At 43.4% G+C, this 110,948-nt stretch overlaps 2 protein-coding genes across 9 annotated transcripts; one reads left to right on the top strand and one right to left on the bottom strand.

Annotated features, from left to right (window-relative positions):
* Window positions 1-27,493: 27,493 nt before the first annotated feature.
* TAF5L (TATA-box binding protein associated factor 5 like) lies at window positions 27,494-60,634 on the bottom strand. Of its 5 annotated transcripts, none has more exons than XM_023191791.3 (5): window positions 60,365-60,631; window positions 49,045-49,189; window positions 44,788-44,892; window positions 36,852-37,576; window positions 27,494-29,473 (listed from the first exon to the last, which is right to left on the bottom strand). In XM_023191791.3, exons 2-5 carry the CDS (start codon window positions 49,184-49,186, stop codon window positions 28,676-28,678), a joined length of 1,770 nt encoding a protein of 589 aa, XP_023047559.1. In that variant the 5' UTR covers window positions 49,187-49,189; window positions 60,365-60,631; the 3' UTR covers window positions 27,494-28,675. The 5 variants fall into 5 exon arrangements, with proteins under 5 accessions (XP_023047559.1, XP_023047560.1, XP_023047561.1 ...); XM_023191792.2 differs by lacking the exon at window positions 60,365-60,631 and adding an exon at window positions 60,080-60,194; XM_023191793.3 differs by lacking the exon at window positions 44,788-44,892 and having other exon boundaries at window positions 60,365-60,633.
* On the top strand, window positions 60,303-94,859 carry URB2 (URB2 ribosome biogenesis homolog). 4 transcript variants are annotated; one of them, XM_023191790.3, is made up of 11 exons: window positions 60,303-60,814; window positions 62,073-62,211; window positions 66,896-67,072; window positions 69,465-70,016; window positions 70,140-72,795; window positions 78,128-78,288; window positions 80,422-80,532; window positions 82,105-82,347; window positions 85,840-85,927; window positions 89,152-89,291; window positions 93,909-94,859. In XM_023191790.3, the coding sequence occupies exons 2-11, from the start codon at window positions 62,086-62,088 to the stop codon at window positions 94,104-94,106; spliced, it is 4,452 nt and encodes a 1,483-aa protein (XP_023047558.2). In that variant the 5' UTR covers window positions 60,303-60,814; window positions 62,073-62,085; the 3' UTR covers window positions 94,107-94,859. The 4 variants fall into 4 exon arrangements, with proteins under 4 accessions (XP_023047558.2, XP_023047555.2, XP_023047556.2 ...); XM_023191787.3 differs by having other exon boundaries at window positions 69,465-72,795; XM_023191788.3 differs by having other exon boundaries at window positions 62,042-62,211; window positions 69,465-72,795.
* The last annotated feature ends 16,089 nt before the right edge of the window (window positions 94,860-110,948 follow it).

The raw sequence follows: 110,948 nt of genomic DNA, 5'->3' as shown, positions 1-110,948 counted from the left end.
ACCTAAGCTTCATCTTTCTGTTACCCACTTTCCAGAAAACCCCTGCTGCTGCAAAGGCCAGGAAATGTCAGACTGGCCTTACCTTCCTGCCTTCCCCGGCATGGCATCCCACTGCCTTTTTCTGCCCTTGCTCTCTAGGGTCTCCGGTCAATAGAAAAATAACTCAAGTGTAGCTAATTAAAAGACAAAATTTGGCTAGGTGTGGTGGCTCATGCCTGTAATCCCAACACTTTGGGAAGCCAAGGTGGGAAGATCATTTGAGGCCAGGAGTTTGAGACCAGCCCGTGCAACATTGGGAGACACCCCCCCCCCATCTGTACAAAAACTAAAAATGTAAAACTTAGCTGGATGTGGTGATGTGTGCCTGCAGTCCCAGATACTTGGGAGGCTGAAGTGGAAGGATTCCCTGAGCCCAGGAGGTCAAAGCTTCAGTGAACTGTGATCGGGCCACTGCACTCAAGTCAGGGCAACAGAGTGAGACCCTGTCTCAAGAGAAAAAAAAAAAAAGCCTGTAATCCCAGCACTTTGGGAGGCTGAAGCAGGTGGATCACCTGAGGTCAGGAGTTTGAGACCCGCCTGGCCAAGATGGTGAAACCCCATCTCTACTAAAAACACAAAAATTAGCTGGGTGTGGTGGCGGGTGCCTGGAATCCTAGCTACGGGGGAGGCTGAGGCAGGAGAATGGCTTAAACCCAGGAGGTGGAGGTTGCAGTCAGCAGAGATCACACCACTGCACTCCAGCCTGGGTGACAGAGCAAGACTCCGTCTCAAAAAAGAAAAGAAAAAGTCAGTGGCTCTTAAAAGTACAATGGGGGATGAATATTAGCAAAAGGATCACCTGGACCTATATAGCCATCATACCAAAAAAAAAAAAAAAAGATGACCTACTCTAAAATATATATATGTTTATATAACATATATAATTCATATATATGAATTATTGCTTTGTATTTCTATAACCTTCTCTTCTAACTTGAAAATAAGAATAACTTCTCTGCCTCTTTTTTTTTTTTTTTTTTTTTAGACAAAGTCTCACTCTGTCGGCCAGACTGGAGTGGAGTGGCACAATCTCGGCTCACTGCAACCTCCACCTCCCATGTTCAAGCAATTCTCCTGCCTCAGCCCCCTGAGTAGTTGGGATTATAGGTGCACGCCACCACGCCTGGCTAATTTTGTATTTTTAGTAGAAAAGAGGTTTCACCATGTTGGCGAGGCTGGTCTGAAATTCCTGACGTCCGGTAGTCTGCCTGCCTGGGCCTCCTAAAGTGCTAGGGTTACAGGCATGAGCCACCACGTCCGACCCTTCACTGCCTCTTTAGAAATTAGGATAAAGTTCCTAGGCCTCTGAAAAAAAAGAAAAAAAAAATGCTCTAAGGTGTGTTTGGAAAAGAATAAAACAAGCCAGTTAGATGTGATTGGATTAATAAAATACCAGAGCAAAATAAGAAAGGGCTGTGTATTAATGCCAAGAGAATAACAAACAAAAGTTTAAGTCCTGCCCACAAGAAAGACACAGAAGGCTCTTGGTGGAGGTGTGACTGAACCAAGAGGTAAAATCTGGCCCTCTGAATAGACTCTTAATAGCTTTAGTGGCTAACAGGTATTGAATTCTAAAGGGACTTCTTTTGATGTAACTTGAGAGTTGTTGGGATTATTTCAAGAGCAATTCCATCTGTGGGTGCTTGTCCCTCTCTAAGTGTGGCAAAGGAGGGCGCCCATGTGGACAGCAGGAACGGTACACGATAGCACAAGAAGCAAAACAAAGGCTCTCTGGTCGGAGTTTGCAAGCTGATTGGGGATGTCATTTGACCCTTATTGGCACATTCTTTTTCTTTCAACTCAAGCCTGCAGCTCATCATGTCAAGGGTAGGGTGTCAGGACTGTGGCGGAAGATGAAGCAAGCAGCTCAGTAAAGCATGCACAGCAAAGGCGTGGAATCCACATGGGGCAGGAGTGCTTTGTAAATTCCTCTGACGAGGTTAGGATGGAAGCTTTTGGTAACTCACCTGTACTGTGTGATTACAGTGAATGCTGAGGCTGTAACCTTAACCTCTTAGCTCTATGACTTAGGCAGGTGAGTGCACTGTAGATAGAAGGCTTCAGCATCTTTAGCTTTTACATTTCTTTCTCTCACCTTCTCCCAAAAGAGCCCAAAGAAAGGTTGATGTGGTTTGAATTGTGTCCCCCCAAGTAAGATATGTTGAAGTTCCTAACTCCCCAGGACCTCAGAATGTGACCTTATTTGGAAATCAGGTCATTGCAGATACAGTTAGTTCACATAAGGTGAGGTCATATTGGAGCAGAGTGCCCTTACAAGACAGCTATGCAAAGACAGACGCACACAAGGAAAACGCCATGTGATGAGGAAGGCAGAGGTGGTGGGAGTTATGCAGCTGCAAGCCAGGGGGAATGCCAGGGATTGCCAGCAAATCACCAGAGGCTACGAAGAGACACAGAAGGACTCCCCTGCAGCCCTGCTGCTAATACCTTACTCGCTTCTTTTTTTTTTTTTTTGAGACTGAGTCTGGCTCTGTTGCCCAGGCTAGAGTGCAGTAGCTCACTGCAAGTTCCGCCTTGCGGGTTCATGCCATTCTCCTGCCTTAGCCTCCTGGGTAGCTGGGACTACAGGCGCCTGGCACCACGCCCAGCTAATTTTTTTGTATTTTTAGTAGAGACGGGGTTTCACCGTGTTAGCCAGGATGGTCTCTATCTCCTGACTTCATGATCCACCCGCCTCAGCTTCCCAAAGTGCTGGGATTATAGGCGTGAGCCACCACGCCTGGCTGCTAATACCTTAATCTCAAACTTCTAGCCTCCAGAACTGTGAGACTTCTTTTTTTTTTTTTTTTTTTTTGAGATGGAGTCTCACTTTGTTGCCCAGGCTGGAGTGCACTGGTGCCTCTCGGCTCATTGCAACCTCCACCTCCCGGGTTCAAGTGATTCTCCTGCCTCAGCCTCCTAAGTAGCTGTGATTACAGGGCTGTACCACCACGGCCCAGCTAATTTTTTACTCACCTTTGGCCAAAAAAGCAACTGAGTTACTGAGGGTGCTTTGGATAGTCAGTTTGCTGATCATATCTGTTACAACACTTACCTTCATTTTACCGCAAGTATGTTCAACAGCCATCCAGATTTCAGACTACACAAAGAACCTTGCAGGATGTCATGAAATGTAGCTCAGGACTCTTCTACTACAAACAAGACAGTAAGCCTGCTTCTATATGTTTTACAATATTTAGATACATAGCGGGGTGGCTGAGAAAAATTAGATACAGTATTCTTTCATGTTAAGAGGCTGAGGTTGGACTCAGACAAATAGAAAAAGCGTCCATACCCTATCACTTGCTTTTTTTTTAAATTAATGTTATTTTTAATTGTCAAGTCATAATTGTATATATTTATGGGGTACAATGTGATGTTTTGATAAATGTACACAATGTGAAATGATTAAAAGCAAGCTAATTAACAGTTCCATCACCCCACTTATTTTTGTAGTGAGAAATTTGAAACTTACTCTTAGCTATTTGAAATATACAATACATTATTATTAACTATAGTCATCCTGCCGTGCAATAGAGCTCAAAAATTTATTCATTTCTAAGGGAAACAAATGTATTCACCTTGAGAGTGTCATACAGAGCAGTTGCACTGCCCTAAACATTCTCCCTGCTCTTCTGCCTATTCACCCTTCCCTTCTTTTTTTTTTTGTGTGTGTGTATGGATGTGTGTATGTATGTGTGTGTATATATATATATGTATGTATATGAGATGGCGTCTTATATGTAAACCCCCATCTATGTTGCCCAAGCCAGTCTTGAAATACTGGGCTCAAGCGATTCTCTCACCTCGGCTTTCCGAAGTGTTGGGATTATAGGCATGAGGCACCACGCCCAGCCCTTCCCCTCTTCTTAACCTCTGGCAACCTTTAATCTTTCTACTGTCACTATGGTTTTTTCTTTTCCAGAATGTCATACAACCGAAGTCATATAGCCTTATGAGAGCTGCTTCTTTTACTTAGTAATATGCACTTAAGTTACTGCCATGTCTTTATGTGGCTTGATAACGAATTTTCTTTTTAGCACTGAATTATATTTCATTGTCTGGATGTACCAGTTTGTTTATCCATTCACCGACTGAAGGACATCTTGGTGACTTTCAAGTTCTGGCGATTATGAATGAAGCTGCTATAAACATCTTTGTGCAGGTTTTTGTGCGGGCATGAGTTTTCAGCTCATTTGGGTAGATTACATGGAGTGCAGTTGCTGGATTGTATGGTTAGTGTGTATTTAATTTTATAAGAAACTACCAAACTGTCTTCCAAAGTGTCTGTACCGTTTTGGGTTTCCACCAGTAATGAATGAGAGTTCCTGTTGCTCCATATACTTACCGGCATTTGGTGTTGTCAGTTTTGGATATGAGTCATTCTAAAAGGTGTGCTGGCTGGGTGTGGCAGCTCAGGCACCCTCCCAAAGTGCTGGGAGGCTGAGGCAGGTGGATCATCTGATGTCAGGAGTTCGAGACCAGCTTGGCCAACATGGTGAAATCCTGTCTCTACTAAAAATACAAAAAATTAGCTGGGCGTTGTGGCAGGCACCTGTAATCCCAGCTACATGGAAGGCTGAGGCAGGAGAATTGCTTGAACCCAGTAGGCAGAGGTTGCAGTGAGCCGAGATAGTGCCATTGCACTTCAGCCTGGGCAACAAGAGTGAAACTCCATCTCAAAATTAAAAAAAAACAAAACAAAAAGGTGTGCCACTTCTAGGAATTTAAGGTACATTTAAACTCCCACATGTGTAGAATGATAAATATATACAAAGCAACTTTTTGTAATATTGTTGGTAATAGCAAAAGACTGGAAAAAGACTGGAAACTACTTTCCAGCATTAGTGCCTTAGTTACGTAACTTGTAGTATACCCAGGCAATGGGAGACTATGCAATCCTCAGAAAGAACGAGGCAGCTGTACATGTGCTCACTTGGTACCGTACCCTAACATGTACAATGAAAAAGCAAGGTGCAGGATTGTGTGTACAGCATGCTGTATTGTACACACAGGATGAATAGGCAAAGCACATATTACACAAATATAGCTATGTTTGTGTAAAAAATTAAAAATGTATCAATGTACACATACTTGCACTTATATTCATGTGTTCATTGAATATCTTTGGGAGGATACACCAAGACCTCTGGGGGGAAGTAAATATCTGAAGTATAAGGGTATGTGTTCCTTTGTAGCTTGCAAAGTGTATACCATTTATTCAAAAATAAATAAATTTATTTATTAAAAAATAAAAAATAATAAAGGATAATCTCCTATATATTGTAGTAAAAAGGGAAGAAAAGTGTAAAGATATCAAAGAATTGCTTGAAAAATACAAAGATTCCTAAATGCCAAGAGAAAATTTTAAAATAGAGCAAAGAAAACACATCACATGGGCGAAAACAAAGCAAACAATCATGTACACAGTAAAATTTTAACAAAAAATAAATAAATGGGAATGGATTTAATCTATGAAATGAAACTATTTCCAATTTGGATACAAAACAAGACCAATTATATTCTGCATGTAAGAAAAAGGCTAAAAATAAAGGAATGGGGAAATGAAAACAAACGCTGTGGTCTTTTCTAGGGGGGAGATGTGGGGAACAGGGTCTTGCTTTGTCACCCAGGCTGGAGTGCAATGGTGCGATGACAGCATACCCTGCAGCCTCAACCTCCTAGGCTTACGTGATCCTCCTGCCTCAGCCTCACAAGTAGCTGGGACTATAGGCACGCACAACTGTGCCTGGCTACGGTTAGTTTTTGTATTTATTTTGTAGAGATGGGGTTTCACCATGTTGCCCAGGCTGCTCTTGAACTCCTGGGCTCAAGTGATCCACCTGCCTTGGCCTCTCAAAGTGCTAGGATTACAGGCATGAGCCATCATGCCCAGACTCTGCTGTGGTCTTGATATTAAAGTAGAACTTAAGCCAAAATGCATCAAATATGAAGAAGTACATGTTTTAAAGCTAAAGCCACAATTACCAACAACGAGTACCTTTGGAAGGAAAAAACAGGAAATGCAAGGAGAAACGGAAGTATGCCAACGACAGCATGCTTTAACACGTCACTCTTAGAAGACAGACCAAGGTCGACTAAACGTGAATGAGGACATAGAAAATCTTAACAACAAAATCAATAAGGTGGAGTTTATGGATATATATATTTAACTTTATACTCCAATATAATAGAGAGTCAAGTGCAAATAGAATGATCACAAAAAATAATCATATGTTATATCACTAAAAAGCATAAGTTTTGTAACAACACACTCTGATTACAATCCAATATAATTCAGAATTAATAACAAATCAGAAAATAAAAGCACACTTAACAGCAAAAAAATTTTTTTTTAAAAATACGTTTCTATTAAACAACTCTTGAAAGGGAAATTATGAATAAAAATTACAGAATTTAAATACATAAATTATAATTTAATTACAAGTTAAGCATCCATAATCCAAAGATTTTAAATTTGGGCTAGGCGTGGTAGCTTGTGCCTTAATCCTAGCACCTTGGGAGGCTGAGGTGGGAGGATCATCTGAGGTCAGGAGTTCAAGTCCAGCCTGGCTAACATGGTGAAACCTCATTTCTACTAAAAATACAAAAATTAGCTGGGCATGGTGGCAGATGCCTGTAATCCCAGCTACTTGGGAGGTTGAGGCAGGAGAATTGCTTGAACCCAGGAGACAGTGCACATGAACCTGAGAGGTAGAGGTTGCAGTGAGGGAAGATGAAGGGAGAGGATTGCTTAAGCCCAGAAAGTTGAGGCTGCAGTGAGCCATGACTGTGCCACTGCACTTTAGCCCAGGGAAGGAAGCAAGATCCTATTTTTTAAAAAATTAGTAAACAGACTCTAACACCTCATTAAGAAAATCCTGGAATGCAAGGTTGGTTCACTATTTGGAAATGCATTAATACCATATACTATATTAATAGATTTAAGAAAAAATATGATTACCTCCATATAATCTGAAAAATAATTCAACACATTTCTGATTTTTGAAAACATGAAGAAAATAAAAATTGATGTATACTTTTTCTTTCTTTCTTTTTGGAGACAGGGTTTCTCTCTGTCACCCAGGCTGGAGTGCAGTGGCATGATCTTGGCTCACTGCAACCTCTGCCTCCTGAGTTTAAGCAATTCTTGTGCCTCAGCCTCCCAAGTAGCTGGGACTACAGGCATGCACCACCATGCCCAGCTAATTTTCTTTTGTATTTTAGTAGAGATGAGGTTTCACCATGTTGCCCAAGGTGGTCTTGAATTCCTGAGCTCAGGCAATCTGCTTACCTCAGCCTCCTAAAGTGCTAGGATTACAGGCATGAGCCACTGTGCCCAGTCTGATGTACCCTTTCTTAATGTGATAAAATACGTATGTCTTAGCTCCCCTTTTTAAAAAAAAAAAAACAAGGTCTGGCTCTGTCACCCAGGCTGAAGTGCAAGCAGCACAATCTTGGCTCACTGTAACCTCCTAACCTCCATCTTCTGGGCTCAAGCCATCCTTCCACCTCAGCCTCCCGAATAGTTGGGACCACAAGCACATGCCACCATGCCTGGCGAATTTTTGTATTTTTTTGTAGAGATGGGATTTTGCCATGTTGCTCAGACTAGTCTTGAACTCCTGAACTCCGGTGATTCACCCACTTTGGTCTCCCTCCCAAAGTGCTGGCATTAAAGGAGTGAGCCACTGCACCCAGCCTATATGCCTTAGTTCTAAACCAGCATTTTAAAGAGAAACGCTAGAGGCATGTTTATTAAAATCAGGAACAGGAAAGGGCACTGAGTGTCCATGAAGATGAGCCCATGTGTGGCGTCCATCTCTGGCAATATGGCCACTCCATTTATGTGCCTATGTTTCCACTCGTGGGGTGGCTGATGACAAGAGTTGGCTAATGTCAACAGGGGAAGTCATTTTGTCTGTGCAGTTATCGGTGCGTCTTCAGAGGTGGACGCTTTCCACTGAGCACAGCATGTACTTCAGAGATCATCCCTCTTTTTACCCATTCCCATATGCCCACCCAAATGCCTTTTCCCCAGACCTCCTTGTCCCTGGCCTTCCAGGTCCCTGACACAGGTCACTTGCTGCTTCCCATGAGTCCAGATGTGTTTTTATCTTGGGCTGCTTTTCTTTCTACACAACACACATACCCAGGTGCATGCTCAATGTTTTGCCCATTGGGAAGGGTTCCTCTCTCCACTGTCTTTCAAAGTCACCCCCGAGTGTGGCTACAGTGGTGCTGCCATCCATCTGTGGCTTGAGCCAACCCAAGATAAGTCAATTTCACGCATTTTCTTCCTGCTTCAAGTGGTAGTATGAGGCCCTCCCCTCTGCATATGGCCATTAGTGCGAGTTGAGGGAGGGGTACTGGTGTGACCATGGTGAATGACCAACGTCTGGCTACCTGCTCATGTGGCTCACCTGTACCCTGTTCTCCTGCTTGAACTCAGTCCAGATGTATGATTTCCATTTTATGATAGATTGTCTCTGGGCTTCTCTGATCTTATGATTTAATGAGTTTGTCAGAAGCCAGAAGTCATGACTAGCAGTTCTGGATTCACAGGCACTTGCTGTTCCATGGTCAAACATTCAGTCTCTTCCAGGGCCCAGTAACAGACAGGATATCCTTGTTCCAGGTCCCCTGAGCCTGCACTGTGGCTCTCCCTCTAGAGCTTGGCATCAACTCCTTGCTGAATCTCCTCCACTATTGGTACCTCCAGCATCTTTGGGCCTGCCGAACCATATGGTCCAAAGCAAGGCTTCTTTGCCGGCAGCCTGGGCCTGCGGCAGAGCTCCTTCCTGTCTAGGCCGCATTCAAAGTGAGGAGTGTTCTGTGTCACTTGGCATGTGGACTGGAAAAGTAGGCCTGAGTGTGGAACTGTTGCCTCCAGGATCCAGTGAGGCTTCATTCTTTGTGGTGAGGGATGCAAGAAGTAGCAATTTGTCTTTTGCTTTGCAGGAGTATCCCAGTATGCCCCGGACCACCATACCCCTAAATACCATATTGATGAGGCAAGCCCCTCAATCTTTCTATGGTTTATCTCTCACCTTCCAAAGCAGGTCTTACAGAGACCTTACAGCATGCCTCCAGCATGTTTGCCACTTCCTGCTCATCCTGCTGGGATCAGCATGACATCATCATTTTAATATACCAATGTTTTGAGGGATGTAAAGAACTCTGCTGCAATCTCTTTTAAGCATAGACACTGTTGTTAGCACTTTAGTTAGAGGATGAATTATGTCCCCTGCAAAAGTTCATATGTTGAAGTCTTAATTCCCAGTACTTCAGAATGTGACTGTATTTGTAAAGGGCCTTTAATGAGGTAATTAATGTTAAATGAGGCCATTAGGGTGGGCCCTAATCCAATATAACTGGTATTCTTATAAAAAGAAATTAGGACACAGATGCACACAGAAGGAAGCCCATGTGGAGACACAGGGAGAAGATGGCCATCTGCAAGCCCAGGAGAGAGGCCTCAGGAGAAACCACCCCCTGCTGACACCTGGATCTCAGACTTCCAGCCTCTAGAACCTCTAGAACCTCTAGAGAGAATAAATTTCTGTTGATTAACCCCCCAGTCTGTAGTACTTTGTTATGGCAGCCCTAGACTAATATAGCGCTGATTACAATCATCAGGCAGCAGAAAAAAAAAAATCTTCTTTCAGTGGATTACTCAGGAGACTTCATTTAAAATCACAAACTTAAGAAAGTACTGATGCTATGTATTGTTTTTTATATATTTTTTGTTTGTTTGTTTTGACATAGAGTCTCACTCTTTCTCCCAGGCTGTAGTGCAGTGGTACTTTCATAGCTCACTGCAGCCTTAACCTCCTGGGCTCAAGTGATCCTCCTGCCTGTGCGTGTGTGCCAGCATGCCTGGCTAACTTTAAAAAAAATTTTTAGTAGAGATGAAGTCCCCCTTTGTTGTCTAGGCTCTGATACTGTGTATTGGAATAGAGAAAAAGTGATGCCTATCAGTTCTTTGCTTGTAGTGGTGTTATTTATAACCAGACACTTTGATTATAGCTGGAATAGACTTTAGACATGATTGCCTAAACTTTCCAATTCACATGTGAGGAAATGGAAGCCCAGAGAAGTGACTTTTGCTGGAGTGATGCTATCAATGGTAATTTACTGAATGCTTTTCATAAGCTAACCCATTATATATCTAATATAATTTATTTATTTATTTTTTCTTTTTTGAGACAGGATCTCTCTCTGTCACCCATGCTGGAGAGTCTCACTCTTTCACCCAGGCTGGAGTGCAGTGGTGTGGTAATAGCTCACCATAGCATTGAGCTGTTGGGTTCAAGCAATCTTCTGCCTCAGCCTCCTAGGTAGCTGGGACTACAGGTGTGCACTACCACAACCTATTATGACCCAAGTGTGACCCCCATCATCCAGGCATGACCCTGTCATTTTTTTTTTTTTTAGAGACAAGGTCTTGCTATGTTGCCCAGGCTGGTCTTGAACTCCCAGCCTCAAGTGATCCTCCCACCTTGGCCTCCCAAAGTACTGGTATTACAGGTGTGAGCCACTGAGCCTGGCACTAATATAATTTTTATAATATCATCAGCCTGATAATCTGCATTTTACAGATGAGGAAACAGAGGCACAGAAATCATGTGTGGTTTGCTTAAGTAGGTAGTGGCCCTGGGATGTAGATGGGCCTGACTCCAGACAAGTGCTGTCAGTCACAGTGCTGCCCCAGGTTGCTCTGCAGTGAGGACCTTGCTCTTCCCACCCCACCCTCCCGCCTTTTCAGGAGCTGTAGCTTGAGTTAGGGAGTTTATAGTTTAATAAATGGATTCCTTGAGGCCTTAGAACATTCAAATACCTGGAAAGGTTGGCTGCCTCCTCACTGATTGGGTCAGGGTCATAGAAAGGCAGAAAAACATGGCAAATATCTCCACCATAAGATGTGTGTTTTTCTTTTTTTTTCTTTCTTTCTTTTTTTTTTTTGAGATAGAGTTTCGCTCTTGTTGCCCAGGCTGGAGTGCAATGGCTCACCGCAACCTCCACCTCCTGAGTTCAAGCTATTCTTCTGCCTCAGCCTCCCAAGTAGCCAGGATTATAGGCATGCACCATCATGCCCAGCTAATTTTGTGTTTTTAGTAGAGATGAGGTTTCTCCATGTTGGTCAGGCTGGTCTCAAACTCCTGACCTCAGGTGATCCGCCCGCGTCAGCCTCCCAAAGTACTGGGATTACAGGTGTGAGCAACCGTGCCTGGCCAACGATGTGGTCTTAAAGCACTACAAGAGTGATTAAGGAAAATATTTGGCCATGCTGATGTTTGGGGCCATATCATCTGATCAGACCACATGAAACATGACAAAAATCAGAGTTACGTTTCAGACTAAGTGATGAAGTTTTCCATAAAACTTGATTTTGAGCAATGTTTTAAAGAAACTGAGTTTAAGAGAGAGAGGACATTTGTGTATCCTTATTAGTCTAGATCCAGGGCATTAATGTTAATGGGGATTTCTTAAACTGTTGGGCATTTTTATCAAGAAACAGCAAAACCCAAACAATTTATCAAGCAGGCTTAGCAAACCCAAACAATTTATCAGGCAGGCTTAGCAAACATTTCAGTTTAACAGATGTCTGAGTAGCTATCATGTGCAAGGTCAGCCTCTCTGTTAACTGAATAATGGAGGTACCAATTGGACAAATCCGCATGTGTGAAATATTCACTCTCCATCAAATAGGCCTCATAAACTTCTTTCTGAAGTGGGTGCCATCTAGGAACAGTTGGAGGGCTTAGTTGAAGTAGTGCTAAGTGTAACAGCATTTTAAATTCTCTCATAGTTTCTGAACCGCACTTAAACACTCTCCTCTTGCCAGGCGCTGTGGCTCACGCCTGTAATCCGAGCACCCTGGAAGGTTGAGGCGGGCGGATCACGTGATGTCAGAAGTTTGTGACCAGCCTGGCCAACGTAGTGAAACCCCGTCTCTACTAAAAATACAAAACTTAGCTGGGCGTAGTGGTGGGCACCTGTAATTCCAGCTACTCAGGAGGCTGAGGCAGGAGAATCGCTTGAACCCGGGAGGCAGAGGTTGCAGTGAGCTGAGATTGCGCCACTGCACTCTAGCCTGGGCAACAGAGACTCTGTCTCAAAAAGTAAAATTAAAAAAAAAAATGAAATAAATAAAATAAAATAAAAATAAAATAAAATCTCTCCTCTTTGAATTTGCAGAACACTGTATCTAGAGGTAGGAGGCTATGCTCCACCTCCCAAAGTGATTGCCAGTTTCTTTGCCAGGAGTACTTTGGGCATTCTTCATTAAGAGGCTAGATCCACGGTATTACTGTCCAAAGGAATTTCTTGAACTATTGCACACACAAGCAGGAGAATCTAGAGCAAACATTGCTGATGTTCAACCTACTAGCAAACATTTCAATTCAATGATGTTGAGGCTCCACTATAAGCAGGGCATCTATTAACTGAAAAATGGAGTTATCAGGTGAACACCACCTCTACCTAACTTATCAATGAATATCTGGTATCTAACACAATGCCTGGCACACAATATGTATTTTTACAAGTGGTAGCTTTTATTATTCCCTGATTTCTTCATTTCTTCTTTTCTTTTCTTTCTTCTTTTTTTTTGAGATACAGTCTCACTCTGTCACCCAGGCTGGAGTGCGGTGGCACAATCTCGGCTCACTGCAACCTTCACCTCCTGGGTTCAAGCGATTCTCCTGTCTCAATCTCCCTAGTAGCTGGGATTACAGGCTTACGCCACCACGCCCAGCTAATTTTTGTATTTTTTTTAGTGGAAGTGGAGTTTCACCATGTTGGCCAGGCTGATGTTGGCCAGGTGATCCACCTGCCTTGGTCTCCCAAAGTCCTAGGATTACAGGCATGAGCCACCATGCCCAGCCCCTGATTTCTTCTTGTGTCTACTCCCACCCTCCCTCTGAAAATGTCCCAGAGCCCAAGAATCTATTAGCATTTTACTATAGCTTTGTTTTGGCTTAACATTGATTGTAACCTAAAGGCAAATCTGCTGCCACAGTGTGGCAGCAAAGAAATGAAGTGTCTGGAAGAGCAGGGGAGAAACTGTGTTTCCTCCTTCTCAAAAGGTTCACCTTTTCTATTTCACCTTCATCATTCACAAGAAGGTGAAAGGATGCCAGGAGCGAGGAGGATCTACAGGACCTTTGAAAAGAAAATGTACTGACCTTTGGCTGTAAAAACTGTGTCATGAGAACAGAAAGCCCTGGGAGAATAAGTCAGAAAATAGAGAAAAGGGGAAGGGAAAATAACTCCTGGCCTGCCTCCAATTCATTTAAATATTGCTCAGAGCTCAGCAGAGTGGGATGAGAGACACTGGCAAGAGGCTGTGCTGCAGTTAATGAGAGAATCTCAGGTGTCCTTATAATGGCACTGTTCTGGATCGCAGCTTGGATGGGCACTTCACATAAATGCAAGGCCATTTCAGGACTCCCCAGCTGCAGTCAGCAGGCCCTCTGTGTGCTCTGGCGTCTGCAGCTGGAAGGAAGCCTGCACAGCTCCCTTCTGTCCTCTCATTGTTCACAGGACAGCCATTCATGGGATCTATGGCGCACTCTGTGCTAGGGCAGAACGCCAGGGAAGAGCTGCCTGTCTTCAGTGCCCTTGCTGGGAACCACAGGCCAGAACCCGACCTTGCCATGCTTTGTGCTTCAGGCAGCAGGACCCCATCCCTAACAGAGTCTCAAGTCAGACACTAAGCGATGATCACGATTTGGGAACTCAGCAAGGAAAGAAAAGACATACAGCTTGAAAACAATGTGGGAAATGGCCGAGAAAGAGAGGAAGATAAGAAAGAAAGAGGGCTCTCCAAAGAGTGAGCTGACCTTTGGTTGTGACAGGTTCTCAACAGCATCAAAATCCATGAACTTTTTTTGGAGGATTCAAAAAAGTTTATAATGAAAGAGAAATGTTTCTAACTAAAGAGACAGTTTTCTGTCCTTTGGGAGATGGGGTTTGTTTGTTTGTTTTTGATTTCTCTCTTGTGCCTTTATATAACTAGCCCTTAGCAAAGGTAATGATCGTGAAGTAGATTACTATGTGTACAGCACACTATGCTTCTGGGCATTTACTTATAGCCTGATAGCTCCCCAGATTGCTTTACCTTTTTCTTCTTAGTTTGAGCAGAAATTGCAGTATCTTGTCCCTCGTTATACTTACCTATGGTTTTATGTATTTATTTAGTTTTTTAGATGGAGTTTCACTCTTGTCGCCCAGGCTGGAGAGCAATGGCGTGATCTCCGTTCACTGCAACCTCTGCCTCCCAGGTTCAAGCGATGATTCTCCTGCCTCAGCCTCCTGAGTAGCTGAGATTATGGGTGCCTGCCACCATGCCCAGATAATTTTTGTATTTTTACAAATCGTTTTACAAATGGTTTCACCATGATGGCCGGGCTGGTCTCGAACTCCTGACCTCAGGCGATCCACCCGCCTCAGCCTCCCAAAGTGCTGGGATTACAAGCATGAGCCACCATGCCTGGCCTATTCTTTTTTAAAATCTAAATTTTATTTTTAGAGACAGGGTCTCACTCTGTTGCACAAGCTGAAATGCAGTGGCACAATCATGGCTCACTGCAACCTTGAACTTCTAGGCTCAAATGCTACTCCCACCTCTAACTCCTGAGTAGCTGGGACTATAGGCACATGCCACCATGTCTGGCTATTTTAAAATTATTTTATTTTATTTATTTATTTATTTTTTGTAGAGACAGGGTTTCACTATGTTGCCCAGGCTGGTCTCAAACTCATGGCCTCAAGCAATCCTCCCAGCTCAGCCTCCCAGAGTTCTGGGATCACAGGCCACTGCACCTGGTCTGGTTTTATTCTGGGAGGCAAAAGTATTTTACCAACATAAATTTATGAGCCATCAGAACAACTTGTGAGTTAGTTCAGATTTGAACTTTGTTTTATAGAAAGTCACAAACTTTGAGACATTGATAAATCCAGTAATACTGGCTTAATCAAGAAAGAGCATTTTATGGCACGGAGTAGGTAGGCATTAAAAATTGCCTTTCAAAAAAATTTTGGACATACTTTTAGAAGCATAAGTCTCATTTTAAAAAACATCAAAAGAAACAAGAATAATTCAAAACACAAAAGTTGGTGCATTGAGTTAATATTTGTGATCCTCTTCCAATAAATTCATCCTTAAAAGTCCTACAGGTAGTTGAGTTGAAGTCTCCTCAAAGTCAAAAGGAACCCAGACTGGTTTTGTTTCATAAATGAATAGCTGTCTTTTGCCATACATTCATTTACTCAATCATTCGATAAGCATTATTGAATTATTGCCAATTACAGGCCGTTGCATCTTACTTTTTCAATTTTGGGGGCTAACGACTTTATTGAGGTTGAATTCACGTACCATACAATTCCTCTTCTTAAAATGTACAACTCAGCCAGGCACAGTGGCTCATGCCTATAATCCCAGTACTTTGGGAGGCTGAGGCGGGCGGATTACCTTAGGTCAGGCATTCAAGACCAGCCTGATCAACATGGCGAAATCCTGTCTCTACTAAAAATACAAAAATTAGCTGGGCATGGGGGGTGCATGCCTGTAATCCCAGCTACTAGGGAGGCTGAGGCAGGAGAATTGGTTGAACCCAGGAGGCGAAGGTTGCAGTAAGCCAAGATGGCACCATTGCACTCCAGCCTGGGCAACAAGAGCAAAACTCTGTCTCAAACAAACAAACAAAACAGTACAACTCAGTGGTTTTAAACATATTCAGTATTGCGCAAATATCACCAAAATCAATTTTCATTACCTCAAATGACCTTCCAAATTTAACGTTTTCTCAAGGCAACATTGTTGGCTTTCCCATATTTTTAGTAAGAGATTAGACTTTCCACTTACCATTTCTAAGTTACATTATGGTGTCACTTGACTATTAAAGTTTAACTCTCTTAAATGCTACTTCAATTATTTTCTTCCCTCAGACTTGAATTGAATTTTTTATATGATCTAAGGAAGCAGAGGGTTTTACATAATAACTAAATGCATACCTATGAAGGGTGCTTGATCTTTTCTTTAATTTTTTATCCTTGGAAAATATAATCACATAAAAAGTACCATTTTAACAACGTTCCTTCATTTTTTCACTTGATTTCTCAAAATATTACAACTCTCCCCACCTCCCAAACCCACGGTCAATTCAGGCTGAGCATCTTCTTGTACAGCCAAAAGCAGAACAAAGCGTCAAGGAAAGGAGGGAGCTGGACTGCAGCTTAGCAGAACCAGAGGCCAGGTCCGCTTGTGCTCTTGAATCCCTGCTGCCCAGCAGAGCGCCTGACAGAGCTGGTGACTAGAGGAGGGAATACGGTGGTGGACCTCAGCCAGGGAGGTTGGGAAGCACAGCAAAATCCCAGGGAGGACCAAGTCAAGCCCAGCAGACTCTCCTTCCTCCCGCACTGTTTTGGCACAGTTCTACCTCCATATTTGAAGAAGTTACCCCAGATGATTGAGTTATTGTGAGGCAGGAAAACATTGAATATGTGCTATGGGTGGGGCCTATATTCTTTCTGTCATTTAATCTTGCCAACATACCTGGTAGGTATAAATATGTCCACATTCATAGGTGAGCCAACAGGCTCAGGGAGGCCAAGGACGTACCCAATGCCACGGGCACACCTCACTCAAGCTGGAATTCAACAGCAATTACAGTCCAATTCACCTGTCCGGCCTTAGCATTCCATACTCTGCAAATAAACACCGGACCCCTCTCCCTGCACTAGCCCAAACTCAGCAAGCCAAGTAAAACGCCCTTCCTGCCTCCCTAAAAAGCCCAGCTTTCTTCTATAGATGTGCACATTTCATAATATTTGAATTCCGTGTCTGCAGTGCTGCAGAGAGTAAACTGTGCATACTATGGTTTTTCCTAGACCAGATGGACAGCAAAGGCTGCTGAGCTATGTGAAAATCAAGTCCGGGCAAAAGGAGTTAGAATTACTGTGATTTTTACCAGACAATAGCCAGCATCAGTTGAGCTCTCTAGAGCCCATCACCCTCTTGTTTTATTTATTTATTTATTTTTTATTTATTTGTTTATTTAGAGACACAGATACGCTGTGTCACCGAGGCTGGAGTGCAAAGGTGCAATCTCGGCTCTCTGCATCCTCCACCTCCCAGATTCAAGCGATTTTCTTGCCTCGGCCTCCTGAGTAGCTGGGATTATAGACACGCACTATCACATCTAATTTTTGTAGAGACGGGGTTTCACCATGTTGGCCAGGCTGGCCTCGAACTCCTGGCCTCAAGTGATCCGCCTACCTTGGCCTCCCATAGTGTTGGGATTTCAGGAGTGAGCCACAATGCCCGACCTACCCTCTTGTTTTAAAAAAGGCTATCAAAGCTGAATGTTGTGAACAAAGATTCATAAGCATTAATCTGAGTGAACCAAAATAAACCACGTTGACTAAAGTGAGTGTAGACTGAATGGTCTCACAAGCTTATTCTTTTATTTACAACCTACCTCCCTGTCTCTTTTCTTTCCTTCTTCCCACATGGAACACCGAGGAAGAGCCTTGGTAATTCAAGGCCAGGCCTGCCCCCAGGACTTCTGACCCCAGCCTACTCCAATACCAGCCTCTTGTCCCCACTTTCCTCCCCACTCTGCACACTGCTTACTGGTGTTCAGCTGGTCCCACCTGCCCTTTCCAGCTTGCACATAATGACCTTACTTGTGGGCCATGGAATTAATTAGTGGGAAGTGACCAATATTAAAAATTTTATCTCACAGTACATCTCACATAGAAATGGTTTATTTATTTATTTTTATATTTTTTGAGACAGAGTTACTCTGTCGCCCAGGCTGGAGTGCGGTGGCACAATCTCAGCTCACTGCAACCTCTGTCTTTTGGGTTCAAGTGATTCTTGTGCCTCAGCCTCCCAAGGAGCTGGGATTACAGGTGTGCACACCACTGTGCCCGGCTAATTTTTGTATTTTTAGTAGATAGACACGGGGTTTCACCATGTTGGCCAGGCTGGTCTAGAACTCCTGGCCTCAAGTGATCCACCCGCCTCAGCCTCCCAAAGTGCTGCGATTACAGGTGTGAGCCACTGCACCTGGCCAGAAATGGTTTTCTTATATACTACCCTTTGTTGAGCCTCATATGTAATTTAAAAATTTGGGGGAACATTTCTGAAATCAGGAGAGGATAGGACTTATTATGGGATGGCATCTTGCCAGAGGGTGGTTGTGACATTTGACGTGGGTTGTTAGTCCAGGTGGTGGGACTGCATCACTCCCATCTTCATCAGCTCGGTCAGAAAAATACTGAATGACAATTTAAGGAAAGAATGTAAAGCATGAAAGTCTCTGTTAACACCTTCTGCTAAGATCAAGGTTTCGGGGAGCGTAGAGGGGAACAGTTAGACACTGACGACCAATTCAAAAAGTCGAACTTGGTGGGAGGAAGTTTTAGGAACACCAATACTAGTGGATTTCACTTATATCATAAAAACAGTGTACGGTCTAAAGGAAAGGACTTTAAATAAGCATAAAATAAGCTGGGTGTGCTGGAGTGCATCTGTAGTCCCAGCTACTCAGGAGGCTGAGGCAGGAAGAGTGCTTGAGCCTACGAGTTTGAGACCAGCCTGGACAATCTAGTGAGGCCTTGTCTCAAAAAAAAACAGCAAACACAGACATAAAATAAAATGAACTTCTAGGTGAAGAGAAAGCATTCTTCATCATCTGACAGTTTTAAAAAATGGTACATAAGATAACAGTGCATCTTCTAATCAAAGGAGTCTTAGATTCAGTAAACACAGCATATGTATATGTCAGGACACAGTGTGAAATACATTTGTTACTGTGGGTTGAAGTCTACAAATGTGGGTTGAAGTCAACAAGTGTGAAAGTCCCTGCACTAGGAACCTTCATTAAAACAAATACATAAAACCAAAACAAAACCAACGAGCAGACAGAACAATTATTTCTTGCTTCCATGCCACCTTCAGTAATCTCTTCATCTCTGCTCCCCTCAGCTGCCTAAAATTGTCTGCAACCCCAAATCCTCTCTCCACTCTTCATCTCCTTCTTACTCTTTTTTTTTTTTTGAGATGGAGTCCTGTTCTGTCGCCCACGGATCTCAGCTTACTGCAGCCTCTGTCTCTTGGGTTCAAGTGATCCTCCTGCCTCGGCCTCCCAAGTAGCTGGGACTACAGGCATGTGCCACCATACCCAGCTAATTTTTGTATTTTTTTGGTGGATCTGGGGTTTCACCATGCTGGCCAGGCTGGTCTCAAGCTCCTAACCTTAGGTGATTCACCCACTTTGGCCTCCCAAAGTGCTGGGATTACAGGTGTGTGCCATGGCGACCAGCCTAATGTGGTTAAATTTAAATGAATAAAATAAGTTCAGTTGGTCAGTTGTATGAGCAATATTTCACGTGCTCAGTAGCAACACATGGCTAGTGGCTATTCTGCTGGACAGCAGAAGTTACAGAACATTCCCATCCTCATGGCACATTCTGCAGGACAGGACAGAACTCCAGAACATTCCTATCCTCACATCACATTCTATAGGACAGGACAGAGCTGTAGAACATTCCTCTACTGCAGTCACATTCTACACAAAAGCACACAACAACATAACAGTCCCCTCCTCACATCACATTCTACAGGAAGGAGCAGACCTGCAGAACATTCCACAATCACAGCACATCCTACTGGGCTTGCTCTCTCTAGACACTAGTTTGCTGTTGCTCGTGTTTTACAAGCATCTTTTCACATTCTGTAGCATGCCTTTTCATTCTTTTTGTGGTGTCTTTGAGTAAGAGATGTTTTACAATCGAATCCATCTTTTCCCTTTTGGTTAGTGCTTTTTCATTTCTTTAAAAATTTCTGGCCAGGTGCGGTGGCCCACACCTGTAATCCCAGCACTTTGGGAGGCAGAGGTGAGCAGATCACCTGAGGTCGGGAGTTCAAGACCAGCCTGACCAACATGCAGAAGTCCTGTCTTTACTAAAAACACAAAATAGGCCGAGTGTGGTGGCACATGCCTGTAATCCCAGCTACTTGAGAGGCTGAGGCAGGAGAATAGCTTGAATCTGGGAGGCGGAGGTTGTGGTGAGCTGAGATCACGCCATTGCACTCCAGCCTGGGCAACAAGAGCAGAAATCCGTCAAAAACAAAAACAAAAACAAAAACAAAATCCGGGCACTGTGGCTCACACCTGTAATCTCAGCACTTTGGGAGGCTCAGGCAGGTGGATTGCCTGAGGTCAGGAGTTGGAGACCAGCTTGGCCAACATAGTGAAACTCCATCTCTACTAAAAATAAAAAAATTAGCTGGGCATGGTGGCAGGCGCCTGTAATCCCAGCTACTAGACAGGCTGAGACAGGAGAATCACTTGAACCCAGGAGGTGGAGGTTGGAGTGAGCTGAGATCGCGCCATTGCACTCCAGCCTGGGCAACAAGAGTGAAACTCTGTCTCAAGAAAAAAAAAAAAAAAAGAAATTTCCTCCTATTTCAAGGTCACAGGGATACCCTTTTAAGTGCCTCATAGTTTTATATGGCCTTCTTCTGTTTTTCTTCCTTTGTTGGCTACTCTTTTCTGACCTCTTGAGTTTTAGTGGACTCCACAGCATACATCTAAGTTCTTATCCCTTCTCTCTCTATCCTGTTATTGTTGGTCATCACATTTATTTGCAAGGCTTCAAATTCCAATTACATGCCAGTGACTCTTGGGGAAGATATTGTGCTTGACTCCAATGTTCACTTTCCCCTATTATGTCAGGATTGGGGGACTGCCCTCAACTTATTATAAGCCAGTATGACCATATCTTGTCAGGAACTGGTTCAATGACTGAAGGCCTAATCCAAACTGGAGAGGTTTAAGGGGCTGCTCTTAAGAGTGAAAAATAGGAGCTCACACTGCCCCTAGACATGAGTGAGGACTGGCCCTAGCTGCAGTTGGTAGCCCTCTCACAACCATGGGAAAAGCCAGCCACAGAAGAGGGCACAGGTGGGGTATAGAACAGAGGTAGGCTCATAGTGAGTTGCACATGAAACCCTCCTGAGCCCTCAGACTTTCCATTATGTGAATCAGTAAAATTCCTTACTTAAAAAGGCCACCTGGAGTCAGATTTCGGTCCCTTGTAGTAGAAAGCACTCAAACGGAAACAATTTCCAAATGAGCACAAGCCCAGACTTCTCCTGAGCTCCAGGTATGTCTACCCAAGTGCCTATCTGCTATCTTCACGTGGTTCTCTGATAAAGCATCTCATACTTAGGAAGTTGAAAACTGAACTCTTGATCCTTTCCCCTGAACCTCCTCTTGATCCGTTTCCCTGAACCTCCTCTTTCTGTAGTTGTGCACCACAATACATGGCAACCCTATCCAAGTTGCTCATAACAGAAAGATGCGGGTCATCCATAATTCTTTTTTCTCCTCCCGTCCCACATTCAACCCTGATACAACGTCCAGCTAATCCTATATCTAAAGTGCTCACTGGACCTGTCCATGCTCTCCACTTCCATTGTGGTCCACATCACCCTTGTCCCTTCCTTTTATGACGATTGTAACCGGTCTCCTTGCTCTCATTCTTATGTCCTCCAATCTACGTTCCTTACAGTTGCCAGTGATTTAAAAAAATTAGTAATTATTTTATTTTCTATAGCATAGCAGTAAAAAGAATGGGCTGTGCAGCCAGACAGATGGGATAGTTATATATTGCTGTATCTCATCACTTCTGCCTGCCTTCCTTCCTTCCTTCCTTCCTTCTCTTCCTTCCTTCCTTCTTTCCTTCCTTCCTTTCTTTTTGACAGAGTCTCACTGTTACCCAGCTTAAGTGCAGTGGTGCAATCTTGGCTCAGTGTGGCCTCAACCTCCCAGGCTCAGGTGATCCTCCCACCTCAGCCTCCCAAGTAGCTGGGACTACAGATGCATGCCATTACACCCAGCTAATTTTTTTTTTTTTTTTTTTTTTTAAATAGAAACAGGGTTTCACCAGGTTGTCCAGGCTGATCTCAAACTAATGGGCTCAAGGGATCTGCCTGCCTCAGCCTCCCAAAGTACTGGGATTACAGGTATGAGTCACCTGGTCACCTCATGGTTTCTGTGGTCAGGAATCTGGGCATGCCTGAGCTGGGAGCCTCTGCCTCCAGGCCTGCCACAAGTCTGCAATCAAGGTGTCAGCCAGGGCTTTGGTCTCATCTGAAAGCTGAAGTTGGGCAGGATCTGCATCCACACTCACTCAAGTGGTTGGTGACAGGATTCACGTCCTTATGAGTTACTGGTTGGAGGCCTCATTGAGTTGATTGCCCCACGGGCTGCTGGTATCCATCATCAGCTGTGCCCTGACGTGTTTGGCACAGACCAGGCTCAGTGAATGTTGAGTTATCCTGATGTTAAAGTGGAATTGTGGTTGTAAATCTGCTGTCTCTGTCCTCCTGTCACTGATGATACCCAGGGATAGGCTGGATCACATCACTGTCCTCTTCAACATCCTTCAATGGCTTCCATGCCACTGAAGATAAAACCAAACTCCCGCTGGTGCCTGAGGCCCTGCCAACTGTCCAACCTTCTCTTACACTGCCTCAGTCCCACTGGGCTTCTCTAAGTGAACCAGTCTCTTTCTCATTTTGGGGTCTGCATGCCATTCAACTCTGCCTGACTAAGTCCTACTTATCCTCCAGGTATAAGCTTAATTACTACTTCCTCAGAGAAGCCTTCTTTGAATACTTAATCTAAATTAGATCCCCTGGTATATATTTCCATAACACACTGGATTGTACTTACTATAGTTTGAAATTATATCTTTATGGTGTTTTTGATTAATACCTGTCTCTCAGCTGGGCTCGGTGGCTGACGCCTGTAACCCCAGCACTTTGGGAGGCTGAGGCAGGTGGATCACTTGTGGTCAGGAGTTCAAGACCAGCCTGACCAATATGGTGAAACCCCGTCTCTGCTAAAAACACAAAAATTAGCTGGGCGTGGTGGTGCGCACCTGTAATCCCAGCTACTCGGGAGGCTGAGGCAGGAGAATAGCTTGAACCTGGGAGGCGGAGGTTGCAGTGAGCCGAGATCGCACCATTGCACTATAGCCTGGGTGACAAGAGCAAAATTCCATCTCAAAAAACAAACAAAAGCAAAAACAAAAACCTGTCTCCCTCTCTAAACTATAAACTCAAGTCAGGGACTATACCAGTTTTGCTTTCCACTATATTTCTACTCACAGATACAATGTCCACTCATAGTAGAAACTCACATTTTTTATATACAAATTTCTTTTAGGCTAGGTGCAGTGACTCAGGCCTATAATCCCAGCACTTTGGGAGACTGAGGTGGGAGGATTGCTTGAGCCCAGGAGTTTGAGACCAGTCTGGACAATATAGTGAGAGACCTCATTTCTACAAAAATTTAAAAAACTAGCCTAGCATGGTGTGCAAGTCTGTGGTCCCAGCTACTTGGGGACTGAGGTGGGAGGATCACTTGAGTCTAGGAGGCGAAGGTTGCAATGAGCCGTGTTCACACCACTGTACTCGTCTGGGCAGACAGAGTGAGATTCTGTCTCAAAAAAAGATTAAATAAAAATTTCTTTTAGAGATTTCAGTCGATCATAGCTAAGTTAATAAGCTGTCCTTCAATTGGTCAAATTGACAAGAAACATTTGTGTTCCTGGCCGGGTATGATGGCTCACGCCTATAATCCCAGCACTTTGGGAGGCCGAGGCAAGTGGATCACCTGAGGTCAGGAGTTTGAGACCAGCCTGGCCAACACGGTGAAACCCTGTCTCTTCTAAAAATACAAAAATTAGCCAGGTGTGATTGTACATGCCTGTAATCCCAGCTGCTTGGGAGGCTAAGGCAGGAGAATTGCTCGAACCTGGGAGGCAGAGGTTGTAGTGAGCCAAGATCATGCCACTGCACTCCAGCCTGGGTGACAAGAGTGAGACTTCGTTTCCAAAAAAAAAAAAGTGTTTTCCTTAAATTCTATAATAGAGACTTTCTGTTTAGCACAATGCAGTTTCAGAGTCACTTTGGTGCTATGTAGGTATCAATAATATGAATTTTTGGCCAGGTGCGGTGGCTCGTTCCTGTAATTCCAGCACTTTGGGAGGCCGAGGCAGGTGGATTGCCTGAGGTTAAGAGTTCGAGACTGGTCTGGCCATCATGGTGAAATCCTGTCTCTATTAAAATTACAAAAAATTAGCCATGTATGGTGGTGTGCACCTATAATCCCAGTTACTCGGGAGGCTGAGGCAGGGGAATTGCTTGAGCCAGGGAGGTGGAGGTTGCATGAGCTGAGATCGCGCCACTAGACTCCAGCCTGGGTGACACAGCAAGACTCTGTCTCAAAAAAAAAAAAAAAAAGAAAGAAAGAGAAAAAAAAGAATTTTTGGTCTGGGCTGGGTAGATAATGAATACCTTTCTAAAATATGTGACTGAGAGCCAAGTTGAAGCACAGACTAATCTTTTAATCCGTACACTTAAAACACCAATCTGGGCAATAACAAAATCAGAAGCCTACCATGCTCAATACGTTTTCTTATGTCACCAAGACATTTTAAACATGTAAATAAAACAAACAGAAAGGTGGTAATCATATCCTTAGAAGCTGAACCTTGAATACAAAAACTTTAAATTGTTCCCTGTTTCATCTTTATTCATAGCTTTAATTTTCTTCCATTTGGCCAGTCTCTTGCTAAATTAACAGTACAGTCTGATTTTCTGAGTCTGTCACTCTAAGAAATTTCAGTTGGTTATTTTCACATTTTATTAATTTTTTTTTTTTTTCGAGACAGGGTCTTGTGTTGTCTCTCAGGCTGGAGTGCAGTGGTGTCATCATGGCTCACTGCAGGCTCAACCTCCCAGGCTTATGTGATCCTCCCAGTTCAGCCTCCCAAGTAGCTGGGACCACAGTAGTGAGCTACCACGCCCTGCTATTTTAAAAAAAATTTTTGTAGAGATAGGGTCTATGTTGCCCAGGCTGGTCTTGAACTCCTGGGCTCAAGTAATCCTGCCTCAGCTTCCCAAAGTGCTGGGATTACAGGTGTGAGCCACCATGCCTGGCCTCAGCTGCTTAAACACTTTCTCACCTTATACACATTTCAGAGATTTATCACTGTGGTTCAGAGTAACAAAATATTCTGAAGTTTCTTTTCTTTTTTTTTTCTTTTGAGACAGAATCTCGCTCTGTTGAGTGCAGTGGCATGATCTCGGCTTACTGCAACCTCCGCCTCCCGGGTTCCAGTGATTCTCCTGCCTCAGCCTCCCAAGTAGCTGGGATTATAGGCATGCGCCACCACGTGGGCCCAGCTCATTTTTTAATATTAGTAGACACAGGGTTTCACCATGTTGGCCAGGCTGGTCTCGAACTCCTGACCTCAGGTGATCTGCTCGCCTTGGCCTCCAAAGTGCTGGGATTACAGGCATGAGCCACTGCGTATGGCCTGAAGTTTCTTTTAGCCATGTATTATTTAGGTCTGTTCTTACTGCCAGGTCCTAATCCTGCTTGTTGCTGCTAGTTTATTGGGCAGAGGGAAGCAAGAGTCTTGTAACTTTGGCTGGGAACATTTGGATACTCCTAACCTCAGTTCCATCTTTACCTGATACTGCAGGAATGACGGGAGACAACACAGTAGGGACAAAAGCAGGAGCTCTGCAGCCAGAATGCCCAGGTTAAAATCTGGCCTCCTCGACGACCAGCTGTGATGCTTGGCAAGTGACTTAATCCTTCAGCACCTCGGACTCCTCATCTGTGAAATGGGGATAAAAATACACTCCCTTCAGAGGGTTTTTGAGATAAAATAAGTTAATTTTCATAAACCTCTTGGAGCAGTTTCTGGCCCATGGTAAGTACTACCTACATGCTTATTAAATATCCTTATTTCTTTTTTGGAGGTTTTTAAAAAATATTTTTCTATATCTATGGCTATACCCTCCTGCTAGAACCTAAGGATACTGAATCTAGGAGCATATTCAAGACCTGTGACTATTCCTTGTCAGATATGGAAGGATAACAGAGTGTTGCTGCGCACTAAGTATGTCGTCTACAAAACGGTGCAAGTCCCATACGCCTACCCTTCGGAGAAAAGAGCGCAATCTCTAGAGTGTGACCGCACCCTCAAGCACTCGAGTGGACACAGGCACATGCACACATCCCTCTTGATACTTCTAGGAATTTGGGAGTTTTGATGGGCAGTCTATAAAGTCAAATTATCCTACATTAAAATATGTTCCTTTAAAAAAACGCAAAGCCCACTATGCTCATGAAGAACTTGAAGTTAAATCACAAGGTATGGACATGACTGGTGAGGAGAAGACTCATCTCATATAGTCTGTGTTTAATGGAGATTCTGCACTAACCCACAAACACACACAAAACCTTTCCAAATCATCCTGTCAGAGATATACCTTCACTTCAGAGAATAATTCCATCCAACTTAAGAGATTCTGTTGTGTCTGGTAATATACCACAGCATCTCGCTTAAGAGTTTGCTTATTACAGATCAGAACACATTTGAACTCCAGGCTTTACTTGCAGAACACATGGAAGGTGATGCCATCAGGCTACTACCAAAGGACCCTTCTTCCAGTGTCTCAAATACATGGATTTTATAAATAAGAAACATTTCTGATTAATCAGCGTTGTAGGTTCAAGTAAAAAAAAAACTGGCTAGAATTCTAGTCTTCCTAATTTCTTAATGATTCTTGGTATCCTTGTCAGAAAACTATGTTTTTTTTTTTTGTTGTTGTTGTTTGTTTGTTTTAAGACAGGCTCGCTCTGTCTCCCAGGCTGGAGTGTGGTGATTCGATCTTGGCTCACTGCAACCTCTGCCTCCCAGGTTCAAGTGATTCTCCTTGCCTCAGCCTTCTGAGTAGCTGGGAATATAGGCGCCCGCCAAGCTGATTTTTATATTTTTAGTAGAGATGAGGTTTCGCCACGTTGGCCAGGCTGGTGTCAAACTCCTGACATTGGGTGATCTGCCCTCCTTAGCCTCCCAAAGTTCTGGGATTACAAATGTGAGCCACTACACCCGGCTGAGAAAATTGTTTTGAAGTTCACTTTACTTTGAATGAGTTCTTTATCTGGAATTGTTCCATACATAGTTTGAATTTATTAAACAGCCCAGTTCTTATGCCCCTTGGAGATTTTATAGTGGGGTCTTTGAAGGAAGCGGGAAGTAGGATCTCATCAAATGACTCTAGATGGTAAAATACATGTTGTCTCCAGTCAGCAACTATCAATCTTGGATGTACAAATACCATTAAATGCCATCAATAATCCAAGTGAATACTAAGGGAATCATGATTCAAAGTAAGCTAAACAGAATCCAAGAACAGATAAAAACGCACCTTCATTGGGGACAGTGTGGCCTAGGTAACCGACGGGTTATTGCCCTGATGAGAGGTGAGAGGCACACCATCCCAGGACAGAACACTCAACCGCCTGTCCTCAGAGTTGAAATGAGATGCCAACACTTTTTTTTTTTTGAAACTAAATACATTTTAATAGAAAACAAAATACAAAATAACTCTTTTCAGAAAACAGAAATATTTAATCCTTTTTCCACAAATTAGAACTTGCTTTATCCTCAGAGCATAGTTTGATATGCGTGCGTACATACTTACGATTCGTTTCACAAAGTGTTCATTAGACTGGTATTGCAGTGCAGGATGTGGGAGCAGTTCATTGCAGGAGAAAAAGACGTGGAAAAAGCCACACCTCTGAATGGTCATTCGGAAACTCAACATTTTTCTAATTCTATCTTGTTACTTATTACTCCAAATTACTCTTTTATCATAATCTGTCTTTTGAGGGGAGAGAATTATTAAGAGAAGTGCAGCTATGGAAAGAATTTTTCTTTCCCACCATCACTGCAGGAGCCCAAAATGTTCTCAATCAAACCCACCCACCCGCTTCCAGAAACATGTCAGCTGGGGTGATCAATCTGTCACCCGAAATTTCCCTTTCTCCCAATACACTGTGCTACCAAATTCTCTGAATTCCCTGAACCTCAAAATTCCAAGTATCAAAGCCAGTGCCAGGAGTCAAACCTGAAAGATTAAAAGCAGAGAAGGTGCCCTCTGCCAGTGCTAGGTTTCCTCATCTCAATAATAATAATAATTATAATTATAATAACAATAATTAAAAAAATCCTGGTTCTCTGTAATTACAGAAAAGGAAAGACTATTTGCCAGGATCATCCCCTCCCCTTTCCTCATTCCCGCCCCGCATCCCTCTGCCAACAAGGACTTCCCTCGCACCCAAGGGCTGGACCACGCGTGACCCCTGCAGCACCGCTCCTCCTGAGGGTGCTCTACAGCCACCCTCTAACCAAACCCAGGCCCGCTCAGATGGGGAGAATGAGACAGAGACAGGAAGGTGCTCGCATGCGTGAGGTCACGGTAGGGTCTTCATGAGGACTTGTGAGTGACCTCCAGGGCATCCTAATTATTGGTCACTCATCACTGCCTCGCTTCTGCCCCCTTCCCCAACCTTGGCCTTCAACACTGCAGGGCTGAGTGATGGGGGACCTGCCCGGAATGAGGGCCCAGGAGACAGGGAAGGAGGGGGGGCTCTTTCACAGTCAATGATTCAATCTCAGCTCATTAAAGGATTGCAACTGGAGGCTTTCCACCGTTACCCCAGTCCGTTCCAACCAAGTTAAAAAATTAATGTTCCTGATTTTCTTGTGTAATTCCAGTCACCAGAAGAAGGTTACAGGCCATGAACTGCACGCTCAGGACGTTGCTCATCTGCCCAGTGTACACGCCCACGAGCTCGCTGGAGGAGCCGTCGGCAGGTGCACTGCAGTAAGTGTTCCTGATGTCCCAGACGCGCACCGAGTTGTCCATGGAGGCAGAGGCAATCAAGCCGCTGTCTGGACTGAAGGTGAGGCTGGTGATATTGTCTGTGTGGCCTCTCAGCTCTTTATAAAGGGTCCCAGAGGCCAAGTCCCACAGCTTCAACCGCTGGTCCTCGCCAGCAGATGCCAAGTACTTACCGTTGGGAGAAAAGGCTAGAGAAAGCACGGGGCCGCGGTGGCCTGTGAAAAGCCTCACCGAGTTCCCCTGCTGAGCGCTCCACAGCCGGACGGTCTTGTCGGTTGAGCCCGTGGCCAAGTAGTTTGAATTAGGGTGGAATTTGACACAGTCCACATCTGCCAGGTGTCCTGCATATATCCTCAGCGGGTACGTCCGATCAAATGACCACAGCCTGGCGGTGCGGTCGTGGGACCCGCTGGCGAAGTACAGGCTATATGGACTGATGTCCAGATCCCACACAGGATAGGCATGTCCTTGGTACAACACAGTGTTGGTGAAACTCCCCAGATCCCAGTATCTGATGGACATGTCTTCAGAACAAGAGAGCAACCCTGAGCTGTCGGCGAGGAACCTCGTGCTGTACACTGGTCCGCAGTGTCCCCGCAGTATCTTCATCTCTGTGCCTGCATTATCATCCTCATCATCCTGGGAACATTGGGGTGGGGTGGGAAAATAAACACAAGAAAAAAATGTTCAGTGGTCTGACAAGGAAAACAAGTCCAGGAGAAAAAAAAGCAGAGAACTGAGACTGCTTGGGAAATAGCATCTATCCAGCAAATGACAGTGGCCTTGCCCCAGGAAGATAACTCATAACTGAATAAAAGTCTCTTACGACTTACAAATTGCTCTCCTTAAATTCACCTTGCAGCTCAGACTGTATCAGATTAAAAGATGCAGAAATGCAAGGCCATTACAGAGTGATGACTGTGGACCTTACCCTTCGATTGAGGATAGCTTGTATGGTTACTTCTGATGCGTGCCATTTGAAAATGTTTACTTTCAAATTTCTGTGAGGCTCTTAGATTCTTCTATTCTGTGGGCATTGCCTTCATCCGTCAGTTTTAGCTGCTTGATAAGCCATACTGCTCTCTGTTTTTACTCCATTTAACTGACAACAATATTTTGTCAAGTCCTGACATTAGTCCCTTACTCCCATGATGGGGGTTAATGATGCATGCAACACATGAAGGCAGATGTGGTATCACTTCAAGATTTTTTGTTTTTTTTTCAGACAGAGTTTTGCTCTTGTTGCCTAGGCTGGAGTACAATGTCGTGATCTTGGTTCACCACAACCTCTGCCTCCTGGGTTCAAGTGATTCTTCTGCCTCAGCATCCCAAGTAGCTGGGATTATAGGCATGTGCCGCTATGCCTGGCTAATTTTGTATTTTTAGTAGAGATGGGGTTTCTCCATGTTGGTCAGGCTGGTCTCGAACTCCTGACTTCAGGTGAGCTACCTGCCTCAGCCTCCCAAAGTGCTGGGATTACAGGCGTGAGCCACCGCGCGCAGCCTCACGTTAGGATTAACACACAACTATTAGTTCAAGCGTGGTGGCTCTCATTGTAGTCCCAACACTTTGGGAGGCCAAGGCGGGAGGATCACTGGAGCTCAGGAGTTGGAGACCAGCCTGGGCAATATAGGGAGACTCTTTACCAAAAAAATTTAAAAAATTAGCTGGGCATGGTGGTGCATGCCTGTGGTCCCAGACACTTGGGAGGCTAAGGTAGGAGGCTCACTTGAGCCTGGGAAGTCCAGGCTGCAGTGAAATTTGATGGCACCACTGCACTCCAGCCTGGGGGACAGAGTGAGACCCTGTGCCAAAAAAACCCCAAAACAAAAACAAGTACAAACAAACAAAACCCAGAACTGTCAGAGGAGTTTAGCCAAAATAAAACCTGGATGTTTTAATAATTAACAGTAAGCTAGAAAGGTACAGTTACTAGTAAATCACAGCCCCCTCTGCCTGGTGACCAGCCACAAACTGCTTGGTGTCTCAAAATAAATAAGAATGAAGTTTTTAAAGTGACTTTTTGGAGAGTCTCAAAAAACATTTTCCCCAAAGTAACCAAACAAGGCGTGGATTCAGCAGTGCTTTAAGCAAAGCCAAGCGATTCACGTGATTCTTCGAAATAATTTCCTGTGTGTGAGGACAGAAAAGACGGCAACTAATGGTACTCGGAAAGAGTCCCCTTTCCTGGTCCCATCCCTACAAGTATACCATCTGTTTTCAAAATTCATTTCCCTTTATTCCCTCACAGATAAACTCCTCAAAACTACAGCTGTCTCTTCTGTCCCAGAATTCATCAATTAAAATGGGTTTTAATTAAATACCAGAAGAAAGGAGTATGATGAAAATTCCTGAACCAGTCAGCTTTGTTGGTTCATTCCGGCAGCCTTAGGTTCTTGTATAAGAAAAGGGCACCCTTTTTTTTCTACTCAAAAATGGTTAAATTCAAAATAAAATGAATGCCTCCCATGTGTACATATTTAAGAAAAAGTTGAGAGAAAATAAACACTGATGTTCATGAATATTCAAAATGGCTATTCCAAACACTCAACATTAAAAATACATAAGTATTTGGGAGCTTAAGGTTCTACTGAGTGCTACCAAAAATATTAGTAATTTTCCTTTCCAAAGAAGTTACAACAACACTTTAAAATTTCAAGAATGACTCACTGCTCTACACCAGAAAGTTTATATAAAGGCTGTGGGAACAAAAATGACACCAGATGAAGATCCTTTGAAAGTTAACTGTGAATTAAAGGACATGTTTCTGCCTCTGAGGGGTAAGTGGTCTTCATTTGGAACAAGAAGCCATGGAAGTGGCCTTCACCTCCGCAGTGGTGAGGTGCATGGGCTAGGAGCATGGGCTGGGAGTACAGCTGGCGTTCCCCAGGGATCTTGATGATTGTCCCGGGCTGGTGGAAATGTGCCCAGCTGACTCTGTAGACCAAGGAATGGAGAAACCAGAATGTTCCTGCTGGCTATCACTGTCAGCCCTCTGCCAGGACCACAGCTTAAAATAACCCAGCCACATTTTCTGTGTGGCTCAACCAGTCCCACGTGGGCCTCAGTGCAGTCGAGCCGCTGATTTACAAGGGCCCAACCCCATGGGTTCTCACTTCTCTCTCCCGCCGACAGGATAATACCATACCCTACGATTCAGCCTGAATACTCCACAGTAATTGGGTATGCATCCCAAATAGAAACGTTTAATTTGTAAAGCATATTCATATAATAGATCATATTATGTACATTATGAAACAAAAATGAAATAGAAATTTAAAAAGAAAAATAAACAGAAAGAGATCAAGTATCATCTCATGCCCCCTTGTGCTGTAGTTTGCTGCCCTTGCGCTGGACTATGGAGTCCCTAAAACCTCAGATTTGTTATGGCTGTCTGCTCCTGGACTCGGCGGATCCAACTACCTCAGAGCTCACACTCACGTTTCCCCCAGACCAGGGGACCTTTCTTGGGGTCTGGAATTTAGCCTCCATCTATTCTCTCATTAGCTGTCAGTGGAACAGGAAGACATTACATTTGGCTGGACTTGTGAGTGGATTAGACTTGGAAGCAAGTGAACCACTGCTACCTATGTGAGAGATGACAGCAGCCTGAACTAGAACAGAAAAATTGGATACTGGCTAGCATGAATCGACAAGTGCTGTTCGTGTAAAATACGTATCAGATTTCTAAAACTTAGGACCAAAAGAGATGTATGTAACAGATTTCATGAAAAATTTTTTTATATTGCTTATATGCTGAAATAATTTGTTCATATTAGTTTGAATGAAATACATCATTAAAATTAATTTTAATAAATTTTTAACCTTTTTAGATGTGGCTACTAGAAAAATTTAAATTACTATATGGCTCACACCATATTCCCATTGGATAGCATTAATCTAAATGACAATTTTATACACAGATTATAGAATTGAGTATTGATGCTAATATTGTCTTCTTTACTTTTCAAACCTAAAGAAGACCAGATTGAGGGGAAAACCACCAGACATATAAATGAATTGCACACAGCTGTTTTATTGCTGAGTTAAGGTGGTAGGTGCTGGTAGTGATGAGGGTAGCACACATAGCTGAAAAGAAAGAAGAGCAAATCCTTGGTTTGGTATCTCTGTGGTTTTATCATGTTGCTCAAATATTAAAAATACATAGGTATCAATCAACAGGGGTAAAGGTTGGACATCATTTCTTTTTTTTTGAGACGGAGTCTTACTCTATCACCCACGCTGGAGTGCAGTGGTGCGGTCTCGGCTCACTGCAACCCCTGCCACCCGGGTTCAAGCAATTCTCCTGCCTCAGTCTCCTGAGTAGCTGGGATTACAGGTGCCCACCACCACGCCCGGCTAATTTTTGTTTTAGTAGAGATGGGGCTTCACCATCTCGGCCAGGTTGGTCTTGAACTCCTGACCTTATGATCCACCTGCCTCAGCCTCCCAAAGTGCTGGGATTACAGGCGTGGGCCACTGCACCCGGCCAGGTATCATTTCTATCTCCATTTCATATAGAACAAAAGATGGAGAATGAAGGATTCACTCTTCATCTCAGTGTCTGAAACAGAAGGAGGGCTGCCCATACCAAGGTGAAAAGCAAGGGACTGCTATGTCACTTAACACCTTTCCAAAGGTTAACCTAGATGATCTTCGAGTGGGAGACAACAGAAGCTACAGGACAGTGCTGTGAATTCAGTTTTATTTGGCATAATTAACAGAGAAAATTTTATGCTTACATAGAAGATTTTGGTTACTGTTTTCCTTTTTTTTTTTTTAAACTGAGATATAATTACATACTATATAATTCTTTCAAAGTGTACAATTCAATGATTTTTAGTACATTCAGAGTTGTGCAATGATCACCACTATCTAATACAGAACATTTTCATTACCTCACAAAGAAATGCCACACCCATTAGCGGTCACTCTTATTCTCCTTGCCCAGCCCTTGGCAACCACTCCTCTCCTCTCTGTCTCTATGGACGTGCCTATCTGGATATTTCCTATGAAAGGAATGACAGTAGGTGACCTTTTATGACTGGCTTCTTTCACGTAGCATAAAGTTTTCAAGTTCATCCATGTTGCAGCCTGCATCAGTGCTTCATTTCTTTTTATGGGCAAATAATATTCCACTGTATGCACACACTACATTTTATTTATTCATTTATCTTGATGGCCATTTGAACTGTTTCCATTTTTTGGCTATTGTGAATAATGCTTCCATGAATATTCATGTACAAGTGCCTGTGTGCACATGTTTTCCATTCTCTTGGATATATGTCTGGAAGTGGAATTGCTGGGTGTGAACACCATTTCAAATACTGTTGAAATATTGTATTCACTGATTTATGTAATAGTTATTGCTTCAAAAAGATGAAAGCAGAGAGTGCAAGCTGGCTTTTCAATCTGACTTACATAGTGATTTTGTACTTTCTATCATCTCGTTAATCCATGTGGCGTCACCACCTGCTTTTACCTCTTTGGTTTCTCTAGTTATATGAGCTTGTGGCTCCTGTATTAAAAGTCTCTCTCTTTTTTCTAAATATTCAATCTTTCGTTTCAAAATAATAGTCTGTTTTAATTATGCACTCTACAAGGGAAAAAGAAAAGTCCAAATTTTCACTGGAGAAACATTAAACACCAACTATCATAACTAATTTATGCCTGGCTTCCCCCCCAAATACTTGTCAGAAACCAAAAAGAGAACTTCCCAAATTGCTGTGATAAAATGGGCGGGCATGCAGAAATCCCATGCAGGAAGCCCCTCAACAACAGAATAGGAGAATCTCAGCTTTAGTTCTTAAGTTTAAAAAAAGTTTATTCTTAAAAAAGGCAGAGGCTAGCTAGCAACTACAGTACTTTCAGTATGAACAAGGATGGAAAGCCAGAAATGCTTAAACAAAACCACCATTCCAATGACATCTTTTGCTCTCTTCTTGATGGGACATCCAACTGTTTAAGCCTGAAACACAAATGTCACCATTGATGCTTCCTCTCCCTTAACCCCTACAGTAATCGAATAACTGAGCTCTCCTCTAGCCTGTCCATGTCTCCTTTGCCACTGCCACTACTCTAGTTTGGCTGCCGTAATTGCTCATATAAGACAGTATCACCACATCACTTCCTGTCTTAGCCCCTCTCCTAACTCCAGCCATAACTTAATTTCTTTTTTTTTTTTTTTTTTTTTTTTTGAGGCGGAGTCTCGCTCTGTCGCCCGGACTGGAGTGCAGTGGCCGGATCTCAGCTCACTGCAAGCTCCGCCTCCCGGGTTTACGCCATTCTCCTGCCTCAGCCTCCCGAGTAGCTGGGACTACAGGTGCCCACCACCTCGCCCGGCTAGTTTTTGTATTTTTAGTAGAGACGGGGTTTCACAGTGTTAGCCAGGATGGTCTCGATCTCCTGACCTCGTGATCCACCCGTCTCGGCCTCCCAAAGTGCTGGGATTACAGGCTTGAGCCACCGCGCCCGGCCATAACTTAATTTCTTTCAGTTCCTGGAATTCCGCATGTGGTTCCTCACTTCTGAGTCTTCAGATACACTCCTGATACCCGGAAATATACACAGGACAAGTCACAGAGCTAGTTATCAGTAGTGGCCAGAGTCTTAAAATGTTTTATTTTGGTCTACTGTTATCAGATGTCATAATGCTATCTTCCTTAATATTAATTTTTAAAGAACAGAATAATATCCACTCTGTATCATCAAAGCTAATAAGGTCAGTATAAATAATTATTTTTTGTATTTACAGAAAATTGAAAGCAAATGCAGGCAGTATTCCTCAGTTTTATCAGAAGAACTCCCAAAAAGAGAACTGTCTCCAAGGAAAAGAGATGTTTGAAAATTCAAATACAAATGTAATAAAAAATATTTTGGAGAGTACTATAAAATTCTAGAAATTAAAGCTTCTATACAGGAATCTAGACTCTTTACTTATCATAAAGAAATCCTTCAATTACACTGTCTTGGTTGCAAGAATCAAAAATTCAAAGGCCATCCTAACTGGAAGCGGACTTAAAAAACAGGAACAGGAAAACACTGGTTTAATTTAGGGCACACAATATTCTTAATATCCTTATCATTAACTGTAATTTAATTAGACTGATTTTTTTTGCTGCTTAATTTTTCAACATTATGTAAAGAATTTTCCATCCAAAGTAATGTGAGGCAAAGCTACCTGAATGTCAGTGGTGGTAAGACAAAAATATTTTGGCCCACAGCCAGCAGTCCTGAAAAAGGACCACTCTGAAGGAAAGTTAATTCTGTGAAGTTTAATTTCTATCTTCCTTGGCCCACATTTTTTCTAAGGTAGTGAATTTTGCTGACCTGAAACCCAAGCTGTGCCTGCCCTTTTCAATGACCGTCCTAAACGGTTACAAGTCAAACAAGATTGAACACTGACTGACGGGGGAGCTGGCAACTCTACTTCTCGTGTTACTTCTCCAAGTGGGGTCTGGGAACACCCTGTGGTACCTCGAGCCACAGGATATGCACTGGCCTCAGAAAGCCAACACCATCCAGTGTGGTGAGGGTGCAGGGACGCCAGTGTTCTTACTACTGTTGCTGAGACTGTGAAATGGCACAACTTCTGTGGGGAAAATCATATTCATTATAGTTTACAATGCAGGCCCTTCGACTCAGTTAGCCTACTACCGATTATTTACACCTGAGCAAATGTGCACACACGTAAGTGTATATTTACTGCAAATCTCAGCTAAAGTCAATATTAGCTAAAGTTCTTTCATTAGGCTTAGTGTTGTTATCCACATTTCACATAGTATAAATACTGACCATTCACTAATAACGTTAACTTAATGTTGCTAAAAATTGTTTTTGCATCTTAGGTTAGGCATGTGCAGGAATTCAATGGCTACAGGTTATGTGGCATTAGTGTGGCTTCAGCTGTAGGATGAGGAAAATTAGGAAGTTCATTCTAAGATATGTCATGTTCGGTAAGGACATTCTAATGAAATTAGGAAGGCAGGTACAGGGAAGAAAAAAATGGTATTCATACCTCCTCCTCCAGAATATCACAAGCCAAATGGATGCGGGACACGTCTACTTGATGGGGCTCTGATTTTAACTTCTTGGATCGTAAACTCCAAAGTTTTATACAGGAGTTGTCAAACCCAGCAGCAAGCAGCTTGCTGTCGGGGGAGACTTCTGCAGTGTTCAGCAGCTGCTCCGTGTTATAGAAGGCATAGAAGCAGATGGTAGTGAGGGACGGAGGCCCATCCTTGACGCGCTTAATGCTCTCCTGTAAGACCTCTAGGGCAGCCTCGTTCTGCAGAATAGGGCTGGGCATGTCAGGGGGCTCCAAACTGTTGTTCTCACTGCGGGAGGAGCTGCCACTGGCATACAGCTGATAGTCTGTTCTCTTGGCAGGCTGCACATCAAGATGAATATGTAAGGTGAGGACTTTGCACAGGGCAGTATTGTTGTCACTTTGGAGGTAGCGGATAAGGTAGTTGTAGCTGTCTTCTTGGAGACGGACCACGTACTTGTTATCTAGGAATGCTCGAAGCTTGAAGTTAGAAAGGATGTCCTGGATGGTTTGAGTGGTCTGTAGCTGCTCAATGACATCCTTCTGGCTAGCATTCTGCAGAAACATTCCATGGAAGCGGCTGTAAAAACTTTCCACTGTGCTCTTCGGACTGTTTTGGACCAGGTTGAGATGGAGGTAGACAAAGAGAGGATAGAGGAGAGGCATCACTTCGTGGCTATGCTGGGAATCAGAATCTATAATGAAAGAAAATGAGGGCTTTATAATCAGCATAATCTTACAGAATAACGTGATCCCTCCTGGGGATGACCACCATCACATAACGCTTTCTTGCCAGGACCCCATTTTTAAGAGTACTGATTGAACTATAAGCCCAACACAGGATTCTGGAATTTCAAGGCCTTTCGATTGAAGAAAGAGCATGAACTCTGAAGTCCAGCAAATCAGGGCGTGAAGCTGGGCACAACTCAGGAATTCAATGACCAGAGTGGTTAAGTGACTTGCCAGAGTTCACAACAATACAGTGGCTTGTACCCAGGTCTTCAAGATTTAGTATTTTTTCCCAATACATTAGTGTTTCTTCAAATTGGGGACCTCAGATATCTGAGGGTACTTGGATATATTCTTGGAAGACTGAGTTCTTCACAATGTTTAACTTGATGATAATGTAAAAAATAATTAACACACAGTATATTCAGAATTATCTGGATGTCCGCTTAACAAGTTAAGTACTGACAAATGATTTTAGTGCTCTAGTTTGTGTTTTGTGATTACTTTTTGCATCCATCGTCTCAAGTAAAATCAAAGCACTTACTTGAGTGCGTTCATTAACATGTCTGGCTATACAGGCTGGCGTGTCCCATGTTAACATGACAGCCTTTATCCACAATTGTCTCATCAGCATATTCATTCTGATTTTGTTGGTTAACAAATTCTCTTTTGCAGTGATAATTTACAAATAAGACCATTTTATGTCATTAGGACTCAACTACTTACTAATTTGAGAGTTTAGCACCATGAAACTATAAGACAGAGGATGTTATTTAAAAGGTGTACAGCTTGAATTCATGGGTGAATGAGAAAAGAACAGAGGTATATCTGACACCTAAATAAGTGCTCAAGGCATGCTGTGAGGGAGCAAAGGCTTCGATGTGATTCATACACAGTGGGGAGAGCAGGGCCACTGCAGGGCAGAAGCCCCTCAGGGAGCTGAGACCAGCCCGCATCACAGTCACCAAGCTGTCCAGATGCCTGCTTGCAGCAGCAAGTTAGTTCTGGCAAAATCCATCCGTTACATTCACTCAGTGTTATTTTCAACTTTACTGCTTTTGGGGTTTTGCTTGTCCCTTATCTGTAATGAGTCTGGGTTTCGTAAAGAAATATAATAACCATAAAGGTTTTATATCTAGTGTAATGTTTGTACATATTTAAATCAATTAAAATAAAAATGTTTTAAGTCAGCACTTATGTTTTGGTAGCTTTTTTTTTTTTTTTTAATGAAAAGACTCAATACAGGGTTTAAGACTGAGGAATACTGCATCAGCGAATCTTGCTCCCTAATTTGATGATAAAAGATATCTGCACGTTATTTCTGCTTAACACCCTATTTCACTTTGTCACGAGGTGAATGAAGCTGCAGCACAATATTCATAATATGCATTTTAGAATAAATGTATCCCAACTCAAATACATTATTTACAAGATGAAAAATTACAATCGTCTCACTGAACTGGAAGTTAAGACAGCCACCCAGCCACTTTGGGCTCCTCACATCTCTGAATCAATAGGCAAGGAAAGGAGTTACAGTGTTAGCTGGGGTGATTGATCCTGCCCAAGAGGAACTGGAACTACCACACAATGGAGGTAAGGAGGAGTATGTCTGGCTTAAGGAGATCCCTTAGGACGACATCTCTGTACCCTGCCCTGTGATTACGGTTGATGAAAATGACAACAATCCATACAGGACTATGAATGGTACACACCCCTGAAGAATGAAGGTTTGGGTCACCAGGTAAACCATGATCAGCTTGCAAGATGAGTGCAAAGGGAATACAGAATGGGTAGTGGAAGGAGGCAGCCATGAATACCAGCTACCATCAAGTGACCAGCTACAGAAATGAGGACTGTAATTGTTGTATTTCTTATTTTGTTATGAATGTTTGGGTGTGAATATCTATATATAGATACACAAAAAGCAAGTATCTTTGTATTCTTTCCTTTCTTGTCCCCTTATCATATAATATCGCATTACTGACTTTATTTTTTTGAGATGGAGTTTCGCTCCGGTGCCCAGGCTGGAGTGCAGTGGCGTGATCTTGGCTCATTGCACCCTCTGCCTCCTGGGTTCAAACGATTGTCCTGCCTCAGCCTCCCAATAGCTACAGGCATGTGACACCATGCTCAGCTAATTTTTGTATTATTTTTTTCTTTTTTTTTTTAGTAGAGATGGGGTTTCACCATGGTGGCCAGGTTGGTCTTGAGCTCCTGACCTTAAGTGATCCACCCACCTCAGCCTCCCAGTGTGCTGGGATTAAGGGTGTGAGCGACTGTGCCCAGCCAGATTACTAACTCCATATCACAGTATTTAAGTATTAAGTATTGTTTACCTCACAGTATCGAAATTATAGAATATCATGGAGAGGAGTAAACATCATCTAAGGACTTTGCATCCTCCTCTAGGGAAAAAGTTAGTGTGTTTTTTGGTTGTACACAGGATAACTTTATCAGGTGAGGTGGAAGTATGAACTTGTTATTCTCTTTATTTGGTGATTAAGTATGGAATAAGGAGATGCATATGAGTGCCAAGTTAACAAGGAGTGTACTTGTGAGGTTACTTTTACATGTCAAACTGTGGGGGGAAGGTGGGGGGGCACGGTACACAGTCAAACATCATTTTAAATGTTTCTGTGAAGGTATTTTTTTCTCTTTTTAAGATGAGATTAACAAGTTTAAGTTAGTAGACTTTGAGTAAAGCAGATTACCTTCCATAAAATGGGTGGGCCTCATCCAATCAATCAATCAATCAATCAGTTTAGGCTTTAATAGAAAAAGATTTATCTTCCCCTAGTAGAAGGAATTCTGCCAGCAGAGAGCCTTTGGATTTGAACTGCAACACTAACTCTTTCCTGGGTCTCCAGCCTGCTGGCCCGCCCTGATTTTGAATGTGCCAAGCCTCCACAATTGCATTAAACAATTCCTTAAAGTAAACCTCTATATATCCATCCTGTTGGCTCTTGGCTCTGTTTCTTTGGAGAACTGTGACTAGATTTTGGTATTTCTTTTTCCTTTGTACTCTATTGGGATGAAGGATTGTTTTCAACTCCTTAGGAACAGAATTTCTGGCTCCTTTTCTAAAATGAGAGACATTTTAATTGAGTAAGTTTAGAAAAAAAACCTAGCTATCAAAAAATAGTGATGTACTACTTTAAAACTTACTGAAATTCACTGTTGCTTCAGCTCATAGTTTCAAAATTGCTTAATTGCTCTCTCGTGTCTGAAGAGAACAGTGTGCTGGGTATAAAACAAAACAATTAATCAATTTGGAAGAAGGTGAGATTCAGAATTCCAGCTCCCATTTTTAATTATTCCCTTGCAATCATAACATACTCTATTTTACTGAAAATGTATTCACTTAAAATATATTTTTTTCTAACTGCAGAAGTAACAAACATATCCTCTGAAAGTACACTTTTTCTTCCTTCTATCTATCCACTGAAATGTAATGAATGCCTACCTGGTGCCCAACTCTACTGGTGGTAAATGAGAGAACAATGGAGTTTTTCATGAGTTCTTGGAAATTAGTAGTCCATGGAAATTGTTTAATTTAGTAGATACTAAATTAAACAAAACTAATCCTGTCGGTCCTCATTCTCCTCTACTTTTCTTCAGGGTTTGGCTCTACTGACTGGCACTCCTCTGTCCTTTATTCTGAAATCCCACACTACTTGGTCCTGCCATCACTCCCTTTTTGGTTCCTTTTCCTCCCGTCAATCCTCAAATGCTCATTTCACTTTAAAGAATTAACACTGGGTGTGTGCCTCCTAGGAGCCAGGCACTTTATATCCATGATCATGTTTAAGAGTCACAGCTGGCCCTGGTTCAAATCCAGAGGTTGCTTGACTCCAAAGTCTGTGTTCTTCCCACTACACTTCCTGAAGAAAGGACCTATGGCAACAGGTGAGCTCACAGAATCTCTCATCTACAGACAACCTGTGGAGGAAAAATACATTCAGGTGGATACAGATATAGATACTCTTATATCTTTCCCTAGTATCTTCCTTTGAGATTTTATCATTTCTTAAGACTTTTAATTTGCATCTCCATATAGCTGATGCTACATGTTCTTTATCACAAGTCTTTATCTTTCTCCTAAATCCTAGCCTCAAATTTCTCACTGCAAGCTATGCAGTAGGATGCCACTGTCATGACAATTTAAAAAACATAAACCCTTCTGACTTATTTCTTTTCAATAAACCTTCATCTCCACTCCAGTCTTAAAGTCTGAGCCATTGCCACTTCTTCCTCCTTTACTTCTGAGCCTGGGAGATTGCACCTTGGTGATTTAACTATGAAATAAAGCTCCTGCCTTGCAATTCCACAATGCTGTCAAATTCTGGTCTTTTCTCACCTCATTTCTCAACATTGCGAAGCACTTAAATTAACAGTCAGTCTCCTTGCCATTACTCTTACAAACAATTTTACAAACTGCTTTCAGACTAATATTCATTGATCTCCAGCCTGAAAGTATTATTCTCAACAAAGCCTTAGTTGTTCCTATAGAGTCGTCAAGCCTGCCTTTTTGCTCACGTTATTTCTTACCCAAATCACTCCTCTTCCTCCTCCTTTTCCAGTCTACTAAAACTCAACCCATCCTTCAAGTGCTGACTTAAATCCTACCTCCTGCTCAGGAAAGCCTTCTCTGACTACCCTGAACCAAATCACTTTCTCCTTCCATACTGAATGCAATTCCTATATAATTCATAAAGTGATCTCATACTGGTCTGTGAAAATGCTTCTGTGATATTCAAATTTTATTTAAAAACTGTTACCTATAGTATTTTTATGTTAGGACTGCTTCTAAAATAGATTAATGAGTATATCTTATATTTTATCTTGATGCTCAGTAAATAACTATTCATTTGATTTGGTTATAAGCTCTTCAGAGACCTGAGGGTAGAGAAAAATATTCCAGGAGCAGCAGTCCAAAGTGATCAATATACATTAACCCCTTTTAAATAATGATCCTTTAAACCAAAGGATTAAAGAATCAAATTACAGACAAAATAACAGACAACTTTCTCAGTTCAGAAACAAAGTAATAACCTAAAGGAAATGGTTGACAGATTATAATCTTCTGAAATGTAAAGTTCTGGCCAAACAATCCTTGTGGTAATAATTTTTAATGGTAAAAGATGAGTATAAAGTAATCAATATATAAACCAAAATAATACACCTGGCCTTACACACACATAGAGTTATACTAGTTTTTATCTGGCCCCCATAATGGTTAGCATTTTAAAGCAAAGAATCTATACTTACTATAGTCTACAGTTGGAGAAAATGGTCAAAATATTACAGGAAATAAGGGTTAAAAAATAAAATCCTCTAGGGGGGTTATCTTATCAGTTTCATGGTTGTTGGGTGATAGAATTCATAAGTTGAGAATAGTCTGTTTAATAAATTACAAAAACGAAAAATCATGAAGATTAAGGCTTTAGTAAAATGAGTCTATTATGTTTAAACTGAAAAGGAAGTTTCATTAATTCTGCATATCATATAAATGTTAAATATTTCAGTGCAGTGATCAATTTCCACTAAAGACAAAAAAAGAAAAACTGAATTTATAGTAAGTGTTTCTTTCATTCAGAGGTAAGAACTTAAGAGATATTTTTTATCATTGGCATTGGTTTCTGAGGCGTTAAGCAATTTTAAGAAAAATTTAACTCAGTTTTTAGAAAGTTATTTTACTCAGTTAAAAAACTATGATATTATTCTCTCCATGACAGATTTATTTTCACCATACTAGTGGTGCGGAAGCTGGTTTAGAAAGAAATGTCTTGGCTGGGTGTGACAGCTCGTGCCTATAATCTCAGCACTTTGGAAGGCCAAGATGGGAGGATTCCTTGAGGCCTGGAGTTTGAAATCAGCCTGGGTAACACAGTGAGACCCTATCTCTACAAAAAAATTAAAAAAAGAATTAGCCAGGTGTGGTGGTGCATGCTTGTGGTCCAGCTACTCAGGAGGCCGAGTTGGGAGGATCACTTGATCTCAGAAGGTCAAGGCTGCAGTGAGCCATGATCATGCCACTGCACTCCTGTCTGGGCAACAGAACAAGACCCTGTCACAAAAAAAAAAAAAAAAAAAAAAGGAAATTCTCTGGCTTCTTTGAGCCTGTCTCCTTCATTCATTCAGCCTGTATTTACGTTAAGTGCTGACTACATGCCAGGGTAGATACTGTCCAAAGATATATTGATATGGTCCCTGCCCTCATGGAGCGTATAGTCTAATGAGGAAAACAGACACCAAAATAAATCAACAAATGTATAATTTTAACAGATATATTCTGACTCATGACAGTGAGATGGCTTTTGTCATGGATATGACTTATTTCCATTATGAGTGACACTCAGATGACCCTAATGACATTACATACATTTTTGTATTTTCTAATCACTGAAGCATAGGTATATAATAAAATAAACTCAATCGCATAATTTTATTGTTACAGAATTGCAATGATTTTTGCAGTGAAGTATTAATACACTCGGTTGATTGCTAAAGTGAGTTATCCTGGTGTAAATTTTTATGTTTACATCCCTTTCCCATTTATCTTCTGGGGCTCTTAATGTTTTTCTTCCTAGTATGTGGTATAGTATCCTTTTTATTCTTATCTCAAGTGGTCATTCTGCCACTCACAAACTGGTCTAAATGACAACTTCTAGTATTTTTGCCTGTTCATTCATAAGGACTATTTACTTGCACTTTTGGAAATAAGGGGCAAAGACCATTGTGAAATGTACTATATTATTAGTAGAGATATAATGTACATTTCAAATGTGCTGTATTTAAGGATGTTTCTCTGCATGGCTGACAGTTTTTACTTATTCAATACAAGTCACAAGTCACTGTGCTAAAGGCCATGAATAAAACAGTGAATAAAACACCCAGAGCTCTGCCCTTGTAAACTTAAACCTCATGATTGAACTCTTCAGGAATTCCAATAGACCATAAGTTTGAATGCAAGAACTGTGTTAAGAGTACCTTCAAATCCCTAGTATCTCATACCAGTCGTGGAATATAGTTGGTTCTAAAGGAAATTTGCATTACTCTATTTTTTTCTTTTTACTGCTTCTTGTGGAGCAGGGCTAACTCATAAGCAGTGTGCCCAGAGTTGGTCTGTATTACTCTGTTTTCTTAATAAGAAAAGGTTCTAGAGCTGAGTACGTACCAGTGAGAAAATTCCGCAGTCGTCCAAACTGTACTTCATATTGCTGGGGTTCTGCCTGGCAAGGGGCTGCAGACACTATGTTGGCACAACCAGATTCTGATTGCACTAAAGAGAGGATACACAAGACAGGGCAGGAAACAGAGAGATGCATTAACCCAGTACGTGGCAGGGTGGAGGAGGGTGTTGTGCACACATGCACAGCAACCGACATTTCAGCGGGTTTCCAAAGTGTGCTGGGTCTTCGTTAAATACGACAGACTGATGACACTTGTTTCTCTCCCCTCCCTCCTGAATTCAGTAAAATGAGGGCCAAGGAAGGAAAGGCATAAAGCACAGGACAAGGTGAATGAGAGAAGACAAGTACATAAATTCATGAGATTTATCAGGAAATGTTTGACCCTATGTTCTGACATTTCATAGGTGCCTTCATGTGAGTTCATTGTCAACCACTGTGCTGGGCACTGAGTGGGCCCTTTCACTCCGGAAATTCATGTCTTCTAGTTCTGCCAAGTTTTCTTGAATCATTTTGATAATTCCCTACCTTCTGAGACTCTTACAATTTCAAGGTCTGATCTCCTGAACCAATCCTTTCATTTTTTTTCTCCTATTATTCCATTTCTTTGTCTTTTTGCTCTACTTTCTGAAAGTCTTCCTCACCTTTTGGCCCTTCTACTGATTATTTCCCCCTAGATTACTTATAATACCTAATGAGTTTTTATTTTTTACTATCATGTATCTAATTGATAAGTTTTTTCATTCTCAACATTCTTTTTTTTCCCCAAACAGGCTATGATTTTTGAATCCTAAGTATTTGAAACAAGGTATTTTTGAAGTTTTCTTCTGTTTCTTTCCATCTGCCCTTCTTATGAGATACGTTTCTTCTAGGGTTCAATGGCCCCTGGCTGTCTTCCAGTGAGGCACTCTGGGTGGTGAGGCTCATCCTCCAGGGTGACCAGGGTGAGCAATGTCCCAACATCACTGTCTTTTGGTATTTCTTCTTGGGCAAGTTGGACTCCCCAGGGAAGGATCGTTTACTTGCCTTCCTGGAGCATGGGTGCCTGGCTGCAGTATCCCAGGCAGATGAATTGGTGCGGGGGAAACAAGGCTGGAGTCTCAATATTCAGTATGTAAACACACACTTGATCTCCAATCTGTGAGTTTATGCTTACTAAAACCAAAAACCAAAAACCATTCTCCTCCTGTTTACAAGAGGAATGGGGAATACTGGGGAAAGAAGGTGGCTAAAAACCAAGGGAAGCCACCTTTAACCGTATCCTGAATGAAACATGAATGCATTTTGGACAATGGAATGTGGATGGAGAAATGGTGATGAATGCGGCAGGACTGAGGGAGCCATAACAGGAAACAAGTAGAAAGGGAATCACAGGTGAGAGGAAAGCCACCCTACTCCAAAAGGAAGAGAAGCCAGAAGCGAGGACCTGCTGCAAGCCTGCATGCAAGGGCGGGGCTCCTCCTCCTTCTTGCCCCCACCTTTAGTTATTCTGTCACTAAATCCTACAGATTCCTAAAATTTATCCTCTCCTCTCCACTCCCATTGCCACTTCCTCAACGGAGGCTGTCTTCACCTCTCACTGGACTGTGTCTTCTAACTACTTTCCCCGATTCTAACCTGGGCTGCCTTATCAATACTGCCACTAGCCTCATTTTTCTAAAATTCACATTTGAAAACTTGGATACCCTCCTCCAATTTGTTCCCTGGTAAATAGCTAATGGTTCCTTTGCAACTCAGCTCACTCCTTCAACTATTTACTGACCCCCAACTATGTCAGGAATCACAAGGCCTTTTGGGGCGCCTTCCTTGGCTTGCCAGCCTAATTTGAATGATCTTTTGTGCTACCACTGAACCTCCCCCTTCACAGAACTTACTACCTCATGCTCTTCTTCAATCACTGACTTACCTGCCTCACTTCCCAACTAGAACACTTAGCTTCTCAGAGCTAGGGTCAAATCGTAGCTATCTCTAGAACTTTTCAGCACGTGGTCTATAGCAGATGTTCACTAAATGTCTGCTGAAAAAAGACAGAATTCTTCGGATTACTTAATTAAAAATCTAGGACAAAATCTTCCGATAATCATATTTCACGTTTCTCACTTTTCCTGGTGGTTTTCCAGCAACAACACTTTGTCCTAATAAGCTATTCTATTGAAACTAAGACAACTTAGATGAGCATAGTTCTTGAAGACTGTTTAATATTGTTCATTCCTACTTTCTATCAACAGCAGCAAGAATTACTGCTCCCTGGTTCCAAAGGATGCAGGGCAGCAGATTTTTGAAACAGCTGGGACGGCATGTTCAGAAGGAATTACTCTACAGTGGGATAGAAGTGTTGTAAATGGACTCCCCTATTCGAACAATAAGGCACTCAGTATTCTATACCAAGCCCATAATCTGGCCCTGTTTTGGTTAAGGGTATCTCTGAGGAGTTTGAAGGGAAGGAAGAATGGGTGGATCTGACCCTGAAATATGTGGCGACAGGCTGCTGACTAGGTTTCTGTTAGTGTTTCAGAGGGAGTCAGAAACCACTCCTTTGAGAGTGTCCTCAGGTTGTTACTGTCCTAGCACTCTCTTCCTACGGCAATGTCAATGAACCCCGGGTCCTTGACTTTGAAGGTCTATGAAAAGAGGGAGCTGAGGTAATTCCTGCTACTAGGATGGAGGATGAAACCATTAAGAAATGGAGCAGGTGGTGATAGATATTTGGAAGAGCAGAGAAAGTCCAGGAACAAAGAAGAGGGAAGAATGTAGCCTGAGCATGTAAGAAAGGGAATCAGGACTGAGCTGCAGAAATCACTGCTAACTCCACCTGCACACACAGTCATTAAAGTACTTTATAAACACCCTAAAGCATCCCAGCATTCCCCCCCCCACCCCGCCCCCGGAATCTACTGAATAAGTTCAGTAAAAGCAAGTCCTGTTATGCTGGGTGCAGTGACTCACACCTGTAATCCCAGCACTTTGGGAGGCCAAGCTGGGAGGATCACTTGAGGTCAGGAGGTCATGACCAGTCTGGGCAACATGGTGAGACCCCATCTCTAACAAGAATAACAAGCAAAAAAAAAAAAAAAAAAAAAAAAAAAAATTAGCCAGGTAGTTGTGCATGACTGTGGTCCAAGCTACTCGGTAGGCTGAGATGGGAGGATCACTTGAGCCTGGGAGGTTGAGGCTGCAGTGAGGTGTGACTGCATCACTGCACTCCAGTCTGAGTGATGGAGAGAGACCCTGTCTCAAAAAACAAAAAACAAAAAACAAAAACAAAAACACAAAAAAAGAAGAAGAGAGTCATATTACATAGAAACATGAACTCACAAAATAGTTAATAATTACAGTTGGCCCTCTGTATCTGTGGGTTTCACATCCATGGATTCAAACAACTGCAAATCAAAAACATTTTGGGGGAAAAAAAAAAAACTAAAGTCCCAAGAAGCAAACTTTGAATTTACCAGGTGCTGAATACCATGATGAATCCATGTGAATGAGGTGATATGTAGGCATTGTATTAGGAATTATAAGTAACCTAGAGATGATTTAAAGAATACAGGAGGATGTGTGTAGATGTAATCTACTACGCCAAATATTATACCACGTCTTATCAGGAAGGGACTTGAGTATCCGTGGATTTTGGTATCCATGGAGCAGTCCTGGAACCAATCCTTTATGGATACTGAAGGATGACAGTACTTGTTAATCCAGATGGAGTGAAATCAAATTTTTCTAAAATAGAATCTGATTTCAAAACATTAAAAAACAAAAACAAATTTAAAAAACCTCAGGAATGTGTCTATAATAATAATATTTCCAACTATGGATCCTGAAGTACTAATTCATTCAACAAACCTGACTTCCACATGTGAGGCTCCATGCTGGAGGAGAGGGGACCTGTGCAAGAAGGGGACAGAGGGAGACCCTGTCCCTAAAAGTCTTGTAGGTTAATTGTTTACGGAAGGAAAAAGTTGCACATACTTTCAGGTACAGATAAAGTAACTGAATGGTCCTGAGGAAGGAAATGACTTTAGCCAGGAGAACCACAGAGGTTATTAGAAGTGGCATGTGAGCGTGGCTCTGAATGATAGACAAGGTCTCTGAGGCCAACATCATTCACTTAACGTAGCTCACTGAGGTTTTTGGTCAGTCTGCTCTCTCTGGCACTATCTTGAGAAGAGAAGTAATCCCACATGGATATTGACGTGAGTTCTCCTGCTCCAGGTTCACCCCACCAGACAAACTCCCACCATTACCTGTTAGATTGGCCGCCATCTCTTCAGCAGTCTGTGACAGCCGCAGTCCTTGCTTCAGGGGACCGTCTGAGTCCACGTACTGCCGGCGTTTGAGGTAGCAGGACACTGCCATCTGAATCTGCTCGGTACGCACTCGTTTCATGACCTTCGAGGGAGGCAACCACAGGATGCAGAGACATCAGGGGCCTGGGAGAGCAACCCATCCAACTGTACCATCGCGGATGGGTAGGATATGTGGGAGAGGAAGACCAGCCATGTGGCTAAGTGGCCTAGTTAAGACGCAAATCTAAGTTCCCTAATACCAACGTGGTATACTCTTCCATTTTGTCTGTTTCTCCAATGACAATACAGCCAACTTCAATTATAGAAAATACGAAAAGCATTGATTAATAAAGTCCTTAGATCACCCCCAAACTCTGCTTAATACCAAGATTCCAATCAGCCCCATGAAACTTTTCATTAGAGAAGCTAACAAAGAGCAAACAGGGCCAGTCTGAAATTTAGGGCTTTTAATTTCTCCTGCCTACTCTGTGAGAGAGGTGTTAATTAGCAGTGAACTAGCCAAAAAAGTAGGCAGGAGGCAGTGCCAAATCAAAGACCACAGAAACTGGATAAATAGACGTTAACAAAGTATGAAGTTAACAATGGTGAAGGGGATTGTGATATTTTTGCTTAAGTGCCAGGAAAAGGCTGCCAGCTCTAAGTCAGGGATTTGCAAAATCTGTTTTCATTTTAATTGTTTATTATTATTTACCTTTTTCACTCTTTATTTTAAACCACAGGTACAGAAAGGTAGCACAACACTAAGAGGGTATGTTTATGTGTTAGCATATGTCTCATAAATTCCTGTAAGAAAGGAAAAGAAAGTGGTAGGAAGTGACCTGAACAGAAGTAAATTATTTTTGAATAATTCAAGCTAATTTGTAGGTTCACAAAAACAAAAAGAAAAGGGGGGGGGGGAAGAGGCACTGTTTCCTTTGACTGTTGAGTTTATTATCAAGAATGACAGAAACCCCTAGTATTGCCCTGGCCTCAAACACTACTTTGTCAGAAATAAATACTGCAGTCCAGATGACCAAAGACAGCTGGATGAATTTTGTGGGTTCACTGCTATCATGTAAAACATACTTTCCCCTCCAGAACCAAAATATTGTGTCCATTTTGGAATGCATTTCATGTACGCATACACACATGATCATCCCAACCAAAGTAACATTCTCTAAATCAAGGTTTCCCAGTTGTTTTGTGTGGGAGATCTGTTTTTGATCATTTATTTGCATGTGTTTAAGTTTTAAGTTTCAGTTACATCCATTAGTATTTTCCTTTTGAGAGTTCTTTCATTCTTTTCTTTTCTTTTATTTTAGAGACACTGCCTTGCTCTGTTGTCCAGGCTGGAGTGCAATGGCATGATCTCAGCTCACTGCAACCTCCACCTCCTGAGTTCAAGTGATTCCCTGCCTTAGCCTCCCGAGTAGCTGGGATTATAGGCCCACACTACCACACCTGGCTAATTTTTATATTTTTAGTAGAGATAGGGTTTCACCATTGGCCAGGCTGGTCTCGAACTCCTGACCTCAAATGACTCACCTGCCTTGGCCTCTCAAAGTGCTGGGATTACAGGTGTGAACCACCATGCCTGCCCTTCCATTCTTTTTTAAGATGTAAAATTCCACCTTTTCCAGAAATCTATTTATTTATTATTTTTATTTTTTTAGTAGAGAAGAGGTTTTGCTATGTTGCCCAGGGTGGTCTCAAACTCCTGGACTCAAGCAATTCTCCTGCCTTGGTCTCCCCAATTGTTGGGATTACAGGCATGAGCTACCATGCCTGGTCTTATTTTTCTTTAAACATAAAAAAATGATTTGTATCTAATTTTCGTCCAACTGCAGTTTCTTTTAGTGTATGGTGAATAACCAAACAAATGTTTTGCCTAGTGACTGTAGCTAACACACTGTCCCAATACCATTTGCAAGTAATTATTTCCTTCTAAACTGATTTGTGGGAGCCCTTTAAAAATAATACTCTGAAGACCCACTTTTCAGTTCCCTAAAAGTCATACAACACAAGCAAACTGTGAAGGCTAGAGACACAATCACAAATATATATACATACAAATATAAAATGTCAGGACTTTTTTATATATATATATTAAACTATATGCATAGAAAGATTATATTATCCATGCATTTTATTTCTAGATTGCCAAAGAGTTCAAAATATTTGTTACAAAGAAGGGGTACTAGGTCTGTTATTGTTAAAAAGAAGGGACACTGTGGTTGTGAAGCAGTGACATAATGAAACACAATAATAAATTTCCAAATACTGAACTCTTTTCTCACTATGAAATTCACCTTGCTTGTGTATGGTGTGTTATTCTCTCACTGTATTGATGACTTGGGTTACTTTTTAATTAAGTTGTTTTTTTAAATTGCTAATCCAGGGATTCTGATACTTCTGAGAGTGGGGTCCCTGCTCCCATTCTCTGTGGCCACTGATCAGCACTGCTCTACCAGCGATCCTCCAACCTGGCTAGACATAAGAATCCTGTGAGTGTGTGGACATGTCTAAATAATTCCAGCCCTGCAGATTCTGGTTCAGGGTTATATTCAGATGAAAAAAGTTAAATGCACACAGAGGCTGTGACAGTACTGTCCTTTCCCATGTGGCCCAAAGTCAAGACGAGTCAATCCAACCAGTGCCTCTTCCCATCACTTGCTAAAGCTGCTTTTCACCTAACTTCAAGAGCTCCTAGTCTGTGGACTTTCCCAAGCCAGCCCAATTCCCTACTCTAGCCAAGACTGAAATCTTTCTGACTTCTACACTGCTGATCTTTTGCTGACTTGGGAATGCATGCACGTATCGATGTACGTCCTTGAGCATTCTAGGCAGATGGGCCTGGATCTCTCAGATCACCTCTGACAGGAAAAACCCTTGCATGTGAAAGACACACGCATGACTGATGGGGAGAACAGACTGTGATGACACAGTGTCCTCGAGGTGAGACAATATACCTTTGTGTCTGAGGAGGAAGGGAAAAGATGTGAAGTTATGAAAGTGTAAACAGAATGGAGTAAGAATGAATGATTGTCAACACTGACCATATTTAAGATTGCTAGAAGCTAGTTTGTAAAACTGATTCTAACAAATGTGCTTAAATTAGCTGCCCCAAATAGCAGTTTCTCTGAGTCCAAACTACCATATATGATAAGGGCACTTCCCTGAGTGGGGGTGGTGAGCCAACTGTAGGGCCATGGATCTTAAATGCAGGAATTCTGGCAGTGACTCTCTTGCATAACCATGCTGAACTCAAATACTAGAGAACGACCCAATCAACTTAGCTGGGTTTTATTCCAATGTACCTATATTTCAAGTGACATGGATAATTAATGAACCTGAGATAACTCGGTCTCCTCCACCCAGATTGATTTCCAGAGTTCTAATATCCAAAAGAAAAAAACTCTCCTTAAACTAGACCCAAGTCTCTGGAGAGACTCATACGTGAGACGAACAGTGCAATTTCGTTACCTGCCTAGCTCTTCCTATAATTATAAAATCTTTCAAACTGAAATTGGATTTAGATATAATTATACTCTTTGTTACCATTTCAGAATTTCTCATAATTTTCAATTTATATAAAATGCCTAACTTTCAGAGGTAAAAACAGATGTCAAATACTCTGCTCTCCCTATCACATTGTTAGTATTTCTGGAAATCAAAATGAAGATTTTGACACAATGTATACCTATTCTCATATATCAACAGTTGCCAGATACTTCAACCAAGTTGCTATATAAAATCCCACACTATCATTTCAATGTAACAACTATGCAGGGAAAACCACAGCCACACTTAACATTCAACTACAGAAATACGGGGAGGTGGAGATACATGGAACCCAGGCATTCTCTTAAGATGCTGTCAGTGTGGAACTCCAGTGTCTGGTCAATCCCTTCAGTGGTTACACGCTGTATCCTATCCCTCCACCCCCTTAGGCTCTAATGTACACAGATGGTAGAGGAGTGCTGGGAGGCACCCTCACCCACCACGTCACAGGTTAAAGTACCACACAGTTCCATGAAATGCCAAAAGAGTACTACCTGGCTCCCCCATCCCTCCCCCTGCCCCAATAAGGTGGTAGTTTTGAGTAGGGGTGAGTTCAAGATAAATTCAGGCAAACTCACTACACAATCCTCAAATCAGCTCTTCAACTGAGACTTCTGACTGTTGGCCTTTTTTGAGTAATTGTACTTTTTTCCCAATGGTAAATTTATGCTTATAACAGATGAAAAAAATTATTTTTGCATTTTTTGTAAAGTATCTACTAGGTAACTTAAGTTATTAGTTCTCTTCACTCACAGTAACTAAATGGTTGTAGTATCTATCAAAAGATCAGTCTAAGTTGACCTAAAACCCTAGCTTTGCATTAATCATCATGATAAAGTATATTCAATTAGCTTTGTGAAAATATAAATCATAACTGAAAAATAAATGAGCCATAGTACTTTCCGTTTCAGTCATACCTCATATAATTTAAAAATTATGATAGCCTTTCATATTCAATTTTTGCTCAGACTGACAGAAATACACTTGAATTAGAAGCTGTATTTTTTCCCAGGGTGTCCTAAGAAATAAAATGGCACATGGATAAGGCCATAGCTGGGCTCAGGATGCAGTGAAGAATGTGGCATTTTGGTGGGGATGGCAGCAGGGGTAGAAAGTAGGTGGAAATCATGAAATCCAGCAAACAGATGTCATGAGAAATAGATTTTCTCCAACATCAGCTAGGACCTCCATGATATTCCAGAAGTCTTGTTTCATCAGCTACTTACCCTACAGCCTTCCACCTACGCTATACTAAACCTTCACCAGTCTCCTCACCCAGCCAGCTGACCCTGCTTCTGACCTCAGCAGGCTACCGAGACTTAGGATTCCTTAACTCTTGTCTGATCTAACTGGTCACTTTCCAGCACCACCCTTCATGATCTCTCAGCTGGATGTGATGCTGCTGAACTCACCTCCTACTTGAAACTCCCTTGGTCCCTCCCACTGCAAGCCTCTCTTGTGGCTCCACCCTCTCAGTCCTGTCTGCCACTGCTTCTTCACATTCCCTGCTTCACCACACCACTATGCAGGACTTACAGTCAAATCACCTTCCTGAATTCAGTCAATTAACATATATTTCCACCTGCAATACCTCCACCTTCTTCCGGTTTTCTTAGTCGGCTTAATGGTGCCATTATCCACCATTAAAGCAAAAACAAAACAAAAGAAAACCAAATCCCCAAAAAGCCAGCCATGATGGTAAGATTCTGTTCTCTCTCTCCCTTACTTCGAAGAGGCCACCAACTCCTATTCTAAATGCGAATTCTCTCTCAACTTAAAAAAAAAAATGTGGCTAGTGCAACTTAACCATTTCTGCTGCCCTATCTTGACTGTTTGCTATTTGACAGCACAAATTGCTTCTCTCTCTCTCTCTTTAGAGGAGTGGTCTGGCTATATTGCCCAGGCTGGTCTCCAACTCCTGGGCTCATGATCCTCCCAGCTCAGCCTCCCAAGTAGCTAGGATTACAGGTGTATGCCACTATGCCCGATTCTACAAATCATTTCTCAACTGGACTATTCCAATATTCTTCCACCTTTAGGCCCTCATCATATGGTCCTTTGAAAAGCAGCCAAAGTACATGACACATCTAACGACGTTACACCAAGCCTACATCACCCCCACCCTCACGCAGGTTGTCCCCTCTCGCCATCACTCTTCCTCAGTTCCCCTAAACAGACGGAGAGTTCCCTGAGGACAGGGCTTATCTTTGAAGCTCATCTTAAAAATAAAGTGAGTATCTAGCTTCTTGGAATTCTTGAGAGTTTATTTTAAGCTCATGATCTTCTTGAATTTCTACTTTAATATTGTTTTACAGCACAGAAAAAATGCTTCTATACAAATCTTATTAACGTGGAAGAGTGTGGCACAATCTACAGAATGACTCTCTACACTACTTACTATGCTTGACTACATAAAGAAAACTTTCACAAATGCTTTACTTGCAAACACCACTGCAGACACAAATAGGCTGTCCTGTTCTCAAAATAAGGGGTAGCATGTTTTCCTGTGTTTATCACTGTTCCTGAAACTGAATTCAAATGCAGTACATGAGGATTTGCAGATGCTTCCTTAAAACATTTATATGTGTGTGTGTCTCAAAGTGGATGGAATGATCTTCAATTTTTCATTTCAGAGCAGTACTGTCCAAAAGGATTTTTGGCAAATGATGGAAGTGTTCTAAGTCTGCACTGTTCACCACAGTAGTCACTAGCCACACAGGGCAACTGGGCAACGAAAATATGACTAGTGCAACTAAGGAACTGAATTGTTTTAATTAATTTTAATTTAAGTAGTCATATGTGGCCAATGATTACTGTATTGGACAACAGAGTTCTACAGCATGACATTACCTGGCGAAACTAATGCATTAGCATCTTAGCTTAAAAAAGTTAATTCACGGCCGGGCGCAGTGGCTCAAGCCTGTAATCCCAGCACTTTGGGAGGCCGAGACGGGCGGATCATGAGGTCAGGAGATCGAGACCATCCTGGCTAACACGGTGAAACCCCGTCTCTACTAAAAAATACAAAAAACTAGCTGGGCGAGGTGGCGGGCGCCTGTAGTCCCAGCTACTTGGGAGGCTGAGGCAGGAGAATGGTGTAAACCCGGGAGGCGGAGCTTGCAGTGAGCTGAGATCTGGCCACTGCACTCCAGCCTGGGCCACAGAGCAAGACTCCGTCTCAAAAAAATAAAAAGTTAATTCACAAAGTTTTGCATAACACTTCTGCTTACTAATGACAAAGTCTCCAAAAGTTAGTATTTTGTTTTAAAAACACAGCTACCTTTTATTATTGCCAAACATTGTAAAGTTATTAAATATCCATTTACCTTGATACACCTTACAGGGGGGCTCTCTTCTTTGACTACTAAATAATTATAAATGGAAGTATTTTATAGTGTTTTCTAAACACTGACAACATACATCATTCTTCAAATCTTCTTCAAATTAAAAAATAAGGAAAAAGACAATTTGCTTCAGCAGAGAAACAGCAGCAGCTAATTTCTTTCTGTAAAATGTCCCACTAAAAGGTAAGCCCAAACCTATGACCACGTTTCCTTTGCAATAAGAAAATTAAAAAGAACACTTCTTAGTCAACTTTAATTTACAAAAAGAGAAACTCTGAGGGTTATAGATGAAAATCAAATGTCTAACTATAATCTCTATGAATTTACACATATCTAAAATATATAAGGCAATATATGAATTCACTAAACAAATTCACTCCAGCTATTCATGAATATCTTAAACACCAGTGTGTGTGATGAATTAAGTCACTATGAATCATCAAATTCCATTTCCAGAGCACTTTACCTTTCCCATCTACTAAATCAGTTACAATAAAGCACTTCTTAAATCCATATGCTCTTGCTGGAAATCTCAACCCAAGCCATCAATGCCTGTTCAGGTGAGCAGAACGTCTTTTCTTTCACCATCAAATATGTGCACACACACACATATATGTGTGTGTGTGTGTGTGTATGTGCGTGCACGCACACACACTTTTTTTTTTTTTTTTGCGATCTGGAAAAATTATGTGTGGCATTTAACATTTGCACTTTGTGATATTCCCCACCCCTATCAGGAATAATGCCCTAATCTTTCCTACTTTTTGGTTTCACTTATTTGGTAAGATTGAATACATATCCCAAACAGCACCTTGTTGTTCAAAATAGACTGAGAAAGAGTGCCCTGTAACAGGGAAGCCCCAAACATGAGACTTTTGGGGGGAAAACCTTGCTTGTGATCAAGCATATACAATATATACTTGAAGATAATTTTTAAGAGGGAAGGCTGCCTAGTTTCTTCATGCCTTCTGTAAGTGCTATCTAAGCTTTGAGATTTGGAATAAAATGCCCAACTCTACTGCCATTTTCCTTTTGAAATCACGGGCAGATAGGGAACATCCAAGACTTTTTTAATTTTAATAAAAAATAAAAGTAAAATAAAAGTCTTTTTATTTTGAAACAAGGTCTCGCTCTGTCACCCAGGCTGGAGTGCAGTGGCACAATCATGGCTCATTGCAGCCTTGACTGAGCTCAAGGATCTTCCTGAGTCAGCCTCCTCAGTAGCTGGGGCCACAGGCATGTACACCATCACACCTGGTTAGTTAAGAAAAAAAAAAATTTTTTTTTTTTTTTAGAGATGGGGTCTCACTACATTGCCCAGGCTGGTTTCAAACTCCTGTGCTCAAGTGATCCTCCCAAAGTGATGGGATTATAGGCATGAGTCACCACACCTGGCCCTACTTTCAACATAATACTATACTACTATAGGCACAGTCTTTCCAAGGAGGTAATCTGATGTTATCTCTGCTTAGCTTTAAAAACATTTACTGCCACCAGGTGCGGTGGCTTGAGCCTGTAATCTCAGCACTTTGGGAGGCCGAGGCGGGTGGATCACCTGAGGTCAGGAGTTCGAGGACCACCAGTCAACATGGTGAAACCCCCGCCTCTACTAACACAAAAATTAGCCAGGCATGGGGGCGCGTGCCTGCAGTCCCAGCTACTGGGGAGGCTGAGGCAGGAGAATCGCTTGAACCTGGGAGGTGGAGGTTGCAGTGAGCCAAGATCACACCATTGCACCCCAGCCTGGGCGACAAGAGTGAAACTCCATCTCAAAAAACAAAACAAAACAAAATACTTTAAAATGCCTCTACTAGTGTGAAGGATAGAAAAATTGAGTGTCTACTGTGTCATTTCCAGGTTACTCTAATCTGCCTTTGTTTACCTCACTGGACCAATCCTTGGTTGTTCTTACTCTACTGGTGGGTCACGCTCCACCTTCTCCCCTCAGGGGCCCTCGAGTAGTTGGAGGCACTGCCACACTGGCACTGCAACCTGGTTTGACCAAATCCCACCCACACTTCACAGCTCAGTTTAGTCATCTCTTCCTCCCAAAAGCTTCCTTGATCACAGTCCCTTCCACATACGGACCCAGGGAACAAATCTGTATCACAGAACTCAACCCTACTCTTGCCTGTTTCACACACTACCACTGCGAATACTTAACACTGAGCATACCCGGCGCTAAGACACTTCGGGCACTTAAAATTAAGTGCTTTACACAGATCGCCTTCTTTAAACTCACAACAAACCTGAGGTAGGTAATATTCTTCAGATGGGAAAGCTGAGGCCCAACGAGGTTACACAGTGCCAGGAAGGGAACTCAGGCCATCTGGCTGAAGGGTCTGAGCTCTTACCTTCTATAGTATCTTGCTGCTCAAAGGATTCTATATATGACCAGGGGCTTCCTGAGAGAGTACAACAGTGAATACTTACTAGATGCTTGCTGAGAGAATGATCAGAACACTGACTACCTGAGAAGCCACCAGTCACAAAGAAAATAGGCTGGAAACTTGACTTCCAGTACTGTCCATTGAGTAATGCTGGTTTAACAGATGATCCCTAGAGTGTCCTTCCAGCAAAACAAATTAGCAAAAACAAAATCCCCTATCTTTCCCCAGCGATGTCCTTCACAGGTGCTGACATATTGCTTGCAAAGCCAAAAACCAGTCACTGAGTAGTTAAGTGAGGCCTTTACCTAGTTTCACAGTGACAGAAGCCCACATAAGCCTCACATTTTAGAGGCAGGAGCAACAAAACTATTCCAAGATACACTAATCTAATCTGTTGATGACAAAGAAAAATACTCAAAACAATCCCATCTTTTAATTTTCTAGCTTAAAACTGATTTTTAAGGCAGGAAGGATTTACGATTCATTAAAAAATTAGCATGTATTCCATTTAACGCAAAAAACTTAGGACTACAGGGAACCTGGAAGGTATCTGGCAAAAAGGAAATCATAATAGCTAACATTTAACCATTTTCATATACATCAATTCTTTTTCTGGGTACCTTTAAAAAGGTCGTTTTTTGGGAGGCTGGGGCGGGAGGATTGCTTGAGCCCAGACCTGGGCAACATAGAGACACCCTGTCTCTTAAAAAAAAAAAAAATCCACATTTAAGTTATTCCTCATCATTGCATTTTATAGATGAGGAAACTACAGTTCAGAGAGGTTACGCAGGTGGCTACATGGTTTCCATCCTAGGTCTACTGTCACCAAGCTCTATCCACTACATTATGCTGTTCCAAAGTTTAAAGATGCGGCCAGATGCATTCAACCTATTAAGCACAAAACTCCCTTTCCTACTCCCACTTCCAAGTAGATCTGTGATCAGGAACTGGGGAACAGCCTCCGTGTCCTCTCCTACATCCCCAACTCAGGTGTTGGCACACTTGAATCGCCTAATGTAAGACATGCTCCGCCCTTACTGTTCTTCTCAGCACAGCTCCCAACTGCTTGTTAGCAGAAGTCACCATTCCGAGATTGCAATCTGCAAGGTCAGTTTAGGCACAGTAATTTAAGACAGACACCGCATGGGACTGGCACTCACCTTCTGATCCCAGAACCACAAAGACTGCGAGATCCGCATTACAACGACTTTCACAACTGATGGGAGAACTGCATGTAGCGTTCCTGCACTCCACTTCCGCTAAGTCTAAAATGACACCACTGTTTCTAACCATCCACTCACTTCGGACCAACGCCTTATCGAATACATTTTCAAAAGCCTGGCAGCTTCGCGAGCTGGATGGTGAACTCGTCCCACGCCATGGGCGCACCAACCTTACCTTGCTGTCATGAGGCTAAGAGCCCCGAGAGACACTTTGCAGGTCGGCACTCTCCTGCAGCAGCTAGTCTAACTCTGGCTCCCCCGTGTCACCCGCGGAGATCGACTCCACACCCACCCACGCACGATCACCATGTGCAAAGTTGAATCCCGACTTCGCCGCAAAGACATTTCCTTTTCCCCTACATGCAAAGGAGCTGTGGAGCCGTGCTCCCTGTCTGGCTGTCGGGAACTGGGATACCTTCCCCGCGGGCGCCCGCCACCTCCTCCTCGAGCCCGGCATCCAACCCGCAGGACCCACCCCTGCGCAGGAACGCGACGCCCGTCCAGGTGTAGCCGCCGACTGCAGGCCACGCCGCCGGCCGCAGCCCGCGACTCGGGAGGCCGAGGGCGGAGGCGCGGCCGCCGCGCCCGCGCAGAGCCGCTCACCGTCCCCCCGCCCCGCCTCCCGCGCCCCACCCCCACCGCCCGCCGGCGGGAGCCAAGGCGCGCCCAGCCGAGGCCCCACCGCCCCGGCCCCCCCCCACCCGCGCGCGCGCGCCGCGCGACCCTCCCGGCCCTCCCCGCCCGTGCGCCCGGCACTCACTGAACATCCCAGGCGGCTCCGGCTCCCCCCGCCGCCGCCGCCTCCGGGATCGGGTTGCTTCCGCCTCCGTCGTCTCTGCCGCAGGGTCTCGCTCCGATGGTCGGCTCAGCTGGGCCCCCGCGCCCCGCGCCCCGCCGCCCCCGCCGCCGCTCTGGGCGGCCGCTCCATGACTGACTGACACGGAGCGGGCCGCGGGCTGGGCCGCTCGGGCCTCCAACGCGCAACCGTCTCCTCCAATGGGCGAGGCGCCTCGGCGCTCGGCTGGCGACGCCTGGCGTGCGTGCCGCCCCTCCCCGCTGCGCCGCCGGCGTCGGGCGGAAGGAGCGCGGGGCCCGGTCCCACGTGGTGGGGCTGCGGGACCGGGACGGCAGCCGCCGCCGCTGCAGCCGTCCTCCGCCGTCTGCCCGGAGCTCTCTCGAGGTCAGCCCCCTACCGGGCCCGGGTCCCGAGGTGAGTCCACACCCGCGGTGAGCCCCTGCCTGCAGCCAGGTTCCGATGTGAGTCCCCCACCCGGGGCTAGTCCTGAGGAGAGCTCCCTCCCTACCTGAGGCCGGGCCCGGGATGGGGGTCCCCCAACCCTGCCCAGTTCGGGTGCCGCCAGCAGACTCTGGGCGAGAGCCGACTGGGCACCCTCCATTCGCGAAGGCAAACTCCCTCCTGGCATTTAGCTGCCCTCCCCTGGTTCTTGTTGCTTGGTCTCTTTCTGCTGGGCAGGGAGTGCTGGCAGGGCTGTGCTGTCCGCCCTGGACTTCGCATTGCCCGGTAAGGGCGGTTGCAGGCCCGGAGAGCCGAACTCTGGCGGAGCTGGGGAGAGCATCTCGGTTGTCTTTGTAGCCAGTTCAGCAAACACCTGTTATGCACTTTGTAGCTGTCGCGGTGGCGGTCTATGGTATTGAACTTAGAAGTCAGGCATCGTTGAATTCGTTTTGGACATTTTGACAAAATAGGAAAACTAACAGCACTTGATGGTTCTTGTCCTCTGCAGTAGAGTGAAGGATAATTTAATTTCTAAAATGAAAACGTCTTAACGTTCCTTTTCTCTATAACTTTTAGGAAACTCAGCCAAGTTTACCCAGTTTTATAGTAACTGTAGGTGTTTGGTATGTTTGCTGTCCCCGAGACTTCACGGTTTTTTGTTTTCTATTTTTAGTCTTTTCCTTGTGCAAGTATCTCTTGTATCTTTTTTGAAGTGTGTATGTGCGTTGTAAATTTATACATGACTGAATAAAAGTCTTAGCGGAAGGTTACTGTTGCAGCTGAAATAACAGTATTCCTTTGGGGATTTCTTTCTCACTTGGAGACATACTACTTTCTCCAGATATTGCTTATGTATCTTTTCCTCTTTCAATTTGAAACCATGTATGAATGACTCTTTCCACAAGTAATGTAAACAATGATATTGGCCTTGTTGAATTCCTGCACCCTCACCTTTGTGGAAGTGATGTTTGATCACAGCTGGAATACGTATAGTCCATCTTCTGTGTGTGCAGTCCATCTTTTTCTTGCTTTTGTCTGAACTTCCCCCAGAAAATTCATGGAGTCAACCATCTTGTATGTAGATTTACCCCGACAAATCTGTTGATTCATTAAAAACTTTTAAAATAGTACATATTAGGTAAACGATAAGATGCAATATTGTTGGCTTTCTGGTGCCTCCTCAGTCTGACCTTGTTATAGTATTTTTTGTCCCATTGTTTTTAAATTGTAGATAAAGCCTAGCCATGGCTGCTGTTTATTCTGGCATTTCCCTAAAGCTTAAAAGCAAGACAACCTCCTGGGAAGATAAACTAAAACTAGCTCACTTTGCTTGGATTTCTCACCAGTGCTTTCTTCCGAATAAAGAACAAGTAAGTTTAATGTAAATTTCATATTTTTACAGTCTGTCAAGATAATTATCACTTGTATAATTTGGATATTGACAATTGGTTAAAATAAAAAAATAGAGAAAAAGTTGGGGAGGGAACTTTGTTGGAAGTTAAATGTAATGACAATGAAAAAAGTCATTACATCAGTCAGGTACTTCATTAATACATTTTTTTTTTTTCTGTTAAAAAACCTCATTTAGGTCGGGGGCAGTGGCTCATGCCTGTAATCTCTATTTTGAGAGGCCAAAGCAGGAAGATCGCTTGAGGCCAGGAGTTCTAGACCAGACTGGACAACATAATAAGATCCCATCTCTTAAAAAATATATATAATTATATGGCCGGGCGCGGTGGCTCAAACCTGTAATCCCAGCACTTTGGGAGGCCGAGACGGGTGGATCACGAGGTCAGGAGATTGAGACCATCCTGGCTAACCTGGTGAAACCCCGTCTCTACTAAAAAATACAAAAAACTAGCCGGGCGAGGTGGCGGGCGCCTGTAGTCCCAGCTACTCGGGAGGCTGAGGCAGGAGAATGGCGTGAGCCCGGGAGGTGGAGCTTGCAGTGAGCTGGGATCCGGCCACTGCACTCCATCCAGCCTGGGCGACAGAGCGAGACTCCGTCAAAAAAAAAAAAAAAAATATATATATATATATATATATAATTATATATGTATATAAATTAGTCAGACATGGTGACATCTGCCTGTAGTCCCCACTACTTGGGAGGCTGAGGTGGGAGCATCCCTTAAGCCCATAGTTTGAGCTATGACTGTGCCACTTTCACTCCCAGCCTGGGCGATAGAGCAAGACCTTGTCTCTTTAAAATAAATAAATGAACCCACCGAATTTAGCATTTCTTTTGTTTGGAGACATCATATTGCAAGTTAAGTATATGCATTAATGAACACATTGGTAATTAAGTTACAGAAGTTAGGTTCTAAAAGTCCATTGATAGCTGCATTTGCTTATAAATACAAAGTGATGTTTCATAATCGGTTGGTGGTGCTTTGTTAAAAATCCTCATGATTGGATAAATTGAAGGTTGGGAAGTAGAGAAATGTTAGTATTTGTATAAAGTCATTTTAGAAATAGGCTAGGTACCAAGAAAGGCATTGCATTTTGTTAGAATTTCTCAGGCTTTTTAGGCTAAAAAATAGTTGGCATGATAAACACCAGGATGACAAGCTCATGAAATTGGATTAATACACATCCAGTTCCTGTTGTCAAAGAAGACAGCATAGAATGCGTCCAAGGTGGATGATGTGTAAAGTGATGATGAGGTGTGGTGCGGAGAGCAGTGGTCATATCCAGTGCCTTCTACACCTGGCTGCACGTGGGAGTCATCTTGGCAGCATGGCCATCACCTGGCAAGTCTGCCCAGGGCGAAACAAAGGGGAGGCTCTAGCAGCCAATTGGATCAAAGTTTCTGCCGTTGTTATACTGAGAGATTTTATTCCTTCTGGCATTTGTCACTGTTCATACTGTTATTGACAGTTCTGGAATCATGAGCTGAGGCCTCACCACCTTTCTTCAATGTTTTGTGAATAAGGAAACATGACACAGTAATGGAACCTGTATAGGCACAGTCCTCCTTTTCATAAAACACTTGTGTGATTTCGTATCAACTGTGTCTGTCTCCCGGATGACGTATAATATTAATAATATTAGAGGTTAAGCTGCAGGCAATGTGGGGGAAGCCAGGACACAAATCCCAGACTTTCAACTCTTACTTGCTTTTTTACTTTGTGTGTCTGATACATTCTGTGGTCATTCTGAGCAGTCTTTGTGTTTCTAACTTTTAAAACTTAGTTGCATATCTCAGAGATACTGCAGGCTTGGTTCCACATCACCAAAATAGATCACAATATTGTGAGTCACACAAAGTTTTTTGTTTCCTAGTGCATATAAAATTTATGTTTATACTGTACTGTAGTTTATTAAGAATGCAATAGCAGTATGCCTAAAAAATGTACATACCTTAATTTAAAAATATTGCCCAAAAATGCTACTGGTTATTGGTTATCTGAGCCTTCAGGGAGTCGTCATCCTGGAGGGTCTTGCCTTAATGTTGATGATCTGGGTGATGATTGCTGAAGGTTAGGGTGACTGGCAACTTCTAAAATACGACGACAGTGAAGTTTGCTGCATTGATGGAGCTTTTCCTTTCATGAAAGACACAGCATTTTACCCACATTGGAACTTCTTTCTAAATTGGACTTCATCTCAAAACCTGCCACTGCTTTATCAACTAAGTTTAAATTCTATTCTCAATCCTTTGTTGTCATTTCAGCAATGTTCACAGCATCTTCACCAGGAGTAGATTCCATCTCAAGAAACCACTTTCTTTGCTCATCTCTAAGAAACAACTATCCGTTCAAGTTTTATTAGTCCCGTCTTCAGGCTCCACTTCTAATTCTAGCTACCAGGCTGTTTCCATTTTATATGCAGTTGCTTCCTCCACTTCAGTCTCAAGCCCGTCAAAGTCATCCATGAGGATTGGAATCAGCTTCTTCCAAAATCCTGTTAATGTTGATATTTTGACCTCTTCCCATGATACATGAATATTTTTACTGGCATCTAGAGTGGTGATTCTTTCCAGAAGATCTTCAGTTTGACTTTCCCCACATCCATCAGATAAATCATTATGGCACCTATAGCATTAGGAAATGTGTTTCTTAAATAATAAGACTTGAAAGTCAAAAGTACTCCTTGATCCATGGGTTGCAGAATGGATGTTGTGTTAGCAGTCATGAAAACAACATTCATCTCCTTGTCCATCTCCATCAGAGCTCTTGGTCATCCAAGAGCAGTAATCTTCTGATAGGAATCATTTTGTTCTGATCGGTCTCAACACGGGCTTAAAATCTTCAGTAAACCATGCTGTAAACGGATATGCTGTCATTCAGGCTTTGTTTTTCCATTGACAGAGCACGAGCTGAGTAGATTTAGCATAATTCTTAAGGCCCCTGGGATTTTGGGGATGGTAAGTGAGCTCTGGCTTCAACTTAAAGTTACCAGCTGCATTAGACCTTAATAAGAGAGTCAGCCTGTCCTTTGAAGCTTAGAAGCTAGGCGTTGACTTTCTTCTTTAGCTATGGAAGTCCTACATGGTGGCCGGGCACAGTGGCTCATGCCTGTAATCCCAGCACTTTGGGAGGCAGAGGCAGGTGGATCACTGAGGCCAGGAGTTTGAGACCAGCCTAGCCCACATGGCAAAACCGCATCTCTACTAAAAATACAAAAAAAAAAAAAAAAAATTAGCCGGGTGTGGCGGTGGGTGTCTATAATCCCAGCTATTCGGGAGGCTGAGGCAGGAGAATCAAACCTGGGAGGCGGAGGTTGCAGGGTACCGAGATTGCACCATTCCACTCCAGCCTGGGTGACAAGAGCGAAACTCCATCTCAAAAAAAAATCCTGGATGGCATCTTCCAAAAGAAGACTGTTTCTTCTACACTGAAAATCTGTTGTTTAGTTTAGCCAACTTTGTCAATAATCTTAGCTAGACCTTCTAGATAACTTCACCTGGAACTTTTATGTTATGAAGATGGCTTCTTTCCCTAAACTTCATGAACCAACCTCTGCTAGCTTCTAACTTTTTTTCCTGCAGCTTCCTTACCTCTCTCAGCCTTCATAGAATTGAAGAGAGTTAGGGCCTTGCTCTGGATTAAGCTTTGGCTTAAGGGAATGCTGTGGTTGGTTTGATCTCCTATCCAGACCACTAAAACTTTCTCCATATCAGCAATAGGGTGTTTCACTTTGTGTCATTTGGTGTTCACTGGAGTAACACTTTTAATTTCCTTCAAGAACTTTTCCTTTGCATTCACAATTTGGCTAATTGGCTCAAGAGGCTTGGTTTTGGTCTATCTCACCTTTCAGCATGGCTTCCTTACTAAACTTAATTATTTTTAGCTTTGGATTTAAAGTAAGAGACATGCAGCTATTCCTTCCACTTGAACACCTGGAGGCCACCATAGGGTTAATTGGCCTAATTGCAATATTATTGTGTCTCAAGGAATGGGAAGGCCAGAGGAGAAGGAGAGAGGGGAAAATAGCTGGTCAGGGTAATAGCATTTTGGTGGAGCAGTCAGGACACACAGAACGTTTATTGATTAAGCTTGCTGACTTAGAAGGACACAGTTCATGGCACTCCAAAACATTTAGAATAGTAACATCAGTGATCACCGGTCACAGAGCACCATAACAGATAGAATAAGAATGAAAAAGTTGGAAATACTGGGAGAATTACCAAAATGTGGCAGAGACACGAAGCAAGCACATGCTGTTGGAATAAAGGATCTAATAGACTTGCTTGGCACAGAGTTGCCATAAACCTCCAGTCTGTAAATGCAATATCTGTATCCACAAGGCACAATAAAATGAGGTATGCCTGTATAATCTCAGAAAAGGGGGTAAGACATGTTAGAGTTTCACCTGAAACTTTTAATTTGCCCTAACAAGACAAGTTTGTTTTCCCGTTCTTATCCTTTAATAATAAACATTTTAAAATACCTGGACACTTAAGTAATATTACCAAAGGTAAGTTTTAAAAGAGAAGTTCGCCCCCATGGCAATTGGATTTGGTTATACCTGTAATGTCCCTATGATGTCTAACATCTTTCTCTCTTAGCAAATAAATTTATTGTCAGTATATGTTTCCTTCAAATTCAGGTATTACTTGACTGGGCAAGACAATCATTGGTTGCCTTTTATAAGAAAAAACTTGAGCTGAAGGAAGATATTGTTGAAAGGCTTTGGAGCTACATAGATAACATTTTACATAGCAGAAAATTGCAGAATCTCCTCAAGAATGGAAAGACCATTAATCTTCAGATTTCCCTAGTCAAGGTAATTCACTCTTCTGTTGTCCTGTTATGTGTTGCATGCATCTCCATTGATTTCTTCTTCATGCTGGAAACTTGTTTTAGTGTCAGTTGTATGAAGATAAAGGAAATATTAAGGTAGGGGAGAAGGATGTATTATTATTGGAATTATAATAATAACTATTGAATGTATCATATGCTGTAAGCGTTTTGTTATTTAATATTCAAAAAAGCTTAGAACGATTTCATAAACAGGTCGTTGATTACCTTTTTAATTGGAAAAGGTAGCTAGCAAATTGTGCTTCTTGATTTGTTTTTCTTCTTCTTCACCTTTCTTTTGGCCTGGAGGGAGATCAAAGGCCAAAATTCGGACAGAAATTTCCTCAAAGGTTTTTTTTTCTCCCCCCACTATGGCCTTTGAGCCACAAGTGCCACTAGTGGCTTGGCCGGCAACCCGGGGCCTCCTCAGTTTTTGAGTGAAAGTGATTTTGAAGTCTCGGATCAGAAGTAGGAACTTCATTGTCAAAACTGAGCGTGTTTATACACCACGAGAATAGCTAGTTACGATAAAAACTACTACTAACTAGCACTGAATGTGTGCTAGGCTCAAAGAAGTTTAAGTTTCCTAAAGTCATATGGCTGGTTAGTGGCAGAGCTGGGATTTGAACCTCACTCTGCCTGAGTATAAAGCCTGGGCTGTGAAGCTATAACACTGCCTCACCCTCATGAGCGTGCAGGCAGAGAGAAAATCGTTAGAGGCTAGTAACGGAGAGGGACAAAGGTTGAGCTGCCTGATGGCACATAAGGCTTAACAGTTCTTGAGATTATGTTCCAAACTGGGTCACTTTTAAAAATAATAAACCAGAGGTCACCAGAGTGGCTTGTTTCAAATGATATTTTGGAATATGGGAAGAAAATCTTAGAATGTCTCCTTGTTTAAAAAGCCATAGTTAATTTTTATTTTTATACATGCTTCATAATTATATAAAATGTTAGTGCTGTAGCATATGTGCCTAATTTATAAATAAATTACACTTATTGAGTATCAATGCAGGACAAATCGATGAGTTGTATAATCAAAAATTTGGAGATCACCGTAATAGTGCATTGATGTTTAAGGATTTGTCATCTTTGTTACAGCTTTTCCAGAGTAACTTTAAAAGTCCACGACCAGCAATTACTTGAATAGAAATAATAATACCTATCTCATTGGGGCACCTGATAACTTAGCACCTGGGATAGGTTTGGTTCTCAGAAAGGCTGGGAGCAAGTCACTTAACCTGTGAGTGAATGAATCTGCCTGGTTCTCATAATTTCTGGTGTTTGCGAATTTTGGAATTTTGAGAACAGCAGACAAGAGATTTGCTGAATAATAAGCAGTAGCAACATAACATTTGCTTTCCTTTTTTAAAGTTTTTTTGAGATACAGTCTCTGTCACGCAGGCTGGAGTGCAGTGGTGTGATCTTGGCTCACTGGAACCTCTGCCTCCTGGGTTCAAGCGATTCTTGTGCCTCAGCCTCCTGAGTAGCTGGGACTACAGGTGTGCACCACCATGCTCGACTAATTTTTATATTTTCAGTAGAGATGGTGTTTCACCATGTTGACCAGGCTGGTCTCAAACGCCTGGCCTTTTGTAATCTGCCTCGCACTCAGCCTCCCAAAGTGTTGGGATTACAGGCATAGAAAAAGTATAATTGACTATAAACATGTATTTTTTTTCTTTTTTCAGACAGTCTTGCTCTGTCACCTAGGCTGGAGTGCAGTGGCTCGATTCCAGCTCACTGCAACCTCCACCTTCTGGGTTCAAGCCATTCTCCTGCCTCGGCCTCCCAAGTAGCTGAGATTACAGGTGTATGCCCGGTTAATTTTTTTATTTTTAGTGGAGTCGGGTTTCACCATGTTGACCGGGCTGGTCTCAAACTCCTGACCTCAAGTGATCCGCCCACCTTGGCCTCTCAAAGTGCTGGGATTACAGGTGTGAACCACTGTCTCGCCTATAAGCATGTATTTTGGACCACAAGGTCATAATTTAAGTGCTACTTTCCTTCTGCCTGGTAACATCTAAGCTCAGTTGCAGGTTTAGGGTTTAAGGGAAAGTGATATTTGGCATTTAAGCCCTTTAAAACCCAGCTTTAAAAAAAGGGACAACAAATTTACAAAGGCACGGATCCTTTTCTAGATTTGCATTGGTGGAAGATGGATGTGTGGAGGAATTGAAACAGGTGCTTTGCCTTGTTTTGATGCACTAAGCTTATGTCAAGTTCATTGAAATACGGTAATCTGGGCATTTCTTTCTTACCAAGATGAGGGTAAGGGGTGAGTTTGTTGATTTTTTTTTTTTTTTTTTTTTGATACTTTTCTTGTGTATATGGGTTTAAGGTCAGTAACGAATTTTTCTTTCTTTCTTAATGTTCAGATCATAAATGAAAGAATAGCTGAGTTCTCTCTTCGGGGTTCCCAAAGAAACATCTGTGCTGTCCTTCGATGCTGCCAGGGCATCCTGTCAACACCTGCCCTTGCTGTCATCTACACAGCCAAACAGGAGCTGATGGTGGCCTTGCTGAGCCAGCTTTGCTGGTCGGCCTGCAGGCAGCCAGAAGGAGCCGTGGTAGCCCAGTTGTTTGAGGTCATTCACCTGGCCCTTGGCCATTATCTCTTGATCCTGCAGCAGCAGGTCAACCCAAGACGTGCCTTTGGGGATGTGACTGCTCACCTGCTCCAGCCATGCCTGGTCCTGAGGCACTTACTCTCCGGGGGCACATGGACGCAGGCTGGTGAGGGCCAGCTGAGGCAGGTGCTGAGCCGGAACATCAGAAGTCAGATTGAGGCCGTGTTCCGAGGAGGAATTTTTCAGCCTGAGCTGCTGTCATCCTACAAGGAGGAGCTCTTGGACCAGCAGCAAGGGGATGTGAAAGCAGGAGCCATGAAGAACCTTCTGGCTCCCATCGACACCGTGCTCACCAGTCTGGTCAGTGCTGGCTACTGTGCAGCATCCCTTCATACCTCTGTTGTGGCCAATTCAGTGGCCTTGTTGTATAAGCTCTTTCTAGAGTCTTACTTCAAGGAGGGAAACCAGCTTCTTTGCTTCCAGGTTCTCCCCAGGCTGTTTGGCTGCTTGAAGATTTCACACCTGCAGGAGGAGCAGAGCAAAGCCCTGTCCACATCAGACTGGACCACAGAGCTTTTGGTTGTGGAGCAGCTACTAAACTCAGTGGCCAACAACAATATCTACAACATCGCTGCTGACAGGATTCGGCACGAAGAGGCTCAGTTTCGCTTTTACCGGCATGTGGCTGAGCTGCTGATAAACCATGCGCAAGCACCCATACCAGCCTGGTTCCGCTGCCTGAAGACTTTGATCTCTCTGAATCATTTGATTTTGGAGCCAGACCTGGATGACCTGCTGGCTTCGGCATGGATCGATGCAGAAGTAACAGAGTTTCGAACCAAAAAAGCCCAGGAGATGCTTATTCATACTGTCTTCCAGACTTATGCCAAACTCCGACAAGTGCCACGGTTGTTTGAAGAGGTTTTGGGGGTGATCTGTCGTCCAGCTGCTGAGACACTGAGGCAGCCTGTGCTGGCCTCGGGCCCCTCCACGGTACTGTCTGCATGCCTCCTAGAGCTGCCTCCGAGTCAGATCCTGGACACGTGGTCCCTTGTGCTGGAGAAGTTCCAGTCTTTAGTCTTGCCCTATTTGCAGAGCGATGCTGACATGGCCCTGAAGTCACTGTCACTGAGCTCGCTGCTGCACTGCATCATGTTCAACATGAGGAGCCTGGACAGCAGCACCCCCCTGCCCATCATCAGACGGACGCAGTGTATGATGGAGAGGATGCTGAGGGAACTGGTGCAGCCCCTGCTGGCCCTTCTCCTGGACTCCCCAGGCCCAGAGCCAGAGCTGTGGCTGCAGAAGGTCAGTGACTCTGCACTCTTGCTCGCTTACACCTGGGCCCAAGTGGACGCTATGTTAAGTTTGAACTGTAGCCAGTATCACTCTGTGTCTGGGACCCTTACAGGTATTGCTGTGGAGATCTCGAACCTCCCTTCATTGCTCCCAGGTGTAGAAACACAGCATTGGAAGAAGATAGAGAAGTTTACAGCCCAGTTCAGTTCTCTTGGTAGATACTGCTTGGAACAGCTTTACCTGCAGAAAATGAGAAGGACTTTAATGCAAACTGGTTTCTGGTCTGAAGAAGCCCTCCAAAGTTTGAGGTGTGATGCTGCCTTTATTATTGGTTCCAGCAGAAAAAGCTTGAATCAGAGAACGATGGCTTCCTGGGATGGCCAAGTTGGGACAGTGAGTGGACTCACATACCCTGTAGCACACTGGCACTTGATTGTGTCAAATCTCACCATTCTGATATCCTATCTGTGTCCAGATGATGTGAGATACCTGGCCAGTGTCCTGCTGAGAACTTTACCAATGGGCAAAGCCCAGGAAGGCTCAATAGAGGAAGAGGCATACGTCACACTGGAAAAAATATCCAAAGCCATCCTTCATAGCCCTCTCTTTCCAGAGATGCAGTCCCTTCATTCTGCTTTCTTAATGTGCGTAACTGCAAGATGCTCCAGCATTCTGTGTTCTGGTGCCCAGCGTGACTCAGGTCTTGTCAGTCAGCAGCTTCCTTGGCTTTTTGAAAAGGACCACATGGTTGTGGGTCATTGGGAAAACAGATTTGCAAAAGCTGGACCCGAAGGTATAGAACCTAGAGGAGAAATTGCCAAGAACTTACTATCCCTGGTCAAGAGTAACTTCCCCATCCAGCTGGAGGGAGAGCAGTTGGAAAGCATCCTGGGGCTTTTGGAAGTGATTTCTGCTTTACAGCTGGACAGCCTCTTACCACCCTATCATGTGCATTATTTTCTTCTGTTACTGTCCATGGCCATCACCAGACTAGGATGCTCTTGCTCCTCCTCACTGGCTCTCAAGTTCTTGATGACTTGCTACCAGCTTCTTGGTTACCTGCAAAAGGGGAAAAGTGCTCGCTCTGTGTTCAAGATCATGTATGGTAGTGATATTTTTGAGATCATACTGACCTCATTGTTCAGAGCTAGTGGTAGGTTCCCTATTGAGATGGATGATCCCACTTGGCTGGAATTCCTCCAAGTGATAGGTACATTCTTAGAGGAGCTAATGCAGATGCTCATCCAAATGAAGCTGAGCTTGTTGCTCAATTTTAGAAAAATCACCACATTCCTCTCTAGTTCCAAATCATACATGGAAGCAGCTTCTGACAAACAATTGGAAAATCAGAACCCCCAGGGCAGGCAGCTCCTTCTGGTGTCTTTAACCAGGTTGTGCCATGTCCTGGGACCTTTCCTCAAAGAGCAGAAGCTGGGCCAGGAGGCCCCAGCAGCACTGTCTGAGCTGCTGCAGCAGGCTGTGCTGCAGACGGGAGCTGTGCTGCAGCTCTGCTCAGTGCGAGGGGCCCAGGGCTGGCACCTTCCCTCCGTCCTCATCTCATCCGTCAGCACGCTCTTGGAAGCCGACCTGGGTCAGTACTGCAGGGATGGAGGAGCCAACATTTCTCAAGTAACCGACAGGACGCTGCTCTCCCACGCTGCCCTCTACCAGGGTGTTTACTCTCAGATACTGTTGGAGTTGCCAGCTCTTGTGGGACATGATCAGTCTTTTCGGGCAGCCTTGCAGTTTTTGACTCTGTTCTTTTTGGCCCCAGAACTCCATCCCAAAAAGGACTCCGTGTTTACCTCCATGTTTCATTCTGTGAGAAGAGTTCTTGCAGGTAAGATATTTTCTCTTGAGCTAATTCTGTGTTACAGAGGTCTAGTTTCCACTGCTCCCCTTTTTGGAACTGGGAATAAGTGAACACGTGATGTGTTCAAAACGTACCACATGTGGACAGTGAGAAGATCTCCCTCCTAGGCCCGGCACCCACGACTTCATGCCCTCTATTTACATTCTAGGCATACATTAGCAATTACCGCTACAACTAGTTCCCTACTTTCTGTGCAAACAGCAGCCTCCTCAGTGTGTTGCTCTGCACCCCAGTTGCTCACTTCTTTTGGAGGTTGTTCTGTGTAAGTTTATAGTTTTGAAATCTGCTGCTCTTCAGCTTTTTAGCCTTTAACTTGTCCTGGCTGCAATGAGATACACAGATACCTGCATCCTTAGTAGACTCTTATGTATCAGACTTTCAATGCCATAAATTGACTTTAAAAAGGTATAACAATCTTTTATACCTTTTTAAAAAAGTACAAATCAGAGCCAGGCGTGACAGCTCACGCCAGTAATCCTAGCACTTTGGGAGACTGAGGGGGCAGATTGCTTGAGTCCAAGCAACATGACAAAACCCCATCTCTACAAAAAATACAAAAATTGGCCAGGTATGGTGGCACATGTCTGTCGTCCCAGCTACTCAGGATGTTGAAGTGGGAGGATCACTTGAACCCAAGGAGGTCGGTGCTGCAGTGAATCTTGATCCTGCCATTGCACTCCAGCCTGGGTGACACAGTGAGACCCTGTCTCATTTAAAAAAAAAAAAAAAAAAAAGAAAAAAAGGTACAAATCACTTAATGTCTTTTTTTTTTTCTTTTTTCGAGACGGAGTCTCGCTCTGTCACCCAGACTGGAGTGCAGCAGCATGATCTCGGCTCACTGCAACCTCCACCTCCTGGGTTCAAGCGATTCTCCTGCCTCAGCCTCCCAAGTAGCTGGGACTACTGGCATCCGCCACCACGTCTGGCTAATTTTTTTGTATTTTTTAGTAGAGACAGAGTTTCACTGTGTTAGCCAGAATGATCTCAATCTGACCTCATGAAGAGTTTCACTGTGTTAACCAGGATGATCTCGATCTGACCTCATGATCTGCCCACCTCAGCCTCCCTAAGTGCTGGGATTACAGGCGTGAGCCACTGCCCAGCCAAATCACTTAATTTCCAAAGAGCCTCTTACAGTTCCTTGAGGGCAGGACTGTGCCTTCCTTAGTTCACACACACAATTCCCCCCCACCCCACCCATGTTGGGGTGCTGCCGGGTACAGGTGCTCACTGGACCAAGGCTACCTACGATGTCATCAGAGTGTTTGAGTCTGAAGGCAGCCTTCCAGGCAGCAAACTAGGACCTCATACACAGTCTCAAAGCGAGAGAGCTCATGTCTTCCTGCACAGAGTTGACCTTTACAGCCCCCTTGTGAAAGGTTAATGGGTTACTAGGCAGCCATTAAAATTATAATTCTGAAACCTCTTATGAAGACAAGGGCTAGAAATATATAGAAAATATTGTTAAGCAAGGCCGGGCGCGGTGGCTCAAGCCTGTAATCCCAGCACTTTGGGAGGCCGAGACGGGCAGATCACGAGGTCAGGATATCGAGACCATCCTGGCTAACACAGTGAAACCCCGTCTCTACTAAAAATACAAAAAAACTAGCCAGGCGAGGTGGCGGGCGCCTGTAGTCCCAGCTACTCCGGAGGCTGAGGCAGGAGAATGGCGTGGACCCGGGAGGTGGAGCTTGCAGTGAGCTGAGATCTGGCCACTGCACTCCAGCCCAGGCAACAGAGCAAGACTCCGTCTCAAAAAAAAAAAAAAGAAAATATTGTTAAGCAAAAAAAGTACAATATGAAATGTTAAATATGCCACAATTACAACTTTGTAAAATATATATTCATGCAGAAAAGGGCTAGAAAGGCATCCAAAAATTAAAATAATTATTGCATTAACATGCGTTGTATTAGTGCAGTGTAATATGTTGTGATTGTTGCTATTTTCTTATTTTGTACCACTTTAATGTTGCATTTTAATAAGAATAAATCACAATACTTTTCTATGATTTAAACTTGCCGTAAGCAGGGAATAGATGATAATGTTTTTGGAGGCCCATTTAGAGTTTGTTGAGGTTTTCCTCTAAATATAGTGAAAGATGATTAAGATTTGTTACCTTTATTAGGGTATACAAATAAAATACACTTTTATTCCTCCCAAACAAACAGTTAATGGAAGAGATTTCTTCTGTTTCAAGATGGCACACACCACAATTGTGGGGGGTCTTTTCTTTTTTGTTTTGGTGGTAACAAAAGGGCTGGGGTCAGGTCAGTCTTTTGAGGTGAGGTCTGCAAGTCAGCCAAATCTGACCCTCGTTAATGTGACGTTAACGTCTGTGTTAAGCACACGTTCAGGTCTGTGTTTCTGGGTGGAGAAGCTGTGACGGATGGGGCCACGGGCGTGCCTTTCAGTACGTGAGGGTTAAATGGGTTCTCGCAGAAAGTAGAGCCATCTGGTCTGCCTGTGCCAGCGCCAGAACTGGAGTGCCATGGGCCAAATCACGCTGCTGTTGTCTCCCTTTCAGTAACCTGTCTCTGGCTGGATTGTGGATTAACCGAAAGGCTTTGATATTACATTGTTCTGTCTTACTGTGTCAGGGTATCTTTTAGTGAATGATGTTCACCTTCTTAACGGGGGCTAAAATCGAGTCTTTTATTAAGCCTAATTATAGTGTTCTAAGTGACTGGCCCAAGAAACGGCAGTTGGTGGTCTGAAGCTCTGCCCTTGTGCCCTTTAGTTAACAGAATATTGTGTCCTCCTTTTCCTCTTCAACCCTGCTGAGTTGAGGCAATCTCTTTTTTTTTTTTTTTTTTTTTTTGAGACAGAGTCTCGTTCTGTCACCCAGGCTGGAGTACCGTGGCATGGTCTTGGCTCACTGCGACCTCCGCCTCCTGGCTTTGAGCGATTCTCTTGCCTCGGCCTCCCGAGTAGCTGGGATTACAGGCGTGTACCACCACACCCAGCTAGTTCTTGTATTTTTAGTAGAGATGAGGTTTTACCATGTTGGCCAGGCTGGTCTCGAACTCCTGACCTTAAGTGATCCGCCTGCCTTGGCCTCCCAAAGTGCTGGGATTACAGGAATGAGCCACCGTGCCTGGCCGAGTTGAGGCAGTCTTTAAGTCCTAACTGTATGTCCCTGGACTTTTGGTACCTTATTTCCCCAGGGACAGAGCCCCTCGGTCACAGCGTGGTCAGGGTTGGGCAAGGCCAGACTGGTACACTGTGCCCTCAGTTCATGGGCCTGGGGTGTTGCTGTGTCCAGGCCTCTTCCACCTGAGCTGTTAGACACTGTCCAGGGAAGTGCCAGAATTGTGAGTGCTCTGGAAGAAATGCCAAGTGAGGAGTGGCCCAAGGCTTTGGGCAGGAAGAGGGAGTGTGAAGAGGGACTGTGCAGGTGCCCCAGCCATGGAGTTCTCCCTGTGTCCTTAAAGGTGGCTCAGAGGTGGGCTTTTGAAAAGAATGCCTTCTGATAGTAGAACAGAGGGCCTGAATTCGATTACAGAAACCAACATTTCTAAAAATGCTTCTTGGCTGGGAGTGGTGGCTGGCATCTGTAATCCTGCACTTAGGGAGTCTGAGCCAAGAGATCACTTGAGGCCAGGAGTTTGAGACCAACCTGGGTGAAAAAGCAAAACCCCATCTCTACAAAAAGCCTGTGCGGATAGCATGCACCTGTGGTCCCAGCTACTCCGGAGGCTGAGGCGAGAGGACCCCTTGAGCCCAAGAGGTCGAGGCTGCAGTGAGCCATGATTGTGCCACTGCACTCCAACCTGGGTGGTGGAGTGAGACCCTGTCTCCAGAAACATAAAAAAAAAAACAATTAAAATGCTTGTATGTTTGAGGCTGTGTCCTGCTCTGGAGATGAGTGAGGTATTGATTTTGGCCTTTGTAATTAAGTAAACAGACATTCGCACACATCACAGGGTAAAGGTAGGGGAGACGCCATAAAGTGAACCAGAGCTATGGGACTCGGTGGAGAGGCCAAATACAGGCCACGTGTGAGTGGCCCTTGAAGCGTAGCTAGGGCAGGTGGAAATGGGAGCCTTTCGTGTGAGGGGACTATGTTGTGAGCTCTGTGGCCTTTTTTTATTTGCCAGCCACAGGAGTTGGTGCTGTTATGCTCACTTCACTGATGAGGGAGTTGAGGCTCTGATAAATCATGGGTCCAGGGTTTTATAGCTTATGGGAGACTTGGACCTAGATCTTTACCTCCCAAAAGTCCACTTTCCCCCAGTGCTGTAAATAGTAAGCAAAGACAGGAAAGCAGGAAGGTATTCTGGCAATGTGGAATAGGCAGGTGGGGCTGAAGCGCTGGCTGGAAAGATGACCTGGGGCCAGATGATAAAGGGCCTTGAGTGCCCTGGCTTTGGGCGTTATTGTGAAACTGTGGGCCCAAGGACACTGGGGATGATGGGAAACAGCTGGGTGACTTCCTGACCGTCATCCAGGCCTGAAAAATGGAGCTCTCTTAATCTTTATGACTTTCCCATCTGTTTAAAATATCACCTACTCTTGCACCCCTACCAATTTTATAAGAGAAACACAAAGAAAGTAGAGAAATAAAATACAGTTGACCCTTGAACAACATAGGGGTTAAGGCACCAACTCTTGGCACAGTAAAAAATTCCATGTATATCCTTCTGAAACAATTCTATTTAAAAAAATCTTATATTACTTTTGACTCTCTGGAAACTAAACTACTGATAGCGTACTGTTGACCAAAACCTTACTGATAATATGAACAGTTGATTACCACATGTTTTGTGTATGTATTTATGTATTATATTCTTACAATCAAGTAAGCTAAAGAAGATGTTATTAAGAAAATAATAAGGATGAGAAAATGTATTTGCCATTCATTAAGTGAAGTGTATTATCATCAAGGTCTTCATCCTCTTCATCTTCACACTGAGTAGGTTGAGGAGGAGGAAGAGGAGGGATTGGTCTTGCTGTCCCGGGGTGCCAGAGGCAGAAGAAAACCCATGTGTAAGTGGATCCATGCAGTTCAAACATTGTTCAAGGGTCAACGGCACCAAGCACTAATCACTGTCTTCTGTGGTTCGGAGTTTACCTCCTAAGCATGGCTGTCGTCTTCTGTGTATGTGTGTGTGTGTGAGAGCATGGCATCACCCTAAATACGTGTACCTGCTTTTTCCACCAGTGCTTGTATCACCATGCCCCTACCTTGGTGATGGTTGATGGCGGCCACAGCTGTGTGCAGTTTCATCATGTGGCTACTTGGTAATTTATTTCACCTGTCTGTCACATCCTAATAGTTTTGGTTTCTTACCCACACAGATACTGAGATTCCTGTTCGGGTCACTCAGGATATTGAGCCTCATTTGGGAGCCTTGTTCACCCAAATGTTAGAGGTTGGGACGACAGAGGACTTGAGGCTGGTGATGCAGTGTATTCTCCAGGGACTGGACGTCAGTAACATGTGGAAAGCAGATGTGCAGGTGGGCGGCTTCTCCCTCCTTGTGTGGCAGGCTCAGAAATCATGTCGGCTCAAATGGGAAAACTGATTTGAGATCTGGTGTCACCCTTAAAACCAAACAAATTCTAACTGGTAGAGACTCTAGGCAAAGAGGGAGTCTGTGAGAGGGAGCCCTGGCCTGTGGGACAGCCCAGGCTGCAGCGTAGGGAAGGCCTTAGTTTTCAAACGGGAAGTCTTCAAATTACAAATGTGTGGTCTTATTACATCAAATACTAAGTGTTACACATTCACAAAACTGATACATAAAAAGGTTAAATTCTGCTCATTCTTTGCTGAAGACCTCTTACACCATGCTTTTTGAAACGTGGCCTGATTGGGCCATACTGCCCTCATGCCAGCATCTGAGAAGCACCTCAGTTAGCCTGCCCCTTCAGTTCTGACAGAAGTCACTGATACAGCCTGCATGGTGTTGCATTTGCTGAGTGCCTTTGCACAGAGCTTACATGCTGGGATTTGCTTCTCTGAATGCCTGTGGGCACTGGACCGGTCAGACGTCTCTTACACAAGGAAGAAGGCCACAGGCCACAGAGCCAGTGGTTGGTGGGGCGGAGACTCCAGACAAGGTCTGTGGTCTAGGCATATTCTTTCTGCCTCGTGAATGGCTTGTTGACTCCTGGTCATATACAGCACACTGGTATTGGGTACTGATTTGGGCAGGGGAAGAAACAAACCCAAATTTCTGTTTGGACCAGTTGGTCAGGAGACTTCCCGGAGGAAGTGAGACTCCAGCTGTGCCCTGAAGAAGGCAGGAGACTTGGTTGGGGAGCAGAGATGAGGGGAAGGGAGGCGGGCACTGTGCAGGCAGCATATTGGGCTGCCAGGAGCAGGGGATGTTCAAGTGTGAGAAGATGGACAGGGAGAAGTGGTGTGGGGGGGCAGGCCCTGGTGGGGAGATAGCCTGTAGGTGGGCAGGAGAGTGGGAGTGGAGATGGGGCTTTGGGGTGTGCATAGTCAGAGGGAGCAGGGAAGGGAAGAGAGTGAAAGGCAGAAGCCAGGACTTTGGCTAGGGTTGTAGGGCGGGCTGCACAGCATTCAGGGAGAAGAGGATGGTGTGAGGCTGAAATAGAAACTCACTGACAGTGTGAAATGCCTGGCACCCAGTAAAGGCAGGGCTCTGCCTATGTCTCATGGTTTAAAACCTTATTTTTCAAAGGGGAAGTTTTTCAAATTACAAATGTGTGGTCTTACTGTATAAAATACTAAGTGTTACATATTCACAATACTGATACATATAAAAGTTAAATTCTGGCCGGGCGCGGTGGCTCACACCTGTAATCCCAGCACTTTGGGAGGCTGAGGTGGGTGGATTATATGAGGTCAGGAGTTCGAAACCAGCCTGGCCAACATAGTGAAACCACGTCCCTACTAAAAATACAAAAATTAGCTGGGTGTGATGGTGGGTGCCTGTAATCCTAGCCACTTGGGAGGCCGAGGCAGGAGAATTGCTTGAGCCCGGGAGGTGGAGGTTACAGTGAGCAGAGATCATGCCATTGCACTCCAAGCCTGGGTGACAGAGCGAGACTCAGTCTCACAAAAAAAAGTTAAATTCTGCTCATTCTTTGCTTAAGACCCCTCCCACCATATATTTTGAAACACATGACCTGATTGGGCCATATTGCCCTCATATCAGCATGTAGCACCTGCGACCACAGCACCTGATCCGATTGTTTTCACATTTTCCTCCAGCCCCTCCTGTCTATAAGCATGCATCGTTGCTCAGTGAAGTAACAGCCAGTGTCCTCTGCGTGGACAGAGCCTTGACAACACAGGCTCTCCATAATTAGGTCACAGTCTGTGACCCTTGTGCAGTTCACTGTCCTGGCCCATTTACGTGCTTGGTTTAGTGAGGTGCTGCTGAAGACCCTGACTTTGCCCCAGCTCTGCTCATCTTCTTCACTTCCTTCCTGTCTGCGTGCTGATGTGAAGGTTGTGCCTCCCAGGACTTAACCCCAAGCAGGCCTTATCCACGTCCCCTGACACCAGGGCTCTCAATCCACTCCAACGCTGCAGCCCCAGGGAGCAGGCTCCTTCCCTAGGCGGAGTTCTTAAGAGAACAAGCTATCTCTGCTGCTAAGTTTTTTCTCTTTTGCCCCAGGCTGTTGTGTCAGCTATTACATTGCTGAGGCTGCTACTGAACTGCTCACTCAGTGGAGAGAAAGCAAGTCTGTTGTGGCGTGCGTGTCCCCAGATAGTCACGGCTTTAACAGTGAGTACCCTCTGGAGATGTGTCCTCCAGCTTCTCCCCTCCCTCTTCCTATAAAGACAGAAGTCAGCCTTTTGGGGGTCTGCTGCCCTGTGGCTTTATGCAGAGCGTGTATGTGGGCTGCTTCCTGAGGGCGACAGTGAGCAGGATGCCGAGTTTGTGTGTCCTGCCTGAACACATTGGTATCAACAGTTGAAGCAGTGGAAGGGAGGTGGTATCAAGGGACATTTAGTAGCATTGGGAAGCATCAGACAGGCAGTAAAAACAGGGATGTAGTGATAAAGGGAGGCTATCGTGGAGGCCTGCTTAATTTTTAAAATTTTATGTTTTATTATTTTTTTAGAAATGGGGTCTCAATGTGTGGTCCAGGCTAAGGTGAAGTGGCTGTTGGCATGTGCGAACATAGTGTTCTGCAGCCTCAAGCTCCTGACCTCAAGTGATCCTTCTGCCTCAGCCTCCCAAGTCACCAGGATTATAGGTGCATGCCACTTCAGCCAGCTCATAGATGCCTATTTAATCAGATGATAATACAAGGAATTCTGGGGCTTTCTTTGTCCCCACAAAATGTGGTTAGTTTAATGCACTCATTTATTTGTAGGAGTTTTGTGTATGTGTGTGGTATGTGTGTGTGTGTATGTGTGTGTGTGTGTTTAAGGCCTATGATACAGTGAGAATAAAATGCTTTATAGGATGGGATAGTAATGTTACAGATAGGAGTTTATTATGTTACAATCTTACTCAAATGTTAAAATTTGTGTCCAGTTGTTGCTAGGCTGTTTGTTTCACTAGAACAAAAGTCTGGCTCAGATTGGGACTGTCTCCTGCCCTCTAAAAATCCTGACCTGGTTCTTACACTTAGGTGTGAAGGAGCCGTATCTATTTTACCATCATCCTCTGCACTAATTCTAGCTGTTGCTACCTGAGAGAATTGCCCTGGGTTAGCGTGTTCCTGGGGCAAAAAGGCCTAAAAAACAGACTTAATATTCTCTCTTGTTTCCAATTTGGCTGCTTTGTCATTTTCCTGAGCATCCGTTTTGATGGATGGCAGGGGTCGTCGTCACTGAGTATGTGTGGTGAGCATCAGAAGAGGCACGTGGGCTATATGTGGGGGTGACCCATGCTGACGGGCAGGCAGTGTTGATGACGTATGTGGTAGGCCCTCACTGATGAGAACACCAGGCTAGAATCTGCTTATGTGCACCCAAAGGGTATAGCAGGGGTCTACACAGCCAGAATTCCCAGCAGAACGGTGAGCATTGTGAGACAGCCCTCACCAGGGCTGCTGTGTGTCTGAGAAGGAGGGTCACAGGTGAGCTGTCCCAGGTTACGTAGGTAAGACTTTGAGCTATCCTTCCTCTTGGGTCTGTTCTCTGTATTTTCTAAATCATTAATAGAATATGTTTCACTAGAGCTGATTCGTAAGAAGTTTAACAAATGATATTTAACTGCCCACTGACCACATCAATTCATTTTGGAGCACAGACGTCTTTACTTCAGTCACTCAGTGCTACAGTGTTTGTGTTATTTCCTTGGGGAATTACTTTCATTTTTCCTCTATCTCATCTTGCCCTTTAGCTCCTAAACCGAGAAGCTTGTCAGGAGCAGCCTGTGTCCCTCACAGTGGTCGGGCCTGTCTTAGACGTCCTGGCTGCACTGCTGCGGCAGGGGGAGGAGGCCATCGGCAACCCCCACCACGTCAGTCTGGCCTTCAGCATCCTTCTCACTGTCCCTTTGGACCATCTGAAGCCGCTGGAGTATGGCAGTGTCTTCCTGAGGCTGCACAACGTGCTCTTCTCAATCCTGCAGTGTCACCCTAAGGTGAGAAGGAGGGCGAGAGTGGCAGGCAACTTTTCCTCTGCGAGCAGGGTACTTGACGTCTATAGAAAAGTGGCAGCAAAACTTTACTATTGCAGGACACTAATACAAATAATGAATTGCCAGGCAAACTTTCTGTTCTAGTAAATTTCAGAGCCAAGTGGTTTCTCAAGCATAAAAATGCTTGGCCTTCATACTGGGCTTTGCGAGCGAGGTTTTCTTCATTGGAGCTGGCGCTTTGAATAGTGTTTGTATACTACAGGTTGAACACTTCTAATCCAAAATGCTCTAAAACTCGAAACTTTTAGAGTGCTGACATCGTGCCACAAGTGGAAAATCCCACTTCTGACCTCACGTGACTGGTCGCAGTCATAACACAGTCAAAACTTTGTTTCATGCACAAAATTATTTAAAATTATTGTAGAAAATTACCTTCAACTGTGTGTATAAGCTATATAAAGTGAAACATAAATGAATTTTTAAATTATATTTAGATGGGTCCCATCTCCAAGATATCTCATTTTATGTATATGCAAATATTCCAAAATCTGAAATCTGAAACACTTCTAGTCCCAAAGCTTTAGAATAAGGGATACATAATCTGTACTATTTAAGGAAACTCATTAGAAATTATTCTGTTTTTGCTCACTACGTATTTAAATAAGCCACTCACTTGCATAGATCTCTTCCTGGGCTTTTAATTCAAATGGGTGTAGGGAATGAGGCATCCTGAGTTCCAGTTTTGTAGTATGCTCCTTTTTAAGTTAAACTGAAACTGGGGATAAATGTCCCACAGAAAAAAATTATAGTTCAGCTAACATTTATTGAACATTTGATATGTTCCGCCCCTATAGCAAGCCTGTGAAAGAGGCACTAATCCCATTTTATTGATGAATAAACTGGAGCTCAGTGCCACCAAATGATTTGACCAATGTCACTTAGCTGAGTCTAAACCTTAGACTCAAGACTTGTTATCTTTGACCAGTGTTCTTTTCATGGTGCCACCATTGTATGTATGGCTGACTATATGTGTAGGAACTCATAAATATAACAGTTAATGCATCGCTTAATGACAGAGGCGTGTTCTGAGAAATGTGTTGTTAGGCATTTTTGTTGCACAAACACCATAGATCATATAATACTTTCACAAACTCAGATGGTACAGCGTACTGCACACCTAGGCAATGGGGTATAGCCTGTTGCTTCTAGGCTATAAACCTACAAACCTATACAGCAGGTGACTGTGCTGAATCCTGTAGGCAGTTGTAACACAATGGTGAGTATCTGTGCGTTTAAACAGAGAAATGTTCCATTAAAAATATAGTCTTATAATCTTATAGGACCACCGTTGTCTTATACAGTGTGCCTTTGACCAGAGTATGGTTTTGTAGTGCATCGCCGTGTATCTTGTATTCATGCACATTCAGATATTTTTAGGTGTTTTGATGTCCTAAGGCTAGAGACCTGCCAGCAATGCAGTTTTTAAGAAAAATACTCTCCGGTAAGCTAAATACTCAGAAATTGGATCTAACTCTAAAGCCTTCCCCCATTAACAGTTGCCTTTGGCCCTGTTTATCTTGTCAGCATCTTTGTTTTAAAATCTCTCTGCTGTTGTTAGATTTGTATGTGACTGTGCAATATAAATGCAATGCACATAAATTACAAACTGAAATTACAGGTGCAGGATTTCATGAAGTTGATGAAAGTGGTATTAGAAAGCAGCTTGATTCTTCTGTTTGCAAAACCATTAGCAAATGACCATTTAGTGGAATTAGATCATGTAACGAATGGAGAAAATTGACCAGGATAATGACATGGTATTACAGTAAAGAATGATGTGAATTAATCAAAGCTTACTCTCATCTGTTGGGGTTGTGTAGGGAATCTGATGCCTGACCACAGCATCAGCAGTGTGCGTGGCAGGCCCACACGGATGTAAACACGCAGCCAGAATCCTCTTAGGTACATGTAAAGGGTATAGCAAGAAGTCAGCACAGCCAGCGTACCCAGCAGAATGACCAGGAGCTCGTGCTGTTCCAAGCAATTTACATGGCTTAGCTTGTTCAGTCCTCGCGACAACCTATCGTCTTCATTTTACAGATGAGGAAACTGAGGTGCACACAGACAAAAAAGAGCTAGATGATTTGTTCAAGATCATAAGGAGCCAGAGTGTGAACCCAGATAGTTCCAAAAGGATTTGTGTACTTTTCATCAGTATGATAGCAAAGGATTAAGAGAGGGGAATTGGGGAACTGGATGAAACGCTGGAATACTTTTACAAAAACGACTTCTTTCAGAATATGCTGCAAAAAGTCAGTAATTTGACATGAAGGATGTGGTATTATGCTATCAAAAATTTTGTTGGACAAATTATGCCAAAGAGAATAATCCCAACGCTTGACTTACTCTCTGTTCACTCTCACACGTGGTGCAGCACTGTCCAGCAGTGGTCGGCAGTGGTGGGCGTGTGCTGTGTCTCCATCGTCCAGCATGGTAACCACTGGCCACAGCTGTCTTGACCACTTGAAATGTGGCCAGTGTGACTAGGAACTGAATATTTAATTTTATTTAATTCTAATTAATTTAAATGTAAGTAGTCACATGTGGCTGGTGGTGCTCTGCTGGACAGTGTGTGGTTGTGATTCAGACTTAAAGATGATTGAGTATAAAAGAGGCATGTTCTGTCATCAAAATCTCATTTTTCTTTTTTTTTTTTTTTTGAGATGGAGTCTCGCTCTGTCACTCAGGCTGGAGTGCAATGGTGCGATCTTGGCTCAGTGTAACCTCTGCCTCCTCGGTTCAAGCAATTTTTGTGCCTCGGCCTACCGAGTAGCTGGGATTACAGGCACCGGGCACCATGCTTGGCTAATTTTTGTATTTTTAGTAGAAACAGGGTTTCACCATGTTGGCCAGGCTGGTCTCCAACTCCTGACCTCAGGTGATCCGCCTGCCTAGGCCTCCCAAAGTCCTGGGATTATAGGTAGGAGCTGCTGTGCCCGGCTGAAATCTCATTTTTCAAGATGAAGTTTTCAAGCAGAGCTTTTCACCACTATTAATTGAGAGGTTTTGGTCCCCATTTTAAGTGCATTTGCTTTAACATAATTTTTTTATTTTTGTACCAATGATACTTGAATATATTAATTAGTACTGTTCCTATTATTATTTATTTCTACCCATTTCCAGAATGGATTAGCACCAGCTTAGAGTAAAAGCTGATTCCAAACCAGGATTGCCTGATAGACCTCCTGAAGTTATGCAGTGTGGGGGTCTCTACCCTCGATAGTTAAAATAAGGGTCAAAGAGTCTAATACAAGATGGATGAGCAGTGACACCAGCATGTCCAGGTGAAAAGATGTGGCTACCCCTAGGCACACACAACTGGTTTGAGTGTCCCGATAGACAAGGCTAAGAAATAAATAAGTATGAGCTCCTTTAAAGTAGAAAAACTTAAATAATCACATATGTACTTTTACATTCTGTTATCTGTCATCACAGGTGATGCTGAAAGCCATCCCTTCTTTCTTGAACTCTTTCAATAGATTGGTGTTTTCAGTTATGCGTGAAGGGCGGCAGAAGGACAAAGGTAATTTGGAGTAACATCAGATACAGTTTCAAATGTATTTATCATGAGGTGTTGGCTGCTGGCCACATATGTTACTGAAAATAAAACTACTCAGTTGTGTTTAAATGAGAGAAATGTTGATATCAAATGAATACTCAAATTTTTTTTTTTTTTTAATTTCAATTGGTCACATTTTATCTTATCCAAAACAGTGGATGAATCAGGCATCTCCTTACTGAAGTAGTTCCTTTTCTGGGAAAAAAAAATAGCAGATTTAGGAAATGGTTACTGAGTATGTATATCCTATAAAGGGGATATAAAAATGACTTACAACCCCATTCCTGCCCTTCAGGAGCTTGTAGTTCAACAGGGAGATGAAAAGGAACAGGCAGGTATAGAGCAATCTCATTTTATAAAAGGGATAAGGTCCTTCTGCTCACTGCTGCAGCCTCACCTTGGCAAGGGTGTGTTTGTTTACTAGGGAAACACTAGCTGCCATATGGCAATAGCATATATTATGTGTACAATTCATTTTTCAGCTTTGAAGTTGATTCTTGTTGAATTTCTAATTTGAGGGAGACTTTCATTATTTTAAAAATTGCTGGCTGGGCGCGGCGGCTCATGGCTATAATCCCAGCATTTTGGGAGGCTGAGGCGGGTGGATTACCTGAGGTCAGGAATTCAAGCCCAGCTTGGCCAACATGGTGAAACCCTGTCTCTACTAAAAATACAAAAATTAGCTGGGCATGGTGGCACACTCCTGTAATCCGAGCTACTCAGGAGGCTGAGGCAGGAGAATTGTTTGAGCCCAGGAGGCAGAGGTTGCAGTGAGCCAAGATCGTGCCATTGCACTCCAGGCTGAGCAATAGGGCAAGATTCCGTCTCCAAAAAAAAAAAAGAAAAAGTATGAAAACCAAAATTGCACGACTTTCTATTTTATATTGCAGTATTTCAAAATTGCATAGCATGTACCAGCCCTGTACTGTCTGACGTGCTAAGTGGTAGGTCAGGGTGTCAGCTCAGATGCTCTGGGACCATAACTCAACTCAGGGTGTCAGAGAAGACCCTGTGACCGCAGTTCTGGGCCAACTGGAAATACACGAGTGGTGCTCAGCTTCTCTCCCATCATTGTGGTTCAGTTTTGTAGACCTAAGCAAATAGCCCTTTAACCAGACAACTTTTGAGAAAAGGGAAAGGGCATTGTTAACACTAGGCTTCCATTCCTCTGCCTGGTTTTGGGATCAGTCAGTGGCACAGTTAGATATTTCACTTCTTCCTGTGTCTGATGCAGAGCATGTCAGCTTAATACTGTGAATCGATTTAGGAGCAGCCTTCGTAAACAAGTTTCCCCTCCCATGTCAGCCTCAGCCAGTTGGTGGTGGCTGCCTGCAGTTCTATGTCAAGGCCTCTCCCATCATGTCTGAGCTCAGCCAGGAGGAATCCCTGTTCTTGTAGTCATGTCTGCCTGGACGGAAGGGGCCTTGCTCAGCGGTGGTGGAGCACAGCCTGGTCACACTGCCACAGGTGTGTCCTTTGTCATGTATTTGAGGAAGCACAGGAGCACATCACACTTCTGGTACTTTGTGCTGTGTTCATGTGAATGTAGCTTCATCATCTTGTCTGCTAAGACCTGGTTCTCAGACATATTCATGGCTTAACTGAGTAGAGTTTTAACTCTTTTATTCTCTCTTTTATTGGTATCTAATATGCTCTTTCTAATGGGCATGCATTAAATTGGTGGCCAAAATAACAAGTGCTATGTATTCATGTAGTATGTTGAACAGTCTGAAAAGAGAAGAAACAGTCGATGTTAGATATTAAAGCATATCACCAAAGTATATTTTCTGTTGAAATGCTACATGAATGTTAACAGTAATGTTGGCCGGGCACGGTGGCTCAAGCCTGTAATCCCAGCACTTTGGGAGGCCGAGACGGGTGGATCACGAGGTCAGGAGATCGAGACCATCCTGGCTAACATGGTGAAACCCCGTCTCTACTAAAAAAAAATACAAAAAACTAGCCGGGCGAGGTGGCGGGCGCCTGTAGTCCCAGCTACTCGGGAGGCTGAGGCAGGAGAATGGCGTAAACCCGGGAGGCGGAGCTTGCAGTGAGCTGAGATCCGGCCACTGCACTCCAGCCTGGGCGATAGAGCGAGACTCTGTCTCAAAAAAAAAAAAAAAAAAGTAATGTAATTTAGCACAATTACATTGATCTAGAAAAATTACATCTATAAAAGATATTTGTATGCTTATTCAGGTCTTCAAAAAAGGTATGCATTCCAAAAATCAACTTTATTGAGTTATATACAATGTATGCATAACAAATTGCTTCTGTTTAAGGTATGCAATTTAATGGGTTTTAGGTATGTGTGAAGCTGTTCCCACAATCAAAATACAGAATATTTTCCATCATCCTTAAAAGCTTCCTCTGACTTCTTTGCAGTTTTTTCTCCACTGTGGTCCCAGCCCCAGTCACCCATCTGCTTTTTGTCCTTATGGATTCGTTTGTGTTTTCTGGAGTTTTATAAAAACATGCCTACCATTGTGCTAAATGGCAGCAGGGAAGGTGCTCTGGTGTGTGCTGGAACTTCCCCATGGACTGTAACTCAGGCTGTGGGGACACACATGCAATTAGGATTCTTGGGAGGAGTTTGTTAAGAGGCCCTGGATGGTCCTAACACTATATGGTAGGAAAAGAGCTGGGAATCAGAAGTAAATCTAGGAAGACAGTAGAATGTCTACTAATGATAATTGAGTCCTATGTCTGTCCAGCTATAAAAGGCACATAACACAAACAATTTCTGAAACTTAAGGAGGCAAAGACATAATTTAGGGTATCTCATTTTTTAAATCATATGTCGGTAAATGATTTTCTCCCCTTAAGATAATTTTTAAGTTTTTTTCCATTTTATGCCTTTCTTATAGAACTCCATCTTGGTTTTTTTTTTTTTTTTTTTTTTTTAAGTAATCCTAGATTTCATCCTAAAAATCTTGATTACTTTTCTGGTTAGACTCTTAAAAACACCTGAGCACTCTTGAGTTTTTAAGTGTCCTTCCCTTTGTTGTGTAAATAACTGTTTGGACATATCTGTTCTCCCTTATTCTGTCTGCAAAATAAGCCAATTAAAGAGTCTGAGAAAACATGTAACACCTGAGATAATTTTCACCTGTATTAAAAGTCTAACATAGAAGAGTTAAAATGTGCTGTTTTTGAACTAATTGGTTGGGAACCTTTGCTGTCTATAGGAAGCACAGATGACCTGCCCACGGTCCTGAAGTGTGCACGCCTGGTTGAAAGGATGTACAGCCACATCGCCGCACGAGCTGAGGAGTTCACTGTGTTTTCCCCATTTATGGTGGCCCAGTACGTGTTGGAGGCACAGAAGGTAAAATCGGGTTCAATGTCTTTCACCAAGTGCTGTGTTTATGGTCCTTAAGCCGGGTTTCTCAACCAAAATGGCAAGTGATGTTGTGGGTCTAACAGTTCTCTGTTGCTGTGTGCAAGTTTTAGACAGGGTTTTGCTCTCTCACTCAGGCTGGAGTGCATTAGTGCGGTGATAGCACACTACAGCCTTGAACTCCTGGGCTCAAATGATCCTCCTGCCTCAGCCTCCCAAGTAGCTAGGACTACAGGCATGTACTATTACACTCAGCTAATTTTTGTAGAGATGGGGTCTCACTATGTTGTGCAGGCTGGTCTCAAACTCCTGGCCTCAGGCCTTCCTTCCTCCTCAGCCTCCCCAGTCTCTGGAGTCCTGTGTATTTCAAGGTGTTTAGCAGCATTCCTACAGGGTTATTGTAAGGACCAAATGAAATGACATACAGAGGGCTCAGTGGTGCCTTGTACACAGAAAATGCTCGATTATCTGTTTTGCTCCAGCACAAACCCTGGGGTCTATTTTGGTTGGTTTCTTGAGTAATATAAAAGGAGAGGAAATATTACTCAGGTCCAAGAACAGGAGCTCTCATAGGACCAGGCTTAATGGAGACTAGAAAGAGGGGTTCTAGACTTCAGGGTTCTGGGGTCCCCTCAGCTGCAAGAGTTCATGTATCTTTACTCTGGAGGTGTGTCATTCATGTGACTCAGCTGCTCTCAGACACTCAAAGTAGATGACAAGGTGTAGATACAGGTGGTTACTCAGATAGATTGAGAAAAAATATCTTTGTCCAAATTAATCTGACTTTTTGATTCAGTGTTCTAGATAATTCATTATTCAAGCAGTTATCTTCTGTTTTTTTTGAGATGGAGTTTTGCTCTTTCTCCCAGGCTGGAGTGCAGTGGCGTGATCTTGGCTCACTGCAACCTCCACCTCCTGGGTTCAAGCAATTCTTCTGCCTCAGCCTCCTGAGTAGCTGGGATTATACACCACCATGCCCGGCTCATTTTTGTATTTTCAGTAGAGACAGGGTCTTGCCATGTTGGCCAGGCGGTCTCGAACTCCTGACCTCAGGTGATCCACCCGCCTTGGCCTCCCAAAGTGCCAAGATTACAAGTGTGAGCCACCACGCCCAGCCATTTAACAGTTATCTTACTTTGGAATGTCATTGTGCTATTTTCAAAATTCCATAGGATGCTCTGTGATCCATAGTAAGCTCACTATAGAACTTTATAAATCTAGGCTGTATAAATCTTGGTTTAAATTGACTGTCATAGGCTTGAGTAAAGTGCAGTGTCTTTTTTTGTCTGTCTTCTTCTGTATGTATAGATATACATTTATATTGTGTTCAGTCTCTCTGTAAAATATCCATTTCCCCTTTGTAGAATGATAGTAAAATCACGAGTAAGCTTGTTAGGGTAGAGGTGTCAGCATTTGTCCAGGGAGGCTGGGTTGAATGGACTTCCTTAGAAAACCTGGAGCTGCATCACTTTTCATCCCTGCTCCTGTTTTAGATATATCTAGAACTACTAAATAGTTTCTACCCCGCTGACCTTTCTCACCTCGGCAAGTGGATGGGGACATGGGGGCAGCCTGGCCATGTGAGTGCACACACCTGGTAAGAGCTGCGGATCTTGAGAACACCCCTTCAAGTTGTCCTTTGACCAAGATGTGGGCTTATAGTTTGGTTTCCTTGCAGTTATTTGGCCTTTTTTTGAAATCTTAATGTTTCCCAAGCACACCAGTCATTAATATGTAAGCTTTTGATTAAAGAAAAGCTGGCATTATTTTCTGTCTTACTGTATAATAAAATGAGACATAGTAATATCACTTCACTAAGGGCCAAGAAGAGAAGCAGTAATTTGAACCCTTAAGTCGCTAATTATTATTCTGAAATTTACTTTATGAAAAGCCTCTGGCTTCCTGGCCTCATTATTCATGTCTAATTTATGTTCATTAGTTATATTTTATTTTTAATCTTGAAAGCCAGAGGCCTTGGGAATTAGCTAGGGCCACAGCCTCCCAGAATCCACCGGCACCACAGTCTATGTTTTATCTTTCATTTGTTTTTAAATTCGGTAATGAAGAAAATATTCCATATGCATTAGCGGCTTCTACTGAGAGAGCCATAAATCTTTCTAGATCAGTGTGTTTTAAGTTTAATTAAATGCCAGATCTAATGCTAAATAGGTCTCCTTTGCATTTTCCTTGTACTTCTGCAGAGTTGAGTATTGCTGGTGGGACCTGTCAGTAGTCAGGGAAGACGACCTGGTGAGATATGTCAGTCAGGAGAAGGGGCAGCTCCAGAGGCCCGCTTGTCTTCTTTCAGCCAAGCAGTAATGAGTCCCCGTGGAAACATGCAGGGAAATTATGGTTACTTTCATCTTCTTTTTTACCTGTAGACCAAATTTACAATGTCCCTCTGCAGACGCTCCTTGACTTAGGATGGGGCTGTGTCCCGATAAAGCCATAGTATGTTCAAAATATCATAAGTCGCAATGCATTTAATACTTGATAAACCCATCGTAAAAGTGAAAAAATCGTAAGTTGAACCATCGTTAAGTGCAGATGCTCCTCGACTTAATGATGCAGTTATATCTGGATAAATCCATTGTTAATTCAAAAAATGTTAAGTCAAAAAGTGTTAAGTTGAACCGTCTTAAGTGAGGAACCATCTGTATGTTGATAGCTTAGAATGAATAGTTTGTGCTGCTCATCTTATCTGAGGTTTTTAAAAGCTACTTAGCGATGTTTTCGTTTGTTGGCCAATGATCTTAGTCTTGTAGAAATTGACTTTTTTCTTGTTTTATAAATAAGTTGTCTGAAGCCTAAAGATTTAAAGTGGTTGTGTTGTCTAAAACCTACTGGCTTTCCTAGCTCTTTGCTAGAGGCTGTCTGGCTGCATTTTCACTACTGAGAAACTGTGCAAATAGTTCAGAGCATGGGCTCTGGGCTCAGACTGCCTAGGTTCAAGTTTCAGTGCTGCTAGTTATTAGCTGTGTGACTTTGGGGAGATCACTGAACCTCATTTTTTGCCTTTGGAAGTGGAATTATTTATTTAGTAAGTGATAAATGAATGAACGAGTATGAACAAGTAGTCCACTTACAAAGCTCTCACCCTGCCAGTATGATTTTGTCTATTTTTTGTTTTGTTTTGTTTTGTTTTTTTCTTTCCCTCTCAATTACCTTGCTGTAAAATTCACAGACATGCCATTCTATCTTTGGTCCTCGAATGTTCCTATCATCTATAAAATGGTAAAATTCAAGATGATCACTTGTCAGAAATTTCTGAACTATCACATGAAAAGGATCATAACTTTGAAGAATAGCATCATCTTAGAGACAGAAACAAATTACCTCTTTAGGAATGTACTTCTCAATGGTTGCCTTTGTGAATCAGTTCTTCTGGTTAATAAAATATATCCTCATTAGAAGCTGTGTTTGCAGAGACACATTAACTCTTTCAGGTTATCAGGGTAGCAATAAATGATCAGCCAAATTCCAGGCCTGTCTGCTGGTACTTTACCACTGTTTTGTTTTTTTTCTACTTTTTAAAAGTAATGGTAAATACATCTAGTATAAGGTGAATTTTACCAGCTTAACTGTTTTCTGTGTGCACTTCAGTAGTATTACATACTTTCTTATACTGTGCAGCCATCACTACCATCTGTTCCCAGAACTCTTCATTACTACTGCTTTTTCGTTTCAGTTACTAGGGTTTCAAACTCTGTTCAGCCCCCATTTAGTTGAAACCTGAATGGATGTGGTAAGTGTGAAGAGAACCTGCTCCCCCAGCCTTTTAGGTTGGTTTGATACTAGTCTGAGTCTCTTCTCTGGAAGTTTGGGTGGAGCATCAGATATAGCCAGGTTGGAGCTGGCTGCCACGCCCACTCCTGTGCTCCAGATTTTAGTTAACCGTGAACTTCAGGTGAGAAGTGCATCTTTAGGCATGAGGACCAGTTCAGCCATTCCAGGGCTGTTAGGAATTAAGTACATATTGTGCTGTTCTTGACACAAATAAAAAAAGAATCTATCAAGTGGCAATCATGACTCACTTCTGCTCTTGGGTGATATGATGTGATCTAGTTACTAGTGTAGGCTTATCAGTGGTCTGTTCTGGTCATGTCAGAGCCTGCCTGCTGCCTTGCTCTGGAGTGAGATGGGGTCACAGTGTTACAGTGAACGTAGCTGTCATTGTCCCACAGGGTTGGCAAAGCTTCCAAGGTGATTGATGGCGTAGAAGAATTTGACACAATGGGCAGGCAGCTTACCTTCTTTTAAGGTTTTTAAATTTAAAGACTCCAGTTTTTTAAAATGCCCCTGGTAAACATGTAAGCATCATTTACTGAACAGGAAAGCCACCCTTGTGCTTTCATGGAGTTTCATTCCAGGTTTGAGTTTGCTTGAGTTAGTTTCTATTTCCCCAAAATACAAACTTTAAAAATAGGAGGATTTAAATATTTGACTTAGCAACAAAATTATATTTTGAAAGTGAATGTCGATCTTTTCTCAATTTGGAGATCAGTTTGAAATCACTTCTCAGTCCTTCCCAAGATACTGTCGGCAGGTGGTGCGGCTTGATCTCTGCCCCCAATTGTTCTCACAAAGGTTTGCCTTTTTCCCCAGGTGACCTTATATCCAGCTGTGAAAAGTCTGCTGCAGGAGGGCATTTACCTCATCCTGGACCTCTGCATCGAGCCTGACATCCAGTTCCTGCGGGCCTCGCTGCAGCCGGGAATGAGAGACATCTTTAAGGAGCTCTATAATGACTATCTCAAGTACCACAAGGCCAAACATGAAGGAGAGAAAAGATATACGGCCTGACGCCATGGGACAGAAGTGCTGCCAGGGACATTGTCCAGCGGCTTTGGCTGCATGGTCTGAAAGAGCTGGAGAATGAAAGACTTAAGATGTTCTAATTCGTAATATTGGTATACATAGAAAATCCTTTGGGTTTTATGTAGTATATTTTGATGTATTTTACATCGTGTTTTTCTTACTATTTTTTAATACATAGTTTTATGCAGTAAGTATTGCAATAGAATCCTGAAAATTGACCCTGGGATGAGATTAATTCAGTAGAAAAATTGCGGACTCTCGGAACCTTTCCGTGTTTGGTTCTTGTCTTGGTTCAGTGGCTTGGTGTTTCCTCATCCACACTAGAAACTGCATAAAAGTTGGCTTTTTACTTTAGGTACATGGGTATATAATTCAGCCCTGTTTAACTATTTTTGCCTTTCAAATTCTTCAAGTAACATGGGAAGTATTCTTGAAATGTCACTTTTTCTGCCTTCCCTCTAAGTATGCTTTCTGAGGAAGTCAGGGAAAGTTAGAGTCTGTGGCCCGAGGTGTGTGCTCTGGGCAGGGATAGTGGGCACCTCAGGCAGGTGGGTGATCTTTAGCACAGGTGCCAGGGTTCCTGCCTGCTCCTCCTGTATTAGCTCTGTGAAGTTCATTTAGGAATTTTTTTCCTATTCAGTTTAATAAATAATCCTCATTGTTTTTGCTTATTACCTAAGCAATATATTTTTATTATAGCAACCTCAGAAAAGAAAAAAAGATAATTTAAAAAACTCATTCATAGTCTCAGTTACCCAGATAAGCCTCTGTTGTCACCTTGGAGTATCTAGTTTTAGTCCCTTTACTATGTGTATGTATATAGATGGACATATCAATATATATAGTAGCTAAATTGGATCATAAATGCATTTTTTAAAAGTTACCCTTTTTCCTGTGTAATATTTAAGTAACTTTGGGTCAGTGAAAACATTCAACATATATTTTTTATTGGCTGCATGGTAGTCCATTGAGTAGATACTGTTGTTTTATTTAATAAGTACCTCATGGTTAGCCATAGGTATCTTTCCAAATTCCCTTTTATAGATGGTGCTTGCAGCTGAACTATTTTCAGAAGATGAATTCTCATGAGTTGTATTATTTGTCAGAAAGCCACATCATTTTGAAAGGATTTATATAAATATTGCCAAATTGCCCCTAGAATAGGTACTAATTTATTTTCCTACTAGTGAGTCAACTTTAATATTATTGATTTTTGTTTGTTTCTTTGTGCTTCCTTGATAGGCGAGAGATGTTATTCTGTTTTGAATTTCTTTAATTACTAAGAGATTATACATTTTTCTATTTACCATTTTTATTTCTTATGTAAATTATGTTTATATAATTATCTTCTGTAATAGCACATTTCTCAATTGGGATATTTACTATTTTTCTTATTCACTCTTTGTGGAATTCATGTTGGAATTCCCTTTTTAATTAGTCCAAAATGCAGACTTTTAAAGTTATTCGAAGGATCATCCTTAAGCAAAGACTTTTTTTTTTTTCACACTACAGTTTCAAGCAGATGTGATTGGAGCAGACAATATAAAATGAATGTCTTTGATACCTAAGAGAAATCGCCCGTGTTTTACGCCCCACGTTTGATTTTATTTCCTGTGCTGTCTTGTGGGGTCTGAGGGACAGTCCTGCCTTACGCACCGTGCAAGTCATCCGTTCCCTTCCTTTTCTCATCTAGACTGTGTGTGCGGACAGGCTTTCGAAGCTCTGGCCACCAGAAGTGGCTTGGGCTGGTCTGGCAGCCTTTCACTTAATGCTTTGTGTTGACAGAGTTTTGTTTCTGCGGTAAACTCCCTGCAGGAGCCTGGAAGAGAGTTGGTGGCGCCATTTCTTGTTCACAGTTGGAGATGGGTGTTGGTGTGAGCGGCGACCTTTCAAGGACACGAGCTGTAAACCAGCGGGAGCTAAAATCACGGTCTTAGGTTTGCCCCTGGTTCAAGTGCCCAGACCAGAAACTCACTGTCTCCGAGGCCTTCGTGGAGCTGTGGCTAGTTTTTCCTGTGCTGGAAATTCCTCCCCTGCCTTGGGAATGCTGGGGGAGCTGGCAAATAATGGAGCAGTTTGTCAGGCGTCCTGGCGGTGGCACTGCAGGGCCTTTAGAAGGGAGTTGGCAGCGGCTACCAGGCAGTCAGCCTTGAGGGAAGGGGAGGAAGAAGAGAAGGCTGGGCCTCCACCTCCTCCCTGCACAGCTCTGAAGGGCTCTCTGCTGTGTTCCCGTTTCAGGGGAAGCGGTCACAGGTTCTCACAGTCATTTCTCTTTGAACTCCAAATGCTCCTCAGCAAAGAATTTGTTTTAACTCCATTTTGCTGATTCATAGGGTAGAAGAAACATTTTTCCGGCTGGCGAATATGGAGGCTCTGTTGTTCGTTTTTATCCTGTTGGAATAGATCTCACAGGCAAAGAGAGTTGGCCCAGCCAGCTCTCCACATGGCAGAGTCGGGGACTCAGCTGCCGGGACGGCGAAATGCTGGGCTTCAGAGAGACTGTCCGCACCAGACTTGCTGTGGCTCTAGACCTCTCATCACCTGACAGATGTGCGTGAATCACCTGTCTGTACCAGGCACGGAGACACGGCCCTGGTCCTCAGGGAGCTTCCTAGCAGGGGACATTGACAATGAGCCAGGAAACAAATAGGCCACGGGGTGGTGGCGGGGTTGGCAGCAAAGCAGACAAGTTCAGTGGCTGGAGAAAGGGGTGATATTTGAACTGAGACCTGCCTGGGTGGTGAGAGGCGTCGCTAGTAGGGCCTGGGATGTGATCCTTAATGCCTGCACTGAATCCACGTGGCACCCTGGTTTTGGCTGAGAGCGGACACCTGAAGGGAGGGGTGGGCGTAAGGGGAGTTGGGCAAGAGAAGGCTCAGCGGGGTGACTGTGCCTGGGATGTTGCCTTGGGCGGTCCTGGACAGTAGCACATCGGGGAGCCCCAGTGGCACAGACTACACACAGCCCCGTTCTCAACCTTGCCCTTGACTGCTGCTTGTGGACCACAGTGGGTGGGTCTCCTTCACAGCCTGTCTTCTGCAGCTTCCTGGACTCGGCGTCCTACGGTAGCTGTGGAAACTGCCCATTGTTCAGGAGTGATGTGAAGTCTCCAGAAAAAAAGCAAGGAGGGGGTGTGTACTTGAAGGGATTTGGGTGTTTGTTTTTTTTTTTTTTTTTTTTTTTTTTGCTCGGTTTCTCTTTTTCATTTTTCTTTGGAGACAGGATCTCACTCTGTTGCCTAGGCTGGAGTGCAGTGGTACAGTCCTAGCTCACTGCACCCTCCAACTCCTGGGCTCAAGTGATCCTCTTGCCTCCAGCTTTCCAAGTAGTTGGGACTATAGGTGCACACCACCACAACCAGCTAATTTTTCAGTTTTTAGTAGAGATAGTCTCACTATGCTGTCCAGGCTTGTCTGGGACTCCTGGCCTCAAGCAGTCCTCCCTTCCTTGGCCTCCCAAAGTGCTGGGATTACAGGCGTTAGCCCCTGCACCCGGCCCTGGTTTTTCATAACTCATAGAGGTTACTTTGATTTATTGCCAGCATGCCAGGCTATAGCCTGAATTCTTTTGTCTAATAAGCTCACACATTTCTGCTTTATGTCTCATAAAAGCCACTGTAGAGGCAGCAGCGGTGTCATTTTTGATTCCTTATTCCTTTGTGTAACTTCTGAACACTCCTTTTTTTTTCATTTTACTTTGTTGTTTACCTTTTCCAGCTCTTCCAGCAGACAAGTTCAGTGGCTGGAGGGAAAGGTGATATTCGCCCTTTCCCCCTCAGCCTGTATGTCTCTCGTGTCTCTCTAATGGATGTTACTTCTGTTGCCCTGTGCCCTCTTGTCCCCATGTCCTTCCAACACCGTTCTGCCATCCCCACTCACTGACTTCTCTGCCCTCCCTCCCCGGTGTGTCTGGGCCACCTCTCCTAATCACTCCTGCTTGCTGGTGACCTCTCTTCTTTCCCAGTCTTCCCTCTTGTTTCCTGCTGATATTTTTTGTAGCCTCATGTCCACAATGGGGACCCTATTGAAACGTCCTGACCCTGCGTTCCCAGGACTGCCACTCCTGCCCATCTGCCATTGCTGATGTGAGAAGTCATACTTGAGCCTCCCTGTTGGACTCTTCCTGGCTTCCCTTGCTCCTTTTTTTAAGAGGCTGAAGTACTGGGGTGTAATGCTAGCTCACTGCAGCCTCCAGCTCCTGGGCTGAAGTGCTCCTTCCACGTCAGCCTCCCAAGTAGCTAGGACTACAGGTGCATGCCACTACGCCTGGCTAATGTTTTTTAAGTAGAGATGGGATCTCGCTATGTTGCCCAGGCTGGAATTAAACTCCTGGGCTCAGGTGATCCTCTTGCCTCGGCCTCCCAAAGTGCTGGGATTACAGGTGTGAGCCACCATGCCTGACCCAATGAGCCTGTTTGTAATGTCCTTTCCCTGGCCTGCCCTGTTGTCCCTCTACCCAGCTTGGTCCCCATTGCCACCATGACCACTGTGCCTCACTGGCATCCCTAGGTCTGGCACCTCCTTCCTCGGCTTTGGAGTCCCCTGATTGTTCTGCCCTCCCCTCAACTCTAGAGCCAGCTTTGTTGTGGGAGAAAGGAATGGAGTCATGGGGATTGATTCTTTACAAAATCTTGTTCCCTCTCTCCTGCTGGGTCCACCTATTGGGAGGAAGATGTCTTTTTTCATCAGAGGAAGAAACATGAAGCAGCATAGCTTTGGGATGTTATGAGCTTGTGGAGACTAGATTGTTATAATGGTTTTAATGTGAAGTTCTGGTTGATGGTAGAACATAAATGTTATGGACGAGGGGAAGGAATTGTGAAATGCTCCACAATGAACACAACTAGTAGTGAGAGTGGCTTTTCATTACAAAGGAGGATTGAGGGGATGTGACTCAGAAGAAATGGCACAGACCAGGCTCAACGGAGGTGAAAGTGTGTTGGGGCCTGGGGCAGGAAACACTCAGAAAAATGAGGCCATGGGAAATCCCAGCAGTAGTGCCTGGCCGGATGCCAAGGTGGTGATAAAGAAGCACCCACAGAAAGCACAAATCAGTGCACGGCCAGCCCTGCGTCTTCTTGTACCTTAATGTCATGCTGGAGGGCATGGCCAACTGTTTCCCAACTGTGGCCATTTCAAAGACTGAGAATGGCTGTTCTTGTGGGGACAAATGTGGGTGCCGGTGACATTCAGTGTCTGGTATTCTCTGACTTGGCATGCAGCCTACACTGGTATTTTCTCTAAGCCCTCTTTGAGCTTTATAACAGATTAAATCAGGCACACAATCTCTTCCCATCTAACCATAGCCCTCTGTCTCTCAAGTCTCTGCTATCACTTTCCCTGCTGCTGTTTACAGACACACACAGAATACTCTTAATTTATCTTAAATATCGATCCTATTATTCTCCCACATGCCTTTTCTCTTGACTACCCAACAATGATAAGGAGTCTACCTTTGTTCCTTGGTTATCCTTGCCATTGAAACTGCCCTCTGAAAGATGACTGGGTCAGCTTCAGCCACCTGGTTTCACGAATGTGTGGTAGGTCCTTGACCATCGCTGGACACCCTTGGCTGGTCGGACCCCCTGCTGGCTCTCTGCATCCTCTAGGGCCTCGACTATCTCTAATGCTCTTGCTTACCTTTTTCTCTCCCTTCGCCTAAAATACTGGCGTCTTCAAGGATTAGTCCTTGACAATTCTTTCTAGACTTTCTAACTTTCCTGACCTTCCACTCCCCGGCGTCACCATTGCCTCCGGGCAAGTCCTTCTCAAACTTGCCAATTTCTGGTCATTGAATTGAGTTGAAAATCTGGAGGACATAACCAATTCCTCACTCTCCTTCAGTCCCAGCTCTCTCTAGCGTCTTCCCTCTTTTCTCTTACTGCCTGCGGTCACTCATCCTAGAGACTGTTTCTAAATAGTCCTAGTGGTTGTACCTTCATCTTCCTTCAAAACCTCCAAGGAGTCTCCTTTCAAAAAACACATTTCTTATTATTATTATTATTATTTTTGAGACAGGGTCTTGCTCTGTTGCCCAGGATGGGGTACAGTGGTGTGATCTTGGCTCACTGCAGCCTTTGCCTCCCAGGTTCAAACGATTGTCCCACCTCAACCTCCTGAGTAGCTGGAACTACAGGTGCGTGTCACCACACTCGGCTAATTTTTATATTTTTTTGTTAGAGACGGGGTTTCACCATGTTGGCCAGGCTGATCTTGAACTCGTGGCCTCAAGTGATCCACCATCCTTGGACTCCCAAAGTGTTAGGATTATAGGCGTGAGCCACCGCGCCTGGTCTTATCATGACTTTTGGAAACTCCATCTAAAATCCCACCCACCTACCTTGACCATCCTGTCCCCTTTTCCCTGCTTCATTACTTTTTCCTCAGTATGTATTGCTCTCCAATTTACTAGGTGTTTTGCCTATTCATGTTGTCTGGTGTCCTTTTTCCTAGTAGAAGTTAAACTCCACATATGCAGGGATCCTGTTTGTGCTACTCACAGTTATGAGTATGGACTGGGAATGGGCACCTGGCACATAGTAGGTGCTCAATTAATACTTGTTGGATGAAGAATGCCCTGGGAATACTGGACTTCCAGCAGAGTAGAGCAATTTGAAAACTGCGTTCCACCCACCTGCCTCCATAAATGTCAATGAATGCATCTTTGTAGAATAAGTATTGGAAAAACAAGTGACTGTGAATTGAATTTTCGATGCACTGTGTGCGGCTGCATGGCCTGACTGTACGGAGGCTGCAGTTTACCACAGCAAAGTGTTGCTGATGCTCCCTATTACAATGTGTCATTGTTTCACTAAACACCTACAGCTTACGTTTTCAGAAAATCTGGAAATGTGACATTAGCTTCCTGATTGTGTCAATTTCCAGATGCATTCATCCCTAATCCAGCAAATGTCAGGAGGGCTGCTTTATGCCCCAGGGGCTGCCGTTTTCAGTGACCTGTTTGCCAGGTGCCTAGTTCTGATCGTCATTGGGATTGGAGATACAGGCAGAAGACAGCTCTGCCAGATTCGACTTTCTGATGAGGCTCCTGTGACAGGTACTGCTGCTGGCACTGGCTTGTGGTGCTGGAAATGCAGGGTCTGGTGGCTCCCTTTGCAATGGGAAGTTTCAGAGGAGCTGGGCTGGTGAAAAGCAGCTGTTCATCCACAGCACGTCTGCATGGAGCAAGGGCACTGGGGAGACTTAAATGTCCACTTCTGGGATTCTCTGGTTGGCATTTGGACGCCAGTTTTGATTGACAGGTTGTCAAAATGATAGTATGAATGTCCAAGGCTGATGCCTTACGTGTGCATGCAGCAATTGCTAATGGTTTCCTCCAGCTTCTTGAACGCATATTCATCACAGATGGGGCATCAGTCTGGGGGGATTCTTCTTCCCTCCTTAGAAGACAATGGGGAGAAATGCCAAGATTCCTTTCAAGGTCTCCAAAAGGGCAAACGTTTCTGTCTTTGGAATACTCACTTTGGAATGCTTTATGGAAAACTGTCCAAATCCCAGGTGCTATTTTCTTTTGCTGTGTGATGGGAGCAGGTGCAGTGATTCAGATGGCTGCATGCATTGGACAGACACCTGCAGCAGGGCAGGCAGTGCTGTGAGCTGGGGAAATAAATAGCTGTTCTTGCCTGTGGGCTTCTGGAGTTTGCAAGGTTTTGTAATTAACCTTTTGTTTATCTTTTGGAGCAATTTTGTTGCTTCTTGCTAAGATGCAAAGGACTTTTTGTGAAAAGACTGTAGAAGCAGAGGTTAGGAGATAGCTGCTTAAAACCCAGAGAGTGGTGGGGGCGAAATACCCTCTCTCATCTCAGAATCCATTTTAAATCTTCATCTAGTTCTTCAGTAATCTGACGGCTGCCTCACTCTGGCCAGGCTTGGGCTTCTGGTGAGTGTTTGAAGGCTGCTGTCTGCTGTGTTGAGCTCCCTTCTCCATGCTTAATTCTTGAGTATTGGAAAAACAAGTGACTATTCAGAGACCTGGGGTGTGTCCCAGGAATAAGAATCAGAGACCTGGGGTGTGTCCAGGAATAAGAAAAAGCTAACATGCTTCTACTCAGGAACTGTAACTTCTACCTTTCTTCTCAAGGCTGAGGTTTTAAAACTGGCGTTCAGGGGAGCCACAAACCCACTGAGACCCCATGTCAGTTTCTGTTTGTATGTGCACTTTTCTGGATGGGCCCCTGGCTTCCATTGATTCTACCTTAGTGCAGGCTTCCAGAAAACAAAGTAAGATACGGAGGACATAGGTGCTATTACTTTATTATGGAGTTCAATCTCAGAGAGCAGGAGCGAGGGGCGTGGGGCACCAAGCGTAGAAAGAGTTAATAGGAGGGCATGTTCTACCCCTGCCCTGTGGGCTGCATCTGCATTGTCTGGGCGCCTGGTCGGGGAGTAGGGAGGAGGCCTCCGTCAATAGAAGAATGGGGCAAGAGGTTTGGTGCAATCAGGTTGTGTCTGTAGGAGGTCAAAATCCACACAGCTGGAACGAGAGACAGGTGAGGTCCAGAGGCTCTGCAGTGGGGCAAAGAGGTATCTGATGCAGATTCTCTAACTACCTGCTTAACTTCAAGTCTGCTTCATACAGTTGTATGGTTTATGCACTGCCCAAAGGTTCCTGGCTGAGGGAACAAGTTGGGACCAGAATCTGACCTGAGCTCTCTTTACAGAGGCTTGTACCTTTGTCCACCCAGAGCAGGTGCCTTTTCCAAATTAGCTCAGGGGGAGCTCTCTTCAGCTGGTTTTCCAAAGTGACCAGTCAAGGGTAGGTTCCCCCCTATATTAGTCCATTTTCATGCTGCTGATAAAGACATACCCAAGACTGGGCAATTTATAAAGAAAAAGAGGTTTAATGGACTGACAGTTCCATGTGGCTGAGGAGGCCTCACAATCATGGCAAAAGGCAAAAGGCACGTCTTACATGGTGGCAGACAAGAGAGAAAATGAATACCAAGCAAAAGCATGTTCCCCTTATAAACCATCAGATCTCGTGAGACTTATTCACTACCACAAGAACAGTATGGGGAAAACCGCCTCCATGATTCAGTTATCTCCCACTGGCTCCTTCCCACAACACGTGGAAATTATGGGAGCTACAATTCAAGATGAGATTTGGGTGGGGACATAGTCAAATCATATCACCCCCTCCAGCCTCTTTTTTCCTTAGCTCCCTTCACATTCTAGTTTCTACCCGTGCCACCAGGCCCTGTGGCCCAGACCAGGCGTCTTGGACGATACCCCAGACCCTCCTCATGAGCAGAATCACTGTTCATGGGTGCTCCTTTTTCCACCTGCCCTGCACCCTCGTCTAGATTCTGATTTCTTGGTGGTGAGTTGGTGTTACCTTGGATTTCTTGTGCCTACTCAGATCTGTGGATTTGGCCCTAGGTCCTTTTTCTTTCTTCCTGTTGGCTTCCTCAGCTCCCTACCTCCTTTCTGCTAGGTGCTCCCTGCAGTCCTTAGCATCAGGGCTACCTCTATTGACAGGGGATCCTTGGGCATTGAGGCCATAGGTTTTCTCTGGTGAATAAATAGGTATGGCTTATAAAACGTATTTCTAAATTTATGAAATTATATGTATGTTTATACCTTCATTCATGCTTTCATTACATTTATTTTTTTTTACATAGCAGAAACCACTTCTTAACTGTGAGACTCTGGATAAATCATATAGTTTCCTGGGTGTCATTTTCTTCTCTGTGAAATGGAGGTAATAACGATTGGCTCCAGTGTGGTCCTGCACCTTGAACAAGATAGTGGATTTTAAAGCGCTTCATCAGATGCCAGCCCAGAAGGTGCCCAGTGGGTATGAATGTCCCCCCTGATGCCATCCCCACACCTGGTTCCCAGTGGGGAGTGTGATAAAGTGGCTGCTACCCAGGAGCTCGTGGCCTTTTTGCCCAGTTCCAGTGCACACGAGCTCCCTGGGGATGGCACCTCTCACTCTGCCATGGGGTGGTGAGAAGTAAGTATTCTGGAATTGTTTTATCTCAGCACTACATCCTATCTTCAGCATCTGCGTTTCAGTTTTCTTCTGGAACATGCCTCCCAGAGTTGTTGAAAGAATTAAGCTAGGTGCTGTATGAAGAGAACTTAGAGCAGTGTGTGGCACATAAACAATAAGTGTTCAGTAAATAGTGGCTGTCGTCATCCTTGTCATCCTATAGCCAATGAGAGAAGTGAGTTGAAATAAAACCTGGCTTAAGAGCCAGTTGTATTTGAAATTATTTGTGTTGGCCCGTTGCCTGTGGGTGGCTGGAGAAAACCATCGGTTCTGGTTCCTGGAAACAGACCAAGCCAGCGCAAAGGTTTCTTGATGTAAGAGCACAGTGAATCTGGTCTTGCAAGTAGGCAGATGCCCTGGACTACTGTCATGGTATGTGGCCTTGTCATCTGGGGTCTTGAATTAGGGTTTTCTTCTCTTTGGGTTCACCTCGCACTGCTGCTTGGTCTTTAGAATAAAGATTGAAGTTATCAAGACCTAGAAAAATGACTTTTCTGAACTTGAAATATTTCTTTTGAATGCTCAGGAGGCAATATACTTTCGTTATTCAGAACACAGATTCCAAGTTAGATATACTCAATTTGAATCTCACCTGTCATTGATAAAATTATCTGTGTAACTTTGTGAAAACCACCTAACTTCTCTGTACCTTAGTTTCATTGTCAGGAAAAACTGGGGTAATAATTATAACCACCCTGTATTGTTGTTTCAAGGATTAAATATGAAATGCACAAAAATCCTTTAGTACAGTCCTAGGTAGAGAATAAGTGCTATTATTATTTTAAAAATTTTGTCCCCAACTTTTTATTGTGAAAATTTCAAAATTATAGAGGTTGAAAAAATAGTGTAATAAACATCTATATACTCTACCTATATTAAAAACGTGTTAGTATTTGACATATTTGCTTTATTTCTCTCTCTCTCTCTCTACACACACACACACACACACACACACAATATGTTTTGCTAATGCAATGTGAAAAGAAGTTGCCAACATATTTCACTCCTAAAAACTTCATCCTGCTCCTAGTAAAAAGGACATTCTCCTACATCCCATAATGCCCATCTCTTACCTAAGAAAAATCAAATTCCATAAAACCCTCTATTGTCCAGTCTATAGTCAACTTTTTTCACTTGTTCCAAAAATATTTCCATGGCACTAAAGTATTACCCCGAGGATTACTTGCTGAGTACAATTAGGGAGGAAAGTATCTTTATTATAGAAATATCGTTCCATGTTAACAATAAACACTACCATTAAGTAGTGGTCTGTGGCAGTGTAACATGAAGTGCATACCACCACCTAAGATGTATCACGGCCAAAAATTTTACCTGTCATCTAATCAAGTCTGTAGACCCGCACTGTTCAAGACGGTAGCCGCTAGCCATGTGTGGCCATTCAGTGTTGAAATGTAACTAGTCCAAATTGAGATGTGCTGTAGGCATGTGTTATCTAAGTTTTAAAGACTCAGGATGAAGAAATAATGTAAAATCTCTCAGTGATTATTTATTTATTATTTATTTTGAGATGGACTTTCACTGTTTCGCCCAGGCTGGAATGAATCTCGGCTCACTGCAACCTCCACCCCCCTGGATTCAGGTGATTCTCCTGCCTCAGCCTCCCAAGTAGCTGGGATTACAGAGCACATCATCATGCCCAGCTAATTTTTGTATTTTTAGTAGAGACGGGGTTTCATTATGTTGACCAGGCTGGTTTTGAACTCCTAACCTCAGGTGATCCACCTGCCTCAGCTTCCCAAAATGCTAGGATTACAGGTGTGAGCTACTGCACCCAGCCTCTCACTGATAATTTGAAAATATTATGTTGAAATCAGCATTTTGTGAGTTAATGTTAATAATTATTAAAATTAGCTTTACCTATTTTACATTTTTTAAAACATGGCTACTGGATAATTTTAAATGTATGTGGTTCACAGATATTTTCTGTTTTCTTTTTCTTTGACCCAAGTGTTCTTTTTCTTTGACCCAGGTGTTGCTCTGTCACCTGGGCTGGAATGCATTGATGTGATCATGGATCAAGGGATCCTCCCACCTCAGCCTCCTGAGTATCTGGGACTACAGGTGCATGCCACTACACCTGCCTAATTTTTTTTTTTTTTTTTTTTTTACTTTGTAGAGATGCAGTTATGCTGTATTGCTTAGGCTGGTCTCAAACTCCTGGGCTTAAGCAATCCACCCACCTCAGCCTCCCAAAATACTGGGATTACAGGTGTGAGCCACTGCACCGGGCAAGTTTACAGATTTCTGTTTCACAGTACTGCTGTAGACCTAACTTTGAGAAAGTCAGGGGGTGGAGGAACAAGGCAAATGATATCACAAGGAATCAATCAGATAAAACCAGAATGTGGGGCATGTTTGAAACTCTTCAAAACGTCAATGTCATGAAAGAAAGGAAAGAGTGAAAGGGTTATTTTAGATTAAGAGATTATGAGATAAAACCAACAATATTTAAACCTTAATTGGAACCTTCCCCTCTCCACCATCACTACATCAAAAGCCATAGGAAATGTTCTTAGAAGCTGTTATTATTAAAGATAAGCAAGAACTAGATGGTGAAGGTTAGGTTGTGCACTTCAATGAGGACATTCCAGGCAGCTTAAGAGGGGGTTGTTAGTAGGTACGGTTCTTCCGGAGGTTTTGATTGGAAAGTGCGTTGTTGATGTCTTAAAATGTCCAGGTTGGAGTGATTCTGGGGAGTCAGACAAGATCTATTCTGCCCACTTGGGACAGAGTGGCACAGGAGAAGGACATTTGTGTTGAGACATCACAGAGCTTGGAGACAGGATTTGGTGGGTTGTCTCTGTGGACACCGAAGTTGGTCTCAAAGGTCAAAAGTTGGGGTTTATAACAGAATCAGTGATGATAAAATACATAATGGAATTTAAGAAAAACCCCGACCTTAGCCACTATCCTTTTTGTGGTCTTTGCCATTGGTTCATTAAGCTTTAGTTGCTCTCTGTAGCTGTAGGCAATAAAGAATGTTTTGGCACAGAAAAAGAAAAGAAAAGAAGAGAAGAGAAGAGAAAAGAAAATAGAAAAGAAAAAAGAAAAGCAAAAAGAAAAGGCTGCCTTTTGGAGTTTCTAATGTGGACACAATCCTACTGGAATCAAAATCTCCACCACCGAGCCTGGAAGCCAGAGCCTGATGATGCCGTACATGTCTCTGCAGGATTTGCAGGTGTTTCATTTTTATTTGCTACATCTTTGAAACAGCTCACTTTCTCAGAGCTTTGAAATTGTTTCTGCTCTATTTCATTTTAGAAACATCTGAAAACCTACCGACAGAGATGAGTTTTATGCCAGTTCTGGGCTTTTCTCCTCCCAAATTACACATTTATTGAGAATAGCTATGTTTATAATTTCCATAGAACATGAAAAGATCATTTAATAAAATTGATAGGCAGGGCGCTGTACACCTTTTATTATATTTGCAATGTATTTCTGACTTGGGTTTTTGGTAAAGTTTCATTATTTTATTTTCAAGGTATCGTGCTGGCATGAGATCTGTTTCTTTTTTCTCCCCTGGTCAATGAATTTCAAATCAGATGTTAAATCAGAACTACCGGAATGGTCCTATTTTTCAGTGCTGGGGAAAGGCATTTGGGAATTCCTGTGTGTATTTGCCCTAAGAGTTTCTGTGATTCTTGTTGGTGTCAGTAGTGCTTCCTATCCCAAAGGGATGCTACTGTATGAACATGCTCTGCCTCTACAGTGCAGCTTCTGGTTGGAAATCATGCTGGTGTAAACATGTGTTTTCAGGCTATGAGGTTGCACAGTATCAGAGTAACCTGTTGCTCTGAGACATGCCTGCAATAGAAACCACTTAGAGGGGAGTTAGCTGGCTGCATGCACAGGCAGGGCTCACAGTGTGGCAGGCCCCTGATTCAGAGTCCCTATGTCCTGGGGACTCAATTAAGCTTATTAGCAGCTTTAGAAACTTCACTATATCAGTAAATCAGCATCAACTAGATACTTAGAGCTAACTTACAATCTCATGATAACCAAACAAAAAGAGTTTTCACCATGGACAAGATTCATCAACAGTGACCGTGCTATTTAAGCTCTTAACTAAGGCATGAGCTCTACCTGGTTTCAGAATCTTCAGGAAGCTGGATTCATCATCTGGGGGGTTGCTTGCAGAGGATGACGTTATGTGAAAGGAGCTGCGTTGTTCTAAAGGGTATTTTGTATAGGCCTTTCCACCAAGATTAGGTTCATTTTCTCAAATGTGCTACCTGCAGCTCTCCTCTTCCTTCAAAACCATGTCAAAATGAAACACAATGAAAGATATAAAAATCGCAAATTGCAAAAAACCATTCACAAGCTTCAATATTTTAACTTTTATTGGTGCCAGATTACCTGGAAAACACCTTACAAATGATCCCAACATACCTGTGACCAATGCTACACACTGTCCCTGGATCTGTCCCCCTCTTCTTCCAGTATAATGAAGTTTAAGCCAGGCACATGGCTACCAAACATAAAGACAAGATTTCCTAGTCTACCTTGCAGCAAGTGATCATGTGGCCAGTGGGATGTGAGGTGAAGTAATGCACACACCTTCGGGGTCATTCCTTCAAAATGAAGGGAAATACATTGTCCTTCCTGCTTTCTGGAGTGCAGCCACCTTGGATCATACAGATGAGGCAAACGCTTGGGGGATGGTCGATGACCAGGGAGAAGGAGCCTGGGTCCCATGCCTTGAGTGCCATACCTGCTGAGGCAGTGACAATGATTACAGTTTGCTAAACACCCTCGAGCTCCCGACTCCCCTCCAGCAGCCAGGCAGAGCTATGTTCAATTGTGACATATGATTGCTTCTGGGCTGCAGCACACACAGCTCTCCAGCCTGATCCTCTCCTCTGAGACAGGTGGGGACGATGGAGATGCAGGTGTAGGTAACAGCTCCACATGACACCCTGGTGAACTTGCACTATCTACAATGACCACCTAGGCACCAGCTTGCCCTGCAGTGAATCTGAGTCTTGCCAGAATGCCTCATGGCCCTTTCAGAACACAAGAAGTTGACAGACTTGTGTGAGCTGCTCTGAGCCCCCCGCCCACAGCCTCCCTCTCCCCCTGCTCAGCTGTTACACCGTTTCCCATTGCCTCCTGGGTTCTGAGGAGGTGTGGGGCTTTGTGCACCATCTCTCTCAGAATAAAGCTGCAGACCGTAAAACCACATGGTTAGAGGTGGGAATTAGCTCCTCTGCAACGGGGTGTCCTACAACTCATGTTGTATTCACTGGGCCTCTTGTTTCAGATCATCCTTTTAGTGTGTGGGACAAGGACCTCTGGAGTGGGCACCTTTGGCTGTGTTTCCTTTCACGGCCTGTGTACGTAGTAAACTGTCAAAATCAAAAAGGGTCTTCTTGTTGCTTTCCTGGCTGAATTTACTAGGGGTTTGGCTGTGTCTCTAAGCTTTGTGCTTGATAAAAAGGCAGCATCAATGTGAATCCTCGCACCATTATTGAACAAGCTTCCCAGAGGAGCAGTCAGATCCGCAGCAGCCACTGGCATGAGCAGGGGAAGAACCAAAGAGTGTTTCATTGTTAAGCCACTGAGATTTCAGGGTTGTTTTTCCGGCAACATAGCTTAACTTAACCTGAAGAGCACGTTGACTCTTTGTGGAGTAACTTCATGGAGCAGAGCCACCATATTATTCTAGACATGCACACAGGAGAGAAATACAGTTCTACCCTCTTTAGACCACTATTATTATTATTTTAATCACAGCCAACTGGTTCTGTATCCTAATGACCTCCCATGAGTCTTGATATCTCATTTGAGAACTATTCAATAGCAAGTGCTCAATAACTGTTTGTTAATGGAACCAAAGCACAGTGAAGTCCAATGACCTATCTCTCTTTTAAAATAGAGTATATCATTCTGGTGACCAGAGCCCTCTGCCAGATGTCATAATTTTCTCCTGAATCATGCTGGATTAGCATGGGCAAGTTCTTTGATACATGAATAAATGATCAAATAAATCTCTATTCATCCACTCATCCCTCCATCCCTCTTTCCCTTCACCCTTCTCTCCATCCACCCACCCAACCATCCATCCATCCAGACAGGAAAAAAAGTATATCTGCCTTCATGGAGCTTATCTCTTTACTAGTAAAGGAGCCAGGGAAATAAAAAAAATTTAATTTTTTATTCCCTATTCCCCAGGACTCTTCCGTTAGATATAGTTTTCTAACAACATGTAAAAAATTAGGCTTTTATTTTCTTGGTTGCAATCATGTTTATATCATGACTCACTGATACAATATCCCATATCTGATTATACTCAGGAGCCCTGAGTTTCCTTATTTTCATATATATAGATAATCTTTTAAATTATTTAATTTTATATATAGATACTCTTTTAAATTATTCTTTTTTTTTTTTTTTTTTTTGAGACGGAGTCTTGCTCTGTCACCCGGGCTGGAGTGCAGTGGCCGGATCTCAGCTCACTGCAAGCTCCGCCTCCCGGGTTCACGCCATTCTCCTGCCTCAGCCTCCGGAGTAGCTGGGACTACAGGCGCCCACCACCTCGCCCGGCTAGTTTTTTGTATTTTTAGTAGAGACGGGGTTTCACCGTGTTAGCCAGGATGGTCTTGATCTCCTGACCTCGTGATCCGCCCGTCTCGGCCTCCCAAAGTGCTGGGATTACAGGCTTGAGCCACCGCGCCCGGCCTTAAATTATTCTTTTAAAGACAGATAGCTATCGTCTTTTCATATGTCCTACTCGCTATGAGTTTTATTCTCAGGGGTTAACCTTATTTCCCAGTTTTGGGGACATTTTAC

Source organism: Piliocolobus tephrosceles, chromosome 1, assembly GCF_002776525.5.
Source record: "Piliocolobus tephrosceles isolate RC106 chromosome 1, ASM277652v3, whole genome shotgun sequence".
In the NCBI taxonomy this organism is placed as follows: domain Eukaryota; kingdom Metazoa; phylum Chordata; class Mammalia; order Primates; family Cercopithecidae; genus Piliocolobus; species Piliocolobus tephrosceles.
The sequence above is the reverse complement of the archived record's forward strand: the minus strand, read 5'-3'. Positions and strand labels throughout refer to the sequence as shown.

Bases quoted from the DNA above. Each gene is read 5' to 3' on its own strand.
- TAF5L (XM_023191791.3), bottom strand. From the start codon at position 49,186: ATGAAACGAGTGCGTACCGAGCAGATTCAGATGGCAGTGTCCTGCTAC. The intron at 37,577-44,787 runs GTACGTACTCAG...CTTTCATTATAG, and splicing joins ACTGCGGAATTTTCTCACTG to ATTCTGATTCCCAGCATAGC. The intron at 29,474-36,851 runs GTATGAATACCA...CAATGTTCCCAG, and splicing joins GTGATATTCTGGAGGAGGAG to GATGATGAGGATGATAATGC.
- URB2 (XM_023191787.3), top strand. From the start codon at position 62,086: ATGGCTGCTGTTTATTCTGGCATTTCCCTAAAGCTTAAAAGCAAGACA. The intron at 80,533-82,104 runs GTGAGTACCCTC...CTTGCCCTTTAG, and splicing joins AGATAGTCACGGCTTTAACA to CTCCTAAACCGAGAAGCTTG. The intron at 85,928-89,151 runs GTAATTTGGAGT...TGCTGTCTATAG, and splicing joins AGGGCGGCAGAAGGACAAAG to GAAGCACAGATGACCTGCCC.